We start from the raw sequence: 125,475 nt of genomic DNA on the forward strand, positions 1-125,475 counted from the left end.
TTCTTCAAAAAGCATGAAGCAGAATCCTGGTCCTGACAAAACCCCTTTTATTAAACAAACAGTGAATTCCTCTCATTCACCTTCAGCAAAGTCTTTCAAGAGAGAATTTATAGTCACAGACCTTATCTGCCAGGCCGATTATCTTCAAAACTTGGCAAAGTCTCAGAGAGTCACTAATCAATTAGGCAAACTAATTGCCTCCTGCAAACTCCACTCCCCTTTCCCTCGTCTTTTATTCCCTCTGGGAGGGGCCATTCATTGTCTACCTGTGGCCTTACTCCCAAGTTGACCCTTGTTCTTTAGCTGTTCCCTTCGTCTGGCAACTCTGTGCATGTGCACACTAGGAACAGGCTCCAGCTGTTCGTCTGCCTCACTGATGTCTGTCTCTGAAGGCAGCTGATAACTGGCATTTGGCCCTGGCCCCCTCTCTGCCTCCGATGCAGAGCCCTCATCTATAGGAAGTTAGCACCCACCCCTCTCCTAGAAGAATGAAATATTTTAGGAAATATTAAAAAGGCAGAATATATTTCCCTGGATGAGAAATGGAGAAACATGTTTTAAAGACAAAGCAGCTCCCACCTTCCTGCCTCCCACCCACCTTTGTCAATGGGCCAGAGGCAGAAACCCAATTCCTCCCCCACCTTTGTCAATGGACTATCATCTGCAACACAATAGGACCCATCTAGCAACAGAAACTCACCACATGGCACCTGGGAAGATTACATCAGCCAGCAAGACTAGCTAACATCCCCCCCCCCCGGGAGTCTGACAACCAATCAGGATACTCTTCCCGTGCCCCAGGAAGTTCAAAGCTCAGAGAGGGCATAAACCCAAAGCACGCTCAGCATCTCAGCCCTTTTCTGTTCAGGAACTCAAGCCATGTGATCTTGACCACCATTAAACCATCTTTCCAAGCAGTCTCCATGTTTCCAGTGTCTTTTTCCCCACTTGGAACTGAACCCAGATGGACATTACTTCCAACACATCAGAGCCTTCCCCAGACTCCAGGACTGGCCCACATTCCTCCCCAACCTCCTCACTGTCCGAATCTGCTGCCAGCTGTACTGGCGGGCCACAACAATTTGCACCTGGAATCCTACTGGAAACAAGTGTACAATAGTGTTACATGGACAAACCAACATGCACTATACTTGCTCTGCTTCACTCTGGATGAACCAAAGCTTCCATATAATCTTCAAGGGCAGAGTAGAGTTTGTTGCATTAGTTCAATCAAGAAGTGACTGAGTGAGCATGAGCAAGGCATCCTGGTCCAAGAATAAGCATGATTTGTATTTCATGTCTCCTAATCACTACTTGAGTGTCCTTGAGTGGCTCAGACTGCTAAGACAGTCTGTTATTAACAGCAGCTGCTTGCAATTACTGCAGGTTCAAGCTCCACCAGGCCCAAGGTTGACTCAGCCTTCCATCCTTTATAAGATAGGTAAAATGAGGACCCAGATTGTTGGGGGCAATAAAAGTTGACTTTGTATATAATATACCAATGGATGAAGACTATTGCTTGACATAGTGTAAGCCGCCCTGAGTCTTCGGAGAAGGGCAGGATATAAATGCAAATTAAAAAAAAACCTACAAAACTTTAAAAATTAAAATGCTTATATATTTTAGTTCTCTAGAATTTCAGTACTAGCTGTGCTCAAAGGGGAAGATTATCCACTCAAAGGGACTGGCTGTATGAAATATTTCTTTGGGACAGTCCCAAGTACTACTCCAGAATAGTTTAGTTACTCAGGCAGAGACACAAAGAGGAGTCTCTATGGGTGGGCCTTTAAAAATTTCTTAGAAATCCTTGAGGAAAATGTAAAAAAAAGGCAACCGTAATGCTAGTTTTAAGCGAAAACAAAAAAGAAAGCTTCACCTATTAACATTTGGAAAGCACGGCTGTACTCTAGCTAAATGGAGATGGGCAAGAAGGAAGGAAGGAAGGAAGGAAGGAAGGAGAAAGGAAAAGAAAAGAAAAGAAAGTTTCAATGGGCTGCAAAATGTATCTTCCTCTGTGATCTTCTTGTCAAGCTAGTTAGGTTGACAAAGTGCCGGATTGTCATTCTTACTGGCTTTCATTCCCAGTATCACCAGTACTCCCATGCTTGGGTTGCCCAAACTATTTCATCTTTTTCCTTCCAGTCCTGTCTAAAAAGACTGAGAATTGCAGGCAGTCCCTCAAGCGAAGTGTTTCCAGGAGGAGGCGGAGTAAAGGCTTAAAGGGAGCCAGCCGCCAGCCATGCTCTCGCTTCGAAAAGAGAGTCAGCCAATTCAACAGCCGGTCAAGGAAGCGAGGAAGGAGCGTCTGAACGGGACAAGGAGGGTCTGCGCACCGATCACGCATCTCGAGGTAAAAAAAAAAAAAGGGGGGGGGCGGGGGGAAGGAAGGCAACTGGAGGAGAGCGAGAAGAAGAAACAGAGGCAGGAATCTAGCGGGGTTGCATGCCAAGGAAACCCCGAGACGAAGAAGCACAGAAGGCGATTGCTCTGGTTTGGTTCTTAATGGCTCCTATTGAATTGAACCGGGCACAAATCAATAGCTTGCAGTTGGGAGAAAGTCCAAAACTTGTACCCGGTGCCTCCCTTTTGGTTTTTCCTTCTTCCCCTCTAAATCAAGGATTCGTTAGCTACGAATCTAATTCGGAATATGTGCCCTCCCGGTTAACTTTATGGTTCGGTCGTCTGGCAAAAGTCGTGCACACGTGTCGCCTAAAACCGGATCTCGTAAATCCGGGCAGGTAACACGGTGCTTTTCAATCCGGGCAACTTTAAAGAGACGTGGACTTCAATTCCCAGAATTCTGCCTGGAGATTTCTGGGAGGAAAAGTCCACACGCTTTAAAGTTGCCGACATTGAGAAACATCCCCTTTTTCAATAGCCCCTTTTCAAAAGTTGCATCTGATGTAGAGATCTTACAGAATATAAAACCCCACATAAAAACAATAAAACTAATAAAAGAAGAGACATATAATAAATTAATATACTAAAATAACGCCCCCCCCCCCAGCGAAAGCACCGGACAGTTGCAGCATCCAGGGATCATGCAATCACCTTTTGCAAACCTTCTGACAAGCAAAGTCAATAGGGAAGCCAAATTCACTTACCAGCTGTGCTACTAACTTAACAACTACAGTGATTCACTTAACAACTGTGGCAAGAAAGGTCATAAAATGGGGCAAACCTCACTTAACAACTGTCTCATTTAGTAACAGAAATTTTGGACTCAATTCTGGTTGTTAAGTCAAGGACAAGGGCCTTACAAGGGCCGTGGTGGCTCACGCTGTAAGATAGCCTGTTATTAAAACACAGCTGCCTGCAAATACTGCAGGTTCTAGTCCCACCAGGCCCAAGGTTGACTCAGCCTTCCATCCTTTATAAGGTAGGTAAAATGAGGACCCAGATTGTTGGGGGGGGCAATAAGTTGACTTTGTAAATATACAAATAGAATGAGACTATTGCCTTACACACTGTAAGCCGCCCTGAGTCTTCGGAGAAGGGCGGGATATAAATGTAAACAAAAAAAAAAGGACTACCTGTAGTTCAGGATATCATGCAAAATGTCTACTGGCCACCATATTGGAGTAGGAAAATCAAAATTCTGAGCCAGGTGGCTGAGATTGCATATGGTGTTAAGAAAAAAAAAAGCTCTTTATTGCTCAGATTGCTAAACTCAGATTCCGCCAACTTCGGTGTGGCTCAGCAAATGGTGTGAATCAGACTAGCGGCTGGCAATATTCTTAAGATGTTTACCATCAGAAATTACATTTATCCAGCACACGAAGGAGCAAAAATACAGCACTTAACTGCATAAAATGTTCGATGAAGAATAATATAAGTCAGGGATCTCCAACCTTGGTCCCTTTAAGACTTGTGGACTTCAATTCCCAGAGCAAAGCTGGCTGAGGAACTCTGGGAGTTGAAGTCCATAAGTCTTAAAGGGACCAAGGTTGGAGACCCCTAATATAAGTTATCATAGCTGAGAAAACAGTGTATCAACTTGTTTCTGAATTAAATATTAATATAATAATATTCTCTATTCTCTAAATGCATTGTTGCAAGTCAAGGACTACCTGTAGATAGATTCTACTGATCTGCAATCAGGCAGCTCTGAAGCAGATCCCAGTTCCAGTTTTAAAACCTGGTGTGGAAATGCCCATGCAGGTCTATTATTTCCTTGTTTTGTTTTGTTTTCCTTGCATGCCTGTTAATAAACCCCTATTTTGGAATGCTCTTCCTTAGGACACTGAGAAAAACGTATGCCTGGCTGCTGTGACATAGAAATGATCTCTTTGCCATTGCCTGATGGAGACGATGCAGTGGGAGTTTGCATCTTAACCTCTGCAGACCTTGAGTTGAAAGAGCACCTTCCTTTCCCACCCAGAAGCCATCTTAAGACCAAAGTAGACTGCGGTGCCAAAAAGAAATACACGTCTGCAAAGAAGAAGGTACTTGGCTTTTTGCTGACTGTTCATCAGTGTCTATCACCAGTGAAAAAATAATTGTGTGGCTGAATTTATTCATCCCATTTGTACTCCCATCATAAATGGTCATTCCGAATTTAGTGTTATGACTAATGTGCCAAATTATTTCAGATACATTCCAATTTCTGCTCTAGTAATCCGAATCCAATTACTTGTAAATCATGAGTAACCAGACTGTATCTGGCAATCTGGAGGTTCTCTTGACTGCAAAGCAGCAGGCAAGGGGGAGTTTGCATGTGAAAATGTCCTATCCTCTACCTTCACTGCAATCCTCCTTTTATAGCCAGGATTAAAGATTCCTGTTTGCGATGTGGTTAAAAAAAAACACCACAGGAATGGAGACAGGTAGTGCAGTATCATAGATTTCTGTTTCTTGGTTACACTACAGCAGGATGTTATTTAGAGAGAAGTTCATGACCAGAATTTACAAAAGAGAATTGATATCATAATAACATTGTATGATAAAATGTTTTTCTGATTACTGTATTTCAAATGAATCATGTGAACTTCCATCCTCTTCATCATGCCATTTCTGACCCTCATTTACTTCTTCTCTTTGCCCATTATTTAAAATTAATAGATTCTCTCTGTCAGTGTCTATTTATCTCTCCCCCCCTCTCCCTCCCTCTCTCTCTCTCTCTCTCTGTCTGTCAGTCAACTCAAGTTTACAAACATACCTAATATTTCTTCTTCCTCCTATTTTCCCCACACAACAGAAGTGGGTTCGACTGAGTGACTGGCGCAAGGTCAACCAGTTGAGTTTCATGCCTTAAAGCAAGGAGTAGAACTCAGTCTCCTGGTTTCTAAGCCATCACCTTCACCACTACACTAAGCTGGCTTTCATCAATCCATCATCTCCCTCTACTTCTTCCCGAGGCTCTATGAGTTTGTCTGATTTCTCCAGTTACTATCTGTCACCCTTTGATTATCCATCTGTCACCTTTGCTACCCTATCTGTTTCCTCTTGTCCTGGGATCCTGGTTCATCCTTTCTATATTTTTTCCCATTTGCTGTCTGAAAAAGGTATCTGTTGTGACCTAGGCCCAAGTAGTTATTACCAGACATAATCAGTCCTAAACAAACATATTTTATTAGAACAAATTATTAGTCCAAATTAAGTCCAAAACAAAGTCCCCAGCCTCCTCACTGTCCGACTCCGCTGCCAGCTCCGCAGGCTGCTGGCGGACCACAACAGTATCGGATCATGGAGCATAAGTGATTAATTTTCTGGAACAACATTCAATTTTATTTCTTTCCAGGTTTGAAAAGGTAGAAGCTGGTAAGGTTGTGGCAAATGAAGCTTTGCCTCCTGGCTCCATTTACTAAATCATAAATTAAACTTTAAAAGAAATGCATACTGTATCCTATCAATTCATTGTGCCTATTCAGAAAGATGTGTTCATATCTAGACCACATTTATTGTTGAAGGCTGATTGCAACAAAAGTCTTTGCTGGGGGAATCAGAAGGAGGAGCATGTTCTATACCAGTGATGGTTAACCTTTTCGGCACTGAGTGCCGAAACTGGAGGACATGTGTGCCGGAACCGGAAGAGAGCAGCTGGCCAGTGTGCATGCGCGTGATGGAACCCAGAGGAGCAGCTGGCGACGGTGCGCATGCCCACAGAGAGGGCTCTGTGTGCCACTTCTGGCACACCTGCCATAGATTTGCCATCACTGTTGTATACCTTTTAGAGTAGTCCAATTTGAAAGAAATAACTGGAGAGGGATAATGATTCATTAAAGATGATCACCAACTCACCATCTTCCCTTTTTAACCTGATTCCAGTCCAAAGAAGTTTTGCAGTTTGCAAGATTTGGATTGTGTTGTATATATGAATGCCTTGTGTAAGCAAGGAATCTACCCTGAATAGGGACTAAAGGTAAAGGTAAAGATTCCCCTCGCACATACGTGCTAGTCGTTGCCGACTCTAGGGGAGTCGTTGCTCATCTCCGTTTCAAAGCCGAAGAACCAGCACTGTCCGAAGACGTCTCCATGGTCAGGTGGCCAGCATGACTCAACGCCAAAGGCGCACGAATAGGGCTACAGGGTCATAAAAAAGGAGTTTTGCCTTTTAAATAAATACAAGCCTCTTGCCTGCACAGAAGGAACTCAACTTGCTTAATCAATTACAAATTGGGTTCTTCACCTTTTTTTCCAACCAAATGTGTTTATCTGGTTTTGCTAGTGACGTCATATGTGGATCTAACACTAATTAAGTTAACTAGACAACTTCAAAACTATAAGCATTTCTGAAGCAATGCAACACAAAGGCTTGCAATCTATATTTGCTTAGTCAGTATTCTGCTGGCTGTCGCATACTTTTTGAGTCTCAGACCTTACTGTAGATCGGGGTGTCACGACGACAATGTGACATATCGTGAATTCCCCCTTCGCTAAACCGGGGATGGGCATGGCCAGCGCATGATGCATCTGGTCCACAGGCCACGAGTTTGACATCCCTGCTGTAGATGATTCACAGGCACTGCCCTTACATTTGCTCTTAAACTTCTCTCTGCCTCCTTTGCTGTTGTTTGCAGGCATTTGCTCTCTTTGTGAAAGCCAAGGAACTGGAAGTGGACTTGCCTGCTTGCCAAAGGGAAGTTTCCTGGAGATGCTGTCAACAGACTTTCAAAGATCTGACTGGCATTCACAGACATGTGGCTTCTCAACATTCAGGTGACGTTGGCCAGCAAGCATCTGTGATCTTAAAGCAGATGGTCGGCATCGGAATTAACCCTGCTTCTGTAGATGAAACATCCAGGCCCAACAAGACTCCAAACAGAAACCAAGAAGTGATTTATAAGCTCCCGGATATAAGCCACATTGATACTAATGAAATGAAAAGGTAAGAAATAATTACCTTTATCTTGAGCCAGTCTGAATCTGTTCACCTTTTTCTGTCTTCACTCATCCCACTTCCTAATGATTGATGATCTTCTGCTCTGCTGGTGATTATCACTCATCTATCATCTAGGAAACCTCTGACCACCGAGAGACTGATGATCTTCTGCCCATGATTGAGGCGCATCAGTTCCATGTTCTTGGGAATTTATCACTGCCACCAAAGGACTTTGGTTGATCTCTTATTCAAATGCCTTTGCCCTCCAGTTAGTTTAGTTCTCATGGCTAGGTTTTTAACATGTCCCGTTTATACCCCTTCATGTTCCTTAAGGAAACTATTTCTTTACTTAAAATGGATGACTATAAAATGACTATAAAATGGATGACTATAAAGGATTAGAGATGGTTTCTTGAATTGAGTTTGATAAGTGGTTACAAAACTGAACAATTAACATTTGGTAGGTAATTAAGGGTTGGACATCTAAAGTCTCTTAAGTGTTTTATGAACTTCCGCTTCCTCATTTAAGGAAGGAGAAATGGAGATGGGGGAATGGAAGCAGGGCAGGAGTAGGCTGTTCTTAACGTCTTCCTAGTGTACTCAGGTTACCATCTATTGCAAGGTAGAATAGAATATAATAGAATAGAATAGAATTTTTATTGGCCAAGTGTGATTGGACACACAAGGAATTTGTCTTGGTGCATATGCTCTCAGTGTACATAAAAGAAAAGATACGTTCATCAAGGTACAACATTTACAACACAATTGATGGTCAATATATCAATATAAATCATAAGGATTGCCAGCAACAAGTTATAATACAGTCATAAATGGAAAGAGATTGGTGATGGGAACTATGAGAAGATTAATAGTAGTGCAGATTCAGTAAATAGTTTGACAGTGTTGATGGAATTATTTGTTTAGCAGAGTGATGGCCTTCGGGGAAAAACTGTTCTTGTGTCTAGTTGTTCTGGTGTGCAGTGCTCTATAGCGTCGTTTTGAGGGTAGGAGTTGAAACAGTTTATGTCCAGGATGCGAGGGGTCTGTAAATATTTTCACGGCTCTCTTCTTGATTCGTGCAGTATACAGGTCCTCAATGGAAGGCAGGTTGGTAGCAATTATTTTTTCTGCAGTTCTAATTATCCTCTGAAGTCTGTGTTTTTCTTGTTGGGTTGCAGAACTGAACCAGACAGTTATAGAGGTGCAAATGACAGACTCAATAATTCCTCTGTAGAACTGAATCAGCAGCTCCTTGGGCAGTTTGAGCTTACTGAGTTGACGCAGAAAGAACATTCTTTGCTGTCCTTTATTAATGATGTTTTTGATGTTAGCTGTCCATTTTAGATCTTGCGATATGATAGAACCTAGAAATTTGAAGGTTTCTACTGTTGATACTGTGTTGTCTAGTATTGTGAGAGGTGGAAGTATGGAAGGGTTTCTCCTAAAGTCTACCACCATTTCTACGGTTTTGAGTGTGTTCAGTCTTTATCAATATCTCAGAGACAAAGTCAGGTAGAGGAGGGGCTCTGGAAAAGTGAGGACCAACAAGATGGTTTAACCTAAAGGGTGAACTGCACAATTTTCTTCTCTTTTTAAAAACTTGGGACGTGACAACAACTCAATCCATCATTCCCACTAAACTATCACTCCTGGAGTGACTCCAGTAGTCCTTGACATACGGCCATCATTGAGCCCAAAATTTCTGTTGCTAAGTGAGAAAGATGTTAAGCGGATTTTACCACATCTTACGACCATTCTTACCACAGATGTTAAGTAAATCACTGCAGTTGTTAATTTAGAAACACAGTTGTTAAGTGAATCTGGCTTCCCCATCAACTTTGCTTGTCAGAAGGTCGCAAAAGGTGATCACATGACCCCAGGACACTTCAACTGCCATAAATATGGACCAATTGCTAAGCGCCTGAATTTCAATCACGTAATGCTGCAAACACTCATAAATTTGAACAGCGGTCATAGGTCACTTTTTCCAGTGCTGTTGTAACTTTGATCAGTCAATATAAATGAACCGTTGTAAGTTGAGGACTACCTGTATTCTTTTTTCCCCCTCCAAGTTCTCTGTGTCTGAAATCCTAACGCTTGTAATTAATGTTTGGGACTTGCTGCAAAAATCTAAAAGCAGGTATGAGAAGAAGAGGCAGAATGGTTCAAAGGGAGGTGTGTGTACAGTATATGTGTTCGTGCATGCAAAATACAGTTTTGCAGAACAAAATGCTACCCAAGCAAAGTAAAAAAAAAAAAAAAGCAATGCTTATGACATGCAATTGCTTCAATCAAGAGGCGAGACACAAAATCAAAAGTAGACACAAGGCAAGAATCTAGCACCAAGCTATTAAGGTGCTTGTACATTCAGGCGTGCAAATGTAGGCTTTTGACACTAACTCTTAGAATGACTTAAAATGAAGGAGCTGGAAGGGACCTTGGATGTCTTCTAATCCAGCCCCCTGCTCAAGCAGGAGAAACGACACTATTTCAGATAAGTGACTATCTAGTTTCTTCTTAAAAACATCTTCCTTCCCCTCTTTTCAGTGAAGTTGGGGAAGTTTTGCTATACTATTGCTATTGCGAGGTGGCAGATCCTGTGGGACTTTGTGTGTGGCAGAAGGCTTTATGTCAGCATCTGCATCTAACTGGCAAGGTAAGTGATTCAACACTGTCCCCTCTTTGAAATACTGTATTTTTCGGACTGTAAGATGCACCTGACTATAAGACGCAGCTAAATTTAGAAGAGGAAAACAATAAAAAAAGGTTTTGGCCTGCCTTTTTTCGGGCCTTTTCCGGCCCTTTTTTGGCCTGTTTTCAAGGCTTTTTTCGGCCTGTTTTTCCAAAAAACCAGCTTAAAAAAGCCCCCCAAACAGGCTGAAAAAAAGCCTTGAAAATGGGCCAAAAAAGCCTCGAAAACAGGCCAAAAAAAGCTTCAAATATGGGCCGGAAAAAGCTTCGAAAATGGCCAAAAAGCCTCAAAAACAGGCTGAAAAAAGCCCGGAAAACAGGCCGGAAAAAGCCTGAAAACAGGGCGTGCAGAGGCCCAAAAACAGCTGGTGGGTGGGCGGGGCTTCATAAATATTCAGTCTATAAAACACACAGACATTTTCACCCCCTTTTGGGAGACAAAGAAGTGCGTCTTATAATCCGAAAAATACTGTAACTATTCTATAATCTGAGCTTTAGCTGAGATTTTAGTTCACATGTTTATTCTTTCCTATTCATTTTACAACTATTCGATTTACAACTATTCATTTAGTGACCATTCAAAGTTATGATGCCTCTGCAAAAAGTAACTTATGACCATTTTTCATACTTAGACCGTTGTAGCATCTCCGTGATCACATGATCAAAATTCGGACACTTGGCAACTGGCATGTATTTATGACGGTTGCAGAGTCATATGATCCCCTTTTGCGACTTTCTGACAAAGTCAACGGGGAAGCGAGATTCACTTAACAACTGTGTTACTAATTTAGCAACTGCAGTGATTCACTTAATAACTGTAGCTTGAAAGGTCATAAAATGAGGCAAAAATTCAGTTAAGAACGGTGTTGTTTAGCAGTGGAAATTTTGGGCTCAATTGTAGTCGTAGGTTGAGGACTACTGGTATATATTAACAATGTTAGTTATATTAAACACCATTATCTGGGGAGGAGATCAGGTATAGTTCCAACAAATCATCATCATCATCATCATTATGATAGACAGTCTGGCAATTGTTCTAAATACCTATCTAGAATCATCCCCTGACAGCAATTTTGGACATGCTGATTAGAATAGAATAGAATAGAATAGAATAGAATAGAATAGAATAGAATAGAATAGAATTTTTTATTGGCCAAGTGTGATTGGACACACAAGGAATTTGTCTTGGTGCATATGAAGAAAAGAAAAGATACGTTCATCAAGGTTCAACATTTACAACACAAATGATGGTCAATATATCAATATAAATCATAAGGATTGCCAGCAACAAAGTTACAGTCATACAGTCATAAGTGGAAAGAGATTAGTGATGGGAACGATGAGAAGATTAATAGTAGTGCAGATTTAGTAAATAGTTTGACAGTGTTGAGGGAATTATTTGTTTAGCAGAGTGATGGCCTTCGGGAAAAAACTGTTCTTGTGTCTTCTTTTTCTGGTGTGCAGTGCTCCATAGGGTAGGAGGTTTTGAGGGTAGGAGTTGAAACAGTTTATGTCCTGGATGTGAGGGATCTGTAAATATTTTCACAGCCCTCTTCTTGATTCGTGCAGTATACAGGTCCTCAATGGAAGGCAGGTTGGTAGCAATTATTTTTTCTCTTGTTCACATCCAGACATTATGTAGGAAACAGGTTCACAGTCTTTTCTGGATTTGTCTAAACAAGCCAATAAATAAGGCCTTTATGAGAGGAAATTTGATATATATTAATAGTAGACAGAGGAGAAAACTACAAAAACAGCGTAGGGATTTAGAAGAGGAAATTCAGAGGAAACAACAATTATTGGTATATAATCCACATGATTTAAAAACTACTGAAGCGATAAAGATATTACAGAGTCAATTTAATATGTTAATGGCAGATCAGGTGGCAACCAATATACAATATGCTAAACATAATACTTTTTGTAATGCCAATAAATCAGGGAGGTGGTTGGCTTATATGTTAAGGAAAAGACAGAAAGCACGTACTATTGAAGGAATTGAATACAAGGGTAAAGTGCGATTTCAACAGGATAAAATTAAAAAAGCTTTCTTGGAATATTATACAAATTTATATGCCAGAGATACAATATTGAATATGGATATTGATAAATATTTGAAAGAATATAAGGTTAAAGGTTTAACTAATGAACAAAGGGAAGAGTTGAATCGGCCTATAACTTCTGAGGAAATTATTTTGGTAATAAAGCAATTAAAAATAGGAAATCCCAGGCACAGATGGACTTACAGCAATATATTATAAAAAGTTACAGGATGAGATAGTTGGTCCACTTATGGAGTTATTTAATCAGATATTGATGGGAGGAGGAGTACCACCATCATGGAGGACTACTTTTATTTCATTGATACCAAAAGAGGATCAGGATTGTACTAAGCCTGGGAATTATAGACCGATTTCACTCTTGAATAATGATTATAAGATTTTTGCAAAAATAATGGCAAATAGGTTAATGGAAATTGTACAACAAAGGATTCACACTGACCAGTCTGGTTTTATAAAAGGGAGACAAATGAGGAATAATGTTAGGCAGATAGTGAATTTATTGGAATATTTGGAAAAGAAAAATCAGATTCCGGCAGCGTTTATATTCTTGGATGCAGAGAAAGCTTTTGATCGTTTGCATTGGGAATTTTTATTTAAATTAACAGACAAAATGCAATTTGGAAATGGTTTTACACGAATACTTAGGGCAATTTATGGAGAGCAAACAGCTCAGATAATAATTAATGGTAGTTTGACAGATAGTTTTAAAATTGCGAAAGGAACAAGGCAGGGTGTCCTTTATCACCTTTATTGTTTATTTTATCTTTGGAACCTTTATTGGATAAGATAAGAGAGTTAAGGGAGATAGAGGGTATTAGAATTAGAAGATATGAATATAAAGTTAGAGCATTTGCAGATGATTTGGTTGTTATGTTGACTCAGCCTATAAATTCAGTGTATATTTGTTGGAAGTAATTAATCAATATGGAAGGGTCTCAGGGTTTAAAGTGAATCAAAATAAAACAAAAGTGTTAACCAAAAATATGATTAAGAACCAGAAAGAAAAACTAGAGGAAATAACAGGATTTTGAAATTGTAAAAAGGTTAAATATTTAGGAGTCTTTCTTACTTCATCAAATGGAAAATTGTATAAGAATAATTATGATGTGTTATGGAAAAAATTCAGAAGGAAATGAATACTTGGAAAAATTACAATTATCTTTGTTAGGGAGAATAGCAGCTATAAAAATGAATGTTTTGCCTAAATTCTTGTTCTTGTTTCAGATGATACCAATAATTAAGAAAGATAAAAATTTGGATGAATGGCAGATTGGAATTAATAAATTTATATGGGAAGGGAAAAAAGCGAGAGTCAAAATGAAAATAATGCAAGATACACGGAAAGAGGAGGATTAAAAATGCCTAATTTAAAACTGTATTATGAAGCAGTTGTTCTTTCGGTAATAAGTGATTGGTTTAATTTGACGGAGGAAAGGATTTTGAATATAGAAGGTTATGATTTATTATATGGTTGGCATGCATATTTATTGTATGATAAGAAAGTAGATAAAGCTTTTAAGAATCATGTGTTGAGAATTTCTCTTCTGCGTGTCTGGAAAAAATATTATTATAAGTTAAATTACAAAATTCCTATATGGGTATGTCCTCGGCACGCAGTAGAGAATATAAATATAGAACAGGAACAAGAAATGATTACTTATAAAGATCTTTTATACAATGAGAGGGGAAATTTACAACTAAAATCTTTGGATACATTAAAAGAAGAAGGGAGGAATTATACTTGGTTTCAATATGGACAGTTAAAGGCTAGATGGAAAGAAGATCAGAAAATTGGTATCATTCAAAATGAAGAAAATCTGGTTAAACAAATTAGAAATCAAACTCAGGGGCATATAAAGAGATTGTATACTGTGTTGATAGAAATAGATTCTGAAAGAGATTTAATAAAGGATTGTATGATAAAATGGGCACAGAATATTCAAGAACCAATAATGTTGGAAACATGGGAAAAAATTTGGGTTAGAAATGTTAAATTTACGCAAGCGCAGAATTTAAGGGAAATTTTTATATTTTTATAAGAAGTTTTATAGATGGCATTTAGATCCTAAGAAATTATCATGTATGTATCCAGATATGCAAGCGAAATGTTGGAGATGTAATTGTGATGATGCTACATATTTTCATGTATGGTGGACTTGTAAGAAAATTAAGTCTTTCTGGATAAGAATCTGGTGGATTATGCAGAATGTTCTGAAGAAGAAGATAAAGTTCCTACCGCAATTTTTCCTTTTGGGAATAACAACGGACTGTACAGTGATTGAGACTAAGTTGATTTTGAACTTAATAACAGCAGCACGACTGTTGATTGGACAATATTGGAAGAAAAAAGAATTACCCACAATAGAAGAATGGATATTGAAAGTTTCCAATTTGGCTGAGATGGCTAAAATCTCAGCCTTCTTGAAAGACAGTACTCAAGAAAAATATTTAAATGAATGGAAGAACTGGATTGATTATATTCAAAATAGATATCAGATTAAGAAATTTCGGATTGCTTTTGAATGAAGGATGTTATTTTTGATTTTAATGGAAGAAGTCAGGTTATGTGAGAGAGAAAGATTATAATTGTGTTAGATTTTAAAAATTTAATGTATGACTGTTTTGTTTAAGGAACTATACCTTGTGTTTGCTCCGAGAAGTCCGGGGGGGGAGGGGGGTTTAGGAGGGAGAGGGGAGGGGGAAAAATTTAATTGTTGTAAAACTTTTTCAATTAAAAAAAAAAAAAGCCAATAAATAATCAAAATGTCAAGGGAACGCATGCATTTCCTGCAAGATCTTGCAGGATTTCTGCAGCTGTCAAAATTTTGCAGGATTTTTGCAACTTTAAAAAAATATTGTTTCATTTTCAGGGTGAAGCAGAGATGTTTGTTGGGCACCGTAAGACGGGCCCTGACTCCTGAAAATTATTTTGCTGCCTCAAAACAAGCTTATCACAGTGGATGAGTTGTTAAAAAAAAAGTGTTTCCTACAAATCGAGCTCAGAAGCAAATAGCAACCAGCATCTCCAACACAGATACAGAGCAGGTTTCATTAGACAATCCCAAGATAGTTTTTAAGAATATGAAAAGCCTCTCCCTTTTTTGATGTTGCCTTTGGTTTGGATTAAATTTAGATGCAGTTGAACAAGAACAAATTGTAGGTTTGTGCATAATTGAAATGTTGTGCATACTTTCTTGAGGGAAAGTCCTAGTGAATTCTGTTAGGATCCCTTCTGAATATACAGGTAGTTCTCGAGATACGACCACAACTGAGCCCAGCATTTATGTTCCTGACTGAAACATTTGTTCAGTGAGTTTTACAACCTTTCTTGCAACAGTTGTTAAGTGAATCTGGCTTTCCCATTGACTTTATTTGTCGGAAGGTCACAAAAGGGGATCACATGACCCTAGGACACTGCAACCGTCATAAACATGAATCATTTGCCAAGCATTTAAATTTTGATCACGTGACGAGGGGAATGCTGCAACGGTTGTAAGTATGAAAAATGGTTGTAAATCACTTTTTTCAGTGCTGTAACTAAATGAACTGTTATAAGTCAAGGACTATCTGTAGATAGCAATAGTAATAGCACTTATATGCCACTTCATAGTGCTTTACAGCCCTCTCTAAGCAGTTTACAGAGTCAGCCTATTGCCCCAACAAACTGAGTCCTCATTTTACCGACCTCAGAAGGATGGAAGGCTGAGTCAGCCTTGAGCCTGGGGAGATTCTAACTGCCAAATTGCAGGCAGCCAGCAGTCAGCAAATTAGCCTGTAGTACTGCACTCTAACCACTGTGCCACCCCGACTCTTGGTTGCATATTTTGTAATGACTCTTCCTGCTTGGCTTCTAGGTGCGAATTGCTTCAGAAGGAATTAATGGAACTGTAGGTGGGAGCAGGACATCTACTAACCTATATGTGGATGCAATGCTATCTCACCCCCTCTTCAAAGGCATTTTGACAAAGGAAGATTTCAAGGTGAGATATTGACAAAGGAATCTGACTGCCTTGTGGCCCTTTTTTGACCCCTTTTTTTTTGTTCCCCGAAACTTTTGCTTTGGGAAAGTTTTTATGCTGTATGAATGTATGGTTCTCCCAAGCCCTTTAGCGATGTCAAAAGAAATCCCACCTGCTTTCTTCAATAATTTGAGGCCCATATTTGAGTCCTCTACCCCACTGATGGGATGATTGGCAACCCAGCAAAAGTGCTTCTTGGTTGATGCATTGGTTATATAGATTATGAGTTGGGAACTATATCAAGTCCAAGGGCTGAATATATTACTATATATGCTAAGAGGCTGATGTCAGCAGGTGGAGTTTTGGAGACGGGAACTACTGCTCTCTGACCACAGATGTTCTTACCATTGAGGTGTATATATGGAGCAACGGAGAAAGACCTTTGGCTCCATGTATGATTTATTTCATCTTGTGTGATGTTTCTCTGCAGACATGAAAAGGAGGAGGGCAATGATCTCCCTCTTCCTTTTCCTGGGTAAAGAAATATTCTTCAACTTCAAGAAAAAAACAGAGTATCTCCCATCTTCTCCTGCATGGATAAGGGCTAAGTAAGAAATAAGGACTTAAAGTTTAGTTTTGTTTGTAAGTGTTATGTTGGATTATTCTCAAGTGTGCTCCTGCTGGTTTCACCCACCCTGCACCCTACCTTGGCAAAAAAGGAGGAGCCAGCCAAACTGTGCTTAGATAATTTCATCTGGAATGAATGCAAACTTAGCTTATCAGGGCAGGAAAGTTACTTGACAGCTTAATGGACTGTGCTAGGTCTCCAATGAAAATTGTGCCCTTCAGGAAAGCTCCTATAAATGTCTTCACTTTGAGTGTCTTCATTCTCAAAACAGGACGAGTAAATTATTTAGAAAATCAAACCTTGTCAAACTTTATTGAAGAGGGTTGCTTCTAAATCTTTTTGACTAAATTAAGCTGGAGGAGGAATTCATAACCTGTTGTGACTCCAGCCCCCAAACCTGGCCCCATGCACAAGAGTGACTCAGAAAGTGAGGGGGAAGGGCCGGTAAGCCTTACCTCAGGAGCACCGATTCCTGTGGCTCGGCTCCAGGAGCCAAAACCAGACCAGTCAGAGGACGTAATGAAGCCGTCATCCCCTGATTCCTCCTTTCCCCAGGCTACGCCTTCAGACCCAGCTGATAATAATAATCAAGCTTGGCTTGACCCGCACTTCAGAAGATGAGAGGCGGTGTCATCAAAAGGAAGGGTGGAGCAGGAGCCCCACCCCACGGATATATAAGGAGCTTTGGGACTGCTCTCACTCCACGGGAAGCAAAAGTTTAGCTGAACCGTTTCAAAAAGAGCTAAAAGTCTTGCTACGTGAGTCATTTGTTTGAATTTTGGCAGGCAGCTGCGATTTCTCTGCCAGGACTGATAAGAGCTGTGAATCCACTGGCTGAAGGCCAGCTCGTGGGTCTGAAGTGGGGAAGGAGACAGAACATAACCACTGATTTTCTCACTTTTGATTTCCAGGGGATTGGGGCAGATGAGAGGGGAGGGGATGACGGGGCAGGGAAGATTATTGACTGTCTTATTAAGCCTACATGGCAACTAAAGTTTCTTGCGATTGCTTCTTGGTTTCCTTCCCTTGATTCCTCAGACCAGTGCAGGAGGAGCCCACTGTTTCCCAGATCTTCGAATTGGTGTGTTTGAAGAAATAGTGCCTATGGGAATTCACCCAGAAAAAGTCTCTTACAAAGAAACTGGTATGGAACTGGTCATAGGTGATCAGGTTTTTTTTGTTTATGTCAAGGGTTGAATTCTCCCATAGTACAGGTAGTCCTCGATTTATAACAGTTCGTTTAGTGACCGTTAGAAATTCAACGGTACAGAAAAAAGTGACTTATAACCAGTTTTCATAGTTACGATCGTTTTAGCGTCCCCACGGTCACATTATCATAATTCAGATGCTTGGCAACTGACTTATATTTATGATGGTTGCAGTGTTCTGGGATCATGCGATCACCTTTTGTAACCCTCTGACAAGCAAAGTCAATGGGGAAGCCAGATTCACTTTGCAACCGTGTTACTTAACAACTGCAACGCTTCACTTAACAATTGTGGTAAGAAAGGTCATAAAATGGGGCAAAACTCACTTAACAACTGTGTCTCTTAGCAACAGATACGTTGAGTTCAATTGTGGTCATTAAGTTGAGGACTACTGAACCTGTAATTTCTCGTGGAAACAAATGTGCTGTGAAAGGTGGAATAAAAGTATAAAGTGGGTGTGGCCACTGCATTGTCCCTCTTCTTCCCGCCCCTTTTTATTTTCCATCCTCATTCCTCCCAGCCAATGAGCTGACATGGGGAACTCAGAATGTTTTTGCTGGAAACCCAAACTTATCCCTTTTGAAACAAAGCCAATTGTGCTTTACAAACGGGAGCCAGTAATCTCAAGAAACAAAAAACAGCAGCTGCAGAGCAGGATTAAACCCATGTTTGAAGTCTACTATACAATTATTTAGAGAAAAAAAAAACCTTCCTAGAATAAAGTAGGATTTGCTGAGGAGAGGTGTGTGGGTTAAATATGCAAGTTTGGCTCACTGCAGTGACTTACCTTCTTAATGTCTTTTAATTCTTGGTAGGAATCCGCTTGGCTCCAAAGGAGTTTCATGCAGAAGTAGAGAAATACCTTTCTCAGGGTCATAATGCCCAAATGGACACAATTTTGCTGGACTGCAGGAACTTCTATGAAAGTAAAATAGTAGGTAGCCTTAATTTGGGTGTGTTGTTGTTTCCTCCTTTGGATTTACACATTTGAGACTGAAAGAATACATAGTAGGATACATGTCCATCTTAAGAGGCTTTTAAACACCAATTTAGTAGTACATTGCCTGTTTCCGGTTCCTCTTCCTGTCAGACCTGCCCCAACTTAGATTCTTAGGAAAGAAAAAACCTCGACTTCATTTGGTTGAAGTGATAGCTGGCAGCGTGAGGGTGGGGATTTTGGAGTTTGTATTACTGAGGGAGGAACCCGGATCCCCAGATTCGGATTTCCACCAACTGTGCCAGATTACCTATGCTAGTAAAAGAACTTTGAAAGATGTTTGCTTCCGAGTCTTTTCTGCAAGGGGGGTTTTCTGGAACGCTGACTTTAGCTTCTTTTATAAAGTTAAGTGGTGGCAGCGAAAGTAAGGCTAGATCTGAGTATTCCCTTGCAAAAGGTTACAATTTTCCCCTATCCCTTATCTTCCCCCCTTGATCTGTTCAACAGTGTCCAATAGCATCCCGGTTTGTTGTTCCGGGAACTGCTTTGAAGCTGGGCACTTCTTCACATTCCATTCCCAGACCATTATTTTGGTTTGACAAGTCTGGTCCCTGTCAGCTTGTCTCCTTCCCCTCTTTCATTTGTCTTCTTCTCTCCAGCCCAAGTTCCCCCAAATTCCTCCCAAATTCCAAATTCCTTTGTTGGATGCCAACAAAGCAAAGCAGCTGAAAATGGCAGACCTGACACCTCCCTTTTGTTTAAACTTTGAGATGTATAACCTGTCTTTTAAAAATGGGATTTTTACATAATCTTGAAGATGGAAGACAAGATATACAGTAGTTATCAGCTTTGTAGATGACACCAAGTTAGAAAGATTGGCTAACTCTTTACAGGGCAAAACAAAATTCCCTTCCAAGGTCTGAAAACTGAGTCATATGCAGCAATAGTGATAAAGGGAAAGAGATCCTGCCTCTGGTAGGAAAAAATGAATTCATTAGTACAAAATTGGGGAGACCAGGTGAGGGGCAGTGTACATGAGCTCCATATGGGAATACCAGTAGACCCTTGGTGTTATATAGCAATTAAAAAGACTGGTGTAATCTTGAACTGCATTAATGATAGAATTACGTGCAGACCATGATAGGTGTGTGCTGTATCGAACTCTGCATTGGTTAAACCATATTTAGAATACTATTGAGAAGTCTGTAATGTTAGGAAAGGTGGAAGGAAAGAGGATGAACATTAGCAAGGAGGATGGACTTGATTACAATGGCAATAGATGCACTGCTGGAGAGCTGGAATGGGGATAGTCTGCCTATGTCAGCCCTAGAGAAAGTCTGCCTATGTCAGGCCTGTCAAACTGGTGACCTGCGCAGGCAATGCCCACCCTGGTTCCGCAAAGGCGAAAAACATCTCGATACGTCACGATGCGGCCCGCAATGCGATTGGGTTTGACACCCTGTGGCCCCTACCAACTGGACAGCAATTGAATACTATGCCTGGTTCAGGAGTTACACTTCGGAAGAGATTTGGGGCAGTTCTGGGCTTGGAGGAGAGCTACCAAGATTCTGAAAAATACTACAGTCACTTCTTCAGCATGAACACTGCAGAAGCAGTCCTGATCTGCTTGGTGAAGTAAGGAGAAGTGTGTGGTCAGCAATTAGCACTGGAAATTAGCATCACTCAAGTGACCCTGATGACACAGATAAACCTCTAGGTGACCTTAAAAACTTGCGCTAAAAGAATGCAAATGATCAGCTGTCTGCAAGGAATATAAATCCTTCCACTCCCCACCATCCAGTCAGAGCTGAAGAAGCTTCTTGAATGAGAAGCGAACATCTTCGAAGAAAAACCAGAAAGTCCAGTTGAAAAAGCACCTTTGGGATCTAAGCACTAGAAGAACTATCAAAATATCAGGCTTCAGCCTACAGGCAGGGCTGGAACTTTATTCAGTCCAGCTCACCTGCACTCTGTTGTAATTAGTTATGAATTATGTACTCAAGATGAGCAGCTATACAGTGTAAATGTTCTAAATCGGGTGTCAAACTCGATTTAATTGAGGCCCGCATCAGGGTTGTGTTTGACCTTGGGGGGCCAGGGTGGGCATGGCCAGCTTGATGTCACTCGTGTCAGAGTGCCTGTGGTGATCTGAGCACTCTGCCAGCAAAAACCGGCGCCCAAGCTCCATTTTCGGCTGCGATAGCCTCCTGCAACCCTCTGCCAGCGAAAACAAAGCTTGGGAGTGCCGCTGGTGACCCTTGCAAGAGCCGTTTTCGGCTGTGATAGCCTCCTGCAACCCTCTGCCAGCGAAAACGAAGCTTGGGAGTGCCACCGGTGACCCTTGCAAGAGCCGTTTTCGGCTGCGATAGCCTCCTGCAACCCTCTGCCATCGAAGACAGAGCTCAGGAGGGCCGCATGCAGCCCTCACAAGCTCTGTTTTGTCTGGCAGCACTGCGGGCCAGTCCTTCACTAAGTGGAGCTTTTCAACCAGGGCCTGGATGGCTGCTTGTCAGGAATGCACAGAGTAGGAGCCTGGTCTAGATGGCCTGTAATGGCCTTCCAACTCATTCTTTCTACATTCTGAAGAAATCCAGCAGTGAGACGTGGTACCATAATATCTGCATTTGTTCCTGATTTTATCTTTTAATATCACAAGTTAAGTAATGTCTTTTTTTTTTTTAATTGCAGGGGCATTTCCAAGGCTGTCTGGCTCCCAACATTAGGAAGTTCAGCTACTTCCCCATCTACATAGATGAGAATTTGGACCTTTTCAGGGACAAGCGCATCCTGATGTACTGTACGGGAGGAATCCGCTGTGAGCGGGGCTCAGCCTACCTCAGGTCTAAGGTGAGTCACCTCAGGGGAGAGGACTTGACTTGGAATTGGACAGGGGTGGAACACAGCAGGATTTGCACAAGGCATTCATAGTTTCCCTGGCAGATCTAAGAGGTCCAATCTTCTGGCAGTTACATAATGCTGAACAAAGTCAGACTCTAGATAACCACAAATTAACCTGCACAAAATGAGTATTTAAACTAATTACTATTCAAAAAGAGCTGGAAGAGAGCACCTGCTCTTTCACGACCTTTAATGGATGAATTATTGCAGTTCAGATAAAGATCAGAGTTATCCTTTAATAATTTTGTGAACCCAGCTATGCATTAAACAGACACTCCTGTTCAGTGCAGGAAAAACAAATGGAGCAAATCTTGCCCTTCCTGCAAAATTTATTCTGCATATGGCCATTCTACGGAGGAGCACACAGCCAAACCAGACCTCAGAAACTTATATAAAAGATTTGTATCATTTAGCATCATCCAGCCTTCTTTGATGTAATACAGAGCTTACCTTCATTACAGTTGGGTGACCTAGAAGACATTCTAGCTCATTAATTGAGTCTTATCTAATTTAGTGACTGATAATTTTTCTGCTCAAGTGGAGCAGAGTTTTTGATGTGGGGCAATTCAGCTTCCTACTTGTTGGAAGGCTTTCCAATGATGTAATGGGGCTGAAATGTTTCGGGCCCTTGTTTATGCTTGGGGGTGGGGGGATGGGGAGAGGATGTTTAAGAATAGAAATGGGAGAGTTTTATATCATGGCGATCTTGTGCACCCCCTTTCTCTTTAGATAGGAGGGGAGGGGAGGAGCTTGATTCAGAGATCTTTGTAATTAATAGCCAGGCTGTTCTGGCAGTTTATCACTTCCCAGGGTCAATCTGAAAAAACAAGTTCTTCAAAACAAATTCAGATGTAACTAAATTGCTAATTTTTGTGAGGTCACAAATATACATTACCCAACACTGACAGAGCAGTATTGTCCTTTTTAACCTTCAAGTTCAGTCTCGACTCCTGGAGACAAGTCCCTGCAGTTTTCTTGGCAAAACGTTGGAAGTGGTTAGCTATTTGCCTGCTTCCTAGGTCTGAGAGAGAGGGACTGGCCCCAAAATCACCCGGTTGCCTTTGTACCTAAGATGGTGCTACAATTAATGCTGTTCCAATTTCTAGCCTGGTGCCTTAATGACTCCGTCAGACTGGCTTTCCTGGCAATTCTATAAATTGAAATCTATACATTATAAAGTTGCCCTAGAGCAGCATTGCTCTAGAGCAGTGGTTCCCAATGTAAGGCCCACCACGCTCCACAGGGGGGCAATTTGATTTTTAATGGAGGCAATTGGAACCTTGTTTAAACCAAGTTAATGGCCTTTTAGGCTTCCTCCGAGTGAGTAGGAGTTCACTTTTTGAATAGTAAGAATTATATGTCACGGGAGGTCGGGGGATTTTAGAGATGCGTAGGTGGGGCATGGTCAAAAAACGGTTGGGAATCACTGCTCTAGAGCTAGGCCTCTGAGCTCATAGGGAATGGCCTAGCATGATTCTAGAGATTAATTTTTAGGATATGGAATAGGTTGGCTTCTAGTGTTAGTTGATATAGAATCCAATACTTCTCAGTCTTCATTGAAAAAGAAGAAAAACAGAAAATTCACATCTTACTTGGCTTATATATTCTCATGAAATAAATCTTTCATAACAAAATACAGCAAAGTGATATAGTCCATGTGTTCTGATAACCAAACTAGTTGTAGATTGTAGAACCTTTCGTTGGCTTTTCAGAATTTCTAAAACTATATTGGTTGTGGTGTTGCTTTCGACCAGGGTGTATGCACAGAAGTGTATCATCTCAAAGGTGGTATCCACAAGTACCTAGAAGAATTTCCTGATGGGTTCTACAGAGGAAAGCTTTTTGTTTTTGATGAACGTTATGCCATTTCCTCAAACAGTGACGTCATTTCAGGTAAAGTATGTCCTTTCTGCACTTTCACTGTGCATCCTGTAAGCCAGTAGGTTGGAAACTCCTGTAGGAGGGCTCCCTCCTGCTCAGCCTCCTTCAATTAGCTGCCCTTTGTATGAAGACAAGATGGCTGGGCCTAATGAGAGGCTGTAGTCCAGTTCATCTAGTTGAGGGAAATTATTTGAAAGCACCAAGCGGTTTTTCTTTTATACTTAAGGTTTTTTTTAAAATGAGAGACTGACTCGCTGCCCAAATCCTTTATCCTGGCATACATTTTAACTAACTATAGCTTGGTCAGTCACAATGAAAACCCAGAATGAACATACTGTACCTCATAAGTCGCACACTTCTCTTCCCCCAAGTGTTATAAGATGTTGAGTTTGGACCAGAGAAATTCAAGTTCAAATATCTGCCCTTCCATCATTAGAAGACGGAAGGCAAGGCATACTTTTTCAACTAATTTGTATTACAAGGTTGTGATTGTAGGAATGTAGTAATCTTCAGTTTAATATACCGAGTTTAATGGACTTCAGATACAATGGGCATTTTTTTACTTGTTCTTCAACCCCATTTAAGGTTAATATGCTAAACAATTTAAGCTGTTTTTTTTTAAAAATTGTATACTGATACAGATGACCTATATTCAGATTTAATGGACATTTGGATTTAACAGATGTTCCCTCCTTCTGAATAGTCTATTAAATTAAGGGCTTACTATAAAAGGAGGAGCCACTCATGACTAGCATGAGCTTGCAGAATAATTAAGGGGCCTAAATGCAGTACATAATAACTAATATGGAATGTTTGGTTTAGGCTAAATGTGCTGTGCGATCCCAACCACTGTGCTCATAAAGCACAATTTATTCCCACAATTAGTCGGGAATTAGTCCCAACTAATTCCAATTCATTGTGTCTTACCGAATAAACCATGGATAGTAATTGGTAGCTGTGTGAACCCAATCATACTCTGCCTAAGATCATCGGAAAAATAGCAACCATAAACAACTGGTCCCCTAACCAATCTAAGCTTGCTTTCCTCCCCTCCAGCTTGCCGTTACTGTGGAACACTCTGGGACCGGTATCGTCTTTGCTCTACCCAACTCTGCCGTCAACTTGTCCTGACATGTCAGCAATGCCAGCAAAAAGGGCTGACAGCCTGTTGTCCTCTCTGTCAGGAGAAAGGACTTACACTGGCACCTTCAGGACAAACCTTCAAAGAGGAGTGCGAATGTACAGGGACCCGACAGCGGGTACCCGTGGAATGCATTTGACAACCCCTGAAGTTATACTCCCTCATGATTGCATGAGATGCCGGTTCTGGGACGTGTTTTAATGGGATTTGAGGGAGTTGTGTGGGGAGTTAATTGAGCAGTTCTTCAGTTCCAGCTGCAGTCAAAGTTTCAGTACGTGATTGGATTCTTTTCAGAAGAAATTGCATGGAGGAGAAAGATTCAATCCTATTTAGAGTCTTTCACCAAGACAGCTTGAGGTTCTAACATGTGATGCTTTAGTACGGCCTAATTTACACTGAATAACAATGAAAAAAAATAGAAAAATGGATCTCAATTCAACAGGGAAGGCTATAATGCATCCGCCATTAATTTTAACAAGTTGCATAGAATTCTGTGCCAGTTACGAATGTTGCTGACTAGCAGTAACAGAACTACCGGTAATGGGACATCATCTGTTGATTGTGAATTGGGCTGTATTGCAGAGTTAGACAAGCTTTTTCATCCTGAGGATTACACTTTGGGCCATAGGAATTAGGGTTCTTAATATTATATAATTAGAATAAGAGGGGTTCAATCTTTTGATCTATTTTCAGGAGTGTTAGGGACAGAAATATCAGTTGCTCTTTTTGCTCCTTTATTCCCATAAACAAGTCAAACTTGCCCCAGTTTTAGGGAAGAGATGTTTCAGAGTTTAAAGGGCATGTTGAATATCTAAAATATCTCCTATCTGTAAATAGGAGGAAGCTTTATGTATACCGCCTTAAATTGCACAGAGTAATAATAATGATGATGATGATGATGTCATCCTTTTTGCTGTTTTAAATCCTCCAATCTTTCTTCAGATGAACAATGAGTCCAAAGATTAAAGCTATGCCTGTTCCTGGATGCTCGCAGCTCTGAATCATTAAAGGTTCTAATGATACTATGAGCATCAATGGAAATTCCCCATGTCCCTTTAGCCATGGAATTCTCATCTCCATTGGGGGAGGACAGAATACGACACTGTCAAGTGGGAGACATAAAAGCAAATGGTACCCCTCTTTTGGCAAGAGAGGCAAAATCATACTTCTGTGGCTTCAACTTTCAGCCATTGTCTGCAGAATATAAGGTCACCCTCCATCAAGGAAGTACAGAAGACTTGTGCAGTGAGAAGATGCATCCCTATCAACACTGTAGGGAGATTGGCAAATCTTGCCTAGGTACTAATTATTCTGCTCTGGCAGAGCAAAAGGACTGGAATGAATCCAGACCCTCAAATAAAGCTTTCAAGTGTTATATCCCATGCAGCTTTTTGCAAAAGCATGTTAGATCAGGGAGACTGTCGCTATGAGATAGCGAAACAGAAACATAATACAAAAATAAAACGTTCACTTCGCAAGCATAAAGAGGCCTGGCACACTCTTGTGTGATTTATCAGATTTAATCTATATTTTAACTTCAGTTCTTCAGGAAAATTAGAAATAACCAACATCCCATTCAGCAGCTGCCTTTCTTGTGACTATTGCTTGGGACAGTATTTCTCAACCTTGGCAGCTTTCAGACTGGTGGACTTCAACTCCCAGAATTCCCCAGCCAGCAACTTAAAATTGCCAAGGTTGAGAAACCCTGTCTTAGGGAAACAGTGGCCTTACATATTTTTGTGCTGGAGGGCTGTGAGCTGCTTTAAGTATAATAGATGATTCTAATGCTCAGTTGCAATTTAGGATTCTGGATGTTGCTAGCTGATTGCAATTCTCAAGTCTTAAAAATGATTATGTATATTGGGATGATAAAAATATTGTTGGATTAGCAGAATCTTTCTAATTCTTTCAAAATGAAAATAAAGTATTTTTTTAACATTTCTGCTACATTTACAGAGTAGTATTGCATATTTTTATTGTTACTAACTACTCATGCATATCAGAGCACGCACACACACACACACATACAAATCCATACAAAAACTAAGCTGGGATCTAACTATAACTTCAAGCTGTTCCTGAGCCATGATATCTTTCACCAGAATTCAGAATTGCACCTTATGGTTGACAGGCTAAAACTTTAGATTACTCTTTAAAAATAAAAATGTTATATTCTGTAAATCGATAATGAAGACCTTTGCCTATAATAACTATTTAATTTAATTTTTTCATGTGCAAGGGTGTCGTACGAAAAACAAGCTGCATAAATTCATCGCCCCGTTGCCTTGCTTCCGTAAGCCTTCATAAACCAGTGCAAGCTTACGGACGCATCTCCACAACCAAAACTACACCCCAGTTCGACACTTGGGGAAGATGGGTCCAGTCAGGTCTGCAAGTCGTCTTTTTCTCACTGAGGAAAAAAAACACAGTTGAGGTCAGGATACATGTCTTATGTATAGAAATGGGGAGGTCCATAAATACTCTAAATTCTTGAATTACAAGATCATTGGAGACAAGGACAAGTAACCCTGGGTGTAACAGTTAGAATACTAAAACCTCTAATCATCTTTGAACAAACCTCAGCAATTCAATGTTGGATATTTAAAGAGAGAAATCAAATGTCTGAAAACACTGTAGGCTGAATTAATTGCCAGGGCTCATTTTGTGCACTTACTGTGACTAATCAATTTTCTTGGGAAACATATTTTTGTGAAGTACTAAAGGACTATTAAATCCTTCCCCCCCCCCCAGGACTGAAATTGGAATTCCTATAATTCTAAAAAGTCATTTTAACAGTGCAATGCTATAGCTATCAAATCAGAAGTAATCCTTATGTTAACCAAATTAAAAAGCAAATATGCACAAGACCACACCCTCTGTCTAGAGCAGGTGTTTTCAAATTTTCAGGCTGCAGAACCTGTTCAGGGAAAAAAATAATCAGAATCCCTGATCAAAAGAGCTTCTGCATGTCAACTGACAAGCCCTGCCCTATTGATAGTGTTGTTACTGATGCCCCTGAAGAGCATTGTTAAGGTGGGAACAGATGGTCAACTGTATTCAAACTTCTTTATCTCCTTTGTTCCTTGCAGAGGTTTTTAATCCCATTAGTTCCACAAAACTCAGTTTAAGTCCTTGCAGAACCCAGTTTGAAAGACCCTGGCCTAGAAAATGTCACTGTCCATTGCAGTTAGACTAAAAATAAAACCAGACTCCACAATGTTTGTTTTACCCTCTTCTCTCATCATCCAAATTTCTGCAGAAATTAGTTCCAATTGGATTCTTAATTAAGTAACTCTGGTTGCAGTTTCCCACTTACGATTCTTTGGGGGAAAGCAACTGTAATTAGAAGAGTTACAACTGAATGGAAATGGTGCAAAAGACAGGTCTAGTTTAGGGTTGAAAGGATCAACAGTCTGAATTTTTTTTTTTCATTGTGGAAGATCCAGACATTATACATGGGAATAAACATTTAAAACATCTTCACTCAGTTGGAAAAATCAAGTTAAATGCCAGCTGTTGAAGTAGCTCTTCACAAAACAGACACACCAGGTGTTTTTTTTCCTGACAAAAATAAGTGCTGCCCTGTTTTTATCAGATTGAATTGCTGGCATTACAATAAAGGCAACCCTTTAAAAGAGGGTATGATATCTGGAGAATACCATCTAACCTCATTTATCCTAGTCCTGGTTGGCTAGCCACATGTTCTGTGCTTGGGCTGAAACCCTTTGGGACTGTCTACAATGTAGATTCTACATTGAGGAAGGTTGTTTTTAAGCAACTATTGTTCCCAGATGAAATCACATGATATTCAATTGCAAAAGTAAATCACATAAGTAAGCAAAAGGCAAAGGAAGAGCAAGGACAGAATGAAAGAGTGAGTCACAGTCATTCAACCATGAAGATAGGAGGTATTTTTCTTCCAATGAGGCAGCTATTTCTGAAGAATCAAAGGACATCCTAGAGAAATCTTTGAACAGAAGTGGAAGAGGACAGTCAGAACCAAGTGGAATAGCAGAGAAGCATTACTCGTTCCCAATCTGGGAAGGAGAGTAAAGGAATTGCCAAGAGGGCATTGCAGGGAAATACTTATACATCTTCCAGTTCCAGGGCTGAGGTGTTATGTCAGGGACCATCACTTCGATGTATACGAGCTGCAAATAAGAACTAAGTCAGATATTTTCTGTAGAGCTTTTGCACCAAGGAGGTCAATTGAGACCATTCCCCAGCCAATTGAAATCAGTTTCTACTTACAAAATCTGGACTAATAAATAATTGTGATAGCTTGCTCCCCATGTAATAGGGCTCTTCCTTGCTATTACCTATGCCAGGGGTCAGCAACCTGCAGCTCTGGAGCCACATGTGGTTCTTTCATCCCTCTGCTGAGGCTCCCTGTCGCTCAAAATATTACAACTGCCAATGTGTGATACCCACCGGCACACAATTTATTGAGCTTTTTGACTCCTGGTAAGCCAACCATGGATAAATCCAAGAAAAGAAAAGTTTCAGAAGAAAACAGAACGTTTAATTCAACTACATATGCTAGTTCTGTGGCCGCTCAGGAAATATTCAGGCACTGGAAGGTTTTGTGGCTCCTGGTGTTTTCTTTTCTGTGGGAAATGGGTCCAAAAGGCTCTTGGAGTGTTTAAGGTTGCCGACCCCTGACCTATGCCCATCTAATTAATGACAGAAGCTTCAACTATTGTGGAATCCTTGATATTCTCTGAGCATGGCTGTTTGATTGCACATGTCTCATTACCTAACTAGGTAATATCATCAGTAATGAAATGTATGAAAGCAAACAACCAAGCTCAGAGAGCATCAAAGGCTCCACAGTTCAACCCTGACTTGCATATAGTCTCTTCTTCATATTTTCATGAATGCAATATAATACAGGAACAACATATTTTGCAGAGCAGGTCCTTTGTTAATAGGTGTGATCTTTGATCTTTGACCATGAGCACTAGTGAAACGCTTAAGCGAATTTGTAGTTCCACAAGAGGTCAAGATTTTCCACTGTTTGTGAGCTGGAGAGTCTGTAATCTATCTGTATATTCTATATATGCTGCATGCTTTACATGCAAACTATTCCTGACTGAATACAAATAATTTCTATAAAAGGATTTCCAAGTCCATGAAGAAATATTGCAAGTTAAGTTAGCAGGTAATATTGGTCCAGACCAACGACTTGAATCATCTGAAGGCAGGTTCATCTAACACTAATTATATCCCACTTGGTATAAGCTTGTTTTTTTCCCTGAAAAATTTGGCAACATCAAAAAACTAAACAAAATCAATCCCAAACTCATACTTTGAATACTGCAGGAATAGCAGCCAGGAAGTTAAGGGAAAGAGACCACGTTTTAAAAGTCTGATACTTTTTCATTTAAAAAAAACCCAGAAATAATAATCTACCTTTCCACATATTACAAAGCTTCCAACTGAAACAGGAACTTTAGTTGCAACTCTAATCAAAGAGTCCATTTCTTGAATTTGTTTGCTTGCTTGTTCTTTTATATTTCTAGGTAGAATCTTGCTCTCCCTCCTTTTAATATCACAATTTGTGATATTCCTTTGAAAAATATGATCTCAGGCAACATTCATCCTCCACTCCTCAAACAAACCCTACCCACATATGAACCCAGCACTCCCCCACCCCCATAGATATTGAATGAAGGAAAACTGATGGCAACTACAAAAAGATAACAAGAAAGCAATCTCTTCTGCCTACTAGGGAGCCAATAAACAACATCGTTCCCAACCTGATGTTCTTTAGTAGTGCTGGACTACAACTCCCAGAATTTTCAATCAGACGTGACCAGTTAAAGAAAGCTAATATATAACCATGTCATCTCTTGGATAAACGGGTCAAGAAGTAAGGTCACGTCCACCCCAAGAACCCATACTTCTAAGAGAGAAAAAAAATCTCACCTAGGTCATTGTTGTTCATCATAGCATTGGATGCCCGAAGTCTGGGTCCCTGTTGAGTGAAGTTATAACCAAACTTCAACAGAGAGGTGTTTTTTTCTAACATACTGGCGATCTCCATTTCTACCTTGTTGCCCAAAAGCTGGCACTTTAAAAAGAATAGAAAAAATAGCATGGAAGACTTTTGAATTTTAGTTGCTTATTCTGCAGATTTATGTCTACGTGATGTGGCAGTACAGAGGAGAAAGTTCATCAGAAGATAGCAGAATCTCCCTCCTCTATTATGCTAGAAAAGGGGAAGATACAATAGGAGGAAGGGTTGCCCATGACTGGGATGGGAGGAATGATAACCTACTGAAACTATAAAGAAAGGCTAATAAGGTTATTTGTAATCTTGGAGTCCCAGGTTTGTTTGGGAAAAATTAAGGCCCAGAGAAGTTTGACCCTAAAGGAATCTAGACTGAAAATTCTCTGGAACCAGTGCTCTAATAATATATTGCTCTAGCAATCAAAAATTTAAGGAGTCACATGATAGAATAAGACATTTTATGCCAGGTATGACCCTTCCCCCATACAAGAAGCCTTTGATTGAGGATAGCAAAGAGTGAAAGCACACATAGCATTTCTGGAGCACTATAGCCACCTGGAAGCATCCATCATCCCTGTCTACAGTCTGGACAAGTGTTTCTCAACCTTTGCAGCTTGGGCTGTGAGGACTTCAACTCCCAGAACTCCTCAGCTAGTATACTGGCTGGGGAATTCTGGGAGTTGAGGTTCACACAGCCTCAAGTTGCCAAGATAAGACATACTGATCTGGACAGACCTGTTCCACCTTTAAGCTGAATGTAAATGCCAAGCATATGTAATGCTCATTGGCTGCTCCCCCTGGATATCCTCAAGTGTCCTCCTATCTCAGTGTTGTAATACAAAGCCCAGAATCAAAATGGAAGTGGAGGTTATTGCTTGGACTGTAAAATCTGGTGGAAGCTGATCTTCTTCTACACAGGTTACCTGGTTGTCAATTTTGAGTTCAATTAGTGTTGTGTTATTCTGCAGTGCTTTTATCAGGGCCAGGATTCCAGATCCAGTAATAAAATTTGATTCCACATTTAAGCTCTTCAATACGCTGTTTTCTTTTATCATTTCTGCCAACGCCTTCCAATGAAAGAGAAGACAAAGAGAAAAGCAAAATACTCGTATATTATTACTGTTGCTAATAAATTTAAGCAAAAGTTCAATGACAGCATCATTAATACAAGAATGCTTTTTTTTATCACAAGTTAACTAAAATACTGACTCAAACCAGAGTTTTCTATTTTATCTTTTGGGTGACTCTGAGAAACCCACAAGGAAGCTCTGACACATCACCGGGTTGTTGTTGTGAGGAACATTAGTGGGGCCCTGCTGAATTAGACTCTTAGCTAGTTTAGCTCACAGCTGCCCAAGGAAGTTGTACAAAGCAAAGGCAGAATATAAATCTAATAATGAACAAATTAACATAAGATTATTTTATATTGTGAAAATAGAAATTAGCTTTTAGTGACTGGAAATCAGCTAGGAGGATAACAACAGAAATGCAGATATCCAGTCTGAACCAGTCACCGGGACCAAAGCTTTATTCTTTCAAGCTTTCGGGCTTGTGCTGGAGTTCATCACTGGGGAACCTCTCTGTCTCCAGAGATGTTCCCTGATGACCGGCTCTAGCACGAGCCAAAAGGCTTGAAAGAATAAAGCTTTGGTCCCAGTGACTGACTCAGTTTGGATCCTGCAACATTATCCTGCGACACATATATTTACCTTCATTCACAACAATAGAAATCCTCAAATTTGGTTAATGATTATCCTGAGAATTCAGCCATAGAGAGTTCTTTGTAAAGAGAACAGCTCTGCTACCAAGGAACCTAAAATCAGTTTAAGACTGAACATATGACAACCCTCAGGAGTATAAGTTACCTTCTTAAAGGGACCATATTTTAGCTCTAGCGATTTGTATTCTTTTAAGAACCTGCAGTCTCTCAGTGGATCTTTCCATTGTAGAATTTATAGAATGAGTTCCTCAGAGGTTGACAGCTTGGAAGCGTAATGCACTCAATCCCCTTACTTTTTTACCCATTGCCCCAATTTCTTCTGTTTCTGTCAACCACGTCTGTCATAACTCAAACCAACAGCTTATAACAAGTATGATTCATTAGAAGAAAACCAGAACTATTGAATAAGAAATAGTATAGTTCAAAGAGCTATGTGAAAGAACGATATAGTTCCAATTTCTTGGTCACTGCAGGAACTGCTAAAGCAGAGGGCTACTCAGTCTGTGTTTGAAGAGCTCCAGTGAAGAAAAATATGCTACCTCATGAGGCAACCTATTCCAATGATTATTATTATTACTGGAATTACTCTTATTACCTGGAAATTCCTTAAAATCAATCAATCTCATGACTAATCAGAATGTCCTTCTCTATAGTTTCCATCCATTGTTTCTCGGCCTAGTTTTTAGCACAAAAGAAAACCAGTTCACTCCCTCCTCTATATGACAATACTACTTCTGAAGACTACTATCACATCTTCTTTCAATCATCTCATTTCCAGACTGAATGTACTCGGTCTTTTAACTGTTCCTCACAGGAATTGGTTTCCAGTCTCCTCCCCATCTTGATCACCTTCTTCTGAACTCACTTGGGAAAAGGCAGCGTTCTTATATGAGACTTGGATTTCAACCAAATAGGATGCCATTAAAGGAAGCAATCCCAATAAAAGCTTTCCTGAGAAGATTAGGTACAAGTCATCTGACACTTACAAAAGCAACAGGGTCATTACTTCTTGTTCCTACTATGCTGAACTTTTTCACATAGGTGTTAGTCTTCAGAGCTTCAGCATAGGCTTTCAAAATAGGTACAGGGATATCCTTTAAAAGAGAAACATCAGACAAGGGTGATATGAGCTGTTTTTACTGGGACACAACCATAAATTCAAAAGAATCATGGATCTCCTAAATCCAGTGACGCCCTTTAAATCATTTCAAACATGTCAGTTCTGTGCTCTTATGCTACCTTTCCCCTGCTGAGTTCTTAAACAAAAAATAAACCCATTCGAAATCATTTTATTTTATTTATTTAATTTACACACCACCCATCTTGCCTGGATAGTGAGGAGTAAGAACAGAAGGTAGGAATCTCAATTTCATTTTAAAACAGGTAGAATAAAACAGTGGTAAAACATATTGCAAAGAAAATAAAGGAACTGCACTTGGAAAGTAGTATGTTCTTTTGGTCCTTCTGACATGTTTAGATTCTTCCTTGATTTAGAATTATACTCACAAATGTGTCTGGAACAAAACATGTGGAAATAACTTGGTTTTCTTTGCAGCATCAGCTTTATTTCATATGTTAAGTATCAGAGAGATAGACAGGGAAAGCATCTGTCACATTAATGCCAAGTATATTTTCTCTGAAATGATTGACTGCTTTTTAATGGAAAGAATGATGTATATATTGTTTTAGAACTACCATCTCAGTTTAACTTCTACTTCATGATTCAATTATAGTTCTGGTGTGAAAAAGATACCTTTTCAACAAGTCAATTCAAGTAATGGAGGGAAAAGTCATTGCCTTTATTCTCTAGAGCAGTGATGGCTAACCTTTTCGGCACCAAGTGCCGAAAGCATGCACATGTGTGAGCACACACCCATAATGCAATCTGTGCATGACCAACTCCGCCACCCTGCGTGAACCCTACCCCCTGCACATGCATGCACACCCCCATACACACCCCACTCCCCGCATGCACGCGTGACCCCTGCATGCACCCCCCCCGCGCGCATGCACATGCATCTCCCGCATGTGCCCTGCCCCCCAGCATGAGTGGCAGAGACTTGAAAACCAGCTGGCCAGCGGGAGGCGCATGCACATGCACGGCGGAGCAGAGCTGGGGCGATGGCTCACATGCCTGCACAGAGGACTCTGTGTGCCATCTGTGGCACACGTGCCATAGGTTCACCATCACGGCTCTAGAGCTTCCTGGTTCATGGAGAGTGGAATGCAAATGGCAGCATATAGCAAACCTTGGTTGAGCTTGAAAAAAAGTCATGCAAGTCCAATTTGAATGGAAAACCATTCAAGGTTAGCCTACAACATCTTATAAAAATCTTTGAGGCAGTTGTCAATAGCAAGCCTCTTTATTGTGAAGAAACCCCAAAAAAGTATATTTCTGTACAGCAGTCCTTGTCTTACAACCACAATTGGAACCTGAATTTCTGTTGCTAAGCAAGGAAGTCAATAATTGCCAAAAAATTCATAATGTCAGGTATGACTCAGACTAATTTAGTAGACCATAGTACAAATTTTGCCCCTTCTGCCTACTTATAGCAAACCCAGATAGAAAGGAAATCATACCTTAATATTATTGAGATTAATTTCCTGAAGTTCTGGATCATTGTTTTTGACTCGTTCCAAAGTTTCTTCTACATTGGTTGAATTTGGCTCATCAGGAACCGGTTTATACTGGGTGGGCTTAATTATACCTACATGAGTGAAAGAGATAAAGATCCATGTCCATTTGCTTCTGACCAGTCATTAGTGTTACAATGAAGAAACAATAGTAGCTTCACTCTTATTCATCTTGTAGGCTTCAACCCTGATTTCCTAAAGCTTACAATATTTGTAATAGCATTTATTTCACTCAGGGTATAAATGGAAGAATTTGATTTTCTGATGCTGGATTCTTATGAAAATAAATTAAAATAAGTTCAGTACCAAACAATCACTGATACAGTTTTAAATTCTTATTGGCCAACTGATGACGAAAATATCTACAAAGTTGTATAGAAAGACATGGAACAGGCTCAGCTTTGGTAGTTTAATAACTAAGCTGCTTTTTAATTCTATTTTCTTTAAAAATGCTTTCACATGCCTCTTACAGATGCACAGAACAGATAGATGAAAGCATATGTCTTTTTAAGCCATGTTGAAAAATTGGAATTTAAATAAGTTTAAAAAATAAATGTATACAATAATAATGTCTCATGTCTCTTGGCAGCTGTACTGAGAGAATAGTATGATTTATAGATTTTGTTTGGACTGTGTTTTTAAGATTTAATTATTATTTTTTTAAAAAATTCAGTTTAGAGACCAAAGAAAAGGGGAAATACATTTGAATGTCTTGTTTTCTGAAATTCATGTTTGGAAATTTTTTGGGTGCATAAACTGCATGCCAGGAAGAAAAGCTTTTTTCTGTACTTCATCATAACTTCTTTCTTTTCAAAGTGAAATCTACATTCATTGTAGACATTGACAGTCTATGTGCTTCCTTAGTGAACAATGACAAATTGTATGTCATGAAAAAGACTACCCTCACCAAAAAATAGGGGGAAATTTTTCGTATTATATAAGCATGTATTTAGAAAAAGTATTTCTTTGATCAGTTCTGAAATGTGTATTTTTCTGAAACTCCGTACAAATAAATTTAACATTTCTACACTATGAATAATTCCAACATTCTCAAGTGATCTGCTCTGTAGAGAACATGTTTCTCTATAATCAATTCTAAACATAAAGTATTAATCAGTAATATTCTCTGGGGATTATTTCAAAGAAATGATTTTTCCCAGGCCATATGACCCCAAAGATGGAGATATGGATTCACATTATGGATGCACATTACAAAAGTGCCATTAGCATCTTTACCTAAAAATTAAAGATGATTCTCTGAAAGAAAAGCCAAGGAGAAGAAAATCTATAAATCCAGCAAATCCAATACCCAGCATCTCCATCTTATCAAACTAGGTTTGCTTACTTCAATTGAAACCAAATTTGGACATTATTACTGCCCTGACAATAAGCCACTGATCTACTTGAATCTTTCTCTCTCTGTGTATAGATACTTCAAAAACAGAGCAGGAACTCTGGAAAAAAGGTGTTAAAACTGAATTAAGAACTACTAATTAAAATTATTGCTTGTAAAATAAGATGCTGTATTCACAAATTTAATTAACACTACAGATATCAACTATTCTATCTCTTACTCAGAAATGCAAATCATTCTCACAAACACATCCAGACACTTTCCCTTTTGTTCTTCCAATAGTAACATACACCCAAGAGAGAAAAAGAAATAACTAGAATAGAACTGGAGCAACAGGAAAGTTGTTCTGAGAAAGAAAAGGAAGATTCAGTGATTAAAAGGTACGGTCTACAAAAGCTCTATGTTGTAATTTCACAAATGTACACAAAGGGGCAAAACTTGCTTTGCAAACACCACAAGACTGCTTTTGTAATTTTGATGAAAGCACTGGATTTTAGAGATGCTTATTAAGAGAAGGCAAGAGAAAGAAAGAAAAAAGTATGGAGAAAGGTTGGGAGAAAAGCATTCCTATTTAATATTACAGAAACTTTAAATTCAACAGGAGAAAAGTCTCCCAAATAGCAAGCTAATTCTTAGACTGATCTTCAAAAGGACTCTGATATTTGGAGCCACTTGCAACTCATGCTTATTCCTTTGTTTTCACTACCTTCTGTTCTTTTCATTAAATGTAGGGACACACAGAATGGGGGGGGGGGACCAAATATATGTGTTGGACAATTATCTGGATTTGAAGGGGAAAAGTGATTCTGAATAGTGTGTGGAAACATACATACCTTTTGAATTAACGTGCCTTTATAGAGTATGACACGAGCATTCTCACATATTCTGAATCTGTTTTCCTCTCTTGAATCTGGATTTAATCTGAATCTATACTGTTTTATTAACTATAATTATAACACTGCTGCTCTTGACTCCCTTTGTTAGATTAACAAAGTAGTGTTGTAAACCTTACTTACTGTCCAATCCTTCTTTGTTGACTATAGTTGTAGTCCCTCGTGCTTCATAATATTGTTGGTTACTCATCAACGTATGCATGCCAAGAATAGCTACATGAGAGAAGAAGAAAAATAAGAGAAAACAAAGTTAAATAAATTTATAGATTTGTCATTCCTGGGAAAGTGATAATCTGGCCAAGACACTCAGTAGCCTAGAAAAAATATGAAATAATAGTAATAAAATATTTATTTTGAAAGGGAATATTGAGAAGATCAATTGAAGCTCAACACAGCTTGTATGTTCAAACAGGATGTGATTCCTTATTTCTTCATAATGTTTTGGCTAATTAAAGGGGTTTTTGTTGTTTTTTACATAAGCAGCAACATGCTACATTGGATAATTAATTATCCATTACAGAGGTGGTATTCAGCAGGTTCTGACCAGTTCTGGAGAATCGGTAGCGGAAATTTTAAGTAATTCGGAGAACCGGTAAATACCACCTCTGACTGGCCCTGCCCCCATCTATTCTCTGCCTCCTGAGTCCCAGCTGATCGGGAGGAAATAGGGATTTTGCAGTAACCTTCCCCTGGAGTGGGGTGGGAATGGAGATTTTACAGTAGCTTTCCCCTGCCACGCACACCAAGCCATGCCACACCCACCAAGCCACGCCCATAGAACCTGTAATAAAAAAAATTGAATCCCACCACTGATCCATTATCAATGGATTCCTAACTGATGTGACTATGACCTGCATATCCCATTAAATCTAAGAGAATTTCACTGCATCCACCCACTATGGGAAACAGGACTGGGATAAATACAGTTCTCTGCAATACTTGGCAAATTGCTATATCTTACCAAGTGAGCTCTTTGCAGTAATGCATTACCATTTAGCAAAGCCTGAGTCACATTTGTCCTCTAATTCCAGTATGAGCAGAATCTGAGCTACTCCCAAAATCTGCAAGAGCTTAACGAAGTGAGATGCATTCTCTCAGTCTTAGGAAGCAATGGCAAACCACTTCTGAAAAACCTTGCCAAGAAAATTGCTGGGATTTGACCTGGCAGTGTCCAAGAATCAGACATTACTGAATAGAAGAAATACACACACACAATAAGTTGTCTTGTTGGTCTCAGAATAAATAAAAGCTTATTTGATCACAGAGTTAGTTCACACCTAGCATTTTATTCTGACATGCTTTCAATAACACACACACACAAATATTTTATAAAGCTATATCCGAATCTAGATTAGGAAACATGCAACATTCTGGACAGCTGTACATTTGATGGCAACTTTTTGTTAGGAATATAGTAAGTTCTGCAGTACCATAAGTGATAATTACATATTTTAGCCAGTTATTTGTATATACTGTACATATTGCATCAGCACCATCTTAGAGCAGGCATTCCAGACTTGCATTTGAATGAAAATGAACTAGCTCTTTTCTAAATCACTGCCTGCCACCTACAATTTTTGTAAATCCTTAACAAAATATTCAATCATTAGTTGAATGACTAAGACTACAGTCCCAAAAAAGACTCATTAGTGCGCAGATAATGGAATAAGCTGTATTCTTGTTGATTCAGGAGAAAATAGCATTTCCAAATTGTCTTCTCTTTATATAAAATATATATTTCTCTATTTAATTTGCTTTATTACTAACACTAGATTTGATCATGCTCCAGAAGTTCTTTAACAAGCAGCAGAAAGCTCAGAGTCAGACGTTCAGTTGCAAAGGATCTGTTTGTCTATCTATCTATCTTGCTGAAATGCATTTTTTTAAAAAAACCTAGTACATACAGTATATATATTAAAATACAATCAGATATATATTTTAAAATATCAAAATAATTACAAAATATTTTTTTTTGTTTCTAGTCTATGGCTTCCCAATTAAAGTTTCTTAAAGAAACATTACTGAATTGGTCTCTTGTAATATCCCAGAAGGGGGATAGAATCCCTTACAGTACATCTTACAATGGACTCGGTGCCATGTTTTCCCTTTTGCTTTGTGTGCTAATGAGGGATGTGGAAGTTTTCTACCAGTTGTGTCTCATGGAAATATGTCCTGGAGGTACTACACATTCCTATGGCTGGTTGTACAAGAAAGGAAAACTTGTTGACGATAGACCAACTTTTTGGACATGGGCCTCTATATACCCATGTCTCCACACTACTGTTACCTGTTCAATTAGGAGTCTTAAAATGCTGAGAATCCTAACATCTTGTATATACTTGGAAAATCACTGCTTAGAAAAAATAGCCCCCAAAAATAAGAATAAAACAATCTATAAATAAATAATTTATCAGTTCAACTTGAGATTTCATAGATATCAAGTCATCTCTTATAAACAGCAGGCCTATGGTTTCACTAATCGTCTTTTCCATTTCTGTATGGTTTTAGCCCAAGAATCAATGAGGCCTCTGCTTCTAAAACAATTTGGAAGAAATTCCTGCCTCTCTGATGGGCTTCTCTGGCTTACTGGTGCCACACCTCCATCTGCTGTGCTGTGGGTAGATAAAGCCTATTTGACTGGTTTGCCCTAAGCAGTTTATGAGTCCAGAGAGATTGCAGAACAAGAGTGGGCAGTTTGGCAGAGGCCTTGGTCACAGCCTGTAATGATTGGATGTTGGACCATTTTGTCCTTCATGGCCTCTTCTTGTTTGCCAATTGTAGACTGCACCTTGGCTTACCAAGGAACTCCAGGAGATAAAGCTCCCAAAGAGATGTCTGGAGCCCCACTGGATGAACTTAAAGAAGCAAGCTAATGAAACAGACCTTATTTTATCTACCAATTGGACAACAGCAATGTTCTTTACATGAGGTTGCTCTGGAAGACCACTTAGAAACTGTAGCTGGTCCAGAATACAGCAGTGCAATGTAAGGTACACTTTACGCTCTACAAGCTGATCTTGTGGCCAATAGATTTATGGATACAAGTCACAATGCTGGTTATGACTTCTAAGTCTCTTCATGGAATAAGCCTATTTGAAGGACTGCTCATCTCCAAAGATTTCTGCTGAATATACTTATGCAAATTATTACAGTATATTGTAGTCTTCCAAGCAAAGTTGTACCACAGGTAGTCCTTGAATTATGACCACAATTTAACCCAAAAATTCTGTTAAAATTGTTAAGTGAATCTGGCTTCCCCTTTGACTTTGCTTGTTAGAAGGTGGCAAAATATGATCCCGGGACACTCAACCATCATAAATACCTGCCAGTTGCTAAACATCCAAATTTTGGACACATGATTGCAGGGATGCTGCAATGGTTGTAAATGTGAAAAAAAAATCATAGGTCACTTTTTAAAACACAATTGAAACTTCAAACAGTCACTAAATGGATGGTTGTAAATCAAGGACTACCTGCATATACATCATATATTATAATCTGGTCCCTTGAAGTGTTACATACACAGGATTTGCTATGAGATACCATAATTTATCCCAAACAATTGATGCAGCATTCTCTTCAGAATAAAACTGAAAATCTACTAAATCTTCACATCTTAAAATAGTTTAATTTAGAAGGTACCAGGTCTAAGAAGAATTAAACTGAACTGGGGAACTTAACTGCAATCATTACGTTCTTGCATTTATTTCATTAAAACAAAGCAAGGTCTCAACGCAGTGACTCATGCAGAGATTTTACTAATTGTTTTGTTAGATATCTCATTCTGTTATCTTGGCACCAGAAGCAGCCATAGGAATAAATAGCAATAGACTTATATAATGCTTTACAGTGTCAGCATATTGCCCCCAACAATCTGGGTCCTCATTTTAACCACCTCGGAAGGCTGAGTCAACCCTGAGCCTGGTGAGATTTGAACTGCCAAATTGCAGGCAGCCGATAATCAGCAGAAGTAGCTTGCAGTACTGCACTCTAACCACTGCGCCACCATGGCTCATAAATTCAATTCAAAGAGATAACAGAATTACTCAGGCCTACCAGAAAATTATTGGAGGACAGAGTAAGGCAAGGGTCATGCACTAAATATTGTGGATGAGCAGTGCACCAAATTGCCAGCACAAATATGGTATGTAGATGTATTTTTATGTAAATATGCATAAGCGGCTCTTGGAACTCCTGGAATATTACCCATGTATTTGTTTTTGGAAAGGGCAGAGAAAAATCTATACTTTCTTTGGGTAGAACAATCAGTTATTGCTCTTTTAGATATGCAGAACTAATTGTTAGTAAATATCCCATCTTGGCATAAGCTTGGGGTGCATTCATTAACTGCCTACCCATTTGCCATTTTAATACAAGTTCTTGGCAGATCTTTATTCATGAGCGCATAGGGAGTGAGAATATTCCACTTTGCCAGTCTGCATGTGATGAAGGAAACGTAGAAACCAATGAGCGAGCCTTTGGTGGAAACTCCAATTCACAATCCAGTTTGTGCAAAAAGAATAAAATGCTAAAGCGGCAAAATAGTTTTGGGTAGCGGGGAGCGCGGCAGGCCTAATGCAGTCTTGCATTCATAAAGCAGGACTATGAGGTCACCAGCATGGCTCTCTTACAGTCCTTCTGCAACTTCTGCTGAGATGGATGATGTCATGGAAATATGAGAGGAAGAGGCAGCAGGCTGGAAAAAACAGACATAGTTAAGGCAGGAATGGGGTTGCTTCAGGGAACTTGAGCTGAATAAAGGGAGGGGGATTTTAGTAAAATCAGAGAGATGAGGGTTAATTCACACTTTTGGAGAATAAAGCCAAGCTCAGAAGAGAAGGAATGGTGAAAAAGATAGCTCTGAGTCCCAGAAGAAAAGGCAGTATATGAATCGAACAAAGAGATACATGCTGGTTTCTCATACTTCTTTCTCCACATGAACCTGAATTGTGACATCATAGAGAGGAAGAGAAGAGCCGATATTTTTAGGCACCATGGATTACAGAGCATCAAAATATAGACATTTGGATTGACTGGGCCATTCAGGGAAAATGGATGTCCATTAAACCCACATTTCCATCATTTGCTTTGATTTATCTCACTTATATACTGTAACTATGTAATTGATAAAATAAGTGTTTTGTTATATCTTGAAGCTGTCAATTTAATGGACAGAGTAGAGGTGAAGTCAAAATATGACAAAAATGTTCACTGTATACCAAGCCCACTAAATCAAGGATTTACTGTATTTTAACAACAAATTTGCTTCACCAAGGAGGAAGTTTCAGTATGCTTTACTCATATAAAAATTCTGCCCATTTTGTTTGCTATATTTGAAAAAGTCCATAGGTTTCTCCCAGTAAAATAATAGAATAGAATAGAATAGAATAGAATTTTATTGGCCAAGTGTGATTGGACACACAAGGAATTTGTCTTGGTGCATATGCTCTCAGTGTACATAAAAGAAAAGATACGTTCATCAAGGTACAACATTTACAACACAATTGATGATCAATATATCAATATAAATCATAAGGATTGCCAGCAACAAGTTATAGTCATACAGTCATAAATGGAAAGAGATTGGTGATGGGAACTATGAAACGATTAATAGTAGTGCAGATTCAGTAAATAGTCTGACAGTGTTGAGGGAATTATTTGTTTAGCAGAGTGATGGCCTTCGGGAAAAAACTGTTCTTGTGTCTAGTTGTTCTGGTGTGCAGTGCTCTATAGCGTCGTTTTGAGGGTAGGAGTTGAAACAGTTTATGTCCAGGATGCGAGGGATCTGAAAATATTTTCACGGCTCTCTTCTTGATTCGTGCAGTATACAGGTCCTCAATGGAAGGCAAGTTGGTAGCAATTATTTTTCTGCAGTTCTAATTATCCTCTGAAGTCTGTGTTTTCTTGTTGGGTTGCAGAACCGAACCAGACAGTTATAGAGGTGCAAATGACAGACACAATAATTCCTCTGTAGAACTGGATCAGCACCTCCTTGGGCAGTTTGAGCTTAGTGAGTTGGCGGGGAAAGAACATTCTTTGTTGTCCTTTTTTAATGATGTTTTGATGTTAGCTGTCCATTTGAGATCTTGCGATATGATAGAACCCAGAAATTTGAAGGTTTCTACTGTTGATACTGTGTTGTCAAGTATTGTGAGAGGTGGAAGTATGGAAGGGTTTTCCTAAAGTCTACCACCATTTCTACGGTTTTGAGTGTGTTCAGTTCCAGATTGTTTTGGTTGCACCACAAGGCTAGTCGTTCGACCTCTCGTCTATATGCGGATTCGTCATTGTCTCGAATGAGACCAATCACTGTTGTGTCATCTGCGAACTTCAGTAGCTTAACAAATGGATCATTGGAGATGCAGTCATTGGTATACAGAGAGAAGAGAAGTGGGGAGAGCACACAGCCTTGGGGGGGCCCTGTGCTAATTGTACAGGTATTTGATGTGATCTTGCTTAGCTTCACCTGCTGCTTCCTGTTTGTTAGGAAGCTTGTGATCCACTTACAAGTCTGTTCCGGTACCTGTAGCTGGTTTAGCTTAGTTAGAAGAATGTCTGGAATGATGGTATTGAATGCTGAACTAAAGTCTACAAAAGGACCCTTGCATAGGTCTTTGGAGACTCAAGATGTTGTAGGATGTAGTGCAGAGCCATATTAACAGCATCATCTGTTGATCTATTTGCTCGGTATGCAAATTGCAAGGGGTCTAAAAGCGGATTCGTGATGGTTTTCAGGTAGGAAAGCACTAGCCTTTCAAAGGTTTTCATGACTACAGATGTTAGAGCAACTGGTCTGTAGTCATTCAGTTCCTTGATGGTGGGCTTCTTCGGCACTGGGATGATGGTAGAGCGTTTGAAGCAAGAAGGAACATAGCACATCTCTAGTGATTTATTGAAAATATGGGTGAAGATGGGGGCCAATTGGTCAGCACAGACTTTTAAGCAAGAAGGAGTTATCTTGTCTGGGCCTGGCGCTTTTCCTGGCTTTTGTCTGTGAAATAGGTCCTGCACTTCCTTTTCTGTGATCACTAGGGGTTGTGAACCCAATGAAATGGGGTCAGTTGTCGGAGACTTGGCTGTTGTTGGTGTGTCTGAGATGGGGGTTGTGGAGATAGGTGGCTGTAGTCCACAGTTGTCTCTCCTTTTCTTTCCTTCTTAGAGAAAGTTCAATGATTTCCTGCTTTACTAACTTTTTTCACAGTTTTTCAAATCCTTGTCTGACTTTACGCTTCCTGTGAAATTAACATACTATGCTGGCAAGATGGGAAGGCATTAAATGGATCATACTTTTTTTCCCATTCCAGTATCAGCTTTAAAAAAACAGCCAATCTTCAGAAATAATACTTACTTCACACCAGTGTTTCTCTGGTGCTGGCTGGGGAATTCTGGGAGTTGAAGTCCACATACCGTATGTTAAAGTTGACATAGCTGAGAAACATTGCCTTACCCCCTTCCCAGTTCTTCCCAGCTCTTTCGGAGCCAGGCTATCTGGATTATAAATGGCTTAGGCAGTTTTACAGCAGGCAATGAACCCTTGGTTGGAGGGGAAAATAAGAAACCACTATATTTTCTTTTCTTTTTATGAAGTGGGCTTGGCTGATCAACCCTCAATTGCTTTCCAAGCCTTTTTCAAAGGACTATCTTGGCAAGCCTAGCAAAACCTTCTGTGTAGAAGGGTAGGAAAAGTTGAAAGAAGGAAGGAAATAAGCAGCTTGTTTTGCCATTATTCTATTGTACTGAGGGCAAAGGGCTAAGCCAAATATTTGTATCTTGCAAATTGAGTGATTGAGACTTTAGCCTATGAGCTCAAGCCTTCAGCTGCTTACTCTGCTTTTCCCATTGCAGTTACAGCAAGAATACAGCAAGAATACAGCAATAAATCTGGTCATTACAAGGAGGCTGAAAACAATAATAATACACACAGAGAGAAAGCCTGTATTATTCTTTCAAATAAAAGCCACTTATATCATATTATAGTCCAATTTCACGTATTGTATGGGGCCATAATGTAGTATCCTTGAGTTTGTTGATGTGCTATGTGAACCAAGCCATTGTTTATGACTCAGCATGTTGAGTGAACCAACCAACTGTGGCTTAATCAACAAATTAGGACAGAAAACTATATCGATCTAAAATTCGTTGCTTCCATTGCTGATCCTTACTGTGGTGTTTTTGTTTTTTGATGTCTTTTTCACAGCCTTGACTTCTGGTGATTTCATGGACAAGTCAAAATACTTTTTAAATACTGGAAAAGTGTCAAACTCAACATAGCTAGACAAGATCAAGGAAGCATATATTTTAGGAAGTTCAGTATTAGTCTGGGGTAATTACAGAATCTTGTAAATTGCACAAGGAACCTTCTATTTATAATGAACCAATTATGATGAAGGGCTGGGGAGGGAAGAGCACAATTGCAGGATCAGGTGTGGGGTGGGGTGGAGCAGCAGCCCAACTGCAGGATCAGTGGGGGAGAAAGAACACAACTTCAGGATTGGGGGGGGGGGGGGAAGAACACAACTGCAGGATCAGGTGGTGGGGGAGCAGCAGCCCAACTGCAGGATCAGGGGTGTGTGTGAAGGGAAGAGCCCAACTGCATGACCAGGTGGAGGGGGGGAAGAGTCCAACTGCAGGATCAGTGTGTGTGGGGGGAGCAGAATATTAGTTTATTTGATTATTTTCTTCATCTGCAAAGGGAGACTGTTTTATCCCCCCACCCAAATTTTAAAAATTGTCCTAATGCCAAAAACTCAAAAGCATTTTAGAGTAACGATAATTGTAACAACCACATTTCTGACATCAATACAATTGAACATGTCCAGAAATATTTTACAAGAAGAGTTCTCCATTCCTCTGAAAACAACAAAATACCTTATCCCACCAGACTTGAAATCCTAGGCTTAGAAAACTTGGAAATCCGTCGCTTTCGACAAGACCTAAGTTTAACTCATAGAATCATCTATTGTAATGTCCTTCCTGTTAAAGACTACTTCAGCTTTAATTGCAATAATACTAGAGCAACTAATAGATTTAAACTTAATGTCAACCGCTTTAATCTAGATTGCAGAAAATATGACTTCTGTAACAGAATCATCAGTGCTTGAAATACTTTACCTGACTCTGTGGTCTCTTCCCATAATCCTAAAAGCTTTAACCAAAACTTTCTACTATTGACCTCACCCCATTCCTAAGAGGACCATAAGGAGCGTGCATAAGCGCACAAACGTGCCTACCGTTCCTGTCCTATTGTTTTTCTTTTCTTCTTCCTATATATATATATATATATGCTTATACCTCCTAATATTTACTCATATATATGTTTATATACTATAAATTCTTTTTGTATGATGTTGTGACAAAATAAATAAAATTAAAAAAAAATAAACAGAGTTAACACATGTTTGATCTTGCATCTTACCAGCAATATCGCAGAGTTCAGCATCGGAAGCGTTTGCCAGGGCTTCCTCCAGTTCTGGTTCCAGAGTTACACTTTCCAAAACTGGATCAATAGCTTTCTGCTTGGGGACCCAGATTTTTCCTAGAAATACATAAAGTAGTAACAGCTTCAGTTCCAATCCACAGGCTGGCAATTAGACACGTTTTAGTCTAATGGTTAAAGCACCAGAAACTGGGCGACTGTGAGTTCTAGTCCTGCCTCATGGACTCATGCAGGGGGTGAAATTCAAAATATTTCCCTACCGGTTCTGTGGGCGTGGCTTGGTGGGCATGGCAGGGGAAGGATATTGCAAAATCTCCATTCCCTCCCCACTCCTGGGGAAAGGATATTGCAAAATCTCCATTCCCACCCCACTCTGGGGCCAACCAGAGGTGATATTTGCTGGTTCTCTGAACTGCTCAAAATTTCCAGAACCTGTTAAAACCTGCTGGATTTCACCCCTGAATTCCTGCCTTTCATGCCTCATAAAAGCCAGCTGTGTGACTCTGGGTGGGTCAGTCGCTCTCTCAGCCAAATCCACCTCCCAGGGTTGTTATTGTGGGAATAATAGGAAGAAGAAGGTGTGTTGAACATGTTCACCACTTTGAATTATTTGTAAAAAGAATAAAGGCGGGATATAAACAAATAAACAAACCAATACATTTTACTCTCCTACCTAAGGTGGTTCTTTCATTGTTCCTAACTTTTCAAAACTCAAAAAAAAAGGGGGTGGAGAGGCATTGGCAATGAAATTCTGTTGAATGAAAAGGGGAAGTTAAACTCTCCCCTTCCCAGTTAAAATCATCCTCTCTATCTACCAATAACTCATAGGAAAATAGAATAGAATAGAATTCTTTACTGGCCAAGTGGATTGGACATACCCTTGGCATTTGTCTCTGGTGCATAAGCTCTGAATGTACATACAAGCAACGAGTGATAATTATAATCTTAAAATACAATCAACATAAATCATAGATACAACACTCAGTCATAGGATACTAAATAAAGGCCTTACTGTGTGTGTGTTATTTGTATCAGGTTTCAAGATTCACAGTGTGATTGCTAACCTCACACTTGAAGTAGTAGAGGCTGGATTTTATGTAATTCCACATCAGTTTATGTTAATGCAAAATCATTTTTATAGCATCCTACTTCTAAGGCTGCCTAACTGTGACTAGTATTCATTTTAAAATAGCAATGGCACGGAGTCAAAGCATGCCTTCGGGGACCTGGCACCTTCAGTAATCTCCCAGGCCGTTCTCCAAATTCTCATTCACTGCTGGATGTGCTCATTCAGGCTTGGCCCTTTGAACAGGAAACCAAATTCCTTCCTTATATTTTCACACACGCTTTTAAAAGTAAAGCTGTATTTGTTTTACTTAAGGTAAAGCTAAAAGACATTTTTCCACTTGCAACTTACAGCCATTTCAACACCAATTCAACCATTTTGTGCCCAAATAACAGTAACAAAGAGAGGCTTTATGTCACTTCAGTGATTAATGAATGAGACTCTGAAGGTGCTTTAAGTTACTGCTATGGAAATGGCTAACATTTATTTTGAGTAGTGCTTGACTGCTAAATGAATTCATGGCCATGTAGCTCTCTTAGCAACAATATAAGAAGGGTTTGCAATTGCTTTTTCTGGATATTTTTTCCACTTTTTACTCTAGTCTTGGGATTCTCTGCAGTATTAGCCAACCTAACCATGTCTAACTTTGGTGCCCAGAGAGGGCCCAGTCAGGTGCTGCAGGAAACACACACACACACACACACACACACACAAAAACAGGGGGAAAAAATCTCAGAACAAAAGAAATGTGTGTATGCAGTGGTGAAAATACCACCTTTACTCCAAAGGGAAAATAAAGATTATGAAGGGACAAAATTAGAATACTTTTATATTTCTTTTGCCAACCTTTTTCTTGGAAAAAAAGGACACAATCTAGCTTGGGATGGGGGCTGGAATGGAAAGCAAGAAAGCAAGGCATAGGATAGAACAAACATAAACATAAAGAAAGAATTCCTTTTTTTTCTAAAACAGGGCAGTCAAAAGTGGGTGGGGGGTGGGGGAGAAAAGTGCAGCTCCAGGCGTGGAATGTGACACTGGAGCTATTTTTGTTCCTGCTTCCTATGAAATGGCACGAAACAAAGGACAAGGACCAGGCAGTCCAGCTTGTTGGTGGAGCAAGACTAAATTTAGGCTCACACTGAAGCAACTGCTCCTTTTCTCATGAGGGTAGAGGAACGGAAGGCCAAAGTTATAGAGGAAGGGCTTGCTTTTAGGGGTATTAGCCATACAATCACTACTCTATTCTTTGAAGAAGATTTTATTTTAAAGTAAAAGACAATATGAACATAAAGTACAATAGTTCCCATCACCAATCTCTTCCCACTTATGACTGTATGACTATAACTTGTTGCTGGCAATCCTTATGATTTATATTGATATATTGATCATCAATTGTGTTGTTAATGTTGTACCTTGATGAACGTATCTTTTCTTTTATGTACACTGAGAGCATATGCACCAAGACAAATTCCTTGTGTGTCCAATCACACTTGGCCAATAAAAAATTCTATTCTATTCTATTCTATTCTATTCTATTCTATTCTATTCTATTCTATTCTATTCTATTCTATTCTATTCTATTCTATTTAAACTGCTAGGGGAGTGGGTTTTGCAGGTCTAAGGACAACTCGCCACAGCTAACACATAGTGGTCAACTCACCAGAAGACAATTCACCACGGCCAACTTGCTACGGGACAAAAATTACATAATATTGAAGAGATGGTGGAAAGACTCATTAAAAAAAGGATGCAAAGGGAGGGACAAAAAGAAATGTGAATGACAAAAATTAAAATAATGTTTAATTATTTTAAATAATTAAACAAAATTGTTGAATTGTCCCATGACCAGTTGGCTGTGGCAAGTTGACCGTGGTGAATTGGCAACAGTGAGCTGCCTACAGCAAGTTGGCCAGGGCGAGTTGCCCCATTCTGGTTTTAGGATGTACTTAAGAAAATCTTCAAGTTGATCAGTATGAGAAGCACAGTACAAACTGTACTCTAGATCAGGGGTCACCAGCCTTTTGGACCTCAGGGACCACTAAATTCATAATTTTAAATCCCATGGACCACTAATATGATCTGCCTAATGACCTGCTGGGTGGGCGTGGCTAGGTGGTGGTAGACTGGGTGGGCGTGGTCAGTTCGATCACTCATGTAGAGAGGTGCCTCGCCGGCCTCTAGCCTCCCCTCCCCTCCCAGCCACTCCTTGCCTCCCCACCAGGTTCCTTAGGGCCCCAACAAGAAGCAGTTTTTGGAGCTAAGTAGCCACCATGAGAAAGACTTGGCAAAACAGCTCAGTTTCAAATTGGATCTGACTGAGAAGGCAGCTCAGCAGAAGCACCTCACTGAGGACTATGAGCATAGGATTTCCAAGCAGAGGGAAGACTTGCAGGAGTGCAAGGCCAGGTACCAGCACCTGGAAGCTCAGCAGACTGAGATGGTCAGTCAGTTTCAGGCCATGATGCAGTCCCACTGGAACAAGACCCTCCGGCTCTTCGCACTGCACCAGCAGTGCTTCCCTCCAGCCTTCGCCCAAAGCCCCACACCAGGAGGCTGAAACAGACCCCAAGTCAGAATTTATTCCCCCCTCCAACCCACACAAGAAGACCCCAAATGAGGAGACTCTCTGCAGCAACACAAACGTTCATTGCACGTATGTGTCCCAGGGGCCATAGTTTGAGGACCCCTGACTTAATGCAATATAAAAAATGCAAATAATTTTTCTGTGGACCACCAAAATTTTCTCGCGGACCACCAGTGGTCCACGGACCACCAGTTGGTGACTGCTGCTCTAGATGGTGCATGGCACCTGCAGAATTGTGCTAGTTAATCTCCTACCTCTTTTCTCTCCCGTGAAGGGAACCAGATCGTCTCGGTCTTTAGTGTCATTTGCCTGCTTCTCCAAATGTGCCAGAAGAACATCTCTATTAAAAGGTCCCGTGGGTGTTTTCTTGGTCTGATCTTTCTGCCTCATTCCTGCAGGTAATATTGCATTCTATATTTTGAAGAAAGGGGAAAAAACATTCAAGCTCCATGATCATCATCCATCACCCTGTCTTTTTTAATGAAATCCCACTGAACCCCTACATGCCAGCAGTGTCTCTCTATTGAATTGGAGTAGCATTCACAAAATTGTAAAATATGTGAAGAAAAGTTTGTTCAACTTGATCACCAAATTAACAATGTTTAAAATACCTATAGAGAACAATAATAATAATAACAAAAATGAAGGAAAACAAGCCAAAACCCAATAGCATTAAGGACAAGAGAAGAAACCAATCAAATAATCAATCCATGGGCTCAACTAACCTCCCAGCCTCCATCCCTGGGAAAGCAGCCAAGGCTTGAGGGCTTCCCAAAACTCCAGCAGAGTCAGGGCCAAACTAATCTCAAGTGTATGTTGATCCAAAGCAGGGGTCTCCAACCTTGGTCCCTTTAAGACTTGTGGACTTCAACTCCTAGCTTTGCTGGCTGAGGGACTCTGGGAGTTGAAGTCCACAAGTCTTAAAGGGACCAAGGGTGGAGACCCCTGATCCAAAGGGTAGGGCTATAATAGACAAGGCACATTTCCTGGATCCTGTCAAGAAAACATTCTCTGATAATCAGTGGGACCATGCCCCTTCTGCCAAACATGATGGGCCAGCTGGAGCCCATTGGAAACAGAAAGCCACTCAGATAAACCAGCATAGAGAGACAGAAAGGTGGCTTTGAAGCAAATATTCAGAAATGGTTAATTATATTTTTTTGTCCAAGAACAAAAACATTCTTTAAGTCCTGGGAACAAAGATACTATTAAGAAGAAACTGCTAGGTGCAGACAACCAGGTCCACACCTGAAAGTTCCAAATTACTGATTTATTGCTCAAGTCTATGCACAGGAAGATTCTCAGATTAATTGTTTGCACCTTGGTAAAACTAGATAGGGATCAAAGGCATTCAAGGGTGGTTGGACAGCAACTTAAAACTGATGCCTCACTTGACTCCTCCTTCTGGCTTTGCCAGTCTCTCTTTCCCCCCTATAGAAACTCAGGCTGGCCCTCCCTGACTGATGACTTTTAGGGAAAGGAGAGAAAAAACAGTCAGACTTGCAAGATAGCATACCTGAACAAAGAATGATTCTATAGTTCCTGTGGAATTGATTGGTATGTGGAAATGACCTTGGGAGACGGAAGGAAGAGCTGCAGCCTAAATAGCAGTTTGACAAACAAAATTTTGAGTCCAAAGGAGGAGAGTGGTGAAAGCATCTCTGAAGGAACCTAGTTACCCTTACCTAGTTATCAAGTGAGTAAAAGTGAGGAATGGAAGAAGTACTCTCAGTCTTCTAAGATTTTGTTAATGTAACCTTATAATAAAGATAGAGGTGGAACTTCTGTTTGAACTACCCTGCAAAGCTAACAGCTGTACCTCATGAGGCTGACACCCAAGCCCATGCCATGAAGGTCTTTATAGGAAACCACCAGTACCTTGAATTTATTCATTTATATAGCTGCTCATTTTCACGTGATTCTTGGTAGTTTACAATACTAGAGCCATTTTGATGTAGTGGTTAAGGCATCAGAGTATAACTGGGAAACTGGAAATTCTAGTCCTGCCTTAAGCATGAAGCCAACTGGGTGACCTTGGATCAGTTCCTCTCTCTCTGCCATAGGAAGGAAGCAATGACAAATTACTTCTGAAAAACCTTTCCAACAAAACTGCAGGGGCAAGTCCAGCCAGTCACCATGTGTCAACACTGACTTGAAGGCACACAATAAAAACAAGAAAGCAGATTACTGTGTAAAATACACAATATAAAAAATAAAACACATAGCAGTTTGGCATTTTCCAATGAATTATTGGAATTACAGCCAGAGGTATATTTGGAGCCAGTGCAACTTATATACATCCATAATCGCTTGCACCGCTATATTTTGGATCAATTGCAGCTTCCAGATGTTCTTCCAGAAGACTCCCATTTATTAATTTATGTATGTGGTGCCTTGAAGCCCCATGAAGGACGTATTAATCTGCTCAAGAGATGACTAAGCATGATGATCATGGACAGTATCAGTTGACCCTGAAAGAGTCATAATTGGCACACAACACAACCTTGTAAATAAGCCTTCCTGGCCTCCATTGCTGCCTAATTCTCAAAACAGCAGCTGTGAATTTAGGAAGACTCCTCACTGTTTGTGTTTGAGGAAGTACAACTTCTTCCATCGAGAATTAAAGATTGGAAATCATTCAGCCCAGGAGACCTTAAAATCCTCAATCTTGTTAGGGTTGAGGATAAGCCTATTCTTCCCCAGAGTCTCCAGACATCAAAACAGAACTTCCACAACATCACTTGGTTGGTCTGGAGACATAATACTGAGCATATTGATGTCACCTCACCCTGTGTCATTGAATGACCTCAACAGTGGTTTCATCTAGATGTTAAAGAGAGTGGAGAGATTGGTGAGCCCTGGGGATACACACACACAAAATAAGTCATGGGCTGAACCCCCACTCCCTCATCACAAGTGACTGCAACTTAGAAAGAAGCTGGAAGAAAACCAGTACAAAATTGTACCCCTAATTCCTAACCTTTGGAACCAGTCCAGAAGGATATCATGATCAGTGATACTGAAAGCCACGAACAGATGGCTTTCAATATCACTAAAATAAGAATAGGTACATTACCCCCATCCTCTTCCCTTCAATGGTCATCCCCAAGTGTACTCAATGTTCTTTTGGTTCCATACACGGGCCTGAAACGTGACTAAAAGGGGAACAGATAACCTGCTTTCTCCAGGACTCTCTGAAGCTGCAGCATTGGGTCTACTAATGATAACTTCATGAAGAAACAGACCACCATTGTTTAAACTCTCTCACTGCCCAGACCCAACCACACACCCTTTGAGAAGCCTTGACTGACCAGGATCTAACACAGAGATGGCCAAGCTCACAGCACTGACCAATAGGATTAAATTCAGCCCAGATAATCAAACAAAAATAAACTTCAGTAAATTCCATGGACCAGCATCAAGGTTGGTCCAGCTTGGAATGGATCTGAGTGACTTTATCCATTAGCTGCCTAGAATATTCCTTACAGTGGCCTTGTAAATGAGTCTCCAACCACACTTCCCCAGAAGGAATAGGACCACTTGAAACAGGGACAACAGATGGCTATCTTCAAATGCAATAAGGGCAGAAAAGGAACAATGCTTTACCGTACTTGTGGCAGTCCTTAATACTGCATTGGCTCTAGCTCATGCTGAATTAGATTCACTTCTCTCTATTCTCCAATCATGTTCTACTGTGGCATGAGCATGGCTGGCATGTGTTGCTGTGGAGTATGGGAAGGCATGCAAGTGGCTGCATTGGTGCAGCTGCGAGTATAGAATGAGGGTGAAGCGGAGTGCTCCAGGTGGCTGCCTGCACTACGGAAAATGAGATTCCCCAGGATCTTGTATCCCGTAGCAGGACTCCTCAGGAAAAAAAGGAGAAAAACCAGTCAGAGTGGGAGCAAGTTACAGAAGTGACTTGCAACCTTCCCTGCCAGTTTTGCTTATGCCATCAGGGAGGGTCACAAATTGCAATCACACGACCACAGGATGCTGCAACCATCATAAGTGTGAGCTGGTTTCTAAGTACCTGGATGGTAATCACATGACCAGGTGAGTGCTGGGGTAGCTGGAACTTCAAGGACTGATCATAAGCACCACTCTCTTCAGTGCATGGTTGCTGAATGAGTGGTTGTTAACCAAGGACACATCGTCACTACCTGTATTTTTCTTTGCTTTGTTCGTTGCTCCCACTATCTGCTGCTCAAAACCTCCAAATGCTGCTTTTAAAAAAAAACTATTCTTTAAAGCACTTACATCTGGATCGAGTTCCAGTAGCTCATCTTCTAGCATCTTAATTTCGTCTTCTGTCAGTGCTCCAAGGATCTGATCTTCATCTAGATCTCGGTATTTCTCTAAACCTTGTCTATATGACATTTTGGAGAATCGGCTTTTTTGATCTTTTCTGGCTTTTAAGTCTCTTCTTCTTCCCAAACTATAGGACCTGGATGATTAAAAAAATTAAAAAATATTAAAATTTATGTTGCATGATGGTAGAATTATCATAATCTAGAAATCAGGTTGATCATAACCACTAGATGGCAGCATAGAGATACAGAAAACCAGAACCCAATACAAAAAAAAAAAAAAAGAACCAATAAGGAATCAGAATTTCAAAAAGTACTGATCAGGATTGGTCACAAAGAACCAATCAGAGACCCAAGCTCACTGACCAGCACCTGCTTGGCTAAAGATCAATTAAAAGTCAGGTCACCTGACAGAAGTCCAGTTAATCCCTGTATTCCCTGCTCAGTTGCCTGTGATTTGTTTTAGCACAGGGTCTCCAACCCCTGGGCCGTGGCCCATTATTGGGCCATGGGCTGTTTGGAACCAGGCCATGGAAGGGGTGGGCAAGCTCGTGCTTAGCTCCACCTGTGTGAGCAGCAGGCAAACATGTGCACACAACGAAGCTCCATTTGTGTGAGTGGCAGGTATGCGTGCACGCAATTTGTCCAAATGGAGCTGCGTGTACATGCCTGCCGCTCGCGCAGAATCATCCCTTTCCTCCCCCACTGGTCCACAAAGTTGGAAAGGTTGAGAAACGCTGCTTTAGCAGACTCTCTTATATCTGAAGATGCCAACCAGATGAAACATCAGGAAATACATTGTCTTGACTGTGGTCACTAAATCCTGAAGATCAACACTATACAGCTCAGCACTGCCCAAACGATACAGGCCATGAAAGCCTAAACCAGATGCAGAAAAAAAATATTAATGCTTTGCTGCAATCTGTTTTCTGTATAGGTAGTCCTCACTTACCAACGGTAATTGGGATGGGGACCTCAGTCACTATAATGGTCAAAAGATGTGATATCATGTGACCATAACTGACTTACACTGCAGTTCCAGCAATCCCAATTGCTGTTATTAGGCGAATCCCATACAATCCTGCCTCACGTGATTGCCGTTTGTGACCTCCTGTTGTGGAAAGCCACAATTGGCTATTACATGATTACCGGGATGCTGTGACAGCTGCAACTATGAGCGCCCATCATAAATACCTTCACTGCCATTGTACCTTTGATCCCTGAATGAGTAAGTGTATATTGAATGAGGACTACCTGTTTCCAGGAGAAATAAATCCTTAATGGTAGTCCAAAAGTCAGTTTGGTATGATTGTAAAGGAATCAGAATAAAAACCAGGAGATTGTGAGTTCTAACCTTGACACAAATCCAACTGGGTGACTTTAGGCTAGTCACATTCTCTCAAACCTAGGAAGCAGGCAATGGCAAACCACTTCTGAAATTGTGCCAAAAAATCTACAGGGCCTTTTCCATGGAGTCCCCAGGTATTAAAAACTGTTTTGAAGTCACCAAAAAGACAAAACATTTAGCTGTAGAATGACATTTTTCAAATGTATCAATGAATTAAAAAAATATGATTTCCTACCTAGAACACCTATCTTTTTGGCTTGACAATTGACAATAGCAAACTTAATATCTTATTAAATATAAATGTTCGTCCAATTTTAGGAATTCCGCTGCAGGTCTCATGTATTTTTCACCCGATACTATATTGTACGGGAAGTTCTGCAACACATTCTTGGTAATTATGACTAAAGATGGGCTTGAAGGGTTTTCCCAACCCAAAAAAAGAAAAAAGAAATTGAAGAGCTCAGGAGAGAACAAAGACAAAAAGACAAAACCAGCAAGCTCCTACAGATACTGTGCTTATACAAACAAAACTGAAGAACAAAACTGCATATCCTGTCTAATCAAATACAGCCAAATATTCCAAGTAGAGCATATGAGAACTAATTAGACAGATTATAAACCTTAAATTGTTTAATCTTTATTAATAGTCAAGTGCCCTTCTTTGCTGGCAGTATTCAAGTAGTGGAAAGCTAACCATCAGTTAGGGATGCTATGATTGCAAGACTCCTGCACTGAAAAGGGAATTTATTTGTTTGTATTTCATATTACTTTATCTACCCATCTCCCTTAGAGAGGAGCTCTTCGTGATGGAATTGGTCTCTATACAGTAGGTAGTCCTCAACTTATGACCACAATTGAGCCCAGAATTTACGTTGCTGAGTGAGAAATTTGTTAAGTGGTTTTGCCCCATTTTACAACTTTTCTTGCCATAGGAATCATTGTAGTAACACGGTTGTTAAGTGAATCTGGCTTCCCCATTGACTTTGCTTGTCAGAAGTTTGCAAAAGGTGATCACATGACTTCGGGATACTGCGACCGTCATAAATATGAGTCAGTTGTCAAGCATCCAAGTGTAAATCATGTGACCATGGGGATGCTGCAATGGTCATAAGTGTGCAAAATGGTCATAAGTCACTTTTTTCAGTGCAGTTGTAACTTTGAACTGTCACTAAATAAATTCTTGTAAATCAAGGACTATCTGTATCAGTTTCTCAATCTCAGTAAGTCCCAGAATTCCCCAGCCAACCATGGAATTGGAGTCAACACATCTTAAACTTGATCAGTGTTCTCCAATGATGTAATTATTGAAAACGTTCCTCTTCCTCTTCTGCCCAGAGAATACCTCCTTTATAAGGTAGTTGAAATACAATACGATCTGTACAGTGGTGGGTTTCAAATTGTTTTACTACCGGTTCTGTGGGCGTGGCTTAGTGGGTGTGGCATGGCTTAGTGGGCGTGGCTTGGTGGACGTGGCAGGGGAAGGATACTGCAAAATCCCCATTTCCTCCTGATCAGCTGGGACTTAGGAGGCAGAGAATAGGTGGGGGCGGGGGCGGTCAGAATTTTTACTACCAGTTCTCCGAACTACTAAAAATTTCCGCTACCAGTTCTCCAGAACTGGTCAGAACCTGCTGAAACCCACCTCTGGATGTATATCATCCTAAATTCACAAAAGATTTAGAGTTCTCCTGCCTTTATTTTAAGACCCAAGCTGTATCCCATGGATAAGTTATTACCTTAAAAAAGAAAACCCATTTGGGTGTTAACTGCAGCCTGATGCATAACAGTTCAATAGATGAGTATTTCCTAGCTCTTACGTACAGGCTTACTTATAACAATACGTTTTAGTCATGTATGTTGAACATTTGCTAGAACCATTGTTTTTTTCTGAGCCTATATTTGAGCAACAATCTAATCTATAGTAAAAGAAATGCTACCTTTTCACCAATCAAGCCAGAGGTAAAAAAACATAAAAGGGAACCAAAGTTGCTGTAAATGTGTAAGAACAGGTCTTATAAAGCTGATTACTTAAGCTTGCCAGCAGGTTTTTCTCATGCAACATTCCGTCTTGCAGCATGGCAACCCACCCACAAGACACATTTTATGACTCAGTTTCTTGGAGTGTCAGTTACTGTATTATGTAAAATCGAACAGTGCAAAGAGGAAACTACCTTTAATTTTGCCAAAAACAACATTATAGTCCTGGGGAAAGAATAAAAAGGAATGCCTTTCATCAAACAATACCTTCTCCTGCTCATTTATAACATAGATATGCACAATCATTATCTTATTCTTCAAAGCAGACTCAATAAGATAACATTTGGGGGCCCAAATGGGTCCTCCACCCGGCGTACACAGGGCGTAATTCCTTAATATTTTTAGCCCTAATTTTAGTTGAAAGCAGCTGATAAGAAACTGTCACTAAAAGTTTGTGTAGTACAGGGGTGTCCAAACTTGGTCCCTTTAAGACTTGTGGACTTCAACTCCCAGAGTCCCTCAGCCAGCAAAGCAAAGGGACCAAGTTTGGACACCCCTGGTGTAGTACCTATTATCTGGGATACACCAGAAGTTCTGAGTTTGTTTTTCAAAGTATTCATAGTTGCTATTATTGACTTCTGTACTCGTTATAATTCATATTCTGCCTTTCCTCCAAACAGCTCAATATGGTATACAACAGTGTTTTTCAAGTTTGCAGAGACCTCTATATGCTGAATTCCCCAGTCAGCAATGGTTACTTATACCTTCAAATCCCACCCACCCACTCACATTTTGACATACAGGTAATCCTCAATTTACAACTATTCATTTAGTGATCGTTCAAATTTACAAAGTCACCAAAAAGAGTGACTTATGACCATTTTTCATGCTTAACAACCATTGCAGCATCACGTGATCAGAACTGGAGAGCTTGGCAACTGGGTCATATTTATGATAGTTGCAATGTCTTGGGGTCATGTGATCCCGTTTTGTGACTTTCCGAACAGCAAAGTCAGTGGCGAAGCCAGATTCACTTAACAATCATGTTACTAAATAACCCCAGTGATTCATTTAACGATTTTGACAAGAAAGGTTGTAAAATGGGGCAAAACTCACTTAACAACGGTTTCACTTAGCAATAGAAATGTTGGGCTCAGTTGTGTTATAAGTCAAGGACTAACTGCACGTAAGTTATATGGTAAGATGAAATGACTAGCCTAAAGTAATCAAGTCAAGTGTCCATTCTATATGTGGGTAAGATACTACAGGTAGACCTCGACTTACAACAGTTAACTTAGTGACCGTTCGAAGTTACAATGGCACTGACAAGTGACTTGTGACCGTTTTTCACACTTATGACCATTGCAGCATCCTCATTGGTCAGATTATCAAAATTCAGATGCCTGGCAACTGATTCATATTTATGACGGTTGCAGTGTCCCCAGAACTCTGTGATCCCCTTTTGCGACTTTCTGACAGGAAAAGTCAATGGGGAAGCCAGATTCACTTAACAACGGTGTTACTAACTTTAACCACTGCGGCGACTCACTTAGCAAACGTGGCAAGAAAAGTTCATAAAATGGGGCAACAAATGTCGCACTTAGCAACATAAATTTTGGGCTTCATTGTGGTCGTAAGTTGAGGACTACCTCTATTAGCTAAATATATTGTTAGAGGTGGATCATCTCTTAGAACAGGGGTCTCCAACCTTGGCAACTTTAAGACTTGTGGACTTCAACCCCCAGAATACCTCAGCCAGCAAAGCTGGCTGAGGAATTCTGGGAGTTGAAGTCCACAAGTCTTAAAGTTGCCAAGGTTGGAGACCCCTGTCTTAGAAGCATCCTCTTTGCTTGTGTTGTGCAGTATCAGCAGAAGGAACCCCAAATCTTGGCAACTTTCCTGCTGGTCCCTTGTCCTTTTAAACAGCAGGTGCGCTGAGCTTTACAACAAGCAAAGCTTTCTGTCCTCCCCCCCCCCAACTCCCCACCATTACTTAACTCTTTTGGGGAGGGGGGGAGGACATTTCATCAGCTTTATTTCCAGGCTCCAAAGTCTGACCACCAAGACAACAACCTAAGGGCTACTTTTCCAGGCTCAGCCGCCTCCATGGGCGCCCACCTTCTCTGCTAGGGGCGACTGCTTCCATTTTGCCCCAGGGAGACCTGTGAGAATAGAAACTTCCCGCTATATGGGGGGGGGGGGACTAGAAACTCCCAAAGGTTCTCCTTTTTTTGCCATGCCCCCCCCCCCCCCCCGCTCTGTCCTTCCCAGTTCCACCCCAGCAAAAAAAAAACAAACAAACCAACCCAAACTGCAGCGAGAGCAGAAGCAGCGGCTATTTATAGGCGCCGCGCCTACGCCGGTTCCCTTTCGGTGGTAGAGGGACGCTTTGGCCACATATGGCTTGAGCGCCTCACGCCGGGGTTCCTTGAGAGACTGAGAAGTGGGGGGGGGTGTCCCAATTCAAGGGGCACCAAAGCTTGGGCACCCTCAACCCTGCCCGCTCGACCGGTTATATATATATATATATATCTATATATACCTGTTGCGGCTGCAGGCTGTGGGCTTTGTGGAAGAGGGCGCACGCCGCCGGTTGCGAGACGCGTCCCCCACGGAGGAGCTCTTAACGTTGCGCAGAAAGCAGACGGGGGGAATTCCCTCCCCCTCCCAGGGCTACTGTCACTCATGGGGTTGAGGACGGCGAACTGAAGGCCGCCCCCAGGCTTCGGCTGGAGCTGCGCCGGAGCCTTGGCTGAGAGGGCTCTTCGTTGCCGGCGCCCGCCCTAAGCGTCCAGAGCGGGCGTGCGGAGGAGAGGGAAGAGCGATTCCAGAACGGGCGGCCAAAATATACTGTACCAGGCGGCCTCTGCGTGGCCGTAAATAGACCCGGGTCCTAGCCTGTTGGCCGACCAGGAATGAAATAACTTTCGCGTATTTCGTCCGGAGCCATTCATTTAAAAAACATGCGCTTCCCATCGGCACATTATGTGCCCAGATCCTATGCTCTCAAGATTGTAATCTGTGCAGGCTGGTGACAATAAAAGGGCGGGCGTTTTAAAAAGCGCTAGGATTCCTTAGCTGCTTGTGGGCTTTTTGAAAGAAAATGAATTATTCATGGTGCTTAAGCCACATTATTTTGCATACTTTTCTCTTTACTGGCAGTAAAATACTTATATATTTTTTCAACTGGGACCTTCCCCCCTGACATATAAATATGTGGAACTTTTTTTCCCCTTGCCATGTCTCTACAGCTTAATTTGAACCAGATTAGTTTAAATTGTGCATAGTGAACAGTGGTAAAGTATTTTTTCCCTTATTCTGAGATCAACTAAATGTAACCTTGAAGTGTGCAAAATCTGTTAGGCTTTATCAGCTGTTATCTTGCAACAGGTTAGAAGCAGCATATTTAATGTTATATTTTTTACTTAAATCATGCAAAAGTTGGTCAGCACTAAATCCCGAAGATTTATTTATTTATTTATTTATTTATTTAAATTTTTATACCGCCCTTCTCCCGAAGGACTCAGGGCGGTGTACAGCCATGGTTAAAACAGTTAAATATACAAAATTAAAATATCAATTAAAATACATATTCAATAATGGCCAAATTAAAACCGTCAAATTGACCCAGCCTAAAATACCCCATATAAAATTACTAAAAATTAAAAATTTGAAAATTTAAAAATCAAGCCAGTCCCGCTTGGATAAATAAATAAGTTTTTAATTCACGGCAAAAGGTCCGAAGGTCAGATGGCGCAAACCTGGGGGAAGTTTGTTCCAGAGAGTAGGTGCTCCAACAGAGAAGGCCCTTCCCCTGGGGGCCACCAGCCGACATTGCTTGGCGGACGGCACCCTGAGAAGACCCTCTCTGAGAGCGTACGGGTCGGTGGGAGGCATAAGGTAACAGCATAAGATCAACTGTATACAGCTCAGCACTGCCCAAACGATACAGGCCAAGGAAAGACTACCCAGGTGACAGTTGTCTGTGCAATGATTGGATTATACTAGAAAGCACCATAAATCATTAGTGAGGAAATTAAGATTGCCTAAGATTAAATCAATTAATTAATTAAGGGACGCGGTGGCTCAGGGGCTAGGATGTTGAGCTTGTCGATCGAAAGGTCGGCAGCTCAGCGGTTCAAATCCCTAGTGCCATGTAATGGGGTGAGCTCCCGTTACTTGTCCCAGCTTCTGCCAACCTAGCAGTTTCGAAAGCACGTAAAAATGCAAGTAGAAAAAATAGGGACCACCTTTGGTGGGAAGGTAACAGCGTTCCGTGCGCCTTTGGTGTTGAGTCATGCCGGCCACATGATCACGGAGACATCTTCGAACAGCCCTGGCTCTTCGGCTTTGAAACGGAGATGAGCACAGCCCCCTAGAGTCGGCAACGACTAGCACGTATGTGCGAGGGAACCTTTACCTTTACCTTTAAGATTAAATTATAATATAGTTTCTACAGACCTCAGCTGTGTGTGCTTTTGAATCATTTTTTCAAAAAAATTCCTGTTGACTGCCCAGGCAAATCCTGCCATTGTCTGCTTCCTAGGCTTGTGACAGATGGACTGGCCCAAGATCACCCAGCTTGCTTTGGGCCAAGATAAGACTAGAACTCAGTCTCCCGATTTGTAACCTGATGCCTTAATTGCTATATCTGCCTAACTGGACTTGCCTTGATACTTTGAAGCAAAATTTCATCATACAGCAATCTAATCTCAGAAACTCACCCAATGATTTTAACAGGAGCCTTGTAAAGAGGAAAGTATCCCCCTATTAGGAACAGTTTTCAAAACAGTGTCTGAGCATTACTTGAAAGCTAATGTCATCCTACCCTTTTGTGTTAACATATTCCAAAACAGGATGAACTTTCACCTTTAAAAAAGGATCTCACAGGTTTGTGTGCTTTACAGTCTTATAATCGTGGAACGTTATCTTTAAATGATTTTGGAATTGCAATGAAAGGACAATACAAAAATATTGAAAATAAATATGCACCTGTACCTAGAATGGGCTAGTACTAGCTAGCATGTAGGTTTCAATAGCCCAGTATACAAACCCAATAACAGCTGCAAGAACTTTGTTTTCTATTTGATGGGTTAAAGGCACAAATTGTTAAAAAAAACATGTTAAAAAGGTTTGTATAAATCCCATTGGATCTCAGAGTGAGGGCTCATGTTCAATTTAACAAATGAATTCTGTGCCTAGCCCTATTGAACTCTTCATATGATGCAGTTATGATACAGGATTCAGCTTTAATTAGCATGAGTACTAACAGATATTACAGAAATCAGTGTGTCATGCAGAAACCTCTGTGAGTATTGCATGTGTATATGTGTATGGGTAAATGTTATTGTTAAGAATAGAACTATCACATGCAGCTTTCATCACAGAAATGAAAGTTATGGATATATATACTATACATGCTGCTATGCACACATTTACATACATCCAAACACTTTTGGTCTGCATTTAAATAATATATAGTGCAAGAAAACATACGATGCATTCACATGCCCATAAGCAGATTAGCAGTCAAGTATATTTATGGCATGCCTAGGTTTAGTGACACATAATTCAAGATACACCTGTAGGAAAATCTACAGATAGAAGATACAATGGATTATGATTAATAATCCAGTTTGCAACCAATGCAATCTAACCGAATTGCATGAGCTAAATGAAAGTTTAACTTATTTAAAGGTTGGGAAAAGTCTATTTCTAACTAGCAGGCCAACTTCAGACTATTTTTAATTTGAAGCAAAAAGAAATTGTTCTAAGATGTCAACAGACATAGATAGATAGATAGATAGATAGATAGATAGATAGATAGATAGATAGATAGATAGATAAGATAGATATACATGCACATACACTGAACACTTCAAAAATCATTCAGAAGCAAACTGATTTAAGTGATAGTTTTTAATATTTATATTTTTTATATTTTGCTAAAGTTATTAATATTTTAAAGTTTTAAATCGCCTTTGCAATCTCCATTACAATTGATTCATAATGTCATGAATCCATATATCTTTCTCTGTGGTTGTGTCCACCAAATACACAATTGCTTTACGATCCCATAGATTAGTCCCTTCAATAATTGTTTCCACCTGGGCCACTAGAGGTTTCTGTTCCACATGGTTTCGGAAGACTATTGAAGCTTCCTCTGACCACTGCTGCCATTCTATTCCTAGGGGAAAGCAGCAAAAAAAAAAAAAAATTAAACAAAATCATAAAGCATCATAATTAAGTTTTAGAAATATTTTAACCTGTATGCTCATTAAATGATTTTGAAGTCCTTAATTTGGAGCATGAAGGAAAATACATCCTTGCCAGAAAACTGGCCTTCCTGCATAATAACTTTTATTCTGATTTCTGTACAATTATGGTTAATTGACTTGGTCAAGAAACTGGAGAAATATTGATCAATAATGAGATACTGTACCGTATATTTTAGATCAGTATTATAATGCAATATTAACTACGTAAAGTACTTAGGAACAGCAATATATCTTGTGAGGGAGGGTCTATGTACATGTGTTTTGTATGCACATATGTATGTGTGTGCATGAGTCAGAATGATGAACCTTATGAGAGTCATTATGTCACATACACATAAAATGGGTTGAGCTTGCAAGGTGTTACTGCAATGTTGCTTTTGTCATTTCAATGAAAGCAGCAAGATCTGACAGACTCCACTGAAAATTATTTTCAGGAAAATAGTTTAGAACATTGTTTATAGGAGCAGGACACAATGATCAAAATTATCTTTTTTTGGCAAATGGTAAGGCCATGAAAAACATTGGCCTCAAATGTGTATGTCTGTCTTGTTCAATGTTCTCACTTTTGCGATCACTATTTTAATATATCAGAACAACATACCTGCAAGTTGGGCTGTTATGGCCTGAAATGGCAGCTCTCTAAACATATCCACAAGAGGTCTTATATTTTGGATGCTAATCAGCTCATGTTTACCATAGTCCAGCTCATACACTGTCACCAGTCCATTTGCCAACAATCCTTTTATTAACACTCTGTGCCATCTAAGAAACAAACAGGCAAAAAAAAAAGAGGATAGGACTCTACTCACCTAAAATGGAATAAATAGATTCATAGAAAGTAAGGGGTGGACTTGATGCCTCTGAGAATACAATTCTTATGTATTAATGTATCAAAAACTCCTCTGTGACTCCCCAACTCCGAGCTGCTGACCTGGACCATTTGGCAAAAAAGAAAAGAAAAGAAAAACCTTGCTCCCCTTTTCTTACTTAAGAGTGAAAGATAAAAGATCTCTTATAAAAAAACAAAAGAAAGCAGAAGGCCAAGACAACTAGTTAATAAAGCACAAAGTACACAGGAAAAAAACTACTGTAATGTCAGAAGAATATATATAATCTCGTGAATCAAATTGTATCTCCAATTTAAGGGAAATATCCTTGATACTACAGTAAATCTTTGTAGCAATCAGCAGGGGAAAGGAGATTGTCTCCCATTTGGAAGATGGTGAGAAAGTATTGGAATAGATAATCTTTGACTTGGTCATCAAAATTGTTCTAATAACTTAGAGGACATGAAAACTGAATCTAGCTATGTCAAATTTCAGTCCCATTGAAATAAGTAGATTGGAGACTAAATTAGCCTCATTTCAAACCATGCTAACAGAATACAATTCCCAAATAGAGGATGGGGTACTTATAAAAAAGTTGCTTACTTGTTTTTCACTTTAGCTGCATAGATTTTGTTTTTTTCGACAGCAACAGCTCCGTCTTCTGTTGTGTTATAATACAGAAGCATCTCTTCCATTAGCATTTCTAACTTGTGCATCTCTTTCCAGGACTGGAGGATAAAGTAACCTGGGTGGCATGCCAACGCAACAAAAACATCCATCTGTTCGTGGGATTGGACAAGTGGCAGGATTGGTGGCATTTTCCCTGCAGTTTCCATCTTGCGGGATTCCAGAATATGAGTAACTGTATCTGTGGAGCTCTGCTTGGGCCCTAAGCTTGACAGCATTGGTGAATCGATTTCGCTTCTTCCAGGGAGATTACTGAGAGAGACACTCAGAAAAACATCCTTCTGATGCTTCCACAAATCAGCACTGGTGATCTGCCTATTTATACTGCGATCTGGGTCAGGAAAATTCTTTGGTGTAAACAGATAGATGTGCGCAATTTGGTTATCCAGTTTAACCACCTTATTGAGAGAGAGCGAGAGAGAGAATATTGCAATGATGAAAAATTATGTCTTGATCAGGACAACAGCATAGAGAGCTTTAATTCAGAAAACTTTGAACCAGCATTATGTTAACAAGACAAGTGATTAAGATAATACCAAGCAAACATATAAACCAAGTCACTAATTCAAGAAGGACTAGAGGTGATATGATAGCTGTGTTCCAATATCTATTGCATGTAAAGCACCAGAAGGCAAGACAAGAAGCAATGGTTGGAAACTAATCAAGGAGAGAAGCAACCTAGAACTAAGGAGAAATTTCCTGACAGTTTGAACAATTAACCAGTGAAAACAACTTGCCTCCAGAAATTGTGGGTGCTCCAATACTGGAGATTTTAAAGTAGGAAACACTATAACATTTCAGAGAAATGGGAGATTGGACAACCATTTGTCTGAAATGTTATTGTGTTTCCTGCTTGAGCAGGGGGTTGGACTAGAAAACTTTCGAGGTCCCTTCCAATTCTGTTATTCTGTTACGAAATTATGATAGAACCATTGGCCGAAGGAGGAGGCCCTGAGGGGAGGTGGGGTTAAAAGACATTCCAGATTAGAGTGCATTCAAGGAGTTAATGTTTGAGGTCAGTCCCTTAGTCTATAGCTCCCATTTCCAAAGGGAGATTCTTGTAAACTGGTGATCGGCAATGAAGAAAACCCATCTGACCCTTTCTCAGAACTGTTCTGATAGTTTGCACCTGACAGAATAGTATGGTATTGTTACCATACTATTCACAAGGTTACTTACATTAAGATAAATATATTGCTCACAATCCTTCTGGTGATTTTGTTTGGTAGTACTAATATAATATGCAAGAGGGTATTTAAATATATTTATTTATTTATTTATTTTGTCAAACACAACAGTATATATAAACATGAAATAACCATACGAATTGGATACAATCAAAGGGAACATTAGGACAGGGAACGGTAGGCAGGTAGGTACGCTGGTGCTCTTATGCACGCCTCTGTCTAATGCCTCTTTCTCTAAGGAAGGTTTTACAGACTGTAAATTATATCAGAGATAGTATCAATAGTCTGGATTCTTAAATATATCTGGAGAGGCTTTATTTAATAGGTAAAGGCCAAAACTGCTACATATATTAAATCCCTCCCATTTGCTTCACTGAGAAAAAATGCACTGAATAATTTTAAAACCTGAGGACAAACAAAAAGAATAGAAGTGCAATTCCTCCCTCTTGAATGACTTGCAATGTTAGTTATTTTGTGGCACACAATACCAAGAAAGATTGACAAACCACTTCTTTTGTTAGTCAATGAAGAGATATAGGTACAAATCAGCAACAAGATTACAGGGAAAAGATGAGTGGGATAAAAGTTAGGTGAGCAATTTACACAAAGGAGAGGTGACTAATGCAAGGCAGCAGTAATTCCAAAAATGCTTAACCATTAAGTAAGTACAAAGCTATATTACTGAATGCGAGTCTAGTAGATTTTATACTAGATTATATTATATATTATAGATTTTATAGATATTATACTAATATCTTTAGATAATTAAAATGTGATAATAAAACAAGTATATACCAAAATAAAATCCTACTTAAAATACTTATTACATATTAAAAAACATTCAATTATTATTGTATTATTATTTATTTTTGTTTCATTGCTATTGTTACTTTATCTTTTTTCCCCTTTTTTACTGTTGTAAGCCAACCACAGCAGCCTGATGAGAAAATGGACAGCAAATAAATAAATAAATAAATAAATAAATAAATAAATCTACACAGTAGCTTTTAACTACTTTTATTTTGACAAACAAGTAATAGCTCAAGTGCAGTATAACTTATATATATATATATCTTTTATATATAGACTGGACGTGGTCAAACGAGATGACAAGACTGAACATTGACATCTTAGGAATCAGCGAACTAAAATGGACAGGAATGAGTGAATTTAATTCAGATGAACATCAGGTATACTACTGCGGGCAAGAATACCTTAGAAGAAATGGAGTAGCCATCATAGTCAATAAAAAAATAGGAAAAACAGTACTGGGATACAATCCCCAAAATGACGGAATGATCTCAGTTCGAATCCAAGGCAAACCATTCAACATCACAGTAGTCCAACTCTATGCCCCAACCACTGAAGCTGAAGCTGACCAGTTCAACAGCACCTTATAGAATTAACACCAAAAGTGATGTCCTTATCATCATGGGGGATTAGAATGCTAAAGTAGAAAATCTAATGACAAGGAAGGACTCACTGGAGAAGAACCTAATGCTGGGGAAGATTGAGGGCAAAAGAAGAAGGGGACAACAGAGAATGAGGTGTCTGGATGGAGTCACTGAAGCAGTTGGCATGAGTTTAAATGGTCTCCGGGGGATGGTAGAGGATAGGAAGGCCTGGAGGAAAGTTGTCCTTGGGGTAGCGATAGGTCGGACACGACTTTCCAATTAACAACAATATATTACCTTCATGCTGCAATCAGGACAGTTCAATACGGTATCTCTCAGCCAAAGTACAGCATCTGGGGTCCACATGCCAATATTCAGTGGAAGATCAGCTAAGCAGCATTTTATTGCCTAAATAATATAAAGTTGCAATAGCATTAAAGTTGCACATGACAGCAAGATTCATTCTTAGTAAGTTGCTTGCAATTCTCTTGAGGAATGTCTATGGAGATTCTCAGTCATCCAAGGTCATGATTGTCTAAAGGTGTTTTTTCAAGAGCCAACTGGACTTTGTTTTTCTTTGAAGACATTTCACTTATCATCAGTTTAGAATGACTGAAAGGACTATGTTCCAAGAAGGCTCCACACCCATTTGCACTACTCAGATGACCCTGAGGACACAGACAAACCCCCAAGAGGCCTCAACAACTTTTTAAATAGCCATAGCACACATATACTGCTTCTTGGTGCTTTCCAGCCCTCTCTAAGCAGTTTAAACAGAGTTTACAGTCCCCAAAATCTGGGTCCTCATTTTATCAATCTCGGAAGGATGGAAGGCTGAGTCAACCTTGAGCGAGTTAGACTCGAACTGCCAAACTGCTGGCAGCCAGCAGTCAGCAGAATTAGCTGCAAGAACTACATTCTAACAACTGTGCCACCTCAGCTCTAAAAGAATGTAAATGACCGTCTGTCTGAAGAAGTATAAATCCTTCCATTCCCCACCATCCAGTCAGAGTTGAAGAAGCTTCTTGGATGAGAAACAAAACGCCTTCAAAGAAAAACAAGAAAGTCCAGTTGCCTCTTGAAAAAGCATCTTTGGGTCTCTTGGGAATTAGTAAAGAGAGGTTCTCATACCTGAGGTGGCATTGCAATGATTTCTCGCAGGAATATTGAGGGAATCTCTCTCAGCTCCAACACTTTTACAGATGCCACTGTTCCGGTATCCATAAATCGAACATCAAGAGTCCGGCTACTGTGTACACTTATTATCTGAGGTGGGGTGGGAGTAATATCAAAAGAGCAGACTATTTAACATGTAGAAAAATAAGTTGCATTCTAAGCTTGATAAATCACTAATAATGCTTATAGCCAGAATTGTCATTTAAGCCATCAGACAATGAAGAACTTGCCAACCATTGACCGTTAGCTATCAACCCACCTATATCTACAGCAATCTGAATTGTAGGGCAGTGTGCTGCTCCTTTACTTTCCTAAATGTTTGTTTCTGAGATTCAAACAATTGTCCTAGATTAGATTTTGGAACTTAGTGGCACTTAGACATGCAACTCCCATAATTCCTACTTAAGATGCCAAATTATGCTGATCTTTTTTAACTGTGATGGGAAGCTGTAGTTTAGAAGCATATGTTTGCCATATTGCTTCCCAAGCAAAAGATAGGAATTTTCTTTTACTATTTCACTGCTGGGACTAACTTTTATTCATTTGTTTCTTTACTGGTACAAGAAAATAAGCAATGTTCCATCTCAAAATAACGTCAGAATTTGGTTCCACCTCAAATTGGCTCAGAAGAACGAAGTAGTTAACAAAACAAAGGAGATCACTGTTGATTTTAGAAAGAGCTAGCATAGTCATAATCCACTTTGTTATCAAGACTGCAGCTGTGGAGGTGGTCAATAATATTTAGTATCTGGGGGATGCAGATAACTAGCAATCTGACTTGGTCTCTTCATACGTTATCTTTAGTGAAGCATACAAACCAGCATTTGCATTTCCTGCATTGGATGAGGTGAGCACATCTTTCTCCTTCTGTCCTGGCCACTTTTTATACGATTGAGAGCATTTTAACAACTACTGCATCACTGTTTGGTTTCATGGTAGTAGTGCCTCAGATAGAAGGTCCATACAGAGAGTGGTAAGGACAGCCAAAAAGATTATAGAAAGCTTGATTCCTTTTATGCAGAATACTGCTTATAAGCGCTATAAGCTTAGAGCTCAAAGCATTGTTAGAGACCCCACACATCCACGTCACAGTCTGTTTCTGTTGTTCAACTCTGGGAGGAGGTTTGAAAGTATTTCTAGCAGAACTACTAGATTCTGTAATAGCTTTGTTCCTTATGCCCTCAATCTTGTAAACTCACATGATTCTTTTTTTTCGCCGTGTGTGTGTGTGTGTGTGTGTGTGTGTGTGTGTGTATTCTTTGTGTCATGTATGTGTGTGTGTATGTAAATATACCAGAGGTGGGTTTCAGCAGGTTCTGACCAGTTCTGGAGAACCGTTAGCGGAAATTTTGAGTAGTTCGGAGAACCGGTAGTAAAAATTCTGACTGGCCCCGCCCCCATCTATTCTCTGCCTCCCAAGTCCCAGCTGATTAAGAGGAAATGGCGATTTTGCAGTAACCTTCCCCTGAATTGGGGAGGGAATGGAGATTTTACAATATCCTTCCCCCTGGCATGCGCACCAAGCCACGCCCACCAAGCCATTTATGCCCACCAAGCCACACCCACACCCACAGAACCGGTAGTAAAAATTTTTGAAACCCACCACTCAAATATACATGTAATGGTTATCTTTTGAGAACTGAATGCAATGAAATTTCATTTTAATGTATGCTGATTAGTGTACATTTAAAGTGACAATAAAGATTCTACTCTACTCTACTCTACTCTGCTCTAAAAGGTAAATGTAAAGGTTCCCTTCGCACATATGTGCTAGTCGTTCCCGACTCTACTCTACTCTATATAATTTAACTTATAGGCAAGTAAGGAAACACCACTTATTCTTAAGCCAATATTCAGTTAAGCAACCCACTTAGAAGATATTAGAGCATAAAACCTCCAAATTTTAGAAAAAGTTTTTCTGATATGCTTTGTCAGTATTATATAACTTACCTCCACTCTAGCCCATTTTCCTTTATAGTTAAGCAAGCAGATCATGCCACAAAAAGGTAGCGATATCGAATATTCTGTTGCCTGCTGGAATAATTTGAAATTGGATTATGTGATGATAGTGGTTACTATGAAATGTAGGATGAATTCATAGTGCTTAAATTGCTCACACCCTTAGTATTTACTTGTAATTAATTAACAAATACCACAGTTATCTTATTCCCATTCCAGAGCACCAAAAGATGAAAGCATTGCCAACAAGCCTGGAGCAATCACCATTATTAACCATCCAAAATGAATGTTGGATGTAATACAAAACATTCAGCAGCCACCGTCTCACAGTATTCAAAGATCAAGGGATTTCTATGTTAAATAAATATACAGGCTTCCTTCAGCATGGGGCATTTATTTTTAGCATTGCAAACCTACTACAGCTAGATAAATATATTTAGTTGCTTTTTTAAAAAAAAAATACCTATCCTACACTAGTCTGCAAAAATGAGTGACCAATAGCTTTGAAATTCATTACTTATTTATAAGGGAGTTGCTAGCAACTGCCCTGGAAATCTTTTAAGACAGAAGTCAATGTTAAAGATAGACTTACCCTGTGGTTGAAATAGTTTTCCAGTTTCTGCAAAATTTCAAAGAGTCTGGTCAGGCCCTTCGATGGCACTTGGCAATATAAAGTTCCATCTGAGCAAACATTGGTTACCCGGACATCTGTATACACTGCATCTACCTACAATGAAAAGTACTTAAGATGTTGAATGCCTCTACAAGTTAAAAACTTCTTTGTTTTATTAGTGTTATAAAGGGGTGAAGACAGTACCTGAAGATGAAGCTCAAGTGATTTATCCTGTAGTACCTTCAGACAAGTAGCATTAATGTTGATATCATCATCTCCTGACGTGTCATATAGAATAATACGGGGAATGTCACTTTTTTCTAGTATTTCAACAGCAAATATCTTGCCACAAGTTTGAGATTCTACCATTTTTACCAAGATTGGATCATCATCAAAGGCCTCCAAACCTACGGTAAGATAATCAATATATATACACATATATATAATACGCATTACAAACTAGAGCTTTTGTTTTTCAAAGTGGTTTTAGGACTGTCAATGCTTAGCATAAAGATTGTATTGCAATATTGAAAAGAATTCCACCTCTCTATTTTTTCTTCTGGCAACTTATTGTGCTTTCTTTATTTTTTAAAGAGAAGTGCTATAAGTATTAAGAAAGCTTGCAGCTCCCGGTGTTGTAAAGGCAAGATCAATACCTGCTGAAATCTAAAAAACTAGAAAGGTGAATAAATCATAGGCTTCTAAAATTTCTGAAATTTTTATTTCCTCTTTCAATAGCGAAAGAACCATAAAAACGACTATGTGGAACTTAGAATACAACATAGTTAAAGAAACCAGATTTTCTTTATGGGGAATTCTACCACAGTGTACACAAATCTTTATATTTATCAAATATCAATGGGGTTTCTACAAAATTGAACTGTCTTAAGGATCATAAAATGAATTTTATTTCATTCTCGGATTGTACTTTAATGTTACTATTGCTTGCAAACATTATTCAACTATTTTTCTAATCAAAAGGGATCAGCAATGGACAGCCCTGCTACCAATTCAGATACTAACCAACATTCATACTATAGAGCAGTGGTAGTCAACCTGGTCCCTACCGCCCACTAGTGGGCATTCCAGCTTTCATGGTGGGCGGTAGGAGTTTTGTTTGATACTGAAGCACTTTCCTTTTTTTTAATTTAATTGACTTTTTAAAAAAATTTCATAGCATTATTTAAAAATATTTTCATTAGGTTTTCATAAAATTCCCCGCGACAATTTAAATTTCTGAAAATATACTATTTGTATCGCCCATGCATAAGTTTAGTTCACGTTACGTTAAGTGAAACTAAATGGTGCTTATAGTGCAACCGCAAACAAAAGAGCCTCATCCCAGAATAGCTCACGCATCTCCCCCCACACCACCCACTGTAACAGACAAGCAGAGCTGGTAGCCGGTGCCCCCCCAACCCAATCCACGATGCTCCAGAGGCATGTGCAGATGACGATACACGGTGCATTACTGTGGAACCGGTGGGCGGTTAGAAAATGTTACTACTAACAGAGATACAAAAGTGGGCGGCAGGTATAAAAAGGTTGACTACCCCTGCTATAGAGTGTCACCAATATCCTGAAAAGTATCAAAGTCAAATTCTAACTCATGTCAGCTAGAAACAATGGCTCTGCTATTTTCTTATGTGCAAAATGAATGTGCTGGCAAGATTGCCTAATAAGGTGGAATGAAATTCTGGAAGGTTTTAAACAGATTATCAAATAAAAACCTTTTTAGCCCAGATGAATGTTTTTATTGTACAGTTTTTTAAAATAAATATAATCACAAAAAGAGGTCTGCCTTGATCTCACATTGATTTCAGAGAAAATTAGTCATAAGGTCAGCCCATTTATTGTGTCAACTCTAAGAATACAAAACGGCCTTGCCAGATCCTATCTTCCAAGCCTGCAAGATTAATATAGTCTATAATCTCTTTCCCCCTTTTGTATTAGGATGCTATGCAAACAGCATTTTGTACCTACAGAAAGAAAAAGGCACATCTTACCAGCTAGTTTACATTTGGAAGCCTGGAATGGCAATCTATAGAACTGCTTGGCTAATTTGTACACTCTGGATTTTTCAATGATTTCATTAAAACCATAATCAACGTAGCATACCTAGAAACACAACAAAGTAAGAGATAATCAGGAATCTTAATTAGTCACAATATAGTTCTTTGCACTTTCCCTGGGATTTGCCTTTCAAATGTGGCTACAACTCCCATTATCCTCAGCCAGCACACCAACTGGCTGTTAAAGCTGCAAGCATGCTAATAACAACCCAACTGCTTTACAATCATGAGAAGCTATTAAATAAAAGGCTTCAAGTTTTCAGGAGAGCGGGGTTTTTGTCCTGCAGTTTCTATAGCCTTCTTTCCCTTCCAGAAAAAATGGAATATTCAGGGATTTTTTTTGAAGTGTACTAATTCTTAAATATGTTTTGCCACCATGCTGAGATAAATCCATGCCACTGGAAATATTAAGTCATAAGATATATAACCAAGTTATTCATATAGAGGATTATTTCTGTTTACAAGAAAGATTAAAAATATTCTATTTTTAAGAGATTTTAGTTACAATAGGGATTGACTTGTTTCTTCCTTATTCCTGATCTCTTTCTGTCCCAAGGACCATACAGAGAACAGGGAAATCTAAATTTATTTTACTTGTGTTCTTTCCTATATGTTTGCCCCCATCTCTGGTCAGGAGAAAGGGACTGATTAATATTTGTTGGCATTTTAGGTAAACTGCCAAGTGCAGTTCTCAATATGTAGCGGCCACGACAGCAGGAGCTGATGGGAACTGTAAAGAGAGCCACTGTGATGTAGTGGTGAAGGTAATGGACTAGTTCCAACCATGGAAACTCACTGGAGGACTATGGCCCAATCACATTCTCAGACCAACGTAGCCCACATGTTGTGGGGCAAAAAGAGAGGAGAGAGTAACACAAATATCACCTTCACATTCTGAACGCAAGACAGCGTATCAGTATAATGAATAAACAACCCACATCCCAAGAATTACAATTTCCTCACAGATGGGATACTGTTATAATAAGTAGTAAAAGACAAAGTCTCAGTACTATTTCAGAAGCAGAGATTTTAGCAGCGAGGCAAGGACAAACCGTTCTATTGCTATACCTATTGCTGACTTCTCTGGTTGCCTTAAAAGAATTTTACCAAATTCTTTGACTGGATATTTTTAATCATATAATCAGAAATACTGATGGGGGCTATAACAATAAAAGAACTGATTAGAATGGAATTTGGGACCAGCATCCATTGTTTATATAATTTTCAGTACAGCCACTTTTTGCACTTGCCTTTATTCTATTGCCCTCTGTTGAAATAATCTGTGCTCGCAGCCAAGCATCTTCTTCTGCAAGTGCAGCAACCACTTGTCCAACTTTAGGAGACTGGATTTGCAAAACTGAGGCATTCCGGCTGTACCAATCTTTCATCTCTTCCTCCATGGATTCCTGGGCACCAGAATAGTTTGCGCCCACATACCTATGGATTTTAGTTGGACACGACTTAGTATAAATCAGTAATTACAATCGGAGCAGTTGAAGTGTTAATACAGATAGCCTTTGACTTACAACCATTCATTTACTGACCAAGGTTTTACACTGGCACTGAAGAAAGTGACTTATGACTGTCACAACTTCTCCACAAGTCACATGATCAAAATTTGCATGTTTGACATATTTACACTGATTGCAGGGTCCCAGGGTCTTGTAACCTTCCCAGCCAGCTTCCAAACAAGCTAAGTCAACGTGGGAAGCTGGATTTGCTGAATGATTGTGTGATTCACTTAACTACAGCAATTCACTTAACAACCATGGCAAAAACTGTCATAAAATTGGGTGTAACTCACTTAACTGCTTTGCTTAGCAATAGAAATTCTGGTCCCAATTGTGGTGATATGTTGAGGACTACCTGTATTCTTAAGTTAATGTAACTCAACTTTGGAATGTGTTTAGTATGTTTTTTATTATATGAGTTCTTAAATGCACTGATTTTTAAATTAAAACAGTCTGATTCCAAAATATATTTTAAATAATGCCTTCATTTTCTTACATATACTTTTTCGGAATGAGAGAATCCAATACAAGATGCTACGGTTTAAATGCATCCAATTGGAATTCATATTTAGATGTTACTTGAAGTGAAGACCCTGTTTATATATATATGTGTGTATTAATCAAATTTAAATAGCAAAATGCAGTGTACTATACTGATGCTTGCTATAATAAGGGAAGTAAAAAAATATATCTTAGCAACGGAAGAAAGATTTATAGGATCAGATGTACAGTAGCTACTTGTGGATGAAGGCAGTTTATTACCAATGAAGAAGAAAAAAGCAGCATCAAAATAGCACAGAACCCAAAGATGAAAGATGAATTACATGCATGGCTTGGAAAGTGAGGTGTAATTGAATCAGAGTTACAAAAGGAGTAAATCATGAGTACATTTACAAAGAGGAAAACAAAGGGAGTTTGACAGGATAGGCAGCAGGAACTGCTGACAGATGAACCCATAGACATAGAGGAAGCATTCAATCTGTTGCACTTTGATTCTTTGCTGAAATTGTGGCAGTCTGGTGACAAAGCTTGGGGTTGGTTGGTTGGTTTTTTGTTTCGCTTTGTTTTCAGTTTTAAAATGCCACAGCATTTAAAACAATTGGGTTATTTATAGAAATGTTAATAAAATAAATGCAGCAGGATAATTGTAAAAAAAATTATATAAAACTGAACAGATTCACAAATCAGGCAGAAATACAATATTGTTACTAAATCACTTCCAATGAAATCTATACAATATTTTATATAATGAATGCATTGTTTGAAATCCTTGAATGCTATAAATGCAAGTTTACACAGGAATTTCAAGTTTATGTTCTTCTGAATATGCCTGATTGAAATATATATTCTCAGTGATGACCCAAATGGTAGTAATTCAGGATAATCACAGTTTAACTCTGTTTTTATGTTTTTAGCCCTTAGTAGATCCCACAATTTGTTGAGGGGTATGTTTCTGATATGACAATGTCTTTATGATCTATCTCTCCTAATAAAGCCATACGTGTAGCACAGTATCATCCAGAATGTTCATCAGTTACAAAAAGCAATAAACTAGCATGTAAAGGGGACACTTTTACCTAACGTTCAAAAAAATACTTGCTTCACTATATTGTCAGGTTATCTAATTTAACAATCAATTGATTTCAACTTCATCTTACCAACAGCGAGTATCTGTGGAACATCTGGGCCATTTGTATCTGCCGAAACTTTGAAAACGGTAGTTCTTCCCCATTCAAGAGTGGTGTAAAAAATTATATAAAACTGAACAGATTCACAAATCAGGCAGAAATACAATATTGTTACTAAATCACTTCCAATGAAATCTATACAATATTTTATATAATGAATGCATTGTTTGAAATCCTTGAATGCTATAAATGCAAGTTTACACAGGAATTTCAAGTTTATGTTCTTCTGAATATGCCTGATTGAAATATATATTCTCAGTGATGACCCAAATGGTAGTAATTCAGGATAATCACAGTTTAACTCTGTTTTTATGTTTTTAGCCCTTAGTAGATCCCACAATTTGTTGAGGGGTATGTTTCTGATATGACAATGTCTTTATGATCTATCTCTCCTAATAAAGCCATACGTGTAGCACAGTATCATCCAGAATGTTCATCAGTTACAAAAAGCAATAAACTAGCATGTAAAGGGGACACTTTTACCTAACGTTCAAAAAAATACTTGCTTCACTATATTGTCAGGTTATCTAATTTAACAATCAATTGATTTCAACTTCATCTTACCAACAGCGAGTATCTGTGGAACATCTGGGCCATTTGTATCTGCCGAAACTTTGAAAACGGTAGTTCTTCCCCATTCAAGAGTGGTGTAAAAATTAAGAATCAGCTTGGACTCAAAACTCAGTGGTAATTATGGCCAAAAAGGCCTTTACATAGGTCTGCTACCTACTGAATCCCTTCCTAGATTGAGAGGCCTTTCAAATGGTCATCTCAGAACTTGATTACTGTAATGTGCTCTATATGGGGTTGCCCTTGAAGACCACTTGGAATCTTTAATTGATCTAAAGTACACCAGCAATGCATTTTAATTAAACTGCCCTTTTTATTTAACTGAATCAAATCTAGGTCAAAACTATATTAATATATTCACATATTAGTAGTATGCCAATTATTAGAAATAAACTAGGAGAATACGAATATATTAGCATATTATCATACTGAGATATATATACACACACAATACAGATATAAACAATATGCACACATCATACAATACAAAATATAGTTTGACATTATACCAGTTTGAAATTACCAATACAGTAATTTAATAAAAGTAGTTGTAATGTAGGCCAAAAAAAAATCTAGTAGGAAACCATGATTTTACAGAATAAGTCTCCTAAATTTATGTCTATTTCTGACAGTCAGTTTCAGAATATTGTTCTCTCCCTCTTTCACACTGAAATGCAACTTTTAATTTAGCATTTATAGCAGATCCTAGTTTTCACAATCAAAACAGGGGCTTTACCATTCAATGGGTTTTATTCAACATAAATTCAGCTCCAATTTTACTATTTCAGATTTATTGTACAATTGAATCAATTTAGAAAGGAAATATATTGTCAGAATTTTAACATGATTATTCTGGGAAAAAATGTGTAGTTAAAACTTTATGGACTGTATCCAGTAAGGTCGAGTATGCTTCAAAAACCTACTGACAGTAATAAAGGTTTGATGTATTTAAAAAAAAATACACAAATGTTTTAGATTTCATGTTGTTTTTTCAGGTTTCCATCTGAACTTGAAAAAATATGCTGCTGCTGTAATGAACTGAATTACAGTGGCATTTTTTTAATGTCTTAAAAGTTTGTGTGAATCGAAGCTGCTTTATCCAATAGGAAAGAAATTCAGCTTTCATGTAAGGTCTGAAGTGCTTTTTCCAATTTTTTTAAAAAAACATGTCTAGTCCTAGTATGCAGTTAAATCTCATTGAAGTCTTAAGAGAATGGAAATTGCCTGATACTGCAAATTTTTCCTGATACTACAAAAAATCCTTAAGATTTTTATCCCACCTTTTTTATAAATAACTCAAGGTGGCGAAAGTATCTAATACTCCTGTGTCCCGTTTGTCCACAACAATTCTGTGAAAGGGGTTGGGCTGAGAATGCATGACTGGCCCAACGTCACCCAGCTGGCTTTCATGTCTAAGGCAGGACCAGACCTCACCGTCTCCTGGTCTCTGACCAGCACTTTTAACCGCTACGCCAAACTGTTTCTCATTCATGGAAATGCTAGATTTTCATTTACATTCTTTTTTCACTATCTCCCAAGCTATTCTAAAGGATCTCCCACACATTGGAACAGATTTAGGAATTGGGTGGGGGAAGTGCGGAGAATTCCAGGATGTTGTGAAAATCCCTTCTAACATCCAAAGAAGAATCTGCCGGAATAAAGAACCTTCAACAAACAGAGACAATGCATAATAATACACGCCCATTAAAAAGGTAAAGGTTCCCCTCGCACATAGCACATATGCAACTATAGTATAATGTATAGTGTGTGTGTATATCTATATATAGTATATATATATATATATATATAGTATAATATGCCCATTAGAAGTGTTCTAATGGAGATTTCCCCCCCCCCATTCTTACCTGTGATTTTAAACAACTCCATGCAATGTCAAAGAGAGGTTTATAAACGTACCTAACAACAACGTCATTTGTAGAATATAGGTCCACTACCAACACAGATGGTGATATTTCTTCTGGGATAATTAAAGGAGGTACAGGAATGTGTTCAAAATCATCCCCCTGGGAGTCCTGCTTTGCTTTAGTAGACTGGTGCTCGGCTGGTTTCTGTTCGCCTTTGCATGTGGAGTTCTCAGCGATAACAATCTGTGGGTGCTCTTTTGGCTTTGCATAGAGAATTGCCTTTTTTGGCTTTTCGGAAATGTAACTGACCATACATACATCTGAAAGCAAGTCAAGGTTGTCCAAAAGATTCTGAGGCAAGGCTGCTTTGTATGTGTCTTCATATACCTTTGGGAGTGCATTAGCCCAAAGACCACTGGAATATTTTGTCAAGATGGCTGCGATATTTTGCTTGAAGTCTCCGTGGATGGTAGCAGTTTTAGTTTCCACACTCTGTTTCAGTAAAGGAGGCGGAGGCTTTCTTTCTTGGCTTGAAACGCCCTTTCCTGGGTGATGCATTTTCCCAGGAGGGTAGAGAATTGTATCTCTTTGGCCGCCGGCAGATATCTTCTCTGCCTTTGAAAGAACAGAAGAAGCAGCTATATTAAAAAAACCACATTGAGTAAAATATTCAAGCTCAACGCTACGTAAGCTCAGTCAAGACCTAGATATTTACAAGACCATCTTCTCCCAGAGATCTCTGCTAACCTTTCAGAACTGGAAGAGAAATCTCCTCCCTCCAGGTCCCAACCACCTGGAATGCCATCTGCAGATAACCCACAGTTGCTGGGCCTTCTAAGTTGCTGTCCCCTTCTTTGAAACAGTATTCCTCTAACTATCCAATAGGCATGCTTTTTGTAAAACAGTACAAAATTATTGTAATTTTAGTTATCTCAGCAACATTTTGGTGTATGTGGGGACATATCTGTTCCCCTCCTGAAGGGTAAAATTTTACACCCATTATGCTTTTCCCAATAATTAAATAATTTTGATATTGTATATTTCTTTTCAACCTACTATTGTTTAGAGGTCTAACATGCTAAGTTTTGCAGCAGCATATAAGGCTATAATATTTTATATATATATAATATATATAATAATTTTATATATATAAACTTGTGAGAAAAGACTGTCCAGATTTTGGAAGAAATACTTGCCTCTTTTGCTTATGTTCAGGTAAATCTTTCCAACCCAAATCACTTACTCTGATTGGCTGAATCTCTCATTTTTCATATAACTATGACAATTTATTACAACCATGGTCCCTAAAGGTACCAGACTACAACTCTCATAGTTACCAACTGATGTGCCCAAATGCCATTCTGTCTAGGAATTTGGGAATCAAAAGACAACACATCTGGGAGCATCAGGAAATGGGAATCAGACCTAGGTATCACTGATTTTTAATGGGCGTTTTAAAAATGAGTTAATCCTGTAAACAAACATTTGGAAATAAGTTTAGGTTTAAAATAAATTGGAAAAAGTCTCAGTGGACTATGCATGTGAGAATGCAATCTTCAAGTTACAGCATAGTCAGTAGACTGTTAATACAGAAAAATAATGTAACTTATTACATTAATAACAGATATTAAAAAACTATATTTAAGGTGGCAATTCTCTTTAAATCCATTTCGAAGAATTTCCATTGAATCATGTCTGGTTTACCTCAGAGCGAACAAACAAATAGATTTTACCTGAGTAGTCATGTTGTTTGACAGAATTTTTAAAAATCTTCATAATTTGAGAATTAAGAACTCTGCTGAGTTCAGATGAGAGGCCTATACAGAAGCACATCAGTTACGTAAGTTCAACTGATGATTTTGCTAAGGTACTTACCTCTAGGATTCTAAAACATGAGATCACCTGCTGTAAGTTCATCAGGAAACCCTCAACAACAATTTTATTCAGAATGGAATTCTATATCTTCCTATAGACAAGCTTCAACATTTTGATAATCCTAACAGATTTTTACAAGCTGATTTTAAATTCTGATTTCCAAGTAAACCATCTTAAAGATTTTTATTTGAAAAATTTAAACATACATTCAAATCAGAAAATTAGTCTACAAATAATTTTATCTTCTGTGATAAAGTTAGCACCTACCACACAAACATGTGGCCAGTATTCAAATTGTGCCAGCAAAGTTGTATTAAAGTCTTCATCATATGCCTCTTTGTACAAGTGTGGTATCTTCGATAACCATATTCCATTTTTAAATCGACTTATGATGTCCTTTATTCTTTTCTGAATCTCATTTATATCAGTATTTGAGTTGCGAGGGGGCACTGCTTGCATTAATTGTCTTGGTTCTTTTACATTTTCTGCAAAAGCAAATACATGTTCTTGAATAAATTTAGTTTGAAAGCAACAATAATCAAAACTATTAATAGTATAAATGTGTGTTTTATAGTGTGTTTTATTTAATAAGCCAGAATTAAACCATCACACAAGTATTGTAGTAATTAGATTTTCTTTGTGAGGGGGGATGATTCAGAAATCTTTAAACACAATAATTGCAACTTTTAAAAAATTAAAAACGTACATAAATATTCAAATAAGTACAAATAATGAATTTTCTTTCACCTGTTAAGATACTCCCACAAAGCACTATTATGTTGCAAATTTTAAAGCAAAGTTGGCTGTTGATGATTACATATAAATCCATTAATACACAGCCAACTGTCATAATAGTTGCGTCTTCCCTGCCATAGCACAAGTTCTTTTTTTAGGTGCTAAAAGGAATGAATGTGTTGGCGCTGCTGAATTACTTCAGGTATGCTTCTCCTACAATTCTGTTTTGAAGTTAAGCTCATTATTCTAAATGTGTAAAAGTAACAGAAAGTAAAGGAATGTATAAATACTATATCAATCAATGCAAACACAAATTCCAAATTGATCATAGAACAATGAAGAGGGAATGCCTAACTGAATGCAACCATTTTATTTTCACCTGCAAGACTTTCAGGTCACAGTTTAGATTGTGAAAGTACATTCAGTTTGATACATTAACACACTCTCATCTGTACTCACAGATAAAAGAGTTTAATTTTATTTTTTTATAGAATTTATAAGACTACAGGTCATAATGCAGAATTCCTTTGCCTTAGGATATTGAGCCATGGCTCAGAATAAGCCATCTAACTTTATTTGCCCATCTAACTCAGAACTGTAGTCTTAGAAAACTTGCCCATCAGGGGATACTTAGTTTGGACATATCAAGTTAACTAGATAAAGCATGAATGAGAATTACATGTGGACCTCTAATAACATACCGTTGATGTCCAAAGGCACATTTCTTGTCAAATAAACTTGAAGCTCTTTTTGAAACCTTGGTGGAATCACAAGTCTTCTCTCAGGCCTAAAAAACGAAGACTCAGATTTTCATTTTTTAAAAAACTGCAACTAAACAATCAATGTATCATATAGACTCTATACCTGCATTCTTGTTTTCAGGTGCTATGGCTGTTACCTTACTAAATAAAATAGAACTATTTTATTCCATGCAAGTTATGCTGAACAACTGAACGGAAACTCTTTTCAATAGGAAATCCACATAAATTTGGTGCTTAAATAAACATATAAGCAAACGAATATACCTAAACAAACTCGGCAAAACAAATTAAAAATTAGGTATCAGGGTCAGCAACAAGAAGCCAAAATGAAGAATTCAGCATAAATTATGAAAGCGGATTATTTTCTGTGCTTCTGTTTTTTAATGCAGTTTTTGTTCCCTTGCAACATCTTTTAGCCACACCATGCATTTATAGGTACAGAATCTCAATGCTACTGCTCATGAGGGAAGTTAAAATTTCCACCAATCTGTTTTCAGAAAGCCCTTTTCTGCAAGAACAACCACCACAGAATTCTTTATCTGTGCAGACCTCGCTGGCTTCATCATCAGAGAACATGGCAGTTCTTTGGACTTCCAGGAAAAGATTTTCCTGAATCTCCTTACCCTTGCATGGTTCAGTGACTAAACAAAGCAACCAGAAAATAAGCCAAGAAAATTCTGTTGCTTATCTTTGCAGAAACAAAGCTATCCTAAAAACCCAGCAACTCTAACCTCTAGTAAATTAGGAGGGAAAAACTTGAAAGGGGGGAATTGTGGCCATTGGCAGAACATTATACAGTTATTAAGTGATTTTCCCCCCATTTTATGAACTTTCTTGCCACAGCTGTTAAGTGAATCACTGCAATTGTTATGTTAGTAACACAATTGTAAAATGAATCTGGCTTCCCCATTGACTTTTCTTGTCAGAAGATTGCAAAAGGTGATCACATGACCCCAGGAAAGTTATCCACTGCAACAGTAAAAAACATGAGCCAATTTATATATTACTGGTAAACAATAGCTAAAATATCAGGTCTATTATGGTTGGGCAGTATTTGAGGGATCATGAGCCACTATTCAGTCTTTCAATCTTCTGGAATGTTACAGAAAGCAGTTAATATTGAACGATCTCCTATTCCGAAAATATAAGAGCTAGCATTTTTAAAAAATATACCACATAATGTAAGTCTCCTTCATATAACCACTGGATTTCATATTTTCATAAATGGGGTAACTAATAGAACCTCTGTTCACAACCATTTGTTCCATAACTTTGGTTGCAAACCGATTTGGTTGTGACCTGAACCTAATTTTGGAAATTTGGCATTTACAAAAAAAATGGCGCAAAAAAGGAAATCAGCCACGGGAATGGGGGGGGGGATTTTTTTTGTCAGAACCCAATTTGGTCATGGTCAGAAGTATTCATGATCACAGGTTCTACTGTATTGCTATTTCCATTGGCACTACAATTCTTGGTTAAAATTTACAAAGCACTTAGCAGAAATACTTCAATTCAATGCAGATCTACAACTGGGTAATATTTATTAGGTTCAGTCAAAACTGTATTGATTTTGGGTTCAATTTCAGCTGGTCCCAATATCCCCCAAACCGTTTTTTTTCCTTCCCAGGACCTAATAAAGATATTTCATGATCGACTTAAATCATCTGTTCTCTCGTGCATACCATCCTAAAGCTGTGACAGTATTTGGCCTTTGGGCATAAACTTTTTTCTTCTACTACTCACTTTCTTATTTTGCTCAAAATAGAGCTTGATGGAGCGTTCTGGAGAAATTCATAATTTTTTCATGAATCAACATATCTTTTTCTTTTAATTTTGTTGCACAGCAAAGCATTTCATTATAGGCTGCTTCCCCTTGCTAGATAGATTTTCTTCCCCTACTAGAAATTTATTTCCCAGAGAAATTTCAGGCAAGCTGGGAAAGAGAATATCTAGATTTATAGTTGCTAACTGTCCACAGCTATCTTTGTGTTTATATGAGAAACAGGGGAAATAATGGACTAACCTAGTATGGAAAGCAGAGTATATTTTAAACAGAGGTGTATAGAATATTTTGTATTGGAAACATGGTGTTCCACATTTTCTTACATACCGTATATACTCGAGTATAAGCCGAGTTTTTCAGCACATTTTTTGTGCTGAAAAACGTCCCCTCGGCTTATACTCGGGTCTCTGACTTATACTCAGTTTTGTTTTTTTAAGCCCTCGGCTTATACTCGAGTATATACGGCTTATACTCGAGTTTTTTTTTTTCCACATTTTGCGGACGGAAGCCCTGCGGTGCAGTGAGAGGCGGGCGGGGAGCCGCCAGCCTTCTCAGCTGAGGGAGGGAGGGTTTCCCCAACCGGTAGGTGCCTCATTTCCCACCCTCGGCTTATACTCGAGTCCCCAGTTTACCCCAGTTTTTGGGGTAAAATTGGGGACCTCGGCTTATACTCGGATCGGCTTATATTCGAGTATATACGGTAATTCATCTTCTTCTGTATTAAAAACAGCTGTGGTGGCGCAGTGGTTAGAATGCAGTATTGCAGGCTAACTCACTGCTCATTCCAGGAGTTTGATCCTGACTGGCTCAAGGTTGATTCAGTCTTCCATCCTTCCACAAAATGAGGACCCAGATTATTGGGGGCAATATGCTGACTCTGTAAACATTTAGAGTGGGCTGTAATGCACTGTGAACCTGTATATAAGTCTAAGTGCTAGTTCTATTTCTATTCATGTCTAAATCACAATGAATTTGGGAGATACAATCTCCACCTAAATTAACTCCTCTGTAAAAGAATTAAGAGCTGACTTGGAGAAGGTATGACAGAGACTTTAAAGGAGGAAGAAATCTGTTGTTAAGAAGGAACTTGAACAAGAGATTACAGAGTTCAGAAATAGAAGGAAGCATGACAAAAAAACCAAAGTACCCTGCCTTGATTTTAATATATGATGTACAGTGATCTGAGATAAACCTGGAGGCTTTTAAAATTCTACTACTGTACCCTACAACAATAAAGTAACATTCTTATAATTATTATGGTGTTTGTTTCTTGATCTGGCCCACCTCAAAGGGCTGACACTCTCAACTAAAAAGGACTGACAATAGTACTAATATATTCAGTTTGAAAGCACCATTTTCCTAAAAGCATAATAGGAGAATTAATAAGGCAATATGAACTAGTCTGAAAAATCCAGTCACAACAACAGTCCTTGCTGGTCTATCTGTATCATCATTTGATGATCTACAACAGCAGCAAACAATACATGGAGAAGTGATGGCACAGCAGCTGAGCTTGTCAATTTTGATTTTTTAGACTGAAAGGGGGAAGGGGAGAATACTACTAGATTGCTAAATATCTGGCATAAAGCTCATCTCTTTTCCTTATAATGGAATCTGCACAGAATTACAAAATGGGATATAACAGTTCAGTTTTGTCTAACTTTAAAAATGGACTATTACAGTACTATTTTAGATATATGGAAATTATTTTTCCTTCTTCAATACAGATTATTCAAGCAGTTAACAACTAAAGGAAATTGGTACAGAGTTTAACCTTCAGTACAGCTATGCATACCTAACGTATTAAGATTCTCCTAATATTGTAGAAAGAATCCCCAAAAGCTAATTTTTTGTTTCTAGTTTAGAGATATATAGTTTAAATTTTATGAAGGCAAATACAGATTATATGGTTTAGAAATATAGTTTATAAACATGTCTGTCAAACAGCTCTCTACACTTATAATGAAAAATAGTAATTTAAAAGCAAATATGTAAATATAGTGACAAACCTCCATTTACTTTAAAAATATAAATACATTGTACAAGTAGTTCTTGACTTATAAACAGTTGCTTAATGACAGTTCAAAGTTATGATGGATCCCCCCAGTTATTGCCCCGTCACATGGTCCCATTTTGAGCATTTAGCAACTAGCCCAAAATTATGGTGGTTTTCAGCACCCTATAGAATAGGGAAAGAGCAGCGAAAGCTAAGGGGGCGGAGTTAAGTGTCATCAGCTTAGAGTTATTAAGTTCCCACAAACAGTCCAAGTCCAAACTCTCTTGAATTCCATTGACCCTTTTTTAGTTGATTAGATTCTTGTATATAGACTTGAATAGTCTGTGCTGCAACATAACGTATGATCCTGATCCTTTGCACCTAACACAGTCACATGACCATGATTTACGTTTTTTACTGGTAGTACTTCTAGTTTCTGGCAAAAAAAAAAAAGCCCATTGGATACAATGGGTCCATTTAATGGCCATAAAGTTTGTTTTAACAACAGTTGTAAAAAAGAGAAAATCAGACTGGTCACTTGGTCACCACTTAATGACAGGTATGATTTACTACTGTAATTCTAAGCTCAATTATAGTCATAAATTGAGGACTACATGTAGGGTTAGAACTTAAGGCTGCACTATTCAATATTAATGCCTTCATTAATAGATCTATTAATAGCCCTGTCATCTAATCAACAACATTAAATTTGAAATTAACATTAATAGTAAAACCAGTCTATATTTAAATAATTGGAATAAGTAATACTTGCTTATGAATAAACATGAAGAAATGATGACTGCAGGTTATCACTTTATAATCAGTTATCTATTTTGCTAGCATAACTCAATCTTATTTCTCTATGGGCCTTTCAGATTGTGTATGTGTATGTATAGATGTGCTTTTAAGAGAATGTTGATTCTTGGCCACTGCCTGAACAAGTCCCTGCAGTTTTCTTGGCAACGTTTTTCAAAGTGGTTTGCTACTGGCCCTTTCCTAGGGATGAGAGAGACAGGCCCTAGGTCCCCCAGCTGCCTTCATGCTTAAGGCAGGGCTAGAAGAGTCTTCTCATTTCCAGTGTGGTGCCTTAACCACTGCACCAATCTGGTTCACCTTTCAGATTATACCAAACTCTAAATCAGATCTCTGAAAACTAAAGCCCTGTATAAAATAGCAAGTTCCCCTGCTTTTCCATTTCTTGACTATGTATGTCTAATGTTAACAACCGTTCATTCATATATAGGGAGATATATGAAGAAAGTGGAAAGTGAAGCAATTCATGTATTACACTAAAATATTGCCATCAGAAAGAATCTACTTGATTACTTGGGCTCAAGATTGTTACCTTGTGGACAACTGATTTAAAGCTTTATTTATGCCACAGTGTAGTGCTTACTGTAACATTTTAAAAATCATTATCAAAGAAAATATTGTGAAGCAATCTTCCACATGACAATATTTATCTCAACCAAAAAATCAGAAAAGGCCTAATTATACAATTTCTCTTCCCTAGGCTCTTGCATTATACAGATCTTCCTCTTCCTCCTTTAGCTAGCATTTTTCAAGTATTTCCCCATTAAGAAACATAGAAAATTGATGGCAGAAAAATATTTAATGGTCCATATCTAGTCTTCCCTTTGGATTTATGTTTTCTTTTCTTTTAATCAATTTAATTACTTTTAATTATTATTTTTATATTTGTTTTATTTTATTTTTAATTTTGTCCAATGATGGATGTTTGTTTATCCCAAACATGTTTGAACTCATTATTTTCTGACTTTCTCCTCTCCAGTGGAAAACAAGGGATGCTATTGGTCTATAATTGCTATAAGCTTTCACTTATTGTTGAAGTTTATATTTGGATTACCTGCTTAGACCATTAAACGGCAATTTCATCTTAAGTATACCCAGAGTTCTAAAATATCATTTCAACAACCATTGACAAGTTTTCTAACCTGTTCACCATGGTCACATGTCCTTGTATCAAAACTTCATTAGGTATAGCCGTCCTAAATTCAGGGGATAAAGGATATGATGAAAGGTTCATAGTAGGATTCACAACTGTATGGTTTCCCTTGCCTCTCAGCAGTGGGACTGTACCCCTCGTAGCCTCTTCTGAAAAACTCATGAATCCGGGTTTTCTCAGCGTGTCCTTTGGTTTGCCTAAAATACAGCAAAATAGACACAACATCCTCATTTTCTATTTGCCTATGACTAAGAAATATTTCTGTAGAAGTTATGTCTTTACCTGAATCTGATAAGTAAGCATATGTTGCATAAACAATTGATATCTAAATGTATAGTTAATTTTAATGTTACGAGCTTGTATCAGGCTTCTTCCAGTTTGGGTAAGATATTTCTCTCTCTCTCTCTCTCTCTCTCTCTCACACACACACACACACACACACACACACACACACAGAAAGACAGAGAGAGGGAGGGAGGGAGGGAGAGAGAGAGAGAGAGAGAGAGAGAGAGAGAGTGTATTCAACAGGCTACAAAGGGCAAGTCCAAGTAACACAATGATGTCACTGAGTGAGCAAAGTTGAAGCACTTTGAATCGTTGTGTATGTGTGCGTGTGTCCCACAGAAATAAACATCCAATATAATCTTAATTTGCTTTGGAAAAGGTAAAGTTTGCTGTTTTGAAAAATGCCAATTTGTTACAGAAGTTTAGCACAGACAAAAACTCCTGGGCAGGCAGGAGTGCATGTAGCCCATGAGCTTATAGGATAGTCATTTTGAAAGAAATATACCGAGTTGTTTAAGAAATCTTTATTTTAGAAAATAACCAAATACTGAAGAATGCACTTTTGTATCAACTTAATGAATTATGAACTTATAAATCATCATGGAATCATGAAATTAGAGGCTGAATTACAAAATAGATTATGGCATTATAGGCACAGAGCTTTCTTTTTTCCAAACATTAGCAACTTTACCATGCAGCTGTGAGGGGCGCATGAACTGTCCAAGCGTAAGTACAGTTCACTGCAGTCAGCAGAAATGCCACACTAGAAAAGCTCTGCCATGATTAGCAAGTAGCTGATTCATTCAGTGTGCTCTAGCATGGTGTTTTGCAACTGACAAGCTTACCTATTGAGGCGAGGGGGGTTGTATTTTTCAGCCTCATCTGGCAATTCACTTGCCGTTTTGATTTTTTTTTGGAAGTTCTCTGGCAGGCTACAAGCTTAGCAATTCTTGCAGTCTCCTGGCAAACAACAGCATGGCAAGTTACCTATGTCGGGTGGAAAGAAACATAGATGGTTTATGCATTAATAACTTTATATATTCCTAATTATGGGAGATATTTTTTGTATACTTTATGAAGCCATTTCAAACTCTCTTTGCATTGACTTGGACTATACTAAAAAGCAAGCTTAGTTTATACCTACACATATGCCACAACTCTACAGATTATGGTAATGTTAGTTTCCAAAGCAGAAAATATGGGACACTCTTAGGTACTATGTTATATGCTCTCCAGTGCCATTTAAAAGCATTGTGCTCAGCCTATATCTCAAACAAGATCAAACAAGCTATTGGTGCTTTTTTTTTTTAATGGCAATCAAATGGATTACATTGGAGAGATTGGCATGGTTGTTTTTTTGTTTCTGTAAGGGTATTTTTTGTGGATTTGGTTGATTCCCAAAACCCAGTATAGTACTAACTTTTTAGTTTATCAAGAAGCCCTGGAAACAAAGTTTCTGAGGCTGCAAGAGCTGCTGGAGGCCACAAAGAGAAAGGGAAAGATAGGCGATGAAATCAAACAGCTAGCATGAATTTCGTTGGCTTCTTTGGATTGGGTAGCACTTTACCTCTCTGAAGTTGGTACACAAGCTGGGCTCTTCTTGGCCTCACAACTCCTGCTAGAAGAGCAGGTGTGAATGGGAAAGACTTTGCATAATTTTATCTGGTGCACCTTTTGCACATTTTTCCTACATCAGTTCTTCAGTCAATTGTGTCCTAGTCAACTTATGGCTTCATTCCTGTAATGTGCTCTACATGGGGTTCTCTTTTAATAGCAAAGGAGGTTTTAACAGATCCAGAATGTGATGGTGTGAGCAGCAATAGGCATGCCTCAGAATGCCTATGTAACGTTTCTGGTTCGCGACCTACAGTGGTTGCTCAATTTTTTCTGGGTGGCATTCAAGGTATTGGTTGCTGTCTATCAAGCCCCATCAAGCACAGGGCCTGGTTACTTGAGGGATTGTCTCCCAAAATAATCTGCCCAGCCAATTTGATTCCGCAGGGTTGGCATGCTCCTGGGTGTCTTTGATTAAATAACGGCATCTATCAGGGCTATGAAAGCACACCTTCTCTGTAGCAGAAGAGGTTCTACCCAATATTTATTTTATTTATTTTGTCATATAAGCGTATATATATATATAAGCATAAGCATGAAATAACTATACAATATATAAGCATAAGTATGTAATAACTATATTAATTGGATATAATGAAAGGAAACAATAAGATAGGAACAGTAGGCACGCTTGTGCTCTTATGCACGCCCCTTACAGACCTTTTAGGAATGGGGTGAGGTCAACAGTAGACAGTTTTTGGTTGAAGCTTTGAGGATTTTGGGAAGAGGCCACAGAATCAGGTAGTGTATTCTAAGTATTAACAACTCTGTTACTGAAGTCATATTTTCTGCAATCAAGATTGGAGTGGTTAACATTAAGCTTCAATCTATTGTGTGCTCGTGTATTGTTGCAATTGAAGCTGAAGTAGTCTTTGACAGGAAGGACATTGTAATAGATGATTCTATGAGTTAAACTCAGGTCACGTCGAAGGCAGCATAGTTCTAAATTTTCTAAACCCAGGATTTCAAGTCTAAACCCAAGGATTTCATATGTGGATGGCCTACACTCTGCTGTTGTTTAGAACAGGGGTCTCCAACCTTGGTCCCTTTAAAACTTGTAGACTTCAACTCCCAGAGCTCCTCAGCCAGCTTCGCTGGCTGAGGGACTCTGGGAGTTGAAGTCCACAAGTCTTAAAGGGACCAAGATTGGAGACCCGTGGTTTAAAAGAACTATGAAGACCTGGCTCTTTGCCCAGGTCTGTGGCAAGGGACAGTGCACTTGCCAGCTTTAATGTTTTATTAATTTTATTGTAATTTGATTCTTGGGAACAACCCAGAGCCACTGAGAGCCAGGTGACATGCAAGTTTAATATGTTATTATTAATTACCTTTAAAACATGTACATTTCCTCAAATTTTTGGGGCAGCGCTCTAAAGATTTAAATGGATCTTTGTACATGTATTACAAATAATTAAGATAAAGACTACAGTACTGTTATCCCACCATGTGAACTATTCAAGGATAGTCATTAAAGTGGTAAGTATGCATAAATACTTGGATATAGGCTTTGCTTTGTGTTAAAATAATCACAATAAAGCTCTAGCAAGTTTCCATTTGTGGAATGTTTAGAATTATTGCACATTTATATATAGCTTAATTATAAAGGAAAGATATCTCACCTCACCACTTTTGCTAATTTCAATTCTAACAACTCCAGGAATACTCTTCAGATATCCCTCTAATGTAGCATATCCCAGCTGCTTAAAAGGAATCCAATCTCCAGTTAAAGATTTATATTCCCCTTGCAAATAGGAAAAGGGCACTCCAGTTTTATGAGATTGGAGAACAGCTCGAAGCATTTTTGCTACTAGATCTGCTTCCTGCATCTTTACCTGCAACAGAAATACAATTGAATTTTACATGGAAAATTGGCAAGAGTTATGAGTTTGAAGCATTAATATGCAAGAAATTCAACGGTTGTATATTCAGAATTTAGAACTAAATATCCCATCACACTAGGAAGGTGGGTTAGTTATTTTGTAATGTCAAAGCACCTGAGAATAAAATATCGCGCAGGATTGTTGAAAAGAATCTTGCATATATCAGCTTTTGAAGGAAAAAAAAACAGAAATGTAACAAGTGAAAGCAATAATAGTTTTCCTAAAACACAGAATATCCATGCTTAGAACCATTTCCCCCCTTAGAAAAATATATAGGAAATAAAATTTATATTTTTTGAAGTATGATACAAAAATGTCTTCCTTAAATAGCCAATAGGTAATCAAATCTTTAATCCTCTAAACTACACAGGTGGAGTAAACTTTTTCTTCTACTCTTAGTCAAATTTCCCCTTTTTTTATAAAACTGCATTCATATGCATACACCATAAAGGAGTATATAAACTATGGCACTCTTCTAAAATGAGTTCCTATCACAGGAAGTCCAGAATTTTCCCTAAAAGTTTGTATGGGCAATAGGAGCCATGTTCCCACTGCATTATTCTAACCTCTCGGAATGGAGTACACAAAATATAAGAAATAAATGAATCCCTTTCAGCAACCAAAATAGCAGGAGAATAAACAATCATTGGAATAGTCCATTTATTTTTTAAAAAAACCTTTGACTTGGGAAAATTGTAAGAAAATGCATAATACCCATTAGAGATTTAGCAGGTATTTTACTTGATAGTCAATTGAAAAGCAGAAAAAAGTGCTTCTGCATTCCACCAAATGCTACTAGCTTTCAGTACATTTCTCCAGCCAGCCTTCCTATGTATTGATATTATACCAGCCCCACGTTTGTGCATGTCAAAAGATAAAATATTTCCTTTACTGTTCTTTTTAAATATAGAATATCCTCAAAAATAACTTCCCCATGTCCACATGTAGAAGAGTTTGGCACATCTAAATGTTAAAATACTAAGTATGAGATAACTTCCATTGTTTATTTGACACATTCAATTCATCTACATATGAAATGCTGACTCATGCCCAAATCCAGTACTGTAGTTCACTTCGAATTTTAGGAGAAAATAGTGAGTCTTCAAGATACTGTTAACATCTAACATCGTCAGCTATATCGTCAGCTGGATTCTATCATATCGCAAGATCTCAAATGGACAGCTAACATCAAAAACATCATTAAAAAAGGACAACAAAGAATGTTCTTTCTGCGCCAACTCAGTAAGCTCAAACTGCCCAAGGAACTGCTGATCCAATTCTACAGAGGAATTATTGAGTCTGTCATTTGCACCTCTATAACTGTCTGGTTTGGTTCTGCAACCCAACAAGAAAAACACAGACTTCAGAGGATAATTAGAACTGCAGAAAAAATAATTGCTACCAACTTGCCTTTCATTGAGGACCTGTATACTGCACGAATCAAGAAGAGGGCCGTGAAAATATTTGCAGATCACTCGCATCCTGGACATAAACTGTTTCAACTCCTACCCTCAAAACGACGCTATAGAGCACTGCACACCAGAACAACTAGACACAAGAACAGTTTTTTCCCGAAGGCCATCACTCTGCTAAACAAATAATTCCCTCAACACTGTCAGACTATTTACTGAATCTGCACTACTATTAATCGTTTCATAGTTCCCATCACCAATCTCTTTCCACTTATGACTGTATGACTATAACTTGTTGCTGGCAATCCTTATGATTTACATTGATATATTGATCATCAATTGTGTTGTAAATGTTGTACCTTGATGAACGTATCTTTTCTTTTATGTACACTGAGAGCATATGCACCAAGACAAATTCCTTGTGTGTCCAATCACACTTGGCCAATAAAAATTCTATTCTATTCTATTCTATATAAAAGGTAGTAATTCTAAATGGATTTGCAAGATGAATCCAAACTAAAAGCTCAACCACCAGAAAAAACAACAATCGCATCTGCAAGACTACTGATATTTCCTAACACAAACTTGACAAATAACATCATTTATCAAATCTCAGTGTGGTTTGTGGTCTTGCTTATCAGACAAGCTAATAAATGCTGACACAAACCAATGGCACAAACTACCAAAGGACTGTCAGTCATCCCTATTGCACACTCATTACCCTTTTTCTTACAGATTTCATTTCACATTTGTGTTACACATCTTTGTGCCTTTAACATAAGATAACATAACAACAGAGTTGGAAGGGACCTTGGAGGCCTTCTAGTCCAACCCCCTGCCCAGGCAGGAAACCCTACACCATCTCAGTCAGATAGTTATCCAACATTTTCTTAAAAACAATACTGCTAAGTATAAGCATCAGATTATTTAAACACCCCCTTCGAAATATGAATAAAAATAAGCTTCATGCATCATTCTTTGCAAAGAAAAAAAAATCAAAGCAAAGCAAAGCAATAAAGCTGGAACGAGACACAGGTTGAAATTAAACTTTCAACCTGTGTCTCAGCAACTTGGGATGGCATGAAGGGAGCGAGAAAGAAGGGGACGAAAAATAAGTAATGCTAAAAGCGATCCCCAGCAGCAGCAATGAACACGTCCATCTCTCCCTCCCGTCTTTCCCCACAGTACAAGTACCAACGATTGCAATTCAATAGTAGAAACGGCAGAAACGAGAAACGGATCACGAAAGTGTCAACATAATTGTTTTGGACACGGATATATAAAGTATAACCCAAAACCTCCCGATATTTTAAGTCTCGGGGATTCCTCCTAATAAGAGAGTCACACACGAACCCCTTTCTGGTCCCACGGGAATCCGCGGGGGCCGGGGAAGAGATTAATTATTTTCTCCTACTTATTTTCTCCTATTAGGCTATCTGAGCCGGCCAAAAACACTAGACACCGTCGCAGCGATTTTTCATTTAAAAGGGGGGGGGGGGAAAGCTGTACTTCGGCCGGCTCAGACAGACCCTCCCGCCGCAGTCGTCGTCGTCCTGCAGAAAACGGCCGTTCCCAGCGCCAAGGCGGCGAGGAGCTCACCCAATTCCTAGGACTACCCCGAACGGTCCCAATTCGGCGCGGAGAGGGCGGCTCCCCCTCGCGATCCCGCTTTTCAACCTCGGCGCTTTGACTTCCCGTGGCCTGAACGCCGGGTCGGACCCACTATAAGGCCACTTCCCCGCTTCTCAGCGGCAGAGTCCTGTGTCAGCGACCGCAGAACCCTCCAACTCCTCCCCCTTCCCCAACTTCTCCCTCAGCTTCGAAATGACGACGCCTCCCCACTCGGGGGAAAAACAAAAAAAAAAACCGAATGTTGATGGCACACAGAAAGAGAAAAAAAGAGGCAGCAAATAAAACGTCCGCGCCTGCGCACTAGCCCTGGCTCGGCCGGCCGACCACGCCCTCGACCTCCAACACGTGAAGGCCGCCAATAGGATTAAGGCCTTCGTAGTAGGCGGTTTGTAGCTGATTAGCTGTAACTAAGGCCGATCTTCCCCAATCACGCGTATTCCTTACACCGTGCTTAAATTGGGAGCGCTTTCATTCGTCAGTGCTTTTCTGCTTATGAATGTTTACGTTGTTTGAGTTCCAAGTTAATTTCTGGACACTAATAAAGCACGTGGAATATGATTTGTGAGGCCTTTGATCGGGTGTGAGATGCGTTTTCCCCCCCACTGTTAAAAACAAAGCTCTAGCTCTCTGTTTCACTACTGGATCGGTTCATACAACAGGCTAAACGATGTTTTGCTACATTAGGTTTGCACAGCATATTAAATCATAAGACTATCATACTGATTTACAGTAGTTGGTGCAAGACACTGATTTGTCAAAAAGTCAACCACGTTTAGTAAAGCATTGTTTTTTTTAAAAAAAAAACAGGTGAAAATATAACACTATATTTGAAACTTTAATACCTTCACACAACACTCATTTTTTTAAAAATGGATGCAGTTTTTGCTCCATTGAGCTTCAAAAAGTGTCATTATTATTATTATTATTATTATTATTATTATTATTATTATTATTATTATTATTATTATTATTTATTAAATTTGTATACCACCCTTCTCCCGAAGGACTCAGGGCGGTTTACAGCCATAATAAGAAACAACAACAATATACACATAAAACCATAATTTAAAAAACTTATTATACAAATGGCCGAATTAAAACATTTAGAATAAAACCCCAAATTTTAAAATGTTAAAACATTAAAATTAATTAAAATCCTATTAAAATCCTATGCCAGTCCTGCGTGAACAAACAAATAGGTCTTCAGCTCTCGGCGGAAAGTCCGAAGGTCCGGCAGTTGCCGAAGTCCAGGGGGAAGTTCGTTCCAAAGGGTGGGAGCCCCCACAGAGAAGGCCCTCCCTCTGGGGGCCGCCAGCCGACATTGCTTGGCGGACGGCACCCTAAGGAGTCCCTCTCTGTGCGAGCGTACAGGTCGGTGGGAGGCATTCGGTAACAGCAGGCGGTCCCGTAAGTACCCTGGCCCTAAGCCATGGAGCGCTTTAAAGGTAGTTATCAACACCTTGAAGTGCACCCGAAAGACCACAGGTAGCCAGTGCAGACTGCGCAGGAGAGGTGTTACATGGGAGCAACGTGTGGCTCCCACTATCACCCGCGCAGATGCATTCTGAACCAACTGGAGCCTCCGGGTACTCTTCAAGGGGAGCCCCATGTAGAGAGCATTACAGTAGTCCAAGCGAGAGGTAACCAGAGCATGAGTGACCGTGCATAAGGCATCCTGGTCGAGGAAGGGGCGCAACTGGCGAACCAGGCGAACCTGGTAAAAAGCCCTCCTGGCGACGGTCGTCAAATGATCTTCGAAAGACAACCGTCCATCCAGGAGGACGCCCAAGTTGCGCACCCTTTCCACTGGGGCCAATGATTCGCCCCCAACAGTCAGCCGCGGCTGCAGCTGACTGTACCGGGGTGCCGGCATCCACAGCCACTCCGTCTTGGAGGGATTGAGTTTGAGCCTGTTTCTCCCCATCCGTCATCCGTCATAATTCAAGCTCGATAAAGGACACAGTTAATGGCTGAAAACAGTACAAACCTTCCTGTGCCTTCTTCTTTAACAAATGTGATAAAGTTCATAGTTCAATTCTAGTGTAGTTTGCCCTATACGGGATGGTGAACCTATGGCATATGTGCCAGAAGTGGCATGTAGAGCCATCTCTCCGGGCACGCCAGCTGTTGCTCGTTGCTATTTTGGATTCTGTGTGAGAACACCAAAAACTGGAAGAGCAGCTCCCTGGCTTGCATACGTGCTTTGGGAAGCTATACTTCTGGTTTCTGGCATGCACATACACGCCAGGCAACTGGTCTTTGCACGCGTGTGCACGCCAGAAACTAGAAGACCATGTGACTGGCATGCATGCGCATGCCGGAAACCAGAAGCTCAGCTTCCCAGCGTACACATCTTATGTGTAAAATTGTAAAGACTCTGATGCTACCCCATGGCAATATTAACTCTCAGCAACACTAAGGACACCTTGGGCAGTCGTTTGAATCTTAGTTTTAACTGAAATTTTCTCTCTTTCTCCTTGATGCACTATATATATTTACCTGAACAAATTCTGTGTTTGTACTATAATTTGAATCTCTAGATAAGTGTTTCTCAGCCTTTACAACTTTCAGATGCTTTGACTTCAACTCCCAGAGTTCCCCAGCATCTTCAAGCTGCCAGAGAAACCCTGCCCTAATTCCAGCCTTCCTGTCACAAAAGGTCCATAGGTATTTGATATTGAAATATCCAAAGTAAAGGAAACCCTACATTTCTAAAGCAATGAAAGAAGCACTGGGCATACAGATAGTCCTCAATTTATAACCATTACTTTAGCAACTGTTCAAAGTTACAGTGGCACTGAAAACAGTGATATACAACTGGTCCTGGTACTTACAACATTATAGTGACCAGACGTCCCGCTTTTGGCGGGACAGTCCCGCTTTTTAATAATTTGTCCCGCGTCCTGCAGCAATTCCAAAAAGTCCCGATTTTTTTTTGTTTCACTCCCATTCTGAAAATGTGAGGTGGCAACGCAAGAGGAGGAGGCGGAGAAGGGGGAATGGCAGAGAAGGGGGCGTAAGAGGGAGGAGAGACGGCGCTTGACTTCACCCGAGAGGAAGAGAAGAGCGGAGAGGAGAGCCCGAGCCTGCCTGGAAGAACTGAGAGGAGAGCCGAGCCTGCCTGGAAGAGCGGAGAAGCAGCAGCCGCTCCTCCTCCTTCAGGCAGGTGGCAAGACTCAGCACGCATGCGCAGCCCCCCCTCCCCTCCGGTCAATGGTGTCCCGCTTTGCCATCGCTGAAATCTGGTCACTTTATACAACATTAACATTAAATGGGGCAAAACTGATTTGCTTAGCAACAGAAATTTTGAGCTCAATTGTGGTTGTAAAGTCGAGGACTATTTATAACGAAACTGCTTTAGCAGTTTAGAGTTGAATCTGGTGTGTGCCTTTGAATTAGTCTGTTAACTCTGTTTTCCTGACAGCAGTTTTCAGAAATGATTTCTCATTGTTGCCTTTTGGGTGAAATAGTTAAAAGCCATTTTGAAAAGTTTGCACTCCCTTATTTTATTTTATTTTTTATTTTTTTTGTCACACAGTATATATAAGTGCAAGTAATTACGCAAGTAAAAATTAAAAAAACAAAATAATAATAAAAAATAATAAAAAAAGTAAAAATAGACTTTGAGCTATATCCATAAAGGAGCCTGCCTATCACGGTTGTAATATGTGACAATGGTAAACTGGATCAGTCACATGACTGACCCAATTTTACGATCTTTTTTGCAGCAGTAAAAGAATTCATGAATGTTAAGTGAACATCACAATAGTTAAACAAACCAATGGTTTTCTATGGGTGCGGTTTTGCTAAAAACAGGAAGTAAATGGTGTTTTCAGCAAAATTATCAAAAAACATGATCATGTGACTGAAGGACACTGCAAATGGCCATAAATGCAGCCCAGCTGCCAAGCACCTGAAGTGTGGTCACATAATTGGGGAGGTTGCCCATCAGAATTCCAAATCTGGATTGTAACTCCCCACACCCCAGTAGGCCTGTCAGTACTTGGACCAGTCATTAAGAGACTAGTTGTAAGTCAAGAACTATCTGTAGCTGAAGTCACGTAGACCAGTGGCTTCCAACCTTTTGGGTGCCAGGGACTGATTCTGTGGAATGCAGTTTTTCTGTGGACCAGGGGGGCGTGGTTTTCTACACTCCCTAGCTTCTTTGCGTGTACAAATGGGGATTTGCTCACTTGTGTGGCCCAGTTCTTGGTAAGCCAAGGAATGGTGCCGGCCCAAAGCCAGGGTTTAGGGATCCCTGATGTAAAAAAAAGGAGCTAGAGAGTGCTGGGATCAGAAAGTTGATCTTTAATGTAATAAAAATCATGCCCAGAGGCAGACAGCTTAGATAATGAAATGCACTTTCATAAAAAAATACATGAAATTTGTCTAGCGATAATTGAAATCTGCATGGTAATTAACTAATAAGAACTAAAGTTGTGTAATTTCTTTGCCTGAAGCTATATTAATATGCTGCCAAATTGTAAATGGGTTTGCTTGATTTGTGGCATTTGCTCTAAGTGCACCTTTTTCACCTGTACAGAATAAAAAGGGATTTTGGTTTCCACTATTTCTGGGTGTTTTGTTGGCTCTTCACACCAAGTGAGTCAACCCAGTATTGGGCTGGACCAACATTCCTAGGCTGAGAGAAAAAGTCACCAAGTGTGGCTTTGTGCCAAAGTAGAACAAAAATCTTGGTCTCCCAGTTTGTAGCCTGATGCTTTTCACCCACTGGCAAACCTCCTTCCCAGGCTGAAGGTAATCAACAACTGGCAGATGACCTGAATGAGTTTTACTGCAGGTTTGAAAGGAAACTACAGCCACCTATCTCCACAACCCCCATCTCAGACACACCAACAACAGCCAAGCCTCCTACAACTGACCCCATTTCATTGGGTTCACAACCCCTAGTGATCACAGAAAAAGAAGTGCAGGACCTATTTCACAGACAAAAGCCAGGAAAAGCTCCAGGCCCAGACAAGATAACTCCTTCTTGCTTAAAAGTCTGTGCTGACCAATTGGCCCCCATCTTTACCCATATCTTCAATAAATCACTAGAGATGTGTTATGTTCCTTCTTGCTTCAAACGCTCTACCATCATCCGAGTGCCGAAGAAGCCCACCATCAAGGAACTGAATTACTACAGACCAGTTGCTCTAACATCTGTAGTCATGAAAACCTTTGAAAGGCTAGTGCTTTCCTACTTGAAAACCATCACAGATCCGCTGTTAGACCCCTTGCAATTTGCATACCGAGCAAACAGATCAACAGTTGATGCTGTTAATATGGCTCTGCACTACATCCTACAGCATCTTGAGTCTCCAAAAACCTATGTAAGGGTCCTTTTTGTAGACTTTAGTTCAGCATTCAATACCATCATTCCAGACATTCTTCTAACTAAGCTAAACCAGCTACAGGTACCGGAACAGACTTGTAAGTGGATCACAAGCTTCCTAACAAACAGGAAGCAGCAGGTGAAGCTAAGCAAGATCACATCAAATACCTGTACAATTAGCACAGGGCCCCCAAGGCTGTGCTCTCCCCACTTCTCTTCTCTCTGTATACCAATGACTGCATCTCCAATGATCCATCTGTTAAGCTACTGAAGTTCGCAGATGACACAACAGTGATTGGTCTCATTCGAGACAATGATGAATCCGCATATAGACGAGAGGTCGAATGACTAGCCTTGTGGTGCAACCAAAACAATCTGGAACTGAACACACTCAAAACCGTAGAAATGGTGGTAGACTTTAGGAGAAACCCTTCCATACTTCCACCTCTCACAATACTAGACAACACAGTATCAACAGTAGAAACCTTTAAATTTCTAGGTTCTATCATATCGCAAGATCTAACATGGACAGCTAACATCACAAACATCATTAAAAAAGGACAGCAAAGAATGTTCTTTCTGCGCCAACTCAGTAAGCTCAAACTGCCCAAGGAGCTGCTGATTCAGTTCTACAGAGGAATTATTGAGTCTGTCATTTGCACCTCTATAACTGTCTGGTTCGGTTCTGCAATTCAACAAGAAAAACACAGACTTCAGAGGATAATTAGAACTGCAGAAAAAATAATTGCTACCAACCTGCCTTCCATTGAGGACCTGTATACTGCACGAATCAAGAAAAGGGCCGTGAAAATATTTACAGACTCCTCACATCCTGGACATAAACTGTTTCAACTCCTACCCTCAAAACGACGCTATAGAGCACTGCACACCAGAACAACTAGACACAAGAACAGTTTTTTCCCGAAGGCCATCACTCTGCTAAACAAATAATTCCATCAACACTGTCAAACTATTTACTGAATCTGCACTACTATTAATCTTCTCATCGTTCCCATCACCAATCTCTTTCTATTTATGACTGTATGACTATAACTTGTTGCTGGCAATCCTTATGATTTATATTGATATATTGACCATCAATTGTGTTGTAAATGTTGTACCTTGATGAACGTATCTTTTCTTTTATGTACACTGAGAGCATATGCACCAATCACACTTGGCCAATTAAAAAAAAAATTCTATTCTATTCTATTCTACACCAAACTGGCTGCCATGAGAGTTATGTGCTCATTTGTTTTTAATTTTTGCACCAACCTTTACCAAACTCTCAGAGCAGTTTACAAGATTGTGAACAAAAACCATGTGAAAACATAAAATCTGAATGTACTAAAATAATGGTTAAGTGAAAGTACTGGCCTAGAAGCCAAGATCCAGCCTTAGGCATGAAAGCTGGTTGGATGACCTTGGACCACTCAATATTAGCCAAGATTGATTTTTCCCTCACAGGGTTGCTGTTTTGGGGAAAATAGGAAGAGGAAGGAATATTAGGTATGTTCACTGCCTTGAGTCATTTATGAAAAATAATAAATATGGGATAAAAAAAAGAGGGAGGTAGCGAGGGAGGGAAAGGGAAAGAAAGCCTAGCACAACAATACCTCTTCAAAACAGTTCTGGCTTAGTCCAGCATGTGACTGCAATAGTGAATCAATTATAACAAATTATCCTGCCATTGGCCAATTAAATGGATGTTCCTCGTTAAAAGTATTTGTTCAGTACACAGATATCTAAACTGCGGTGGATTAATAACAATCATTCACCTACAATAATTTTGCTAGAATTCCCAGAGTCACAGAATATGTAAAGGGCTTACACTTCAGACAAAACAGTCTCAAAGTGCTCTTTATTTGAAAAGTCTTAACCAGGCTATTTTCCAGCTATTGGAAACATTTATTTTTCTTTCAGAATTGCCCCACCCACATCCTATATAACTTACCTTGGAGGGTCACCCCTGTTCCTTCCTGGCTATGTTGAAGAAATGTCAGTGGTTTCTTAGCTGGTAAACGCAGTGGCAGCACAGAAAATTCAGCTACTCAGGGAATAGAAAGTACAACTAAATTAAAGGAATTGAAAGTGAAAGGAGGAAATACAGTAGAAAAATACAGAAGAAAAACCTGGTGAAATACAGCGACCTCTAGCTGTGGAACCTGGATACAGTAATGATTTACTGTATTGAATTATTATGTTCTATTTGTATGCTGTAAATAACTTTATACAGATAGTCCTTGACTTACAACAGATCATTTAGTGACCGTTCGAAGTTACAATGGCACTGAAAAAAGTTACTTATGACCATTTTTCACACTTACAACTATTACAGCATCCTCATGGTCAAAATTCAGCCACTTGGCAACTGGCTCATATTTATGACGATTGCAGTGACCTGGGGTCACGTGTTCACCTTTTGCAACTCTCTGACAATCAAAGTCAGTGGGGAAGCCAGATTCACTTAATAACTATGTTACTAACTTTTGGGCTCAATTATGGTCATAAGTCGAGGGCTACCTGTATAGGGTGGTCAGATGTAGATGCTGTTGCTAACTGCGAGTAAAAAAAATCTTAAGAGAGTAGGGTTTATCAGAAATAGACTGAGCATTGGGTGTGTTAACTGGTTGCAGATAGTACACAATGTATGACATTGAGCTGCAATTTTGGTCATAAACTGTAATGGTCATAAAGGAGGTCATCATGTGACTGCACCTGATTTTACAATGTTTTTTTGTGGCAGTTTTTAAGTGAGTGCAGAAACCCATTATTTGCTATGGGAATTTTTTTTACAGAAATTAAGCAAATAAAGGAGAATATTTGTAGCTCAGGGTTGAAGTGAGGGATCCTTGGTGCTCTCTGAGCTTGCTTGTTTTCTTGCAGACGTTTCATTACCCAAACTAGGTAACATCATCAGTGCAAGTAGGAGTGCTGTTTGCTGTCAGTTTATATTCTGGTGACTTGGTTGTCTGTGTGGGTCGGGTGGTGATCCTAGAGATTCTTTAGGCTATTTCCTGATGGCTCTTTAGCAGTTTCTTGACTGGGCTTAATTTTTTGTCTGAAGTTAAACTTGGAATTAATCTATGCTGATCTGGATGTTGATTATTGGTGGAGAGGTGCTGGAGTCTTTTTTGTTCTCTTTTGGGCTGGTTAATTGTCTCTTTTGCATAATCTATAGATGTTGTTAATGTCTATGTGTCTATTGATGGATGATTTATCAGAGTGCCAAGCTTCTAGAAATTCCCTGATATTTTTGGATTTGGCCTGGTCTAGGATTGTCACATTTTCCCAATGGAAATTATGGTTAAATCTGTCTATATGTTGTGAAATTAAAGAATATTCATCATGTCTTCTGACTGCCAGTTGGTGTTCATGGATACGTTCTGCCAGTCTTCTGCCTGTCTGTTCCACACAGTGGTTGTTTCAGTTCTTACACTCTATGTTGTAAATGACTCCTGTTTTTTTTTTTCCTGGGGTTGCTGGGTCTTTTGGTTTACTCAGTCAGTTTCCATTAAAAAGTTGCATATTAAAGCCATGTGGTATGGGATGCTGCAAATAGCCATAAATATGGGCTGTTGAGTACTCAAAATGCAATCATATGACCTTGAAGGGAGGTGGGCAGAACTTTGAACCAGAGTCATAGGTCTCTTTGGGTGGGAGGGTCTGTCATAAATTGAAATGGTCACTGAGAGAGCAGTTGTAAGTTGAGGACTATCTGTACTCAAGAATGTGAGGCTGTTTATTTTTCAAAGTTCCTTTCCTCCCATTTCTGCTTTCTGTTCGCCAGAAAGCAATGTTCACATCTTTCATTGTTGTTTCATCATTTGCTGCTTCATCATTTCATGAAAAATCAGTGAAATCTTCATTCATAGTTTAGGCAAAACATGTTATTTATCCTTCTAATTTTTGTCTTGCCAGCTATAGTGCACTATCTCTCTCCCTGGTTTGCAGAACTAATGAGCAAGCTCACCATTCCTGCAAGCGCAGTGTGTTTTCTTTTATAATTGAGATTAGAGAATTCTGGAACCCAAAAGAAAGATATGTCAATTTGCATGGTATTTTTTTTTTCTGGCATGGCTTTGAATAGTGCATGAATTGGATCAGCTCTAATACTCACATGAGACTTTATATGCACAAACTCTTGCTGGACTTTGGAAAGCTCCATATTAGTTTCTCTACGTTCATGTCATGCAGTTTTAATTTAACACATCGCTCCAAAAATACCAAAACATTCTGGAATTCCAGAACTAAAAACAACAGCAAAAAAAAAAAAAAAGCTCAGTACAGGTCAACTTGATTGTTGGGTGAAACACTATGGGACAGACTGAACAAAGCAAAAGAATATTGGTTGCTCATAGCAAACACCTCACTAAAACAAGATGAATTTTGTCCAGCGTGACATTGGCAACAGTTCCACTCTTTCTACTTCAATTTAATGTACATGGACAATATACATCCAAAAAACAGTAGTAGAAAGTTAAAACATGGGCCATTCACTAAATAAAAAAATGAGTGACATAAATAGAATAGAATAGAATAGAATAGAATAGAATTTTTATTGGCCAAGTGTGATTGGACACACAAGGAATTTATCTTGGTGCATATGCTCTCAGTGTACATAAAAGAAAAGATACGTTCATCAAGGTACAACATTTACAACACAATTGATGGTCAATATATCAATATAAATCATAAGGATTGCCAGCAACAAAGTTAGTCATACAGTCATAAGTGGAAAGAGATTGGTGATGGGAACTATGAGAAGATTAATAGTAGTGCAGATTTAGTAAATAGTTTGACAGTGTTGAGGGAATTATTTGTTTAGCAGAGTGATGGCCTTCGGGAAAAAACTGTTCTTGTGTCTAGTTGTTCTGTTGTGCAGTGCTCTATAGCGTCGTTTTGAGGGTAGGAGTTGAAACAGTTTATGTCCTGGGTGTGAGGGATCTGTAAATATTTTCACGGCCCTCTTCTTGATTCATGCAGTATACAGGTCCTCAATGGAAGGCATGTTGGTAGCAATTATTTTTTCTGCAGTTCTAATTATCCTCTGAAGTCTGTGTCTTTCTTGTTGGGTTGCAGAACCGAACCAGACAGTTAGGTAAAGGTAAAGGTTCCCCTCGCACATACGTGCTAGTCGTTGCCGACTCTAGGGGGCGGTGCTCATCTCCGTTTCAAAGCCGAAGAGCCAGGCTGTCTGAAGATGTCTCCGTGGTCATGTGGCCGGCATGACTTAACGCCAAAGGCACACGGAACGCTGTTACCTTCCCATCAAAGGTGGTCCCTATTTTTTCTACTTGCATTTTTTCGTGCTTTCGAAACTGCAAGGTTGGCAGAAGCTGGGACAAGTAACAGGAGCTCACCCTGTTACACGGCAGCACTAGGGATTCGAACCGCCAAGCTGCCGACCTTTCGATCGACAAGCTCAACGTCCTAGCCCCTGAGCCACCGTGTTATAGAGGTGCAAATGACAGACTCAGCCTGGGCAATTATTGGTACTACTTATTATATGCAACTAGTGATTTGTATTGTAATCCCTTCCATCTGAATGAAGATTGGGGAGAATTCCACAAGTCACCATTTTACTATTTCTTCCCTGCCCATCTCAAACACATCAATTTGAAGCTGACCTTTGACCATCTTACTTTCTGTTGCCTCAAATGCTGAAAACTAGCATGGAATCTAGTGAGCAAGTGTGTTCTCCTTAACTGAATAGCAGAGGTGGAAGAGACCTTGGAGGTCTTCTATTACAACCCCCTGTTCAAGCAGGAGACCCTATACCATTCCAGACAAGTGGTTGTCCAGTCTCATCTTAAAAACCTCCAGTGATAAAGCACCCATCACCTCTGAAGGCAGCTGTTCCACTGGTTACTTGTTCTCACAGTTAGGAAATTTCTCCTTATTTCTAGGATGCTTCTCTCTTTGATTAGTTTCCTTCCATTGCTTCTTGTCTTGCTTTCTAGCTGAGAAAAAGGAGATCTAAATAAAAAAAAGAAAGGGTAATCTTCTGAGTTGCCACTGCTACTGGAAAAAACAAAATCCTATTAGGTAAAGGTAAAGGTTCCCCTCGCACATACGTGCTAGTCGTTCCCGACTCTAGGGGGCAGTGCTCATCTCCATTTCAAACCCGAAGAGCCAGCGCTGTCCGAAGACGTCTCTGTGGTCATGTGGCTGGCATGACTAAATGCCAAAGGCGCACAGAACACTGTTACCTTCCCACCAAAGATGGTCCCTATTTTTCTACTTGCATTTTTTACATGCTTTCGAACTGCTGGGTTGGCAGAAGCTGGGACAAGTAACGGGAGCTCACCCCGTTATGCAGCACTAGGGATTCAAACCGCTGAACTGGCGACCTTTTTTGTGGAGTGTCTCAAAAGCTGGGAAAAAATGAGCCCCTAAAAGTCAGCTGGGACCTGCATTTAAACCCTTTTTTCTAAAAGGTATTTATTTCTAGGCGGTTTTAAAAACATTTCTTCGAATACAGGGGGAAACAACAACAACAACAACAACACAGCTGGTTTTTACCTTTGTAAAAATCTAAAGACGCATATTTTGCCAAGTGCACCCTCAAATCCTCATGTACACCTAACCGTTCGAAGCAAGGCCTTAATAAAATTTATTATGCCCCCTGCAGCAAAAGACAAGGAATATTAACAGGAATTAAAATGCTCACAAGAGGCAAGCAGCCAGGTAGGAAGTAGGGGTTAAGACTTATTCAGGCATGTCAGGACCATGATTCCGGGCATGCGTGTTTGTGTCTGCTAGTAATAAATAAATAAATAAATAAATAAATAAATAAATAAATAAATAAATAAATAAATAAATAAATAAGAGGGTTAGGTCTTGTTTGGGACATACCTGGGCATGTCATATCCCCGTGATTGTGGGCAAGCGCAAGGCTCAAGGACGCGTCATTGTAAGGCCTGGGGAGTTTGTGCAGGCAGGTTTAATTCCAGCAGTCTTTTGAAGATGGCAACCTCTGATGGAGATTTGTTTGATGTAAATTTGACCCCCAAACCGCTGAAGCATGGGCGTAGAATAAAAAAAGATCCCGAGCTATATGGCTTCATTGAAGAAAACGAACTTATAAATCATTGTTATTGCAGGTTCTGCAAAACATCAAATGGTGAGTAAATACAAAAATTAAGAAATCAGTATTTTGATTAGTTGAAAAAGACAGCCTAATTCTACCTTATTTCCTGCTTTAGAAACGGTGGAGTCTTAAAATGTCAAATTCTGACTCAATTTCTGAAAGCGTGTATCATTAAAATATTACACCACTGTTTAATGGGGTGTCTACAATCAGATGAAGACCATGTGGATGGTACCAGTGAAACAGAGCTTATTAACAGCTTATGCTTTAGACCAGGGGTCTCCAACCTTGGTCCCTTTAAGACTTGTGGATTTCAACTCCCAGAGTCCCTCAGCCAGCAAAGCAAAGCAAAGCTGGCTGAGGAACTCTGGGAGTTGAAATCCACAAGTCTTAAAGGGACCAAGGTTGGAGACCCCTGCTTTAGACTGTCTATGCCTCAAGTTCTCTGGATCATCATCCGTATTTCTGCCAAAGTGAATAAATTATATTTCACCCAGGATTCCCTTGGTGAGCTCAAGACATTCATACAGCGTATCGAGAAGAACAGTAAACCACTGTCATTAATGTCAAAGATTGAAGATGAATTGCCATTGTCTCTGAAGAGGTTCATATGCCAGAATGTAACAGAAATTAATTACAAGAAACTGTTAATGCTATGAAATTTATAATAAAATGTGCTTTACAAATCACATGAAATGTATTATGTCTTTTCTTCTGCTGATCCCTTGTTTAGCCTTGTCAGATGCTAAACACAAAGATACAATTTAATCAAAGCTCATGTTATATTATTCAGCCGCGGTTTCCTGATGATGGTGGGGCTGTCGAGTTTTGCAAAAGGTGTGAAGAGCTCACCATGGGATTAATTTGTGATATCACCTACTATTCAAATGCAACTTCCTGGGGTAGGTAAGGGTGGACAGTTTTCCAAAAGGTATGAAGAACCCACCATTCTTCACTTTTTCGTGATCTAAAATGAAGCTTGACAATCACATTCCCGTGATAAAAATGCACGTTTTTGTCCTGGTCGGTTTTGATTTCTATAGTAACAGTATTGATGTGATGTTTGCTGACCAGTACATAATGTGGATGTTCATAGGTTATTGTGGTGAAATCATTGTCTTGCCCTCGCACAGGCACATAGCGCATTAAGTCATAGTAAGACATAGAAGTCACCCACTATTTGGAGCTCTGCAATGTCTGTGTAAACATATAAGGTGTTGAATCCTGGGAACATATCTAACAGATGTCCAAGTTCACTGCTAACTAGAATGGCATGCGGTTCATTTCCTTTAAGATTAATTTTTCGATCCACTGAATCATAATGTAGGGTTGTCTTAAGTCCATCCTTGGCATTTGATATAAGCTTGTTCATATTTTCTAACAGTTGTTGGATGCTGTTATAATACCCACTTCTCAAAGAAAAATGCCATCTCTTTCTCTCGTTAGCAATTTCAAAATATCCAGAAGTTAATGTGTACCAGCTCTGCGGATACTGTATCTCTGCTAGCCCTACTTCCCATGACCCAGGAAGATCTAACGATCTCGCTAACTGAATAGTAAAATTAGAATTTTTGTTTTGGGGGAAAATTGCTGCTGAGCCATTGCTAGGATGGGTTATGTAAAACTCCGCCAAATCAAAAATGTTGTACTTCAGTATCCTTAACCCAACTGTTGAACTTCTCTGGCCATCCAGTCCATTTGACTAGAAACTCTCTGTCTCCACCGCTCTCTTTTTTGGATAATTTTCTCTCTTCTGTATATGCGCTGTTGGTCAGCAGGAACCTTTTGGAGCTCCTCAAAGTAAGAAGACCCCTTTATAGGGTCACCTGCATAATCATTTAATCTGTACACCACTCTTTCCCCCCTTGTCCCCAGTTCTTTGATGATGAATATCTCATCCGTATAGGACCATAATACACTATTTTACAATACATTGACCCACCTATACCCCAGAAATCATGTCCGCAGTCGCAAGCAAACCAGTCTTTACACAAATTGCAGCTCTATAACTCACAGGGTCTAGTGTGGTCTCTGGGATAGCTGAGAATTCCGGTCATAGTCTAGATCAGAAAAATCTGCAGCAGCTTTGTGACCGTGGCGATTTCCACAGGAATATAAAAGTGGGGTGTCTTGAAGTGTTTGCTGTCTAGGTGTTATTAATTTGGAGTCTGCAAAATATAAAGCACATCCTGATAGTGTACTATCAGCTCCAGCAGCATTTACATTATCATAAATAAAAACATATTTACTTACCATTGCGGGGGGGATCGTGTAGCATTCACCATTTCACAGGCTGTCCGGTAAGCACTCTGTTGTACTTACATTGTTAAAGTTACAACACACCATGCTGCAGCTGTGCAAAACAAGTCTGAATAAAAAAAAATTCTTTATCATGATCTCTGCAAGAGTTTGTTGCAGTTCTGCCGGCTGGGGCCTTGTGTCAGAGTGTGCGACACTAGCTTTTGCTGTTGTTTTAAAAACATCTTTGGAATCAGAGGTTGCCATCTTCAAAAGACTTCTGAAATTAAACCTGCCTGCACAAACTCCCCTGCCCTTGCAATGACACGTCCTTGAGCCTTGCGCCTACCCACAATCACGGGGATATGACATGTTCAGGCATGTCCCGAACAAGGCCAAACCAGTGGTGGGATTCAAATAATTTTGACAACCGGTTCTCTGTCCTTATGATTTCTTCCAACAACCAGTTCACCAAACTGCTCATAAAGTTACCAACCGGTTCTCCCGAAGTGGTGCAAGCTGGCTGAATCCCACCACTGGGCCTAACCCCCTATTAATTAGCAGACACAAACACGCATGCCCGGAATCATGGTCCTGACATGCCTAAATAAGTCTTAACCCCTACTTGCCACCTGGCTGTGTGCCTCTTGTGAGCATTTTAATTCCTGTTAATATTCCTTGTCTTTTGCTGCAGGGGGCATAATAAATTTTATTAAGGCCTTGCTTCGAACGGTTAGGTGTACCTGAGGATTTGCGGGTGCACTTGGCAAAATATGTGTCTTTAGATTTTTACAAAGGTAATAATCAGCTGCAGGTTTTAAAGGAGCTGTGTTGTTGTTGTTGTTGTTGTTTCCCCCTGCATTTGAGAAAATGTTTTTAAAACCGCCTAGAAATAAATACCTTTTAGAAAAAAGGGAGTTAAATGCAGGTCCCAGCTGCCTTTTAAGGGCTCATTTTTCCCCAGCTTTTGAAGCACTGATTTTTTAAATTCCACAAAAATGAAAAGCATCATTAGGCTAGAATGATTAGAAATAAAAAGCATTTTTTATTTCACAGCCCTCCCCCCCAAAAAAGTAGGGTTTGTTTCTCCAAAACACAGGCCTCTCTTAATTATTCACTTTACCTAGCTATTTATTTATTTGGTTTTGAATGTCCATAGAATTAGTCTAGGTTAAGCTAATCATGTCCCCAGAGGCTTGATGACATTGCACCACACCTTATCTGTTAGGTTTACTCCTGCTTATCTTGATGGGCTTAGGTCAACCCATCAGGTTAGGGTTATGACCTTGTGAGTCCTGCACCAAGTGGGGGTGGATTATGCACATCACATCCAGGGAGGAGGGGGTATGTACGTCATAGGCTCCATGGCCTAGGGCCGGGATATTTACGGGACCGCCTACTGCCACCATTAGCCTCTCACCGACCAGTGCGCTCTCACAGAGAGGGCCTCCTCCGGATACCGTCAGCTAAACAATGTCGGCTGGCGACCTCCAGGGGGAGGGCCTTCTCTGTGGGGGCCCCTACCCTCTGGAACGAGCTCCCTCTGGGGCTTCGTCAACTCCCCGATCTCAGGTCCTTCTGCCGCGAGCTGAAGACGTTGCTGTTTCGAAGAGCAGGACTAGCTTGAACGTAGTTTTAAATTGGGGTTTTTAAATCAGGGGTTTAAATGGGGTTTTAAATTTGTATTTAAAAGTTTTAAGGCATCAACTGAATTTAATTGTCTATTCTTTTTGCTGTTTTATATGTATTATATGTTTTCTGTTGTTTTATTGGCTGTGAACCGCCCTGAGTCCTTCGGGAGATGGGCGGTATACAAATATAATAAATAATAATAATAATATCCAGAGGGTGGGGGCTGAGCACGTCACTTCCGTTTAGGGGCATGATCTGGTGACACATGTGTTTGTTTACTTTGATGACGTCACTGATCAAAAGTACTGATAATTTTCATTAAATTTTGGTATACACTGAATCTACTCAAATACTAGAAATACTACTTCAAGCTGTCACTTATGACATGCTACATTGCCACATCACAGCTGTTTAATTGCAATTTTATTTGTGTAAACAAAATGTATACATTTCTCTCACTTATTAAAACCTTAGATTTCTATAGCAATTAAAATTCTTATACAGTTGAGTATTTAACAGTAGTCAACATAAAGTACACTTACAACTATATAATATTAAAAGAATCGTGCATATTATGGAAGTGGTTAATAATTACTTTAAACAGGTCAAGCCATTTATTAATTTCTCTCCTTCTCTAAGAGCTGTGCCACCTAAGTCTTGTCCAAGGAATGCCTCTGTTGAAGACACCAGTTCTCAATATTATTAATAGTAAGGAATTAATAAACATTATACTTTCATGGATTATTAATAGTAAAGAACTAATATATGTTATTGTGTTTTATGACTTTCTCTGCTGAATATTCAACAGGACAATAGGGTCCATCTACCCATGACAGACAAGTGTATTTAGCTATATATTCCATGACTTCATGCAGTGTCTTCCTGGCCTTGTTAATTTTCTCTGAGGTCTTTTCCAGGAAGCCACTGGGAAGATCCTGGAAGGATGTGGCAGTAGAGAGGACAGCTTGTAGCTCTTCTAAATCACACTGAGCCTGTTGAATTTTTTTTTGAAGATGTTTAGGAAGGCTCTGCATGTTAGTTATGACATTCTGGCAGACCTCCTGCATCTTCTGTGCAACAGTGTAGGATATGACTAGAGCACGGGATTCCATCTGTTATGAAACAAACAAACAAAAAGATCTGTTAATTGAACATCATAGTTGTTCATCTATGAGATTTTCTGAAGGGAGGGAGGGGGTGGAAAGAGAGAGAGAGACAGACAGATAGACAGAGGGCGACTGAATATTCTGGTTTATGCATGGAGACACCATTGTTTATTGCTGTTCCTGATTTCAGCCATACAGTACATGCCAGGTGGCAGAATTCAAATATCCTCCCGCTTTTCTTGCTCACACAATTTTCTGTATGTTCTGTAAACTAGGATCTTTGAATCAGCTCTTCATCTGACCTTTTTCATATATCCTGAGAAACACACCAAATCTTTTCTTCTGGTGCTGGGTATAATTTTTGCCTAAACACATAGTTTGTTTAATAATGTTGCAGGAGCCAATCTGGGTCAGTCACTGGGAGTAGAGGTTTAGTATATTTAATAATGAATAATAATTACTGAATAAATCATAATTGGCTAGGTTTACCCAGTATGCCAAGCCACAAACCACTGTCAAGGCATAATCTTCACTGAGCAATGGCTATTCCCTTTTTTTTTTTTTTTTTGGTATCTTCAAAAGATGAAACGTTCTCATGCTGAGATACCTACCTCTGCCTGATTTGCTTCACTGCTCTGATCCTGCTTAGGTTGACCCTTGTACCATTCCTTCCACATTTGGTACATTTTTTCCTGACATCTGTGAACTTTATAGTCCAATTCCTCCTTGGTATATTTTAGCTACAATAAAGCAAAAAAAGGAAAAGAAAAAAAAAAGTCAGGCACTGCAAGCTAATGTTTGTGTTTGGCACTATTACTACAGCTTTGGCTCAAAGGCCAGAGCTATTCATTCCCTACTCATATTATAAGAGTGCGGTGGCGCAGTGGTTAGAATCCAGAACTGCAAGCTATTTCTGACGGCTGCTTGCAATTTGCCAGTTTGAATCTTACCAGCTCAAGGTTGATTCAGCCTTCCATCCTTCCAAAGTTGATAAAATGAGAACCCAGTTTTTTGGGGGGCAATATGTTGATACTGAAAACTGCTTAGAGAGGGCTGAAAAGCACTGTGAAGCAGTATATAAGTCTAAGTGCTATTGCTATTGGTATCTTCCGTTATTCAGAAAAATATCTTAAGGAACTTCCATCAAGTTTATTCAGGAAGTACATGTAGTCCTTGACCTACACCTATTCATTTAGTGACTGTTCAGAGTTACAACGGCACTGAAAAAAGTGATCTACACTCGGTCCTCACACTTGCAATCATCCCCACAATCATGCAATTCATATGTACTTATGATGGTTGCAGCACCCAGGTCTTTGCCATTTCCAGCCAGCTTCTGAGAAGCAAAGACAGTGGGGGAAGCCAGATTTGCTTAATGATCATGTGATTCACTGAACAACTGCAGTGATTCAGTTAACAACCATGGCAAAAAAAAAAGATTGTAAAATCAGGTGTGATTCACTTAACAATCACCTTACTTAGCCACAGAAATTCTGGTCCCAATGGTGTTTGTAAATTGAGGTCTACCTGGATTACACAGAGATGGAAATACATACAAATTCAGAATGGATGATAAAACTGATTACTTTAACCAAAGAAAAGACTTTGTCTAGCTTTGTTTTTACTTGAAGGCCACATTGGACTTTTTGCTTGAAATGGAAAGGCATGAAACTTGATGTGACTTGATGATTGTTTATAGTATTGAGAACTATTTATAATTATAGAAATGTGTGTTTCTAATCTTAGAGTAAGAGGTCACAGTGACATATTGTGTATATTAATCTTAGAGTAAAAGAGTAAGAGGCTAATTTTGTACCTGTATTGGAAAGTCAGAAGTTACTCTATATTTTTTCTTGTTTTTCTGCACTCATAATTTTGGCTTTTTTCTGAACCATTCTTTCCCTATGATTCTATGCTTCTCTAATTCCTTTTGTTTCTTTACGTATTACCGTATATACTCGAGTATAAGCCGAGTTTTTCAGCACGTTTTTTGTGCTGAAAAACGTCCCCTCGGCTTATACTCGGGTCTATACGGCTTATACTCGAGTTTTTTTTTTTTTTCTTTTTTTCACATTTTACCGGACGGCGCGGGGAAGCCCTGCCGGTGCAGTGAGAGGGCGGGGCGGGGGAGCCGCCAGCCTTCTCAGCTGAGGGAGGGAGGGTTTCCCCAACCGGTAGGTGCCTCATTTCCCACCCTCGGCTTATACTCGAGTCCCCAGTTTACCCCAGTTTTTGGGGTAAAATTGGGGACCTCGGCTTATACTCGGATCGGCTTATATTCGAGTATATACGGTATTTCTTATTGAAATTTAATATTTTTCTTTAAAGATAAAATATTTTCCTCCAACAGACAAAAGAAAAAGGAACTAAAGTGCACAATCAGCTGGGCATTTTTTCTTCATTAAAGAACTGCCATAGCCTTTGACATTAGCATTAATAAACAAGGCTCGTTTTGGCCTGGGAACCTCAGAGGGCATAGTTAATGGTCCTGTAACATGAACAAAGTAGATGTAGTGAATATTTGGGGAGAGGGTACAATTAAGAGTTTTGCTATATATATTACATGTCAACTTCTTCAGTAACAGCACTGTGAACCTGCAAATTACTCTATAGAAAACATTCTGCCTCCAGCCCATGGCTGAATCAATGTCCATGGGTTCAGCTCCTTGGACTGTTTGCTAAAGAGACCATTCAGCATGTTATATGTTCCAACAAGGATGCGTGTCTCTCGCCCAAGGTCCGACTATTCACCCTTTCTTTTATTTCCCAAACCTAACATGGAATGGCTGAGTTTCTTACCAAGTAAAAGAGCTGTTCAAGCTGGAACAATGCCTGCTGTGCACCCAGTTTGATCTTTATCAGAGAATGATGATAGGCTCGACTACAGAGCTTGATTGACAAGGAACCCAGGCGCCTGTAGTAACTTGGCTCTTCTTTCTGTTTTTCAAGAGAGGCTGCTCCAGAGCGGTCCGAAAATGCAATGGCAACTAAACAAACAACAACTAGATCAAAAGAGATCCCCATTCACAATAGCTGAGCTAATATTATCAGTCAGTTTACTTCACAAATAACATTCCTCATAACTAAGTTTCTGAGAAATTTTAACTAGCAGCCACTTTATTCCTCAAATAAATCCACCTTGATTAAGCTTTGGGGAAATCTAGGCTACACTTAAGTATAATTAAAAAAGACTTCAACTCCTCTCCCTCATTGTTAATAATATTTAATTGGGGAAGTGAAGGGACTATTTTAGCATATGTACTACATTTTGGTGAAGACCCACAAAAAGGGATCAGCTTTGGCCCAGATTCTTTTTCACTGTCCCCCCCAGCAGTAAGCTATATTAAAATTTTAAAGTAGCATGTTGTGTGAACCCAAACTTCATGGCATGTAAAAACAAGATCCATGGCTTATAGGTTGTATGAAACTCTTCAGTCAGATTTTGTGAAAGAGTGCAAGATGTTAAAATACAACCCCTTTGGTGGGCACGGGTAGGTATATACATTTTATCAATAAATAAATTGATCTGTACCAGGCTCCATATCAATCATTTGCCACACTTTAGGGCAGTGTTTTTCAATCTCAGCAACTGTTAAGATGTGTGGTTTCTAACTCCCAGAATTCTGTGGGATGCTAGCTAGGAAATTCTGGGAATTGGAGTCCACAAACATAAAAGTTGCTGAGGTTAAGAAACACTGCTTTAGAATGGTCTTCCTAAAGTTAGAGCAGAACAGGAGTCTCCAAACTTGGAAAGTTTAACTCTTGAGGACTTCAACTCCCAGAATTCTTCAGCCAACAAAGGTGGCTGAGGAATTCTGGAAGTTGAAGTCCACAAGTCTTAAAGTTGCCAAGTTTGGAGACCCCTGGAGTAGAGTAAAGCATTTCATTTTTGGTGACCTTACACCAGTAAGGTGTAGTCTTGAACCTTTTAGATAGGTTGAATCCACAACTCCCAACAGACCACCAATTTCTCCTGCACAAGAATATCAGCAGAAGGAAATCAGCTGGACCTGATCTACATGTAGACTACTATTTTATTTTGGCTTTGAAGAATTTCCCTTTACCCCACTCTCCTTCCCTAGCCATTAGTTTTTATGTATTGCTTAAAGCGGCAGAAAGGCCCATGCCTTTCATTTCGGTTAGGTGAAAATAAGTCTTCAATAGTCTCCACAGCAGAGTTGAAATAACAGATACCCTTTTCACTTAACCTTCAACCTAATCTTTGCATATGTCTTAAAATCAGCTATAGCGAGGAGGGTCAGTTGGAAAGAGGAGTGATCAGAGGATAGAGGAATTTGGAAGAAAATTTATAAGACTGATAAGCCTATACTTTTATTTGCTAAAATGTGACCTATTTTTTTAAAAAGTAAAATTGTTTCTATTCAGGAGCATATGGATTGGATGCCTGGATTTGATTCTTAGAATACTTTATCCTGCAATGAAGTACATTTAGCCATGCCTCTAATTTTACTAGTTCATTTTTATACAACTGACTGAGAGCACTCGGCTTCCCTACAAATTTGGTCTTCTCCTGTGTCTATTCTATTTCCTGTCAATGCTTCAGACTGCATATCCTTCGGCTCAAAGATCTATCTTTTGCTGGAGATGCAGTACAGGTAGTCCACCACTTATAAAAATTCATTTAGTAACAGTTCAAAGTTACAATGGCATTGAAAAAAGGGACTTATGCCGTTTTCACACTTATGACTATTGCAGCATTCCCATGGTCATGTGATCAAAATTCAGATGTTTGGCATTTGATTCATATTTATGACTGCTGCAGTGTCCTAGGGACACGTGATCACCTTTTGCAACCTTCTGACAAGCAAAGTCAATGGAGAAGCCGGATTCATTTAACAACATGGTGGCTCACCTAATAACTGCAATGATTCACTTAACAATGGTGGCAAGGAAAGTCATAAAATAGGGCAAAACTCACTTAACAACTTTCTCACTTAGCAACAGAAAGTTTGGGCTCAATTGTGGTCGTAAGTCGAGGACTATCTGTACAAGCAGCTTTATCCTAGATAAGGTCATTCAGTTCCTCTATATTGGCTAGATAAAATCACACACAATGGGCTTGGGATCAGTTGTGGATGATCAATTATAGTTTGTTGAATAAGCTGCAATTGCTGGATTCTCACATCAGCTGGGTCAAAACTAAACAAATCTTCTTCTGATTTAGTATACTCACTGACAAGCAGAAACTCTCTAGGCAAGAGATTTCCCTATCAGAATTAACAGCTCTCAACTTTAAGAAAAATGAGCTAGAAAATATTAGATTCTATGATTTTTTAAAATAACTAGTCTGTTTAGCATACCTCCCAATGCTTACTTCTGACATATTTTCAATATTTTATACCTTTATTAGGCCAGTATAGCGTATTCTTAGTCTACTTTTTCTAGCCAATGCCTTTCAGATGTTCTAAACATTACTCAAAGGGAGAAGTATTAAAACTGAATGAATGAATAAATAAATAAATAAAGTTAGTTGGTTAACTATCTCAGCTATCGTATACATTTATTTTTGGATTTTAAAAAAATGAACCGTTTTATAGTTTTAGAATTATATGACGTCCCTAGTCACTTGGCAGAGAAAGATGGCTGTAGAAATAAGTAAATAAATTTAGAGGTCAAACTTATTAGAATGTGGATAATCAAGAGAGGGAACCGTATAGTCTTACAAAATTCCTCATCCGTGATTGGCAGAAAGTGCTCTAGTAAGTCATCCGATTTGAAGATCATCTTGTCAACACTACTGGCCATCATCTGTGCCATGTTGATTTCCATCAGAATGTTTACAGCATTCCTCACTGAACACAATGTCACTTCCACACTCTCTGCAGCAGCTTCAATGCCTATATCTAGCATGGTATCCATAACATCCTTTGCTTCAGTTAATTTGGTATAAATAGATTCAATGGCATTTGTCATGATCTGGCGGTGAAAATTCAAAAACAGAACATATCACAGTGAAGAATGATGAAAATTGACAGAATTAAGCACTAGCGCATATACTCTCCGCTCTAAATTCGGCTTATATGTCATTTTTGCATCCAATCTGAATTTGATTTGCTATTTGCCAGAATGCAGCTGCGCGGGTGATTGAGGGAGCCACACGTTGCTCCCGGGTAACACCGCTCCTGCGCAGTTTGCACTGGCTACCTGTGGTCTTTCGGGCGCGCTTCAAGGTGTTGGTTACCACCTTTAAAGCACTCCATGGCTTAGGGCCCGGGTACTTATGGGACCGCCTGCTGTTACCCTATGCCTCCCACCGACCCGTACGCTCACACAGAGAGGGTCTTCTCAGGGTGCCGTCCACCAAGCAATGTCGGCTGGCGGCCCCCAGGGGAAGGGCCTTCTCTGTTGGAGCACCTACCCTCTGGAACGAACTTCCCCCTGGTTTGCGTCAATTACCTGACCTTCGGACCTTTCGCTGTGAATTGAAAACGTACTTGTTCATCCAAGCAGAACTGGCTTAATTCTTAATTTTTAAATTTTGAATTTTTTGAATTTTAATAATTTTAAATTGGGGTATTCTGTTTTATTGGGTCAAATTTGACGGTTTTAAATTTTTCGGCCATTATAGAATATGTTATTTTAATCTGTTGTTTTAAAATTGTATATTGTATTGTTTTAATCCGGCTGTACACCGTCCTGAGTCCTTCGGGAGAAGGGCGGTATAAAAATCTAAATAATAAATAAATAAATAAATAAAATAAAATGTTTGTTTTTAGTGCAGCAATTACCTTTAAAAAAACAAAAACAACAAATATACAGGTAGTCCTCAACCTATAACCACAATTGAGCCCAAATTTCCATTAGCTAAGCAAGGAAGTTAAGTGACTTTTCCCCCATTTTACATCTTTTTCTGCCACAATTATTAAGCAAATCATGGAGTTGTTAAATGATGGGCTCCCCCATTGACAATGACATTGTCAGATGTCAGCTGGGAAGATTGCAAATGATGGTCAAATAAGATAGACACACACATGGACAGTGCAGCTGTTATATATACATGCCAGTTGCCAAGCACCCAAATTTTGATCATGTGACCATGAGGATGCTGCAACGGTCATTAAGTGTGAAAGCACTTAAGCAAATTTTTCGGTGCCTTTGTAACTTTGAATGGTCACTAAATGAATGGTTGTTAAATTGAGGACTATCTGTGCACAAAACCAAACTGATTAGCATGTTCTAACAATACTGAGAAATGGGTCAGGATAAGAAATGAAACAAAGATTCCAAAGAAAAAAACTTTTACTGGTATATATTCAAATATCCCCAAATCCTGTCAAATGGTTTATAAATCTTGAACTCAATTACCCGGCTGATGTTGAACCTATGAAGTGCATGTTAAAGGTGATACGTTTTGGGTAAACGTATTTAAAGGAGAAAACAAAATGTCCTTTTTTCTCCCAAAGGAAGAAAAAGTTGGTTGGCATTTCAGCATGACCTGGCTGATACAGCACCTCCTGATAACGGCTGCATCCAAAATCCATGCTTATGAAGCGTCCTTCACATTACCTGTCCTAGGGACGATGGGAGTTGTAATTCAATGAAATCTAAAATGTCACATGTTGCTTACAATACACAGATTGATAATCAGATATTATGGAAGGTCAAGTGATTACCTGGTCCACTGTCTGTTGCATAATAGGAAATTTGTGTTGTAGTCTGTCAAGATTCCTACAGGCAACCATATTTACAACAGAAACTGTAAATAGTAAAGATGAAAGAAAGGTTTGATTACTTAAAAGATTCCTGGTTATGTTCAACAACTGAATGTTACTTGTATTTGGGTCTATGCATATCATCTGAATGTACTTTGAAGCCAAGTTATCTTTTATATTTTAAAAGCAGCTTTGTGTTTTTAGCTTATTGACCACTAACTGCGTTAGAAAAGTTGCATCTCTCCTTTGATTGGAAAATAGATAATTTTAAGCATTCAGCCTTTTTGGGGGATTTCTCTTTCTTCATTCTTTCCCCACAACAAAGCATAATGTAACGTAATGTAACGTAATGTAACGTAACATAACATAACATTTTGTTATTGTTGTTAGTTGCGAAGTCGTGTCCGACCCATCGCGACCCCATGGACAACGTTCCTCCAGGCCTTCTAATTTTCTAATTTTCTAATAATAGAAAATTCTCTTCCCCACCCCCCAGGTATGATTGCTGAATAATAATGTTGGAAGAAATGTCCATCTGGATTCAGTTCCAAGTGGGAAAAAAAACACTGGAAGCATGGAGACTGCTTGGAAAGATGGTTTAATGGTGGACAGGATCACATGGTTTGGGTTCCTGAACAGAAAAAGGGATGCTGAGCGTGTGACCAGATGCTGAGCATGCCTTGGTTTTATGCCCTCTCTGAGCTTTGAACTTCCTGGGGCACAGGAAGAATACCTGATTGGTTGTCAGACTCCCAGGGGGTGGGGGTCTTAGCTAGCCTTGCTGGCTGATGTAATCTTCCCAGGTGCCATGTGGTGAGTTTCTGTTGCTAGATGGGTCCTATTGTGTTGCAGATGATGGTCCATTGGCAAAAGTGGGGGCCAGGAAGGTGGGAGCTGCTTTATCTTTAAAACATGTTTCTCCATTTCTCATCCAGGGAAATATATGCTGCCTTTTTAATATTTCCCCAAATATCTCATTCTTCTAGGAGAGGGGTGGGTGCTAACTTCCTACAATAATAAGCGGTAAAGCCAATTACTTGGGCAAGAGTAAGTAATCAAAGAACCCATTCTTTCACACTTCCCCAAACCCCCAAACCTGTTGCCCAAACATCTGTAGAGATTCTCAGTCATCCAGGTCATGGTTCTCTCAAAGGTGCTTTTTTCAGGAGGCAACTAGACTTTGTTTTTTTCTTTGAGGACGTTTCACTTCTCAACCAAGAAGCTTTGCTGAGAATCTTCTTGGATTTTTAGCATTAGAGAACGACTGAGAATGTCTACAGATGTTTAGCTACACAATTTGGGATAAATACCCTTTGAATGGTATGGGAGTAGGAATGGATTTCCAGGGAGAGAAAAAATTGCAGAGTACAGGAACCAGGAGCACTACTCAGGTGACCCTGAGGACGCAGATAAACCTCCAAATGCTTCAACCACCCTCTAAAAGGATACAAATGACCAGCTGTCTGCAAGGAATATAAATTCCCCACTATCCTGTCAGAGCTGAAGAAGCTTCTTGGATGAGAAGCGAAATGTCCTCAAAGAAAAAACAAGAAAGTCCAATTGCCTCCTGAAAAAAGCACCTTTGGGACTGCTGCCCAAATATTTGTACAAACAAAAAGCAAAGCTGATAAGATACAAGGACAGTATTACCTTTGCCAGAGTCACACACTAGAACCAATACATATGCACATCCATGCCCTTCAAGGATTACTCACTAGAACCAGCACAAACACATATCCCAGACCCCTCAAGCCCATGCCAATGATGAGTGCCCCCTATGAAACAACCTCTCTAAAACCTCATTTTCTCTGTAGCTTCCTTCGCAAGCAAACCTCTTTTGCTTTTGAGAATAAATAAACCTACTTTCCCTCACAACTTGTCTGAATTTCATTCTGATTCGTTTTTGTGCAACCCCGACTCAAATCAGAACCCCAAATTATTTTTTGGACAATATGCTGAGCAGTTAAAGAAAACTTTAATCCCAGATAGTAGAAAGTAGAAAACTCAATGTAAGAAAAGCTCTCATTTTTCTTGGATTTCTAGATAAATTGCAAGTATATGCATAGACAACCCAGTTATTTTGCTGTTCATATATTTGTTGAAGTAGAAGTGGAAGATTCTTGGAAAGAAATATGAAGGAGCAGGTCAGTGGGTGGTTCCACACATATCATGGCATGGCTTACCTAATCATGGGTTACTGAATAAATTACAGGTAGTCCTCTATCTCCCATCGTCCGGTGCGTTCCCACAGAGAGGGACTCCCCAGGGTGCCGTCAGCCAAACAGTGTCGACTGGCGGCCCCCAGGGGGAGGGCCTTCTCTGTGGGGGCTCCAACCCTGTGGAACGAACTTCCCCTCGGACTTCGACTACTACCTGACCTTAGGACCTTTCGCCGCGAACTTAAAACCTATTTATTTCGTATGGCTGGACTAGCTTGATTTTTTATCTTTAGATTTTAATTGAATTTGATGGGTTTTTTAAATTTTATAATTTTATAGGGGTGTAAGTTATTTTAATATTTGGGCTAATTTAATCAGTTTTTTAAGGGTTGTTTTAATTAGTGTGTATATTTGTATTTTACCTGCCTGTTCACCGCCCTGAGTCCTTCGGGAGAAGGGCGGTATACAAATTAAAATATTATTATTATTATTATTATTATTATTATTCTTGACTTACAACAGTTCGCTTAGTGACCGTTCAAAGTTATAACATCACTGAAAGTGATTTATGACCATTTTTCACACTTATGACAATTGCAGGATCCCCATGGCCACATGATTTTCATTTGCATACTTGATAACTGACTCACATTTATGATGGTTGCAGTGTCCTGGGGTCATGTGATTACTTTTTGCAACCTTCTGACAAGCTATGTCAATGGGGAAACCAGATTCACTTACTGTATTTTTCAGAGTATAAGACACACCTTTCCCCCCCTAAAAGAGGCTGAAAATTTGGGTGTGTCTTATACTCTTTCCGAAGCTTTTTTTTCAGCCCTAACAAGGCGCTAACGAGGCACTAGGGCAGTGGTTCCCAACCTTTTCTTGTTTGAGGCACAACCTTTTCTTGTTTGAGGCACCCTTGGAAAGCCTTTCAAAAGTTCCCGGCACCCTTATAAGGAAATAGATATTTAAAATCTCCGTAGCTCAAAAGTTCCCGGCACCCTCAAAAGATCTCACGGCACCCCTTAGTGCCGCGGCACACTGGTTGGGAACCACTGCACTAGGGGCTGTGCTTTAACAAGGGGCTAGCCAGTGAAGTGATCTCCAGGTTTTGCTTGCTGAAGCTTTTTTTAAACTAGGTGCTAGCAAGTCATTGCTGCTTCCTCTCAGCTGTGCCTTAGAAGCTGTTTTTTATCCCCAAGCAGGGGATAAAAACCCAGCAAACTAATGTGCTGAAGCTGACCAGACTAAGGTAGCCAGATGAATACCTGGTAAGCAGATTTTCCCCCATTTTCCTCCCCAAAAACTAAACTTCATCTTATGCTCCGGTGCGTCTTATACTCTGAAAAATACGGTAACAATCGTGTTACTAATTTAATAACTGCAGTGAGTCACCTAACAAATGTGGCAAGAAAAATCATAAAATGTGCCCAAAACATACTTAAATGTTTCTCACTTAACAACATAAATTTTGGGCTCAGTTGTGATAGTAAGTTGAGGACTACCTGTACTACTGGCAAACTATATCTTAAATTAGTGTGATGGGCCAAGCAGTCAGTACATTTGTGGTTAGTGTTGCGTCAGCGTTTCAGAAAACCCCCAACTCTAAGTAAAAACTCTGAAGCAAGCATTTTTCAAAGTTCTATTTACTAGAATAGGTAAACTGGCACATCTGGGAAAATCTGAATCTGAGAGGTCCGGGTTTTCCCTCAATAAATCAAAACTCCCAAAACCATCCCCTCACTCCTCAGTTGCTCATATGCTCCAATCACCATCCATCAACACTCAAGACAGCACTCCGACCATTCCTTCTCCAGATGCAGGATCAGCCTGACCTTGACCAATGGGAAGAATGCTAATATGTCTGAAGACAATCCCCCTATTAAATCTCCCCTCCTACTTTCCCACACACAAGAAGGTGGCAGCATGGAAGCTTCCGGCCTAATATGGCATCCAAAGCTGACATTGCAAGCCTGCTGGTCACAGTCTCCACATTTCAATGAATTGATTTCTAAAATATTTTGGCTGTAGAGAAGGCAAAACTAGATTAATTCCACTGGTTTAGATAAGATGGTGTGTCTTAGGTTTGAAAAATAAAATTAAGAGCTCAGGTTTGCTTCCTAGGCTTACCCTAAGGAACCTTTGGAATCAAAGCCTTTTAAGGATCCCCAGTTACAGTTGGACTAGAAGTCCTCTATTCTCTACTTAATGGCTTACAGCATCTCAAAAGCCATACATTGCAAAAACCAAGACGAAGAATGGCATGGCAAAGAATAGAATAATTTCCAGCTATAACCAATTACTTACGTTGTGGTTCAAATACGTCGAGAAGAGGCTCTGTGCTGCTTGCAATATTCTTCACCCCCGTCTCTGCCATCTCAAAGACTGCTTGGATAGCTGGATGAGACTGC

The 125,475-nt window shown here is 39.4% G+C and overlaps 4 protein-coding genes across 9 annotated transcripts in view; 1 reads left to right on the forward strand and 3 right to left on the reverse strand.

The window, feature by feature from the left end:
- The first annotated feature begins 2,209 nt into the window (after positions 1-2,209).
- TSTD2 (thiosulfate sulfurtransferase like domain containing 2) lies at positions 2,210-26,750 on the forward strand. The gene is made up of 10 exons (XM_058169289.1): positions 2,210-2,350; positions 4,240-4,445; positions 7,020-7,327; positions 9,869-9,977; positions 15,930-16,055; positions 17,701-17,806; positions 18,686-18,804; positions 21,496-21,654; positions 23,460-23,598; positions 24,643-26,750. The coding sequence occupies exons 2-10, from the start codon at positions 4,257-4,259 to the stop codon at positions 24,864-24,866; spliced, it is 1,479 nt and encodes a 492-aa protein (XP_058025272.1). The 5' UTR covers positions 2,210-2,350; positions 4,240-4,256; the 3' UTR covers positions 24,867-26,750.
- TMOD1 (tropomodulin 1) lies at positions 26,296-60,822 on the reverse strand. 2 transcript variants are annotated; one of them, XM_058169290.1, is made up of 10 exons: positions 60,602-60,818; positions 54,685-54,871; positions 50,682-50,838; positions 46,757-46,876; positions 37,465-37,554; positions 35,041-35,168; positions 33,447-33,554; positions 31,664-31,807; positions 30,656-30,800; positions 26,296-27,137 (listed from the first exon to the last, which is right to left on the reverse strand). In XM_058169290.1, exons 2-10 carry the CDS (start codon positions 54,802-54,804, stop codon positions 27,073-27,075), a joined length of 1,077 nt encoding a protein of 358 aa, XP_058025273.1. In that variant the 5' UTR covers positions 54,805-54,871; positions 60,602-60,818; the 3' UTR covers positions 26,296-27,072. The 2 variants fall into 2 exon arrangements, with proteins under 2 accessions (XP_058025273.1, XP_058025274.1); XM_058169291.1 differs by lacking the exon at positions 33,447-33,554 and having other exon boundaries at positions 60,602-60,822.
- A 3,147-nt stretch (positions 60,823-63,969) lies between these two features.
- On the reverse strand, positions 63,970-103,218 carry TDRD7 (tudor domain containing 7). Of its 5 annotated transcripts, none has more exons than XM_058171735.1 (17): positions 103,115-103,218; positions 92,521-92,733; positions 90,133-90,274; positions 88,992-89,199; positions 83,198-83,283; positions 82,029-82,246; positions 79,939-80,501; positions 75,503-75,689; positions 74,187-74,298; positions 72,385-72,587; positions 72,160-72,294; positions 71,559-71,642; positions 69,564-69,698; positions 68,730-68,840; positions 65,768-66,249; positions 64,939-65,099; positions 63,970-64,246 (listed from the first exon to the last, which is right to left on the reverse strand). In XM_058171735.1, exons 2-17 carry the CDS (start codon positions 92,725-92,727, stop codon positions 64,053-64,055), a joined length of 3,228 nt encoding a protein of 1,075 aa, XP_058027718.1. In that variant the 5' UTR covers positions 92,728-92,733; positions 103,115-103,218; the 3' UTR covers positions 63,970-64,052. The 5 variants fall into 5 exon arrangements, 4 of the variants coding, with proteins under 4 accessions (XP_058027718.1, XP_058027719.1, XP_058027717.1 ...); XM_058171736.1 differs by lacking the exon at positions 103,115-103,218 and adding an exon at positions 95,793-96,012 and having other exon boundaries at positions 71,559-71,639; XM_058171734.1 differs by lacking the exon at positions 103,115-103,218 and adding an exon at positions 95,793-96,012.
- A 9,265-nt stretch (positions 103,219-112,483) lies between these two features.
- Positions 112,484-125,475, reverse strand: part of LOC131192014 (perilipin-3-like) — a 13,749-nt gene continuing 757 nt past the window's right edge. The window contains exons 2-7 of the mRNA XM_058170754.1: positions 125,372-125,475; positions 120,864-120,946; positions 118,914-119,166; positions 116,029-116,216; positions 113,841-113,969; positions 112,484-113,235 (exon numbers count right to left, since the gene is read on the reverse strand). The exon at positions 125,372-125,475 is cut by the window's right edge and continues 80 nt beyond it. Coding sequence (XP_058026737.1) covers positions 112,882-113,235; positions 113,841-113,969; positions 116,029-116,216; positions 118,914-119,166; positions 120,864-120,946; positions 125,372-125,475 — 1,111 coding nt within the window. The 3' untranslated portion in view covers positions 112,484-112,881. The remainder of the gene's footprint in view (positions 113,236-113,840; positions 113,970-116,028; positions 116,217-118,913; positions 119,167-120,863; positions 120,947-125,371) is intronic.

This window comes from Ahaetulla prasina, chromosome 2, assembly GCF_028640845.1.
Source record: "Ahaetulla prasina isolate Xishuangbanna chromosome 2, ASM2864084v1, whole genome shotgun sequence".
Taxonomy (NCBI): Eukaryota; Metazoa; Chordata; class Lepidosauria; order Squamata; family Colubridae; genus Ahaetulla; species Ahaetulla prasina.

Coding starts and splice junctions, on each gene's coding strand:
- TSTD2 (XM_058169289.1), top strand. CDS start 4,257: ATGCCTGGCTGCTGTGACATAGAAATGATCTCTTTGCCATTGCCTGAT. Junction 4,446..7,019: donor ACACGTCTGCAAAGAAGAAG/GTACTTGGCTTT, acceptor TGTTGTTTGCAG/GCATTTGCTCTCTTTGTGAA. Junction 16,056..17,700: donor TGACAAAGGAAGATTTCAAG/GTGAGATATTGA, acceptor TTGATTCCTCAG/ACCAGTGCAGGAGGAGCCCA.
- TMOD1 (XM_058169290.1), bottom strand. CDS start 54,804: ATGTCATATAGACAAGGTTTAGAGAAATACCGAGATCTAGATGAAGAT. Junction 46,877..50,681: donor CTTCACGGGAGAGAAAAGAG/GTAGGAGATTAA, acceptor ATGTATTTCTAG/GAAAAATCTGGGTCCCCAAG. Junction 27,138..30,655: donor GATGAACAACAATGACCTAG/GTGAGATTTTTT, acceptor TTTTTTCCTCAG/TGAGAAAAAGACGACTTGCA.
- TDRD7 (XM_058171735.1), bottom strand. CDS start 92,727: ATGCAGGAAGCAGATCTAGTAGCAAAAATGCTTCGAGCTGTTCTCCAA. Junction 90,275..92,520: donor AAATTAGCAAAAGTGGTGAG/GTGAGATATCTT, acceptor CACCCGACATAG/GTAACTTGCCATGCTGTTGT. Junction 83,284..88,991: donor CATGTGACCATGGTGAACAG/GTTAGAAAACTT, acceptor TTCGTTTTTTAG/GCCTGAGAGAAGACTTGTGA.